Raw genomic sequence first — 144179 nt, 5'->3', positions numbered from 1 at the left:
CACTTCCTTGGACAATCAAGGAGTTTAGGCAAGAGAGACACAAATATGATCTAGCAGAGGCAGGGGAACACTGTCAAGGTTCTGAGACAGTTTTCTCAGACCCTCCCATCGCCCAGGCCCTGATGTGCGGGGTAGTCTCACAAGGAGGAATAATTTTACGAAGATGCTGAAGGAGTACCTTGCCGACCATACCAACGTCCTCCAATAATCCTCTGTGCATTATAATTATTGGTATCTTAGCTGGACACGTTGCATGAAATGGCTCTCTATGCCTTGGAGGTCCTGGCCTGCCCTGCCTCTAGCGTTTTGTCAGAGCGGATTTTTAGTGCCACTGGTGGAATTATAACTGATAGGTACATCCGCTTATCAACTGATAATGCCTACAGGCTGACTCTTATCAAAATGAACAAGGGCTGGATTGGGCCAGACTTCTCAACACCACGGAATGATAGCAGAGTAACATAAACTCAAATCCAGTGTCTTTTTTTGGGGAGGTCTATTAGTATGCACCTCTTCACAACCAGACATGGGTATACGCTTCCTGATTTTGTCTATTTGCTGTTGTCCTACTCCTTCTCCTCATCCTCATTCTCCACTACCATATCACCACCATATCTACCATATCACCATATCTACGTCTCTTACAAAGGGCATTGGAGTGCCTCCAAATTTTTGGCAGCCCTTGCATTCACTGCATAGGCAATAACAGTATGGAAGACCCACTTCCTAATAATGGAAATATTGTTTTCATAAGGCCCTCCTCTACATCTCTTGCAAGGGACATTGGAGTGCCTCCAAATTTTTGGCAGCTCTTGCATTCACTGCATAGGCAAGAACAGTATGGGAGACCCACTCCTTTATAATGGGAACATTTTATTACTGAGACCCACCTCTATGTGTCTTTAAATTGGTATTGGGGTATTTCCCAAATTTAGGTAGCCAATGTAGTCACTGCAAACACAATAACTGTATAGCAGAACCACTCCTTTTTAAAGGGAACATGTCATTGCTGAGGCCCACCACTATGTGTCTTCAAATTGGTGTTGGGGTATTTCACAAATTTAGACAGTCTCTGTATGGGCATTACCACTATAGGAGACTCACTCCATTATAAAGGGAACATTTTTATTACTGACGCCCTCCTCTATGTCTCTTCAAAGGGGTATTGGGGTGTCCACATTTTTGGCAGCCCTTACAGTCACTGCATACGCAATAATAGTATAGGAGACACACTCTTTAATAATGGGAACAACAAAGCATAGCTGGCTGATGGCTCTCTAACAATAGTGAGGGCCGACTGCAGGCCCTTTAAGAATAGTAAGGGCCGCCTGATGGCCCGATAAAAATAGGCTTTGTGACTTTCAGAGTCCCTCCTTCAAACAGGATGTGTCTGATCATGTCTCGCACACCACATGGGAAGATAAGGTAGTAAAATGTTAAAATGACATTTACCGGTAAATGTTTTTTTCACCGTTGAAAGCAATGCAAAAGTGCAAAAAAGCATCAAAAACAAGGGTGAACATAGCCCAAAGTGTGGAGGAGCATTTTTATTTTTGATTATTTATTTTGCGTTATATACAAGTCATTACCCTGGAAAGGATGTTCCTTAAAATTTTTCCCAGGAAAATACATTTTGTTTTGTTTTTGTATGTTTTATTGTAAGCCCGTAAAAGTGGTGTAATACTCTGACAACATTGTTCACAGCAGTGACCTGGGAGCCAGAGATGCTTCCAGGGGTCTTCCTTATTCTGTTCCCATGTCATTTGAGCACTATTCCCATTGATTTGGGCAGTTTTTAGGCCCCCTGCAGACCTCCAGGGGGGCCGCCGGAAAAATCCTCAAGTTTCCTATAGACTTACATTGTGCTCGTTGCTCGGGTCAAGCACTCAAGCATCCCAATTTGCTTGGCTCGAACAACGAGTACCCGAGCATATTAGTGCTCGCTCATCACTATTCCTTATGTCTTTTTTTCTGTTTTTGATCTTCTTTTTATTGACATTTAAACTATTTTTTCCTTTGTTTAATTAATTCAGTAAAGGTAATTTTGTTTTTATTTTTGTTTGGCATTCTCTTTTTTCTATTATATGCATTGATTTATAGGATCTTATAATAGGCAAGACACCTAAAAGGTTTAGTAGTAGTGTGAACATAGCCTTCAAGTGGTTGTCCACCACTTTCTAAATGTTTCTTAATGTGGCAGGTGACAATAGTAAATGTGTGTTACTGGGGTGTGTGGTTAAGGGGGTGGCTTAAAATCTTGCCTGTCCATCTTTCTGCTTTTCAAAAGTTGGGAAGTAGTTACTGGTTTTGTCATAAATGCCTAAATATAATGCCCCTAATGAACCTATACATCTTTTCCACCAATTGTCATGTTATTTTATGCTTTGATACTTCACTTCCCGTCCGCTGGCACCAACTCTGTTGTCACAGCCATTGCTTCGCTCTCAAGGTCCTCTGCTCCCTTCTAATTATTATTAATATTTATTATTAATATTTATTCCATGGCGCTTTACATGTGAAAATGAAGGTATACATAGCAAAAACAATTACAATAATCTTGAACAAAAAACTAGTCAACAACTGGTGCAGGAGAAGAGAGAACATTACAGTTCCCATCAGTCCTTGTGCTGGGCTACAAGCCTGCAGTGGAACAGACTTTTGATAAGTGATTCTGACAAGTGATTCTGACAAGTGATTCTGACAAGTGATTGGTTTTATCTTTTACTCCATTCCTCGTGCGGTATAAGTGATTAAACAACTTTATTCTTCGGGTTGGTGCGATTACAGCGATACCAGATTCATATAGGATTTTTATGTTTGGCAGCTGTGACACACTAAAAAAACGCATTTTTTTTGCAAAGACTAGTTTTTGCATCATCTTATTTTGAGAGGTATTATTTTTTCATATTTTGGCCGAGAGAGTCATGTAGGGGTTTGTTTTTTGCAGGACAAGTTGACGTTTTTATTGGTACCATTTTCAAGCATGTGACACTTTTTGATCGCTTTCTGTTCCGATTTTTGGGAGGCAGATTAAACAAAAAACAACAATTCAGGAATTGTTTTTTTTTTACTTATTTTTTATGCCATGCCGCGTGCGGTAAAATTGATAAGGTACAGTAGATTTATTCTTTGGGACAGTACGATTACAGTGTTATTATACCTCATTTATGTAATTTTTTAAAATTTTTTGCGCTTTTACATAATAACTTTTTTTAATAAAAACTTTAATAGAAAAAATAATTATCTTTGCATCGCTTCGGAGAGCTGTAACTTTTTTATTTTTCTGCTGACAGATCTGTATGGCGGCTTGTTTTTTGCAGGACAAGATGAAGATTTCAGCGGTACCATTTTTATTTATATTCATCTTTTTGATCGTGTTTTATTCCACTTTTTTCTAGCAGTATGATGAAAAGGCATAGTTTCCCATGTTTTTTTTTATTTTTTTTATGCTGTTCACTGAAGGGGTTAACTAGTGTGATACATTTATAGATCAGGTCGTTCTGGACGCGGCGATGCTAAATGTGTACTTTTTTTTTATTTTCTTATATAAAATGTGTATTTATAAGTGTAATATATTTTATTATTTTTTAACTTTTTTTTACATTTTTACAATTTTTTTTTACTTTTTTTAAACTTTTTTACTTAGTCCCTCAATGGGGCTTTCACTTTTTCCCCTCTTTTCACAGGTATAATGTATTGCAATGCAATTACATTATGCCTATAGTGATAGGTCCTGGACCATGCTTGTGAGCATGGTCTCGGAAGTTTTCCATTACTTGGTGACCTGCGATGACATTGCAGGGGCTCCGATCTAGAGGCAGAAGGAGCTCCCAGCCCTCTGCCTGCCTCCTGAACGCTGCGATTGCACTTGATCGCAGAATTCAGGGGGTTAACAGCCAGGGGCGTGACTGACATCGCTCCTGGCTGTTTAGTGCCAGAGCTCAGCCACTGGCAGTGCTGACCTCATGCTGTGGTCGGTCAGTCAAATTGACTGACCGATCACAGCGATCTGGGTGCTGGGACCACCGGCATGGGTCCCTGCACCGCTTTCCCTGCCTCTCAGCTGTCTGTGACAGCTGTCGGCACTGAATTGTCATTGCTTGTTTACACTAGAGATGAGCGTTGTTCTACTCGAACTGTTCGCCAATCTCAAATTCGAGCTGTTTTGGGCGGTGTTCGAGCCGTTCGGCGAACACGAACAATTTGAGAAAAATTCGGCTGTTCGAGGTTATGTTCGATAACTGTTCGTGCACCAAAATCATAACTGGATTTTTTCTCAGTAATGATGAAAATTAATGTTAATACGCAGTTTGAGTGTACAGCGGGGTGGGGGGAGGGGCAGGGGATGGATCTCTGCAGGAACAATGAAGATCTCCATTTTTTTTTCTCTTTCCCGCATTTACAGTGGGGAGGTGCAATCTGTCAGCCTATCAGCAGCGCACACACGGAGCGAAGTGCTTTTTTTCACACAAGCAAGGGCATGTGTCATTGGCAGTGTATGTCACATGTCCTTGCCCTATAAGACCAAGCCATTTTCCCCGTCGCCACCATTTTCTCACTGCTGCAGCTGCGTGTTAGACGGCACCGCTGTTGCTGTGTGCGCTATACCTTGTTAATTTCAAGCCAATTTTCGCACAAATCTACAGATAGCTTGGGAGTAGGGAATAGTTGTGATTGCAGTCCTTTTAAGGACTAGGTTACAGCATTTCCTACGACTTTTATCAGGCAGGTCTGTGCTCTTAAATAGATAGATTGTGGGAGTAAAGACTAATTGTAATTGGAGTCCTTTTCAGGACTAGGTTACATCAGTTCCTATCAGTTTTTGCCAGGCAGGTCTGTGCCAGTGCTGTGCAAGTTTTTTTCACAGCATTTGGCTGAATCTAGCAAAGCTAATCCTTTTTGGCCTATTGTAGAGTGTGTTAGTCAGTGGAGTAGCCTATCTGTGTTGCAAGATATACCACCTGTGTATAGAATACCAATTTTTTTACTGCACCTAGTGAAGTAAAATCTTTTGGGCATAGCATCATTCTATTAGTCCATCTATACTGACCTCCATCAGGTTGCAAATTGAATATAATTTTTTTCTGCATCTAGCTCTGAAAAAATATTGGGCTTCTAGCTGTGTGTGGGACTTGTTCTATTAATCCATCTATACAGACCTCCATCAGGTTGCAAACTGAATATATTTTTTTCTGCATTTACCTCTGAAAAAATATTGGGCTTCTAGCTGTGTGTGGGACTTGTTCTATTAATCCATCTATACAGACCTCCATCAGGTTGCAAACTGAATATATTTTTTTCTGCATCTACCTCTGAAAAAATATTGGGCTTCTAGCTGTGTGTGGGACTTGTTCTATTAATCCATCTATACAGACCTCCATCAGGTTGCAAACTGAATATATTTTTTTCTGCATCTACCTCTGAAAAAATATTGGGCTTCTAGCTGTGTGTGGGACTTGTTCTATTAATCCATCTATACAGACCTCCATCAGGTTGCAAACTGAATATATTTTTTTCTGCATCTACCTCTGAAAAAATATTGGGCTTCTAGCTGTGTGTGGGACTTGTTCTATTAATCCATCTATACAGACGTCCATCAGGTTGCAAACTGAATATATTTTTTTCTGCATCTACCTCTGAAAAAATATTGGGCTTCTAGCTGTGTGTGGGACTTGTTGTATTAGTCCATCTATACTGACCTCCATCAGGTTGCAAACTGAATATATTTTTTTCTGCATCTACCTCTGAAAAAATATTGGGCTTCTAGCTGTGTGTGGGACTTGTTGTATTAGTCCATCTATACTGACCTCCATCAGGTTGCAAACTGAATATATTTTTTTCTGCATCTACCTCTGAAAAAATATTGGGCTTCTAGCTGTGTGTGGGACTTGTTCTATTAATCCATCTATACAGACCTCCATCAGGTTGCAAACTGAATATATTTTTATCTGCATCTACCTCTGAAAAAATATTGGGCTTCTAGCTGTGTGTGGGACTTGTTCTATTAATCCATCTATACAGACCTCCATCAGGTTGCAAACTGAATATATTTTTTTCTGCATTTACCTCTGAAAAAATATTGGGCTTCTAGCTGTGTGTGGGACTTGTTCTATTAATCCATCTATACAGACCTCCATCAGGTTGCAAACTGAATATATTTTTTTCTGCATCTACCTCTGAAAAAATATTGGGCTTCTAGCTGTGTGTGGGACTTGTTCTATTAATACATCTATACAGACCTCCATCAGGTTGCAAACTGAATATATTTTTTTCTGCATCTACCTCTGAAAAAATATTGGGCTTCTAGCTGTGTGTGGGACTTGTTCTATTAATCCATCTATACAGACCTCCATCAGGTTGCAAACTGAATATATTTTTTTCTGCATCTACCTCTGAAAAAATATTGGGCTTCTAGCTGTGTGTGGGACTTGTTCTATTAATCCATCTATACAGACCTCCATCAGGTTGCAAACTGAATATATTTTTTTCTGCATCTACCTCTGAAAAAATATTGGGCTTCTAGCTGTGTGTGGGACTTGTTCTATTAATCCATCTATACAGACCTCCATCAGGTTGCAAACTGAATATATTTTTTTCTGCATCTACCTATGAAAAAATATTGGGCTTCTAGCTGTGTGTGGGACTTGTTCTATTAATCCATCTATACAGACCTCCATCAGGTTGCAAACTGAATATATTTTTTTCTGCATCTACCTCTGAAAAAATATTGGGCTTCTAGTTGTGTGTGGGACTTGTTCTATTAATCCATCTATACAGACCTCCATCAGGTTGCAAACTGAATATATTTTTTTCTGCATCTACCTCTGAAAAAATATTGGGCTTCTAGCTGTGTGTGGGACTTGTTGTATTAGTCCATCTTTACTGACCTCCATCAGGTTGCAAACTGAATATATTTTTTTCTGCATCTACCTCTGAAAAAATATTGGGCTTCTAGCTGTGTGTGGGACTTGTTCTATTAATCCATCTATACAGACCTCCATCAGGTTGCAAACTGAATATATTTTTTTCTGCATCTACCTCTGAAAAAATATTGGGCTTCTAGCTGTGTGTGGGACTTGTTCTATTAATCCATCTATACAGACCTCCATCAGGTTGCAAACTGAATATATTTTTTTCTGCATCTACCTCTGAAAAAATATTGGGCTTCTAGCTGTGTGTGGGACTTGTTCTATTAATCCATCTATACAGACCTCCATCAGGTTGCAAACTGAATATATTTTTTTCTGCATCTACCTCTGAAAAAATATTGGGCTTCTAGCTGTGTGTGGGACTTGTTCTATTAATCCATCTATACAGACCTCCATCAGGTTGCAAACTGAATATATTTTTTTCTGCATCTACCTCTGAAAAAATATTGGGCTTCTAGCTGTGTGTGGGACTTGTTCTATTAATCCATCTATACAGACCTCCATCAGGTTGCAAACTGAATATATTTTTTTCTGCATCTACCTCTGAAAAAATATTGGGCTTCTAGCTGTGTGTGGGACTTGTTGTATTAGTCCATCTTTACTGACCTCCATCAGGTTGCAAACTGAATATATTTTTTTCTGCATCTACCTCTGAAAAAATATTGGGCTTCTAGCTGTGTGTGGGACTTGTTCTATTAATCCATCTATACAGACCTCCATCAGGTTGCAAACTGAATATATTTTTTTCTGCATCTACCTATGAAAAAATATTGGGCTTCTAGCTGTGTGTGGGACTTGTTCTATTAATCCATCTATACAGACCTCCATCAGGTTGCAAACTGAATATATTTTTTTCTGCATCTACCTCTGAAAAAATATTGGGCTTCTAGCTGTGTGTGGGACTTGTTCTATTAATCCATCTATACAGACCTCCATCAGGTTGCAAACTGAATATATTTTTTTCTGCATCTACCTCTGAAAAAATATTGGGCTTCTAGCTGTGTGTGGGACTTGTTCTATTAATCCATCTATACAGACCTCCATCAGGTTGCAAACTGAATATATTTTTTTCTGCATCTACCTCTGAAAAAATATTGGGCTTCTAGCTGTGTGTGGGACTTGTTCTATTAATCCATCTATACAGACCTCCATCAGGTTGCAAATTGAATATAATTTTTTTCTGCATCTAACCCAGCCAATAGTTTTGGCCTAATACCACAGTTTGGCCACTCAGCTCTGCTCGGTTCCCATCCATTGTTTTTTTGTGCAAACAACTCCAGAGTTGTGAATTAGTTAACCACCATGGGGTAGGTGTTAAAGCAACAGTAACATCTGCAGAAGAAAGACCATCTTCCAGCCAAACTAAAATGTCTACTTCTTTTAGCGGACAATGTGATAAGATCCCTTTCTTACGGCCACGCCAATCGCTACAAATTCCAGATGAGGCACAAAAACAGCAGGTGCTTCACCGGATATCAAGTGCTCCTTTAAGTGGGCTCTCCTCCACATCAACTTCAACATCACAAATACTCCAGTCCTCAAAGGTGTCACCCCAGTCGCACTTGCTTCCTCACAGCTCCCAAATCTCCAGCTGCCCGTCTGAGTATGAGGTAGAACAGATGGTTGAGTCTGCAGAGCTGTTTACTCATACTATAGCCTGGGAATCAGAGGTCGACTCCAGCGCTTCTGTGAATCCAGACGAGGAAATGATCTGCACTGATGCCCAGAATCTTTATGAGTCGGATCCAGGACCAGACGCAGAAGGTTCTGACCATAATGTAGACCCTCATTCCCAAACTGTAACTCCTGTTGGTGGAGACAATGAGGAAGACGATGATAAGACTCAAATACCTGATTGGAGCGGCAACTTTAGTTTTTTGTCAGGGCAGGAACAGGTTGGCTCTGAGGACGACGGGTGTGATAACGCACAGGGTGATGATGATGAGGTTGGAGATCCCACTTACTGTCAACCCACAGTCAGCCAAGAGATGAGGTCAGCAGAGGAGGTGGAGGAAGATGCTAGTGACGACGAGGTCAGGTTGCGCCTTCCTGGACAGAGACGTAGTACTGGAAGCACGTCAACAACTGCATCCTCAAACACAACTCTGCCTCTCACCACAAGTCGTGGTGGCTCTTCAGGTCGCATGGGTGCTAAGCCTTGCATAGCCTGGGCATTTTTTCAGATCGATAAAGATGACCCAACTCGTGTTATCTGTAACATTTGTCAGCAAAAGCTAAGTAGAGGCCAAAAAATACATAGTTTGAGTACTTCATGCATGAACCGGCACATGGACATGAAGCATAAGTTGCAGTGGGAAGCTCAGTGTGCTACAATGCGGCCTAGCCGGCCGGGCCAACCACCGTCTGCCATATCTTGTGCATCCGCGGCCTCTTCATCCTCTGTGACTGGGGGGACAGCAGTCACACCTGTTTTGGGGCGCAGACCTGCCACCTCTTTACCCGCAACAGCCAGCGTGATTGGCAGGTCATCATTTTCTTTGGAGGTGGTAACAGCAGCTGGTGTTGAGCGCTGTCCGACATCGATAGCACCACCTTTGGATCAAGGCAACCTAACATGTCCGCCTGCATCTTCCTCACAGACCGGCAGTTTGCCGGGGACACCCTTATCAACCCCGTCTAAGCACAATAGCCAGCCCTCGGTCCCTCAGATGTGGACAAGTAAAAGACCATTTCCTCCTAGCCGTGAGAAAGCTAAGAGGTTGAATTTCACCATCTGCAAGCTCTTGGCTACAGAAATGCTGCCTTTCCGCCTGGTGGACACAGAGGATTTTCGAGACCTTATGTCCGTCGCAGTGCCCCAGTACCAGATGCCCAGTCGGCACTACTTCTCAAAGAAAGGTGTGCCTGCGCTCCACCAGCATGTCGCACACAACATCACCGCTTCTTTGAGAAACTCTGTGTGTGACAGGGTGCATTTCACCACAGACACTTGGACGAGTAGGCATGGACAGGGGCGTTACATGTCACTGACTGGGCACTGGGTAACTATGGTGACAGCAGGACAAGGGGCTGCTGTCCAAGTCTTGCCGTCCCCACGAGTTGTGCGTCAATCCTCTTTATGTCAAAGTTCCTCCACTGCTTCTGCCTCCTCAACCTCCTCTCGGTCTTCCACCTGCACCCAAAGCCTGTCTGGTCATGCCACAAGCTTTCTAACTGCGCAGAAAAGATCCTGCACACCTCCTTACTATGCTGGCAGTAGGGCTCAACATCATCAGGCGGTTTTTACATTGAAATGTCTGGGAAATGTGAGTCACACAGCTGAGGAGTTGTGGTCAGCTCTGGAGAACCAATTTCATGAATGGTTGTCTCCACTGGACCTGAAACCAGGGAAGGCCGTGTGCGACAATGCTGCAAACCTGGGTGCGGCCCTTCGCCGGGGCAATGTCACACACGTGCCTTGTATGGCTCACGTGTTGAACCTGGTTGTCCAGCAATTTTTAGCCCACTATCCCAGACTAGATGGCCTTCTGCAGAGGGCACGGTCGCTGTGTGCTCACTTCCGCCGTTCGCATCCCGCAGCTCAGCGACTTACATCTCTACAGAAGTCGTTGGGCCTGCCACTTCACCGGCTAAAATGCGATGTGCCTACCCGGTGGAATTCAACTCTGCACATGTTGCAGCGACTGTGGCAGCACCGACAAGCCCTGGTGCAATACATTCTGACGTATAGCCTGGGCCAACGAGATTCAGAGGTGGGGCAAATCACGCTGGAGGAGTGGTCTCAGATCAGGGACCTATGCACCCTTCTGCACAGTTTTGAAATGGCGACGAAGATGTTTAGTGCTGACGATGCCATTATCAGCATGACTATTCCGGTGATTTACATGCTGGAGCACATGTTAAACAGAATTCGGAGTCAGGTGGTGGCACAAGAGGAGGTGGAGGAAGTAGAGGAGGAGGAGTTGTATGCGGAAGGGCTAACATCTGCAAGGTCCAGACGGTCGGCAGCACCAAGGTGACAGGCATGTGAGGGTGGGGGAGATGGTTTTACCAGGGCACATGGTAGCAGCCAAACTAGTGAGGAAGGTGCAGGAGCCCAGGAAGAAGTGGAGGACGAACTGATGGAAGACTCATCAGATGAGGGAGACCTTGATCACATTTCTGTTGTGCGAGGTTGGGGGGAGAGGACAGAGGAAGGAAGCATGATTGTTACCTCGCCACCAACACAACAGGGACTTGGTGCTCCTGGATGCGCAACACACATGAGTGCCTTCTTGCTGCACTACCTGCAACATGACCCTCGAATTGTGAGAATTAGAAATAATCCTGACTACTGGGTTGCCACACTGTTAGATCCCCGGTACAAAAGTAAATTTGCAGAAATTATTCCTGCCATAGAAAGGGATGCACACATGCAGGAGTATCAGCAGAGACTGTTGCAGAATCTTACATGTGCTTTTCCACAAAACACCAGTGGTGCACGTAGTGAATCTCACAGTTCCAACTTGCCAACCGTGGGACCGTCAAGTGTTCAGCACTCAAACCGTAACAGAACCACAGTATCTGCTGGTAACATCAATTTTGCGGAATCATTTCACCACTTTTTTAGCCCATCCTTTGCAAGGCCACAGGAGACAAGAAGTCTGACACATAGTCAACGCCTAGAGACGATGGTACAGGAGTATCTCCAAGTAAACATTGAAGCCACGACTGTGTCACTGGACCCTTGCTCTTTTTGGGCTTCCAATCTGGATAAATGGCCGGAGCTAGCCACTTACGCCTTGGAGATCTTGTCATGCCCCGCAGCCAGCGTTCTGTCTGAACGTGTGTTCAGCGCTGCTGGTGGTGTGCTGACAGATAAGCGCACGCGGCTCTCCACTGATAATGTAGACAGACTCACGTTCATAAAGATGAACAAATCATGGATCCGAAACGACTTTTCTACCCCTGTGTCATCCTGGGGAGAGTAAAAGCTTGATGATTGGTTAAAATCACCCTACCAACCGTTTTAAGCTTTCAAATTACTAATCATGTTTATCTGTATCTTGGCTGGAAAATAATTTGGGCTTTGTAGCAGTGTGCAGCACTGATTCTATTAGGCCATCTATAATAAGCTCCACCAGATTTAAAATTACTAATCATGTTTATCTGTATCTTGACTGGAAAATAATTTGGGCTTTGTAGCAGTGTGCAGCACTGATCCTATTAGGCCATCTATACTAAAGCTTCACCAGATTTAAAATTAATAATAATTTTTAGCTGCATCTAGCCTGGAAAATAATTTTGGGGCTCCGAGATGCGCAAGACACATAAGTGCCTTCTTGCTGCACTACCTGCAGCATGACCCTCATATTGTCAGAATTCGAAGTAATCATGACTACTGGGTTGCCACACTCTTAGATCCCCCAAACTTTTCGATCAACCTTTTCATTTTAATAAAGACCAATAAAATGGTCATTTTTGAAATTATAAGCATTAGCAGGTTGTTACAAACTGAAATCAAACAGTTTTCAACTCAAAACTTTATTCTAGGTGATGTTACATTTTCACATAGGACCCCTTGTTCGAAAGGAGCTTCTGAACTCTCTCGTCCATTGAATTTGTCAGGTTTTGGATGGTTTCTGCTTCAATTGTTTTGCATGAGGACAGAATACCCTCCCAGAGCTGTTGCTTAGATGTGAACTGCCTCCCACCATCATAGACACTCCTTTTAATGATGCTCCAAAGGTTCTGAATGGGGTAGAGGTCAGGGGAGCATGGGGGTCACACCATAAGTTTGTCCCCTTTTATGCCCATATCAGCCAGAGATGCAGATGTTTTATGTGCAGCATGAGATGGTGCATTATCATGCAGAAAAATGATCTTGCTGTGAAATACACGGTTCTTCTTCTTGAACCATGGCAGGAAGTGCTGTTTGAGAAAATCCACATACATTATGGAGTTCATCTTTAGCGCCTTCAGGGATCCTAAAGGGGCCGACAATCTCTCTCCCCATGATTCCAGGCCAAAACATTACTCCACCTCCTCCTTGTTGGCGCTGTAGCCGTGTTTGCGTGGGGTGTCCATCAACCAGCCATCCTCCACTCCATCCATCTGGACCATCGAGCGCTGCACGGCACACATCCGTGAACAAAACAGTTTTGAAATCAGTCTTCATGTAATGTTTGGCCCACTGGAGCGGTTTCTGCTTGTGTGAAGAGGATAGAGGAGGTCGACAGGATGGCGTATGCACAGCTGCAAACCTCTGAAGGACCCTGCATCTTGTTGTTCGGGGGACGTTGGAGGCACAAGCAGCTTCAAAAACTTGTCTGCTGCTATGACAAGGCTTTTTTGCCGCTGCTCTTTCAACCTGACGTAATTGCCTGTAGGAAAGAGTCCTCAATTTGCCCTTATCAGCACGCACACGTGTGTACTGTGAATCAGCTACATACTTCTTGATTGCCAAGACACTTCATCCTGATCATCGCACAATGTTGATTGTAGTCATGCCTTGACCTAAACACTCCACAATTTGTTGCTTCTCAGCAGCCGACACATCCTTTTTCTTTCCCATTTTGGCAGAAAATGTAGGCTGCTTAATAATGTGAGACAGCCTTCTTAAGTAGTCTTGCCTTTCATTGGACACACCTGCCAAACTAATTAGCACAGGTGTCTGCAATTGCTTACAGTGATATAAAGAGCCCTGACACACATCACCATCAATGAGTTTAACTGACAAACAAACAAATTCTTCCCTTATCACTCCTAAACACTTTTTGCATAATAATTTGGAACGCAGTGTACATGTGCTTTTCCACAAAACACCAGTGGTTCACGTAGTGAATCTTACAGTTCTAACTTGCCAACCGTGGTCTGTATGGAGTTGTTCAATAAAGGGCCCAAAATTAAGATAACATAGATGGGAGAGGTCTCTATGAATAGGAATTCCTAAGTATTTGATACCCTGTGAGGGCCAGGCAAAGGGAAAGTTGGACTGGATGGAATCCTATATGGATTTGGGGAGGGAGACATCGAGGGCCTCAGACTTCGCTGCATTGATTTTAAAATTTGACCATGTAACAAAGTGATCTATTTCAGCCATAACAGCATGGATGGATATATGTGATTGAGTGATATATACTAGGACATCATCAGCAAATAGAGAGCACTTGTACTCGGTGCCTCCCACCTCAATCCACCTAATATTGGGGTTATGGCGAATTGATGAGAGCAGGTGCTCCGTCACTAGGATGTATAAGAGAGGGGACAGAGGACATCCCTGCCTTGTCCCATTGGTGATTGTGAAAGGTGATGAAAATGTTCTGATGCACCCCCTGGGCCTTGGGACACCCGGAGCCGGACCCTTTTTGGTGGATGCTGGTGGTTGTAGTCTTCGTGGCGGCGACCCGGTTCCGTGGCTCAGGGTGGTCAAACCAGTGGCGGAACTATTTATGTGGTTTTGATGTTTAAATGTCCGACTACGCCACCCGTGGATTGCGGTCAGAGTGAACGGCCGCTGCAGGGCAGACCGCTGAGGCTGGTGTTGTGGGTGCAGCAGAGCGTAGCATAACTCCCCACGGGAGGAGTATAGCCTCAGGGCAGTGTATGCGGAGGATGGGGGTGATGGTGCAGGGCAGCAGCAGTAACGACACGGAGTCAGTGATGCAGTCCAGGGCCTTTACTCACAGTTCTTATTATCCAGACCACGTCTGCAGGTAACGGCTGCCCACGTCGTACTGTGCTCACCAGGTGAGGGGCTCAGACAACTCCCAGATAACTTTGGAGCGCTTCACAGGACCCCCTTTGTGTGTCCTTTGTCTGGCCTTTCTTACCAACCCTTCTGTCCGGCTGCCTCGGGCCTCCTCTTGGTAAACTTGGCGCCAGTTTCCCTGACCCTATGTGGTGCCTTCCTAGCGGGTGTACCGAGGGGCTGCGCCACATAAAATGTCACAGCCTCCGGTTTCTAGCTGAGGGTCGTTTCCTGCCTCCACTAGTTTCGGGGACCGGTCTCCCCCTTTGGCCTGAGCCCTCCACGCAGGGGGATTCGGGCGTGCGGTGGCGACTCGCCCGTCCGCACCCCTGGGATCCCTTCATTCCTCGTTCCTGGAGCCTTCTCCGCTCCTCTTCCTTCCTTCTCCCTCTTCCAGGCCTGGGCCTCTGTTACTAGGCCCGCCTCCGGAGCAGAGCTCATGCAGAGCCCCTGCTCCCTGCCACTTCTGCTCAGACTTCTCTGCACTGAACTAAGATGGTGCCCACCTTTTATACTCCCTTCTCAATGCACCCAGGAACTGCTTCCTCCCTGCTCCTGCACTACAGGGTTCCCCTTCCTCAGTGTTCCCTCCCCCCACTCCAGCCAGAGACAGGGACTGTCGTGCCCATCTCAGAGGCATATTGGTCGCCCTGCCCCACGGCAATGTGGTGTAATGCATGCAGGTGTCGGGTCCTGATCCACACTCCATCCTTACCTGAGAGTGAGATATCACACCTCTGGGTGAGGTGCAATACCTCTGTAGCAACCGAGCCCTCAGGGTGCTACAGTTCCATTTATCTTCAGCCTAGGTGACGTATTGTGATACAGGGCCGTGATTTGGGCTATAAAAGGGTCCCCTAGACCCCTACCCCAAGATTTTTAAGAGAATCATATATGGCGTGCCAGGAGACTCTATGGAATGCTTTCTCAGCATCCAACGAGAGTATCTAATTACAAATTTTTAACTGCATCTAGCCCAGGAAATACTTTGTGCCTAGTAGCAGTGTCTGCTAGTCAGCGGATTATCCCGGCTGTTAAGCAAGCTACACCACCTGTAGTTTAGACACTTAATTTTTTCAAAGGAAATGCTTCGGGACCATGGGATACTCAGTGAAGAGCATCAGGAGGCACCCCAAGGCATAGGGGCTGGGACTGGCAGTAGGATGCCTTGCGGTGGACAGCCGAGCTCGATCCTTATAAAAGCTTTTTAACTGCAGCAGCTTTAGTGGACGCTACTGGAACTGGAATTACGCGGCTGCTGGCATGAGACTTGCCCTCCAATAGATCCTTGTAAATGGATTTAAAGTGTATTCATTCAAATTAGAGAGACAATTTAAATTAAAAAGCTTAGAGCTGCCTCCACCACAGGGGGGCTCGCTTGACCCACCAGTGGACAGGCACCAGTATTGGGAGAGGGGGGCTGGCCATCAGGGTTCACCGCGGCTCTGGCACAAACCCGGCGACACGGAGGTGGCACGGGCAGGAGCGGACTGGCCGTGTCGGCTTCTCACTTTTTGGATTTTAGAAGGGCATGACATGCCTATATCTGTGTCTCCCCCTCCTTTTACTCCTCCACCTCTTTTATTTTCGCATGACTATATGTACTTGTCACTTTTCCATGTGTTAGTTATGTCTTCTGAGCAGTTTGTCAGCTTTTGGACACCTTTGAAGGTGTTTTCTATGTGTTTCTATGTGTTTTTGTTTGCCTGCCATTGGTTTTAACGGTGTTCGAAGGTGTTCGACGAACAGTTCGACGAACAGTTCGGCGAACACACGGGTGTTCGACGAACCGAACCGAACTCGAACACTACGGGGGTGGCTCAACACTAGTTTACACGCAGTGACAGTTCAAAGTCATGAAGGGGATAACCTGTCATGGTGCGTGAACTGGCATCCTGCCATGACGGGTTATCTCCGTCATTGGGCGTTAAGGAGTTAATAGTCCAGTTTATCAACTTTACAGTCCGTGACCATACTGCACAGTATTGCCATATTTTCGTTTCCAGGTGTGAACATTAGTGTACCTATTTTGCAATGTATAATTTGGGGGTATGTTGCATTTCTGTTCAAGGGGGGGTAATTTATATTTATAATAAAAAATGGTTAAGGTTTTACAAGTGTTTTATTAGTCAAATTTAACAAATGCATGCACCTAAACAAGACTGCTGGCTGTTTCTGCTAATTGTTTACGTTGCCAACTTCCTACCTAGTAACATTGTATTTTGGGGCTATGTATGTTGCAATTTTTGAAAGAGGGTGATAACTTAAAAAAAATAAATAAATAACTTAAAAATTATAAATAAAAAAAATATGAGGTTAAGGTTTTACAACAGTTTTAGTAGTTGGATTTAACAACTATACACACCACAACAATACTGCAAGCTGTTGCTGCTAATTACATAGTAGCATTAGGTTTTTCGATCAGGGAATATAGTGTTTTAAAAATTAAAATAGAAACTTGAAAATATTACACACACAATTAACTTTTTACATATATGTTTGTCTATTCCAAGCACACCCCACAACTATACAGTGGATTGATGATGGGTTTCGAGGTTGTGTTACTACCTCCTGGCATCTGTTGAATACAAATTATTAAACTAAATTGAGACATTTAACTGTGCTGGTCTTTTTTGGAACACCTGTCTAAATTGTCAAATTGGAGACATATACATGGCCACCCATATTACTGGCAGGCTAGTGTTGCATTAGCCTTTTTGCCCATCACGGGAGCCCTGCCTTGCATTTGTAGTTGATTTCATAGTTTTCCAGGGTTGGTTAGGTGTAGTAACAAATTTTAATAAAGGACATTATACTTGTGACCAAAATACAGTTATATGAAAAAGTTTGGGCACCTCTATTAATCTTAAGCTTAATGTTTTATAAAAATTGGTGTTTTTGCAACAGCTATTTCAGTTTGATATATGTAATAACTGTTGGACACAGTAATGTTTCTGCATTGAAATGAGGTTTATTGTACTAACAGAAAATGTGCAATCTGCATTCAAACAAAATTTGTCAGGTGCATAAGTATTGGCACCCTTATCATTTTCTTGTTTTAAATACTCCTACCTACTTTTTACTGACTTACTAAAGCACTTTTTTTGGTTTTGTAACTTTATTGAGCTTTGAACTTCATAGCAAGGTGTATGCAATCATGAGAAAAGCTACTTAAAGTGGCCACTTGCAAGTTGTTCTCCTGTTTGAATCTCCTCTGAAGAGTGGCATCATGGGCTCCTCAAAACAACTGTCAAATGAACTGAAAACAAAGATTATTCAACATAGTTGTTCAGGGGAAGGATACAAAAAGCTGTCTCAGAGATTTAACCTGTCAGTTTCCACTGTGAGGAACATAGTAAGGAAATGGAAGAACACAGGGACAGTTCTAGTTAAGGCCAGAAATGGCAGGCCAAGAAAAACATCAGAAAGGCAGAGAAGAAGAATGGTGAGATCAGTCAAGGACAATCCTCAGATCACCTCCAGAGAGCTGCAGCATCAACTTGCTGCAGATGGTGTCACTGTGCATCGGTCAACTATACAACACACTTTGCACAAGGAGAAGCTGTATGGGAGAGTGATGCGAAAGAAGCCGTTTCTGCAAGCACGCCACAAACAGAGTCGGCTGAAGTATGCAAAAGCACATTTGGAGAAGCCAATTTCTTTTTGGAAGAAGGTCCTGTGGACTGATGAAACCAAGATTGAGTTGTTTGGTCATACAAAAAGGCGTTATGCATGGCGGCAAAAAAACTCAGCATTCCAAGAAAAACACTTGCTACCCACAGTAAAATTTGGTGGAGGTTCCATCATGCTTTGGGGCTGTGTGGCCAATGCCGGCACCGGGAACCTTGTTAAAGTTGAGGGACGCATGGATTCCACTCAATATCAGCAGATTCTTGACAATAATGTTCAAGAATCAGTGACAAAGTTGAAGTTACGTAAGGGATGGATCTTTCAGCAAGACAATGATCCAAAACACCGCTCCAAATCTACTCAGGCATTCATGCAGAGGAACAATTACAATGTTCTGGAATGGCCATCCCAGTCCCCAGACCTGAATATCATTGAACATCTGTGGGATCATTTGAAGAGGGCTGTCCATGCTCGGCGACCATCAAACTTAACTGAACTGGAATTGTTTTGTAAAGAGGAATGGTCAAAAATACCTTCATCCAGGATCCAGGAACTCATTAAAAGCTACAGGAAGCGACTAGAGGCTGTTATTTTAGCAAAAGGAGGATCTACTAAATATTAATGTCACTTTTCTGGTGAGGTGCCCATACTTATGCACCTGTCAAATTTTGTTTGAATGCAGATTGCACATTTTCTGTTAGTACAATAAACCTCATTTCAAGGCAGAAACATTACTGTGTCCAACAGTTATTACATATATCAAACTGAAATAGCAGTTGCAAAAACACCAATTTTTATAAAACATTAAGCTTAAGATTAATAGGGTTGCCCAAACTTTTTCATATAACTGTATATGTTAAACCAAAATGGAGCACTGACAATGGCCAAGGTAGCATGAGAAAAAAAACACCTAAGCCATGGAAAAAAAAATGTAGGAGCTGGTAGCTGCAGATCCTACGCCACATCTTGCAGCAACTGTCCCAGCAGTAGACGTTCAAAATGCAGTTCACAATTGGCCTCCTTTGTCTCTGGCAAGCAAATCAGTGAGTAAGAAGTGTCGGGCATAATGGAATATATGTCACATTGGCCATCTCAGTCATAGCAGGATGGTATAGCCTCTGAAATGTTCAACATTTTTTTTTGTCTCTGTGTTTGTGTCATGCTTTAAATAAAGCTGCTTTGTATTTCATACTTCCTGTTTTTTTTGCTTTGACAAAACTTTACTGACATACTTAGGTGCGGATTACATGCATTTTTGATGGGTTTCTGCCACGGAAACGTACTAAAAACGTGTGTGCTTTTTTTACCTGCAGAATTTCCGCACCTAATGTAAGTCTATAGTGAAATTCCGCACAGAAAGCTCACCGTGTACAAGCAAGAGAAATTGACATGCTGAGGATTTTAAAAAACGCAAAGCAGATCAGTTTACGCTGCATTAAATAGAAGCAGAGTGAGCATGACATTTCTATAAATCTCATCTACTTTGCTGGAACTGTAAGACATTGCGTTTTTGATGCAGCAAAAACATGCAGAATCAAAGATACACCAAAAGCTCATCTTGGGAACGTAGCCTAAAAGTCTCATATTTTGGGCTATTATTACATCATGAGGTTTGCCAAGAAATGACTGGACTTTTTTAAACATTTTTAGCAGATTTAATTTATTTAATTACATCTTAGCCATTGCCTTAGCATCTTTTCCAGGAAACCAAGAATGATTAACTCTCTGCGTACAATGGGGAAAATAAGTATTTGATACACTGCAGATTATGCAAGTATTACCATCAACAAAAAATGGAGAGGTCTGTAATTTTTATTGTAGGTACACGTCACCTGTGAGAGGCAGAATAAAAAAAATAAAAGCCAGAAAATCACATTGTATGATGATCCAGAGGAGGCATGGGAGAAGGTCATGTCGTTAGATAAGACCAAAATAGAACTTTTTGGTATCAACTCCACTCTCCATGTTTGGAGGAAGTAGAAGGATGAGTACAGCCCCAAGAACACCATACCAACCATGAAGCATGATGGGGGAAACATTATACTTTTGGGGTGATTTTCTGCAAAGGGGACAGGGTGACCGCATCGTATTGAAGGGAGGATGTATCGCGAGATTTTGGCCAATGACCTCTTTCCCTCAGTATCTCGTCGCTTGGAAAGGTTTCGGTCCCGAGGATAACTCCTGGGTAAAGGTGGATGATGTCTCTGCTCCTAGACTTATCAGAGCGTTTCACAGGAGGTTTCCTGATAGACCTGGGCCTGGAGGATCCGGAGGATCCTCTTAGAAGAGGGGGTACTGTTAGAACCCTCCTGTTAGTTCTTTTTCTATTTTGTTGGTCACATGACTTTTTGCCTATATAATCCAGCTCCGCCCTTCTGGCCTTGCTGGACTTCAGTGTTACATTTACTCTTAAGCTAGCCAGGTGCCTTGTACCTAACTCTGTAGTTTGCTTGGTCTTTTGACCACTAGTACTTTTTGTTTGTTTTGTCTTTGCTCTGCTACAATTTCTGCTAGGAGGTGTCCTTCTATATCCCAGTCCTTAGTTCTTGTAGGGACCCCTCACTTATATCTTTAGGTCTGCGTTCAGACTAGCCGAGGACTTAGGCGGGTCTGTTCACAAGGAACAGGTCCCCCGCTGCATCGTAGGGAATCAGCTTAGTCCTATTGTAGGGACAGTTTTCCTTTCTTTCCTTAGTGCTTGTAGCAGTTCATAACAGTAAGTCAAGCCCAAAATAAAACACTCTAAGGAAAGTAATCCAGATATCAGCATGGTGTCGGTTCAGGAGTTGGCTCAACGCCTGCAGGGACTGTCTTTGGAGGTGGCCGAACTCCAGCAACACGTGAGTAGCTGTCCTGGAGCGCATTTTGTCAAACCGAAGGTAGGACTGACAAATTTTTTTTATGGTAAACAGCAAGATTTTTTTTCCTTTAAAAAACACTTGTTTATTATATTTTCGTTTAAGACCCAGATCCTCGGGGAATGAATAACAGCGCATTGGGTTTATAATGTCACTTTTGCTTAAAGAACCACAGGGATGGGCCTTTTCTCTACAACCTAATGATCCGTGTTTTAGATCTGTGGAAGATTTTTTTTCTGCTATGGGGTTGTTGTATGATGATCCTGATCGAGTCTCATCTGCTGAAACGGAATTAAGACGTTTGAAGTAGGGATCAGGTGATGTGGAAAATTATTGTACATACTTCTGAAGATGGTCGGCCGAAGTGGAATGGAATGACTCAGCATTAAAATGTCTGTTTCTTGCTGGTCTAGGTGAAAGGGTTAAGGATCTCCTGATTGCCTTCCCAAAACCTGGAACCTTGCAGGAGGCAATGCAATTAGCTATACGTGTGCACAGGAGACTGCGTGCTAGGATTAATGAGGAGAAATCTACTGCTATGGCAGCTCCTAGTTTTCAGAGGGTCTGCTCAGAAGGTGGAGAACCGATGGAGATTGGGGCGATGTCACCCCACTCTCAGGAAAAAGACCGCAGGTTTGCTAAGGGATTGTGTTTTTATTGCGGTAAACCTGACCACTTTATTAAGAACTGTGTGCTTCGTTTGAACAAAGAAAAAAAAAAAAAGAGGTCAGATATTCCCGTATAGCTTGTTTAAACTCAAAAGGAGTATTTCCTTCTGGAAGCACCTCATTCCAGGAGGAGTTGATTGAATTTCGGGTATTTGTGGATTGTGGTTCTACACTCAATGTGATTGATAAGGGATTTTTGGAAAAATGTAAATTAGAATCCAAACTTTTGTCATCTCCTATTTCTGTGGTTGCTGTTGATGGCTCTCCCTTGAAATGTATAACTCATAAGGTTTTTGAATTTCCCCTCACCATTAATGGTATTCACCAAGAGAATTTGTATTTGGCGGTATTAAATAATTTGCCTGCTCCAGTGGTTTTGGGGTTACCTTGGTTAAAATTGTACAATCCTGTACTGGACTGGTCTACCCATGAAATTAAGTCTTGGAGTCCTAAGTGTCATGATAAATGTTGTAGCGGTCGCATTGCTGCTGTGGAAAGAGGGGAATTACCTGTACCTATTTGGATTTTTGGAAGTTTTTTTCTGAGGAGGAGTCGCAAATTTTGCCTCCTCATAGGGACTATGATTGCACCATTGAGTTTGTTCCTGGAGCTACTCTTCCCATGAGTCGCTTATTTAATCTGACTATCCCTGAGAGAAAGGCCTTGGAGGAATACATACAGACAAGCTTGGCCGCTGGTCACATTAGACCTTCTAAGTCTCCTATGGCTGTTGGATTTTTTTTGAAAAAAAAAAAGGACGGCGGTTTACGTCCATGTCTGGACTTTCGCGAAATTAATAAAATTACTGTACGCAATTCCTACCCACTGCCATTAATTCCTGACTTGTTCAACCAGTTAGTGGGGGCCAAGTGGTTCTCTAAAATTGATCTCCGGGGGGCATACAATTTGTTACGTATGAAGGAAGGTGATGAATGGAAAACTGCTTTTAACACTCCGGTGGGTCATTTTGAGAATCTGGTTATGCCTTTTGGTCTTACCAATGCACCAGCAATTTTTCAGAACCTTATTAATGACATCCTAAGACCGTTGATTGGTAAGAATGTGGTGGTGTATTTGGATGACATTTTGATTTATTCGCCGGATCTGGAGTCTCATTGGCACAGCATACGTGAGGTATTGCAGTTGTTAAGTGACAATTCGCTTTTTGCTAAGCTGGAGAAATGTGAGTTCGCTGTGCAGAGAATTAGTTTTTTGGGCTACATTATCTCCAGCGAGGGCTTTGAGATGGACCCGGTGAAGGTTCAGACGGTGCAGGAATGGCCTAGGCCTATTGGTTTGAAATCGATACAGAGATTTTTGGGTTTCGCCAATTATTACAGAAAATTCATTAAGAATTTTTCTATAATTGTTAAGCCGCTGACCGATCTCACCAGGAAAGGTGCGAATATGGTTCAGTGGACTACGGAGGCCATTGAAGCTTTTGTGTATCTCAAGGAGAGGTTCAGTTCTGCCCCCATCCTTATGCAGCCTGATGAGACCAAGCCTTTTTTGGTCGAGGTTGATGCTTCTTCGGTGGGGGTCAGGGGTGTTTTGTCTCAGGAAAACAAGGATCGAGTACATCCCTGTGCCTTTTTTTTCAAAAAATTTTTCTGAGACCGAACTTAATTACGGTGTTGGTAATCGGGAATTGCTGGCTATTAAACTCGCATTTGAACATTGGCGTCATCTCTTGGAAGGTGCTAAATTTCCCATTCAGGTTTTCACTGATCATAAGAATCTGATCTATCTTGATGCTGCCAAGCGCTTGAATGCCTGTCAGGCTAGGTGGGCACTTTTTTTTTCGCGGTTTATTTTTCTGTTACTTACATCCCGGGTACCAAGAATGTAAAAGCTGATGCTTTATCTCGCAGCTTTTCTCCCATGGTTGGTACCAAGGAGGAGGAGAGCACTTTACAGGAAGGTGTTGTGATAGCAGCATTGGACTCTGTTTTGGAAGATGGGATTCTGAAAGCCCAGGAGGATGCCCCGTCTAACAATCCCCATGGGAGGTTGTTTGTGCCTAGGAACTTTAGGAGAGATTTGTTTGTGGAGTGTCATGAGTCTCGGTTGGCAGGTCATCCAGGAATTTCTGAGACTAAGAGACTTGTAGGTCGCAGTTTTTGGTGGCCTGGGTGGCAGAAGGAATTCATTAAGTGGGTGCGTCAATGTACTGTGTGTGCTAGATCTAAGTCTTCACATGCTCCTGCTGTGGGGTTGCTTTGCCCTCTTGAGGTTCCTAGTGCACCTTAGACGCATCTTACTATGGATTTTATTACTGACCTTCCTGCCTCTGAGGGTTTTACTGTCATCTGGGTGGTCATGGACCGTTTTAGCAAGATGTGTCACTTGGTTCCTTTCATCAAACTGCCCTGCGCTAAGACACTCGCTAAAGCTTTTGTTAAGGAAATTGTCAGACTCCATGGCGTTCTTACCGACATTGTTTCCGATAGGGGACCTCAGTTTGTGGCTCGTTTTTGGCGTGCCTTTTGTGACAGGTTGGGAGTTCATTTATCATTTTCATCTGGATATCATCCTGAGTCCAATGGACAGACAGAAAGAAAGAACCAGGATGTTGAACAGTTTTTGCGTTGTTTTGTGGCTGACAATCAAGAGGGGTGGTTTGAGTTTCTGCCACTTGAGGAATTTCCTCTTAACAACCATACATCCTCTTCTGCTGGGTGTTCTCCTTTTTTTTGTTGTACTGGGAGACATCCGTCGCTTGGGTCATTCTCCAAATTGGTATCGGCTGTGCCGGAGGAGGAGAATTTTTTCGGTGATTTGGAGAGAGTTTGGACTGATGTACGTTGTAACCTTCAAGAGGCTAACGAAAAATCTAAGAGGTACTTTGACAGGAAACGTCAAGAGGTTTTGTTTACGTTTGGTGACATGGTTTGATTGTCCTCTAAGAATCTGCGGTTGAGGATTCCTTCGAAGAAATTGGGCCCGAAATTTGTAGGGCCGTTTAAGGTACTTCAGGTAGTTAACCAATCTGCTGTTAGGTTGGAGGTTCCCACCTCCTGGAAGATTAATCCGGTGTTTCATGTTTCCTTATTGAAAAAAGCTGAGGTTTCGGATAGGGACGCCACTGTCTCTGTTCCTCCGGTGGTGGAAGACGGTGAATATGAAATTTCTCGCATTCTTAATTCTAGATGGCATAGAGGGAGATTGCAGTATCTCGTCGCTTGGAAAGGTTTCGGTCCCGAGGATAACTCCTGGGTAAAGGCGGATGATGTCTCTGCTCCTAGACTTATCAGAGCGTTTCACAGGAGGTTTCCTGATAGACCTGGGCCTGGAGGATCCGGAGGATCCTCACAGAAGAGGGGGTACTGTTAGAACCCTCCTGGCCTTGCTGGACTTCAGTGTTACATTTACTCTTAAGCTAGCCAGGTGCCTTGTACCTAACTCTGCAGTTTGCTTGGTCTTTTGACCACTAGTACTTTTTGTTTGTTTGTCTTTGCTCTGCTACAATTTCTGCTAGGAGGTGTCCTTCTATATCCCATTCCTTAGTTCTTGTAGGGACCCCTCCCTTATATCCTTAGGTCTGCGTTAAGACTAGCCGAGGACTTAGGCAGGTCTGTTCACAAGGAACAGGTCCCCCGCTGCATCGTAGGGAATCAGCTTAGTCCTATTGTAGGGACAGTTTTCCTTTCTTTCCTTAGTGCTTGTAGCAGTTCATAACAGTAACAGCATTGAAGATGAGTTGTGGCTGGGTCTTCCAGCATGACAATGACCCGAAACACACAGCCAGGGCAACTAAGGAGTGGCTCCATTAAAAGCATTTCAAGGTCCTGGAGTGGCCTGGCCAGTCTCCAGACCTGAACCCAATAGAAAGTCTTTGGTTGGAGCTGAAACTCAATGTTGCACAGCAACAGCCCTGAAACCTGAAAGATCAGGAGAAGATCTGTATAGAGGACTGGGCCAAAATCCCTGCTGCAGTGCGTGCAAACTTGGTCAAGAACTACAGGAAACATCTGAGCTCTGTAACTGCAGACAAAGGTTTCTATACCAAATACTACGTTTTGTTTTTCTATTGTATCAAATACTTATTTCATACAATAAAATGCAAATTAATGATGTAAAAATCATACAATGTGATTTTTTTAGATTCTGTTTCTCAGAATTTGAAGTTTATCAACGATAAAAATTACAGACCTCTCCATTCTTTGTAGGTGGGAAAACTTGCAAATCAGCAGTGTATCAAATACTTATTTTCCTCACTGTATTTAGCATGCTTTTGACTTTTGAAGGTTTTGAACAACAAGGATAGTAAGCAACAGCAGTGCTAAATTTTATTTTATATGCACAATATCAATCAAATCAAATTTTCCATGATCTACCATATATAGCTCATCTTTTCCTAATATGGAGTTTCCTAAATTATTAGACAGTCTTAAATCCTAAACAGGACCCCTGAGCCCGTCTAGTTATTCTGTCTACTGCCTGTTGGGTTGATGTACTGACATACTAACATACAACTTCACGTTGTAAAATTATTCTTTATATAGGAAAGATTTCTAATATTCTAAGTATTTCTTATATAAGAAACTTTAAAAAAAAGAAAAAAAAACATATTTTTATATTAACATGAAAACGTTTGGAACACATAGTGTACATAAAGATTACATTTTCAACTTATTTACTATACTTTATGAATGAGGTTTAAAAACAAACAATTCTTGAAAATAGATATATATATATTTTAATTTTGTTTAGTGCTCTAAATTTTTACCCAAATGGTTTCAATTTACTGAAATAAACAAAGTAAGTCAAAGACAAATTACTTCACTGAAAATTTTTCAACAGTATGACATCTAGAAGAGCAGATGATAAAAATGACAAAATAGGTCTAATGCTAAAATTGAAAACTAGCCTGGTCTTGGAATGAAACATTAATTTTTTTTCAGCTTTTGATGTAGATCTTTGAGCCAAACCAGAAGTGGAACCAACACGAACTGGAAGACAAATTATAATAAGTCCTTCATTTATATGTCTCTTTCCTTATGTCTCCTCTACTGGCTTTAGCTAAAAAAAAAACTGACAAACCACAGCATTTGTGATTCCAACCTAAAGGAATTTGTCTATTCGGATCTTTTTTCTTTTATGTCCCAGGTAAAATGTATATCTAAATCTCTCATTTTTTCTTGAAAGATTCTGTCAAATGCTTCGCTTTGTGCCACAGTCATGATATTTTTCCAGTCTCCAATGGTACCTGCAGAGACCATCACACGTTGAAATATACGGTAAGTTAGTCGTACATACATAAATAAAGAAGTACATATCCATTATACAGTTATTAACAATATCCACCTAAACTGCATTTCATTGGTTAGGAAGGTGCACATACCCTGTTAAGGATTTGTGCCAGATTACAAAAGCATGGCTGATATCTTTCCAAAAACATTGTCCATGTTTTGTGTCTGATTTGCCACCCTATTTAATTTGCAATATACTGTACATAGGGCTGATATATCTTTAATTTTTTATAGAAAAAAAAAAACATAATATGGGATGTTATTCATATTTCTACAGTTAAATTGTATTAAAAGCAATTTAGCAGACTATATTATCCTAACCAGATAAATACAATAAATAAAATAGAGCAGGACAATTGTTAATACTAATTCTTATATTGCAGATCAATTCTTATAAAAAAAAGAGTTAAGCAAAAGTATACCCATGTATTATTTTTTTTTTATAAATGTTCTTTTTTATATAGTAAAAAAAAAACTTTACTTAGATGTTAACCTTCCAGACATATTCCATGTTGAAGACTATGGACAATGCATTACGCCGGGCTCACAGTTACCCTATTTAGTTTCAGACATACGTACAATACTGCATATTGCCATTGTATGGTGTGAACTGAGCATTACATAACATTTAGTCAGTGTCATCCTGTCTTTACATGCCGTCAAATTACATTATATTTTTGGACGTGACTTTCAAATACTTACCTTTTCGCATAAATTTTCCAATCTTAGAATCAAAAAAATCCTCTGGCATATCTTCTTTATTTGCAAGTGGATCCTTTTTCATTTCATTGAATGTTGCTCGTTTCAATACAATGTTCAAAGATTCATTATCTAATTCTTTCCCTAAAAACACGCACATCTGTTTCACAACAGTACGAAGATCCTGTAAGAATTAAAGTTCATACTTCAAAGAAAAATCAACAAAATACCCATTGTGGTCTGTGTTCATTTCTTTTTAGGGAACCTGTCACTGGGATTTTGCTACCCCATCTGAAAGCATCATGATGTAGGGGCAGAGACCCTGATTCTAGTAATGTATCAATTACCGGGCTCATTGCTGCAGTTTTAATAAAATCACTGTTTTATCTTCTGCAGATCTAGAAGTTCTCTGAATGCTGAACTCCATATAACTTTGCCTACACTATTTATTGGCAGCTTTCAGTGTACACTGTGCATAGACAGAAAGCTCATGAATATGTCAAATTACATTGCAGCAGGTTTACTAGTTCATTAGTAATAATGAACTTCTGATAAAACAGTTATTTTATCAAAACTGCAGCAAGCAGCCCAGTAACTGACACATTGCTGGCATCAGTGTCTCTGTCTCTACAATATGATACGTCTGATTTTATGAAAAAGCTTACTAATAATGATATTACTCTTACCCCTCAATTGACCTTACTATCCATAGGTCTAGAAAACATCCCACCCCCAGATAGATCTATTATAATCCATACATTCCTGGTGGTAAAAAAAGCCATAGCATTTTATTGGAAGAAACCTGATGTACCTTCTTTCCTTGACATCAAAGAAAAAATGGCCTTACACAAATCCTATGAATATAGATTTGCAATTTCCATCAACTGTCTCACTAAATTTTTTAAAAAATGGTCTTCATAGCAAGAAGTCTATCCTTAATTGTCTTACATTGTTACTTACTTATATGTTGAAACCGTTTATGTGGATATAGGTTGTATTTGACATAGTTATTCCATAATCATCCTTTGATTTTCCTTCATTTATTTGTTGTAATACTTTACTGTTTATTAACTGTTTTTGAATTTCAAGTTCTCCTTCCTTTTATCCCTTTCCTCTGTCCCCTTCCATTCTTTTCCCTCCCCCAAATTCTCCCTTTTTTCCCAAATCCCACTCAAACACTTTCATATGTTATAAAGTGTTAATAAAAACTTACTGAAATACAATATGCTACTCTCACATTAGGTTATAAAACTGGTGACATATTTCCTTTAAAGAGGACACTTCACCAAATGTTTCATGCTGAGCAGGACAAAGAACGTAATAGTGGCTGCAGAGTGATATAAAACTTATTTTTTTTATTTCACCTCTCCATTGCAGAGATAATAGCAATCAAAATATTTGGGACATAATGAATCAACATTATTAAGTCCAAGTGGGTGTTATTTTTCATTGGGGGCGTGTAATTCCTCTCCCTGTATGATGCTGACCAATCATAAGCAGGCAGCAGCACTCATAAGCAGAAAAGAAGAACATATTCCCACCATAGCTAAAAGCAGGTTTCCCAGTTGCAGAATTTTTTATATAGTTGTATATACATTGTTCAGTAGTAGATATAGTTTTAAACCTTTATGCAAATTGGTGAAGGCTGTCCAATTCTTTTGTGTGGATGACTTATCCTTACAGTCAGTATACAGTGCCTTGAAAAAGTATTCCTACTCCATGAACTTTTCCACATTTTTTTGCATGTTACACCCACAAACTTAAATATATTTTATTGGGATTTTATCGAATATCTCAAAGTAGCATGTATTTGTGAAGTGTAAAGGAAATGATACAGGTTTTTCTAAATATTTTAAGAACATAAAACTGAAAATTATGACCTGCATTTGCATTCAGCCCCCTGTATTCTGATACCCCTAAATGAAATCCTGAGTTACCAATTACCTCCAGAAGTCATATAATTAGTGAATTGAGTTCACCTGTATATAATTCATTCTCAGTATAACTACAGCGGTTCTTTGAAGGCCTCAGAGGTTTGTTTGAGAACGTCTTTTCAATCAGAGACTCCAAAGACATACTGATAGGGAATGTAGATTGTCATCCCCAAGGGGGACAGTGCCGATAATGTCTGTAAATTGTCTGAATTGTAGAGCGCTGGGGAATATGTTGGCGCTATATAAATAAAAAGATTATTATTATTATTATTTGGGAACTGCAAGTCATCAGGTTTGGTCTATAAAGCTATGTGTCCCCTTGATTATATTGGCAAAACTACAAGGGAGCAAAGAAGACGTGTGGGTGAGCACCTGGGGGATATCCGAAGCAAACGGGATATCCCAATACATAGGCATATAAACGGCATGTATGATGGACGTCTGAATGATATCTCGTTATGCATGATTGAATTGATAAGACCTAAAAATAGAGAACGGGACCTGGACAAGAGGAACCCACAAAAGGAATCAGAATGGATCTTTAGACTTCAATCACAGAGCCCTAAGGGGCTTAATGAACACATCCTATATACATGCTTTCTGTGAAAATACCTCAGATGTGTTCGTCACCCAGAGACTCTGTATACATATATATATATATATATACATATATATGCAGTACAGACCAAAAGTTTGGACACACCTTCTCATTTAAAGATTTTTCTGTATTTTCTTGACTATAAAAATTGTACATTCACACTGAAGGCATCAAAACTATGAATTAACACATGTGGAATTATATACTTAACAAAAAAGTGTGAAACAACTGAAAATATGTCTTATATTCTAGGTTCTTCAAAGTGGCCACCTTTTGCTTTGATGACTGCTTTGCACACTCTTGGCATTCTCTTGATGAGCTTGAAGAGGTAGTCACCGGAAATGGTCTTCCAACAATCTTGAAGGAGTTCCCAGAGATGCTTAGCACTTGTTGGCCCTTTTGCCTTCACTCTGCGGTCCAGCTCACCAAAAAAACATCTCGATTGGGTTCAGGTCTGGTGACTGTGGAGGCCAGGTCATCTGGAGTAGCACCCCATCACTCTCCTTCTTGGTCAAATAGCCCTTACACAGCCTGGAGGTGTGTTTGTGGTCATTGTCCTGTTGAAAAATAAATGATGATCCAACTAAACGCAAACCGGATGGAATAGCATGCCGCTGCAAGATGCTGTGGTAGCCATGCTGGTTCAGTATGCCTTCAATTTTGAATAAATCCCCAACAGTGTCACCAGCAAAGCACCCCCACACCATCACACCTCCTCCTCCATGCTTCACGGTGGGAACCAGGCATGTAGAGTCCATCCATTCACCTTTTCTGCATCGCACAAAGACACGGTGGTTGGAACCAAAGATCTCAAATTTGGACTCATCAGACAAAAGTAAAGATTTCCACTGGTCTAATGTCGATTCCTTGTGTTCTTTTGCCCAAACAAGTCTCTTCTGCTTGTTGCCTGTCCTTAGCAGTGGTTTCCTAGCAGCTATTTTACCATGAAGGCCTGCTGCACAAAGTCTCCTCTTAACAGTTGTTGTAGAGATGTGTCTGCTGCTAGAACTCTGTGTGGCATTGACCTGGTCTCTAATCTGAGCTGCTGTTAACCTACGATTTCTGAGGCTGGTGACTCGGATAAACTTATCGTCAGAAGCAGAGGTGACTCTTGGTCTTCCTTTTATGGGGCGATCCTCATGTGAGCCATTTTCTTTGTAGCGCTTGATGGTTTTTGCAATTGCACTTGGGGACACTTTCAAAGTTTGCCCAATTTTTCACACTGACTGACCTTCATTTCTTAAAGTAATGATGGCCACTTGTTTTTCTTTACTTAGCTGCTGTTTTCTTGCCATAATACAAATTCTAACAGTCTATTCAGTAGGATCAGCTGTGTATCCACCTGACTTCTGCACAACACAACTGATGGTCCCAACCCCATTTATAAGGCAAGACATCCCACTTATTAAACCTGACAGGGCACACCTGTGAAGTGAAAACCATTTCCGGTGACTACCTCTTGAAGCTCATCAAGAGAATGCCAAGAGTGTGCAAAGCAGTCATCAAAGCAAAAGGTGGCTACTTTGAAGAACCTAGAATATAAGACATATTTTCAGTGGTTTCACACTTTTTTGTTAAGTATATAATTCCACATGTGTTAATTCATAGTTTTGATGCCTTCAGTGTGAATGTACAATTTTCATAGTCAAGAAAATACAGAAAAATCTTTAAATGAGAAGGTGTTTCCAAACTTTTGGTCTGTACTGTATATATATATATATATATATATATATATATACATATATATATATATATATATATATGTATATATATATATATATATATATATATATATATATATATATATATATATATATAACCAAGTCATTAAGAAGCAAGCCTGTATCACTATTGTGATTTCTCTATTATGAGCTTTTTATCTGTATCTAAGTTTGTGTTATTTATCTAATATATATTCTTTGAAATTCCAAATACCTCTCTCCAACTGTTTGTAACTGTTTAGAGTACTCTAATGGGTTTTATTGCTGTTAGGTGGTACTCAGAGTGCTTTTTGGTTATTTATAACTATCTCTATACCCCATATTGGATTTTGAATATTACCATAAGATGAAGGTTTGATCCACAGGAGAAACACATTTAGCGCATAGCGGCATCCAGTGTGGGATGCAGTCACTGGGTTCTGGCACCACAAGGCGCGCATGCGCTAAGTATATCTGTGCGTTCCAACTTGGATCGACTGCAGGCGCTTCTTGCTTCTGACCCTATCAGCTGATCCTGACTTCTGGTCATGTCAAGTGCACATGCGCTGTGTGCAGGGCCGCCATCAGGGCATTACTGCCCTTACAGCTGTATGGGGCCCTGTGAGCAGCAGTACAGAGGAGGGGCCCTTTCGTGCTTCTGCTCATTAGGACCCATGGTGTAGCAAAGTGCCGAGCACCGCCTTAGGCGGTGCACACCTCGGCGCTGGGTGCGTTCCCAGAGCTCTGCAGTCGCGCAGCTCCAGCTTCCTCATACTAAGTTCTCCAGGACTTCTGGTCATGTGACAGCACGTACGCGATGACGTCATCACGTACACACCGTCACCTGACCAGAAGTCTGGAGAAGTATGAGGGAGCAGGAGCTGCATGGCTACAGAGCTCCGGGAAATCACCTGGCGCCATTGCCAGGACACCGGAAGCCGAGCTGCACCTGCAGGTGATGGTAATGTCACGGGTGTATCAGAGGTGACAGACAGTTGCCCTGCAGTTGGTTGCAGGAGACCTTGACGTTTGTCATTACAGACATCTTCTTAGATGAGAGGCTGTCTCTAGGACCTAGCGGCTACCTCCCTCTGGTAATTAGCTCCTTGAGATGGGTGTATATATACCTGGTGTGTCTGAGAGGGAGGTGCCAGCTACATTCATTTCTACTTGTGAAGGCTTAGCAAGAGCAGTACTTCATCCTCTCTGGAGCTTGAGGCCGAGTTCGCAATTGTCTGGAGTCGTCTAAAGCTAAGCATTCTCCCCCTGTTTGTCTACCCTTGTTGTCTATAGAGTTTAGTGGAGATTGACTAGTGCTCATCTCCTCCCATCCCTAGCCTTAGCCATATGCCAGGGAAAGACAGGGAGTGGCATGCATGTGGTGATTGCTGAAGAGGCAATATAGGGACGATAGTTGTGACAGAGTGACTGTAAACCAGACTAGGAGGTCTCCGCTTCCACCTTTCCCTAGTGTCTGGGCTCCCTTTCCCTCTTTCCTCTGTGTGTGTTGCACTAAGTCTTTCCCACACCTGGCGTGACAGGTAAGTATGATCAAACTTTTTTTTTCCTTTTTCTTTCCAAAATGAATTAAATAGATGAGGGGAGGGGGGCTGTAAGTCATGGAGTGAGGGGGGCTTTAAATTATGGAGTGAGGGGGGCTGCAGGTGATGGAGAGAGAGGAGACAGCAAGTAATGGAGCAAGGGGAGGCGGCTGCAAATAATAGAGTGAAGGGGCCGTCAAATGGAGTGAGGGGGACTGCAAATGGAGTGAGAGGGGGCTGCAAATGGAGTGAGGGGGGCTGTAAATGGAGTGAGGGGGCTGCAAATGGAGTGAAGGGGGCTGCAAGTGGAGTGAAGAGGGCTTCAAATGGAGTGAGGGAGGCTACAAATGGAGTGAGGGGGGCTGTGAATGATAGAGTGAGATTATTACCTGTACACTATACACTATATATAGAGCTCCTGTGTATAATGTCACTGGTGATCCCTGTATTACCTGTACACTGGCACTATATACAGAGCTCCTGTGTATAATATCACTGGTGTTCACTGTATTACCTGTACAGTATACACTATATACTATATACTGAGCTCCTGTGTATAATGTCAATGGTAATCCCTGTATTACCTGTACACTGACACTATATACAGAGCTCCCATGTATAATGGCACTTATGGTAAAATTAGTATTGTGTTTTTTTATTAATGATCAGCATTGTAATATTCGGTCACTATGTGGTGGTAATATGTGGTCCAATGATGGTGTGGCGGTATTTGTTGTATGTGGTATTATATGGTTACTGTGTGGTGGCAATATGTGATCTGGTCATGGTGTGGCGGTATTTGTTCCTTGTACATTGTATTATTTGGTGGTAATATGTGATATGGTCATGGAGTGGTGGTATTTGTCCCTTGTATGTAGTAGTATTTAGTCACTATGTGGTGGTAATATGTGGCCTGGCCATGGTGTGACGGTATTTCTCTCTTGTATGTGATATTATTGGTCATTTTAAAAAATGTACATGACACATTCCCTTAAAAAAAAATAAATAAAAATATGCCTAAAAAGAATATTGGGAATTTTAAGAAATGTTTAATAGGTTAGAGTAGAGTAGGCCCCTGTCAGAGGAGTCTCCTTGTCATGGTGGCGGCTTAAAAAATCTTTTGGACAAAACAAAAGCTGCTGGTTATGTATGTGATCTGGTGTTCGATGGGAATTGTTAATGTGTGATTGGTGAGGACAGGGTGCGGAAGTGGACTGTGGGACTGTGCAAGTTTCTAAGTGTGGAGGCGGAGCTGAGGTGGAGTTGGGGTGGAGCATGAGTGGAGTCTCAAGGGGGCCCAAAAATGTTGCCATTATGGCACCCTGAAATTCCTGGTGGCAGCCCAGGCCGTGTGTACCTGTGTGATCCAGCATGGAGCACAAGCACTACTGGTCCCCAAAGTGTGCTTCACTATTAATCATTTAATCGGCAGCACACCTATTGGGAGATAGGATGGTGAGGGGAGAGAAGAAAGAAAACATCCTATGACAGATTAAGATGGTATCCCATTAACCATGCCCACCCTCTCTAACCAGACGCAGCTTGAATGCGATTACTGGAGATTCCAACAGGGAACCTATCAGGCTCCACAGTGGGTGGCACCCTAATAGTGGAGCCATATTTAAAAAGCACAGCATGTTTAGCCCAGGTATACGACAATGAGCTAATAATCTTTCGGAGCATCTGTACCTCCTATGAACATGAATTCTGATCTACTGATGAACCAATGAAGGGGAAACGCGTCGAGACAGAGGCATAGAGGCTATCTTTAATAACATGCATTAAAATGATAAGTTATCAATGTTTTCTATGATCTATCTATTGTTATCCTATGTAGTGTTGAGCCACCCCCGTAGTGTTCGAGTTCGGTTCGGTTCGTCGAACACCCGTGTGTTCGCCGAACTGTTCGTCGAACTGTTCGTCGAACACCTTCGAACACCGTTAAAACCAATGGCAGGCAAACAAAAACACATAGAAACACATAGAAAACACCTTCAAAGGTGTCCAAAAGCTGACAAACTGCTCTGAAGACACAACTAACACATGGAAAAGTGACAAGTACATATAGTCATGCGAAAAGAAAAGAGGTGGAGGAGTAAAAGGAAGGGGAGACACAGATATAGGCATGTCATGCCCTTCTAAAATCCAAAAAGTGAGAAGCCGACACGTTCAGTCCGCTCCTGCCCGTGCCACCTTAGTGTCGCCGGGTTTGTGCCAGAGCCGCGGTGAACCCTGACGGCCAGCCCCCCTCTCCCAATACTGGTGCATGTCCACTGGTGGCTCGAGCGAGCCCCCCTGTGGTGGAGGCAGCTCTAAGCTTTTTAATTTAAATTGTCTCTCTAATTTGAATGAATACACTTTAAATCCATTTACAAGGATCTATTGGAGGGCAAGTCTCATGCCAGCAGCCGCGTAATTCCAGCTCCAGTAGCGTCCACTAAAGCTGCTGCAGTTAAAAAGCTTTTATAAGGATCGAGCTCGGCTGTCCACCGCAAGGCATCCTACTGCCAGTCCCAGCCCCTATGCCTTGGGGTGCCTCCTGATGCTCTTCACTGAGTATCCTGTGGTCCCGAAGCATTTCCTTTGAAAAAATTAAGTGTCAAAACTACAGGTGGTGTAGCTTGCTTAACAGCCGGGATAATCCGCTGACTAGCAGACCCTGCTACTAGGCACAAAGTATTTCCTGGGCTAGATGCAGTTAAAAATTTGTAATTAGATACTCTCGTTGGATGCTGAGGAAGCATTCCATAGAGTCTCCTGGCACGCCATATATGATTCTCTTAAAAAGCTTGGGGTAGGGGTCTAGGGGACCCTTTTATAGCCAAAATCACGGCCCTGTATCACAATACGTCACCTAGGCTGAAGATAAATGGAACTGTATTACCCTGAGGGCTCGGTTGCTACAGAGGTATTGCACCTCACCCAGAGGTGTGATATCTCACTCTCAGGTAAGGATGGAGTGTGGATCAGGACCCGACACCTGCATGCATTACACCACATTGCCGTGGGGCAGGGCGACCAATATGCCCCTGAGATGGGCACGACAGTCCCTGTCCCTGGCTGGAGTGGGGGGAGGGAACACTGAGGAAGGGGAACCCTGTAGTGCAGGAGCAGGGAGGAAGCAGTTCCTGGGTGCATTGAGAAGGGAGTATAAAAGGTGGGCACCATCTTAGTTCAGTGCAGAGAAGTCTGAGCAGAAGTGGCAGGGAGCAGGGGCTCTGCATGAGCTCTGCTCCGGAGGCGGGCCTAGTAACAGAGGCCCAGGCCTGGAAGAGGGAGAAGGAAGGAAGAGGAGCGGAGAAGGCTCCAGGAACGAGGAATGAAGGGATCCCAGGGGTGCGGACGGGCGAGTCGCCACCGCACGCCCGAATCCACCTGCGTGGAGGGGTCAGGCCAAAGGGGGAGACCGGTCCCCGAAACTAGTGGAGGCAGGAAACGACCCTCAGCTAGAAACCGGAGGCTGTGACATTTTATGTGGCGCAGCCCCTCGCTACACCCGCTAGGAAGGCACCACATAGGGTCAGGGAAACTGGCGCCAAGTTTACCAAGAGGAGGCCCGAGGCAGCCGGACAGAAGGGTTGGTAAGAAAGGCCAGACAAAGGACACACAAAGGGGGTCCTGTGAAGCGCTCCAAAGTTATCTGGGAGTTGTCTGAGCCCCTCACCTGGTGAGCACAGTACGACGTGGGCAGCTGTTACCTGCAGACGTGGTCTGGATAATAAGAACTGTGAGTAAAGGCCCTGGACTGCATCACTGACTCCGTGTCGTTACTGCTGCTGCCCTGCACCATCACCCCCATCCTCCGCATACACTGCCCTGAGGCTATACTCCTCCCGTGGGGAGTTATGCTACGCTCTGCTGCACCCACAACACCAGCCTCAGCGGTCTGCCCTGGAGCGGCGGTTCATTCTGACCGCAATCCACGGGTGGCGTAGTCGGACATTTAAACATCAAAACCACATAAATAGTTCCGCCACTGGTTTGACCGCCCTGAGCCACGGAACCGGGTCGCCGCCACAGAGACTACAACCACCAGCATCCACCAAAAAGGGTCCGGCTCCGGGTGTCCCAAGGCCCAGGGGGCGCGTCAGAACATTTTCATCACCTTTCACAATCACCAATGGGACAAGGCAGGGATGTTCTCTGTCCCCTCTCTTATACATCCTAGTGACGGAGCACCTGCTCTCATCAATTCGCCATAACCCCAATATTAGGTGGATTGAGGTGGGAGGCACCGAGTACAAGTGCTCTCTATTTGCTGATGATGTCCTAGTATATATCACTCAATCACATATATCCATCCATGCTGTTATGGCTGAAATAGATCACTTTGTTACATGGTCAAATTTTAAAATCAATGCAACGAAGTCTGAGGCCCTCGATGTCTCCCTCCCCAAATCCATATAGGATTCCATCCAGTCCAACTTTCCCTTTGCCTGGCCCTCACAGGGTATCAAATACTTAGGAATTCCTATTCATAGAGACCTCTCCCATCTATGTTATCTTAATTTTGGGCCCTTTATTGAACAACTCCATACAGACCACGGTTGGCAAGTTAGAACTGTAAGATTCACTACGTGAACCACTGGTGTTTTGTGGAAAAGCACATGTACACTGTGTTCCAAATTATTATGCAAAAAGTGTTTAGGAGTGATAAGGGAAGAATTTGTTTGTTTGTCAGTTAAACTCATTGATGGTGATGTGTGTCAGGGCTCTTTATATCACTGTAAGCAATTGCAGACACCTGTGCTAATTAGTTTGGCAGGTGTGTCCAATGAAAGGCAAGACTACTTAAGAAGGCTGTCTCACATTATTAAGCAGCCTACATTTTCTGCCAAAATGGGAAAGAGAAAGGATGTGTCGGCTGCTGAGAAGCAACAAATTGTGGAGTGTTTAGGTCAAGGCATGACTACAATCAACATTGTGCGATGATCAGGATGAAGTGTCTTGGCAATCAAGAAGTATGTAGCTGATTCACAGTACACACGTGTGCGTGCTGATAAGGGCAAATTGAGGACTCTTTCCTACAAGCAATTACGTCAGGTTAAAAGAGCAGCGGCAAAAAAGCCTTGTCATAGCAGCAGACAAGTTTTTGAAGCTGCTGGTGCCTCCAACGTCCCCCGAACAACAAGATGCAGGGTCCTTCAGAGGTTTGCAGCTGTGCATACGCCATCCTGTCGACCTCCTCTATCCACTTCACACAAGCAGAAACGGCTCCAGTGGGCCAAACATTACATGAAGACTGATTTCAAAACTGTTTTGTTCAGGGATGAGTGCCGTGCAGCGCTCGATGGTCCAGATGGATGGAGCGGAGGATGGCTGGTTGATGGACACCCCACGCAAACACGGCTACAGCGCCAACAAGGAGGAGGTGGAGTAATGTTTTGGGCTGGAATCATGGGGAGAGAGATTGTCGGCCCCTTTAGGATCCCTGAAGGCGCTAAAGATGAACTCCATAATGTATGTGGATTTTCTCAAACAGCACTTCCTGCCATGGTTCAAGAAGAAGAACCGTGTATTTCACAGCAAGATCATTTTTTTGCATGATAATGCACCATCTCATGCTGCACATAAAACATCTGCATCTCTGGCTGATATGGGCATAAAAGGGGACAAACTTATGGTGTGACCCCCATGCTCCCCTGACCTCTACCCCATTCAGAACCTCTGGAACATCATCAAAAGGAGTGTCTATGATGGCGGGAGGCAGTTCACATCTAAGCAACAGCTCTGGCAGGGTATTCTGTCCTCATGCAAAACAATTGAAGCAGAAACCATCCAAAACCTGACAAATTCAATGGACGAGAGAGTTCAGAAGCTCCTTTCGAACAAGGGGTCCTATGTGAAAATGTAACATCACCTAGAATAAAGTTTTGAGTTGAAAACTGTTTGCTTTCAGTTTCTAATAACCTGCTAATGCTTATAATTTCAAAAATGACCATTTTTTTGGTCTTTATTAAAATGAAAAGGTTGATCGAAAAGTTTGGCGGATCTAAGAGTGTGGCAACCCAGTAGTCATGATTACTTCGAATTCTGACAATATGAGGGTCATGTTGCAGGTAGTGCAGCAAGAAGGCACTTATGTGTCTTGCGCATCTCAGAGCCCCAAAATTATTTTCCGGGCTAGATGCAGCTAAAAATTATTATTAATTTTAAATCTGGTGGAGCTTAGTATAGATGGCCTATTAGGATCAGTGCTGCACACTGATACAAAGCCCAAATTATTTTCCAGCCAAGATACAGATAAACATGATTAGTAATTTTAAATCTGGTGGAGCTTATTATAGATGGCCTAATAGAATCAGTGCTGCACACTGCTACAAAGCCCAAATTATTTTCCAGCCAAGATACAGATAAACATGATTAGTAATTTGAAAGCTTAAAATGGTTGGTAGGGTGATTTTAACCAATCATCCATCTTTTACTCTCCCCAGGATGACACAGGGGTAGAAAAGTCGTTTCGGATCCATGATTTGTTCATCTTTATGAACGTGAGTCTGTCTACATTATCAGTGGAGAGCCGCGTGAGCTCATCTGTCAGCACACCACCAGCAGCGCTGAACACACGTTCAGACAGAACGCTGGCTGCGGGGCATGACAAGATCTCCAAGGCGTAAGTGGCTAGCTCCGGCCATTTATCCAGATTGGAAGCCCAAAAAGAGCAAGGGTCCAGTGACACAGTCATGGCTTCAATGTTTACTTGGAGATACTCCTGTACCATCGTCTCTAGGCGTTGACTATGTGTCAGACTTCTTGTCTCCTGTGGCCTTGCAAAGGATGGGCTAAAAAAGTGGTGAAATGATTGCGCAAAATTGATGTTACCAGCAGATACTGTGGTTCTGTTATGATTTGAGTGCTGAACACTTGACGGTCCCACGGTTGGCAAGTTGGAACTGTGAGATTCACTACTTGCACCACTGGTGTTTTGTGGAAAAGCACATGTAAGATTCTGCAACAGTCTCTGCTGATACTCCTGCATGCGTGCATCCCTTTCTATGGCAGGAATAATTTCTGGAAATTTACTTTTGTACCAGGGATCTAACAGTGTGGCAACCCAGTAGTCAGGATTATTTCTAATTCTCCCAATTCGAGGGTCATGTTGCAGGTAGTGCAGCAAGAAGGCACTCATGTGTGTTGCGCATCCAGGAGCACCAAGTCCCTGTTGTGTTGGTGGCGAGGTAACAATCATGCTTCCTTCCTCTGTCCTCTCCCCCCAACCTCGCACAACAGAAATGTGATCAAAGTCTCCCTCATCTGATGAGTCTTCCATCAGTTCGTCCTCCACTTCTTCCTGGGCTACTGCACCTTCCTCACTAGTTTAGCTGCTACCATGCGCCCTGGTAAAACCATCTCCCCCACCCTCACATGCCTGCCGCCTTGGTGCTGCCGACCGTCTGGACCTTGCAGATGTTAGCCCTTCCGCATACAACTCCTCCTCCTCTACTTCCTCCACCTCCTCTTGTGCCACCACCTGACTCCGAATTCTGTTTAACATGTGCTCCAGCATGTAAATCACCGGAATAGTCATGCTGATAATGGCATCGTCAGCACTAAACATCTTCGTCGCCATTTCAAAACTGTGCAGAAGGGTGCATAGGTCCCTGATCTGAGACCACTCCTCCAGCGTGATTTGCCCCACGTCTGGATCTCGTTGGCCCAGGCTATACGTCAGAACGTATTGCACCAGGGCTTGTCGGTGCTGCCACAGTCGCTGCAACATGTGCAGAGTTGAATTCCACCGGGTAGGCACATCGCATTTTAGCCGGTGAAGTGGCAGGCCCAACGACTTCTGTAGAGATGTAAGTCGCTGAGCTGCGGGATGCGAACGGCGGAAGTGAGCACACAGCGACCGTGCACTCTGCAGAAGGCCATCTAGTCTGGGATAGTGAGCTAAAAATTGCTGGACAACCAGGTTCAACACTTGAGCCATACAAGGCACGTGTGTGACATTGCCCCGGCGAAGGGCCGCACCCAGGTTTGCAGCATTGTCGCACACGGCCTTCCCTGGTTTCAGGTCCAGTGGAGACAACCATTCATGAAATTGGTTCTCCAGAGCTGACCACAACTCCTCAGCTGTGTGACTCACATTTCCCAGACATTTCAAAGTAAAAACCGCCTGATGACGTTGAGCCCTACTGCCAGCATAGTAAGGAGGTGTGCAGGATCCCTTCTGCGCAGTTAGAAAGCTTGTGGCATGACCAGACAGGCTTTGGGTGCAGGTGGAAGACCGAGAGGAGGTTGAGGAGGCAGAAGCAGTGGAGGAACTTTGACATAAAGAGGATTGACGCACAACTCGTGGGGACGGCAAGACTTGGACAGCAGCCCCTTGTCCTGCTGTCACCATAGTTACCCAGTGCCCAGTCAGCGACATGTAACGCCCCTGTCCATGCCTACTCGTCCAAGTGTCTGTGGTGAAATGCACCCTGTCACACACAGAGTTTCTCAAAGAAGCGGTGATGTTGTGTGCGACATGCTGGTGGAGCGCAGGCACACCTTTCTTTGAGAAGTAGTGCCGACTGGGCATCTGGTACTGGGGCACTGCGACGGACATAAGGTCTCGAAAATCCTCTGTGTCCACCAGGCGGAAAGGCAGCATTTCTGTAGCCAAGAGCTTGCAGATGGTGAAATTCAACCTCTTAGCTTTCTCATGGCTAGGAGGAAATGGTCTTTTACTTGTCCACATCTGAGGGACCGAGGGCTGGCTATTGTGCTTAGACGGGGTTGATAAGGGTGTCCCCGGCAAACTGCCGGTCTGTGAGGAAGATGCAGGCGGACATGTTAGGTTGCCTTGATCCAAAGGTGGTGCTATCGATGTCGGACAGCGCTCAACACCAGCTGGTGTTACCACCTCCAAAGAAAATGATGACCTGCCAATCACGCTGGCTGTTGCGGGTAAAGAGGTGGCAGGTCTGCGCCCCAAAACAGGTGTGACTGCTGTCCCCCCAGTCACAGAGGATGAAGAGGCCACGGATGCACAAGATATGGCAGACGGTGGTTGGCCCGGCCGGCTAGGCCGCATTGTAGCACACTGAGCTTCCCACTGCAACTTATGCTTCATGTCCATGTGCCGGTTCATGCATGAAGTACTCAAACTATGTATTTTTTGGCCTCTACTTAGCTTTTGCTGACAAATGTTACAGATAACACGAGTTGGGTCATCTTTATCGATCTGAAAAAATGCCCAGGCTATGCAAGGCTTAGCACCCATGCGACCTGAAGAGCCACCACGACTTGTGGTGAGAGGCAGAGTTGTGTTTGAGGATGCAGTTGTTGACGTGCTTCCAGTACTACGTCTCTGTCCAGGAAGGCGCAACCTGACCTCGTCGTCACTAGCATCTTCCTCCACCTCCTCTGCTGACCTCATCTCTTGGCTGACTGTGGGTTGACAGTAAGTGGGATCTCCAACCTCATCATCATCACCCTGTGCATTATCACACCCGTCGTCCTCAGAGCCAACCTGTTCCTGCCCTGACAAAAAACTAAAGTTGTCGCTTCAATCAGGTATTTGAGTCTCATCATCGTGTTCCTCATTGTCTCCACCAACAGGAGTTACAGTTTGGGAATGAGGGTCTACATTATGGTCAGAACCTTCGGCGTCTGGTCCTGGATCTGACTCATAAAGATTCTGGGCATCAGTGCAGATCATTTCCTCGTCTGGATTCACAGAAGCGCTGGAGTCGACCTCTGATTCCCAGGCTATAGTATGAGTAAACAGCTCTGCAGACTCAACCATCTGTTCTACCTCATACTCAGACGGGCAGCTGGAGATTTGGGAGCTGTGAGGAAGCAAGTGCGATTGGGGTGACACCTTTGAGGACTGGAGTATTTGTGATGTTGAAGTTGATGTGGAGGAGAGCCCACTTAAAGGAGCACTTGATATCCGTTGAAGCACCTGCTGTTTTTGTGCCTCATCTGGAATTTGTAGCGATTGGCGTGGCCTTAAGAAAGGGATCTTATCACATTGTCCGCTAAAAGAAGTAGACATTTTAGTTTGGCTGGAAGATGGTCTTTCTTCTGCAGATGTTACTGTTGCTTCATCACCTACCCCACGGACACAACCTTTTTTCCCCTTCCCAACACGCCTATTCCCCTTTCCACCAGCAGCAGGCATTTTTCCACTCATTTTGGTGGTTAACTAATTCACAACTCTGGAGTTGTTTGCACAAAAAAACAATGGATGGGAACCGAGCAGAGCTGAGTGGCCAAACTGTGGTATTAGGCCAAAACTATTGGCTGGGTTAGATGCAGAAAAAAATTATATTCAATTTGCAACCTGATGGAGGTCAGTATAGATGGACTAATAGAACAAGTCCCACACACAGCTAGAAGCCCAAATATTTTTTCAGAGGTAGATGCAGAAAAAAAAATATTCAGTTTGCAACCTGATGGAGGTCAGTATAGATGGACTAATAGAGAAAGTCCCACACACTGCTAGAAGGCCAAATATTTTTTCAGAGCTAGATGCAGACAAAAAATTATTTTGAATTTGCAACCTGATGGAGGTCAGTATAGGTGGACTAATAGAACAAGTCCCACACACTGCTAGAAGGCCAAATATTTTGTCAGAGCTAGATGCAGAAAAAAAATTATATTCAGTTTGCAACCTGATGGAGGTCAGTATAGATGGACTAATAGAGAAAGTCCCACACACTGCTAGAAGGCCAAATATTTTTTCAGAGCTAGATGCAGAAAAAAATTATATTCAGTTTGCAACCTGATGGAGGTCAGTATAGGTGGACTAATAGAGAAAGTCCCACACACTGCTAGAAGGCCAAATATTTTTTCAGAGCTAGATGCAGAAACAAATTATATTCAGTTTGCAACCTGATGGAGGTCTGTATAGATGGATTAATAGAACAAGTCCCACACACAGCTAGAAGCCCAATATTTTTTCAGAGGTAGATGCAGAAAAAAATATATTCAGTTTGCAACCTGATGGAGGTCAGTATAGATGGACTAATACAACAAGTCCCACACACAGCTAGAAGCCCAATATTTTTTCAGAGCTAGATGCAGAAAAAAATTATATTCAATTTGCAACCTGATGGAGGTCAGTATAGATGGAGTAATAGAACAAGTCCCACACACAGCTAGAAGCCCAAATATTTTTTCAGAGCTAGATGCAGATAAAAAATATTTTTAATTTGCAACCTGATGGAGGTCAGTATAGATGGACTAATAGAGAAAGTCCCACACACTGCTAGAAGGCCAAATATTTTTTCAGAGCTAGATGCAGAAAAAAATTATATTCAGTTTGCAACCTGATGGAGGTCAGTATAGGTGGACTAATAGAGAAAGTCCCACACACTGCTAGAAGGCCAAATATTTTTTCAGAGCTAGATGCAGAAACAAATTATATTCAGTTTGCAACCTGATGGAGGTCTGTATAGATGGATTAATAGAACAAGTCCCACACACAGCTAGAAGCCCAATATTTTTTCAGAGGTAGATGCAGAAAAAAATATATTCAGTTTGCAACCTGATGGAGGTCAGTATAGATGGACTAATACAACAAGTCCCACAGACAGCTAGAAGCCCAATATTTTTTCAGAGCTAGATGCAGAAAAAAATTATATTCAATTTGCAACCTGATGGAGGTCAGTATAGATGGAGTAATAGAACAAGTCCCACACACAGCTAGAAGCCCAAATATTTTTTCAGAGCTAGATGCAGATAAAAAATATTTTTAATTTGCAACCTGATGGAGGTCAGTATAGATGGACTAATAGAGAAAGTCCCACACACTGCTAGAAGGCCAAATATTTTTTCAGAGCTAGATGCAGAAAAAAATTATATTCAGTTTGCAACCTGATGGAGGTCAGTATAGATGGACTAATAGGGAAAGTCCCACACACTGCTAGAAGGCCAAATATTTTTTCAGAGCTAGATGCAGAAAAAAATTATATTCAGTTTGCAACCTGATGGAGGTCAGTATAGATGGACTAATAGAGAAAGTCCCACACACTGCTAGAAGGCCAAATATTTTTTCAGAGCTAGATGCAGAAAAAAATTATATTCAGTTTGCAACCTGATGGAGGTCTGTATAGATGGATTAATAGAACAAGTCCCACACACAGCTAGAAGCCCAATATTTTTTCAGAGGTAGATGCAGAAAAAAATATATTCAGTTTGCAACCTGATGGAGGTCAGTATAGATGGACTAATACAACAAGTCCCACACACAGCTAGAAGCCCAAATATTTTTTCAGAGATAGATGCAGATAAAAATTATTTTTAATTTGCAACCTGATGGAGGTCAGTATAGATGGACTAATAGAGAAAGTCCCACACACTGCTAGAAGGCCAAATATTTTTTCAGAGCTAGATGCAGAAAAAAATTATATTCAGTTTGCAACCTGATGGAGGTCTGTATAGATGGATTAATAGAACAAGTCCCACACACAGCTAGAAGCCCAATATTTTTTCAGAGCTAAATGCAGAAAAAAATTATATTCAATTTGCAACCTGATGGAGGTCAGTATAGATGGACTAATAGAATGATGCTATGCCCAAAAGATTTTACTTCACTAGGTGCAGTAAAAAAATTGGTATTCTATACACAGGTGGTATATCTTGCAACACAGATAGGCTACTCCACTGACTAACACACTCTGCAATAGGCCAAAAAGGATTAGTTTTGCTAGATTCAGCCAAATGCTGTGAAAAAAACTTGCACAGCACTGGCACAGACCTGCCTGGCAAAAACTGATAGGAACTGATGTAACCTAGTCCTGAAAAGGACTCCAATTACAATTAGTCTTTACTCTTACAACCTATCTATTTAAGTGCACAGACCTGCCTGATAAAAGTCGTAGGAAATGCTGTAACCTAGTCCTTAAAAGGACTGCAATGACAACTATTCCCTACTCCCAAGCTATCTGTAGATTTGTGCGAAAATTGGCTTGAAATTAACAAGGTATAGCGCACACAGCAACAGCGGTGCCGTCTAACACGCAGCTGCAGCAGTGAGAAAATGGTGGCGACGGGGAAAATGGCTTGGTCTTATAGTGCAAGGACATGTGACATACACTGCCAATGACACATGCCCTTGCTTGTGTGAAAAAAAGCACTTCGCTCCGTGTGTGCGCTGCTGATAGGCTGACAGATTGCACCTCCCCACTGTAAATGCGGGAAAGAGAAAAAAAAATGGAGATCTTCATTATTCCTGCAGAGATCCATCCCCTGCCCCTCCCCCCACCCCGCTGTACACTCAAACTGCGTATTAACATTAATTTTCATCATTACTGAGAAAAAATCCAGTTATGATTTTGGTGCACGAACAGTTATCGAACATAACCTCGAACAGCCGAATTTTTCTCAAATCGTTCGTGTTCGCCGAACGGCTCGAACACCGCCCAAAACAGCTCGAATTTGAGATTGGCGAACAGTTCGAGTAGAACAACGCTCATCTCTAATCCTATGTTCTAAATTCCCCTTCCCCAGAGGATAGAATCTGAATGCCTAGTGTTAGGTTCCCTAACAACAATCTCTTTGTCTTTACTAGGGACATATAGGGAAAGGGAGGGAGAGCCGCCGAGGAGCATAGGCGCCAAAACTTTGCTATCTAGGGTGCCAAACTCCGCTGCAAGGCAGGACAAATTTAGTGAATATTATAGGGTATCATACAGTGCAGCTCACCATTATTGGCACCCCTCCATTTTTTCACAGACTGTACAATATCTTCAGAAATAAATGGAAATGTACCAAAGTTATATCCTCGGGATCTTTTAATTAGTGGTCCAAAGTAATGTAACAATAAAACATTCTTTTTCAACTTCCATATTGCAATTTCAAATAAAAAACAGAATAAACAGCATGTGCAGCAATAAAGGCACCCCTAATAAATACTTGGTTGCACACCCTTTGGCATTACTGATAGCCTCCTAACGTTTCTTCCAGCAATTTATAAGCTTCTTGTACTTTTTAGCTGTAATTTTCTCCCACTCTTCCCTTGCAGTTTGTTCAAGATCTTGAATATTTGTAGGGTTCTTTTCCCAGTGTCAGATTTCAGCTCACTACAAAGATTTTCACTGGTATTGAGGTCAGGACTCATTGCTGGCCATTTTAAAACAGTCCATTTTTTCTTTTTCAACCACTACTGTGTACTTTTGCATGTGTGCTTTGGGTCATTGTCTTGCTGGAGGACCCATGATCTTCGACTCAAACCAAGTTTTCTTACACTTGGTAGGACATTTCAATCTAAAATCTCTTGATAATTCTCTGATTTGATGATTCCTGTGATACGGTCAAGGCCTCTAGTATCAGATGCAGCAAAGCAACCCCACAGCATTATAGATCCTCCACCATGCTAAACTGTTGATAAGGTGTTCATTTCCTTATAAGCTTCATTGCGCTGTCTGTAAACAAACTGTTGCATTGCATTGCCAAAAAGCTCTATTTCTGTTTCATCTGTCCACAGAATATTTTCCCTTAAAGATTGTGGTTAGCCAAGGTACTCTTTAGCAAAGATCAGTCATTCCTTTTTATGTCTTTTTTTCATCAATGGTTTCTTCCTTATCCTTCGTCCCTAAAGCTCTGCTTGGTTTAGTGTGAAGCGTATGGTACTTGTTTAAATCATGACCCCAGACTGCTCCAGGTTGGCCTTCAGGTCTTTGGATGTTTGATGCAGTGTTTTTTCCACCATTCATACCAACCTTCGAAGACATCTCTTGTCAACTTTCCTCTTTCCCTCACATCCATGGAGGTTCTTGATGGTTCCATGCTTGGCAAACTTATTAATAACATTGCACACTGTTGAAACTGGGATACCAAGGTCTTTGGAGATGGCCTTATACCCTTTGGAAGTCTTGTGTTTGCTAATAATAGCAGTTATGATGTCCCCAGACAGCTCCTTTGTCTTCACCATTATGACAAACGAACAGGGCCTACTATGTGGCTTTTTAAAACACTGAAGTCATCATTCATTGGCCAATTCATGTCACATGGGCACCAACAGTTAATCACAGGTGAATCTTTTTTGTAAAGGCTGCTAATACCAGTGACACAGCAAGCTTTAGGTTTTTCTATTTTTACCTAAACTTTGTAGCATCTGTGTCTCTGCCCCCTGACAGGCAGAGATGCCGTCCCCCTTACCGCTGGTCTCCTGGCCCGGCGTCTTCCGGCCCTCCTGCTGCTGCTGCTGCCGGCGTGCACAGCTTCCTGAGCACTGTGCTTAGGGCGCGCACACGCGCTCCCTCCCTCTTATAGGGGCCGCTTGCGCCATCCTAAGAAGTCCCCGGCCAATGGCCGGAGGACCTCTCATATAAAAGGTACCTCCTCCAAAATGGAGGTGGCCGTGCAAGGTTGTAGCTCTGTGTTCCTAACTCTGCTTCAGCCCTCAGGTCCCGCTGCTAGTCTGACTACCAGTCTAGTCCACCAGCCTGACTACCAGTCCAGTCTGCCAGCCTGACTACCAGTCCAGTCCGCCAGCCTGACTACCAGCCCAGTCCGCCAGCTTGACTACCTGTCTCCGCCAGCCAAGTACACTCTCCAGCCCGACGGTCTGCCTACGGTCCAAACCCTCCAGTCTGTCTATGGGCCAGGCTTGCCTGCCTACCCGGAGAACGTACCAGTTACCTGCCATGCCTACCAACCTACCTGGAGGCTCCTGCCACTTACCCATGGTGTCTGCCAGTCCGTCTTCCTGGATCACCCGTCAGCCTGCCTGCCATGCTCATCTGCTGTACCGGTCAGTCCCTGCTTTCTGACCGGTGGGAGTCACCTGCTCTCATACAAGGACTGGTCCAGAGTAGCACCTGGTCCCTCTGCTCGGTCCTTCCCTGGTTCACGGAGTCCTTCTGTGGCACCCCAGGGGTCTGGTTACCACAGTAATAGAAATATTACGTCTGAGAGCAAGTAAGAGGTTTCTCTGGTCAGGAGCCCTAAGCATGCAACACCGCCCGCCCAGACCTGGGAGGGGAGGAATCTGCCCTTATAAACTGGGTCTGGGGAGGGATTAGGTCAGTCAGAGCCTGGAGAGGGAAAGCAAGAAATAGGAGCTCTGTAGGAGCAGGAGCGAGTGCCAGGGGCTGGAAGACAGATCGCTCGCCCTGGCTGAAGACACTAAGACCGGACACGGAGTCCGAGGCTGTGGGGACATCCAGGTCCAGCAGCAGAATCCAACCGGCAGGGGATTCCAGGTCCTCTGGCCATAGAAGTCCGGAGGCACGGTCACAAGCAAGGGACCAGCACCGCCATCATGGAGCGGAGGCTAACAGAAGGCCCCAAGTCACTGGCCATATGGGTGAGCACCACACGGTACACTCAGGGACGTGGGCTACTTCTACCCGCATACAGCAAGGTAGCCAGGAAGAGTGCAGATAGACGGGGAGGCCTACAACTCCACCTGGCCAGGGGAGATCCTGCTTGCTCACAGACTGACCAGGCCTCTACTGCTAACTAGTGTTGAGCCACCCCCGTAGTGTTCGGGTTCGGTTCGTCGAACACCGGGATGTTCGAGGAACTGTTCGTTGAACTGTTCGTCGAACACCTTAGAACACCGTCGAACACCGTTAAAACCAATGGCAGGCAAACAAAAACACATAGGAACACATAGAAAACACCTTCAAAGGTGTTCAAAAGCTGACAAACTGCTCAGAAGACGCTTTCTTTAAAAAAGCCGGCCGGCAATTCAGCAGCGGCATACACCGGTACCCGACAATTTAGACATGAAGGAATAGAGCATCACACATAGATTAGATAGATAGAAACATGTCAGTCACATATATATGAAGTACAGTGACAGTGTTGCTTACTGTACTTGTCATTTAGTGTAAAGGATTTATTAAAAAATATAATAGTGTTTTCGTGCACCGTCTCTTTAAAAAAGCCGGCCGGCAATTCAGCAGCGGTACCCGACAATTTATAACAGACAGAATAGAGCTTCACACATAGATTAGATAGATAGAAACATGTCAGTCACATATATATGAAGTACAGTGACAGTGTTGCTTACTGTACTTGTCATTTACTGCAAAGGATTTATTAAAAAAAATAATAGTGTTTTCATGCACCGTCTCTTTAAAAAAGCCGGCCGGCAATTCAGCATCTGTACCCGACAATTTAGAATAGAAGGAATAGAGAATCACACATAGATTAGATAGATAGAAACATGTCAGTCACATATATATGAAGTACAGTGACAGTGTTGCTTACTGTAATTGTCATTTAGTGTAAAGGATTTATCAAAAAAAATAATAGTGTTTTCATGCACCGTCTCTTTAAGAAAGCCGGCCGGCAATTCAGCATCTGTACTCGACAATTTATAACAGACAGAATAGAGCTTCACACATAGATTAGATAGATAGAAACATGTCAGTCACATATATAATAAGTACAGTGATAGTGTTGGTTACTGTACTTGTCATTTAGTATTAAAATAAAGGATTTATTATAAAAAAAAATTGGCGTGGGATTCCCCGTAATTTTAGTCTCTAGCGGAGGTTAAGCAGACGGCTGGGGCAGATGTTTGAAGCCTGGGAAGGGGGTAATACCCATGGAGCTTCCCAGGCTATTAATATCAGCCCCCAGCTGAATACCTAGCCTTTACTAGCTATTAAAATGGAGGACCCCCCCCAAAAAAATGACGTGGGGTCCCCCCTAATTTAATAGCTAGCAAAGGCTAGGCAGACAGCTGGGGGCTGATATTAATAGCCCAGGAAGGGAGCCATGAATATTGGCCCCCTCCCAGGCTAGAAACACCAGCCGTCAGCCGCCCCAGAAATGGCGCATCCATAGGATGCGCCAATTCTGGCACTTAGCCTTGCTCTTCCACGCTGCCCTGGTGCGGTGGCAGGGGGTAATAGGGTTGGGGTTGATGTCAGCTTATAATGCCAGCTGACATCAAGCCCAGGTTAGTAATGGAGAGGCGTCTATAAGACACCCCCATTACTAACCCCATAGTCAAAGTTAAAAAAAAAACACAAACACCCAGAATAAAGTCCTTTAATTGAAATAAAGACACAATTCTTTATTGTTCTAAATTAAACCATACTTACCATCACGCCCATTCCAGCTGAAGCCAACGATCTCCTGCAATAAAAGAAAAATAATAAAGCAACCTCATCCTTACCTTTCCATGGTTCCCAGGACAGCTCCAGCTCTGCTACATCGAGATGACAGGCTGGACCGCAGCAGAACGCTGCCATCCAGCCTGTCATCCCGCGGACACTGAGAAGCGCAGGCATGCTTGCGCTCCTCAGTGTCTGACTCATGCACGTCACTGACAGCGTGGGAAAATTCTTCTGCACTCAGCGCTACAGCGTGAGAATTCTCCCACGCTGTCAGTGACGTGCATGAGGTGAGCTCATTCATGTCCAATGAACTCAGCTGACCTCATGTACGTCACTGACAGCGTGGGAGAATTCTCACGCTGAAGTGCTGAGTGCAGGAGAATTCTCCCACGCTGTCAGTGACGTGCATGAGGTGCGCCGAGTTCATTGGACATGACCTCGGCTCATCTGGATGCCGTCACAGCCAGACACTGCAGAGCGCAAGAATGCCTGCGCTTCTCAGTGTCTGCGGGATGACAGGCTGGATGGCGGCGTTCTGCTGCGGTCCAGCCTGTTATCTCGATGTAGCAGAGCTGAAGCTGTCGTGGGAACCATGGAAAGGTAAGGATGAGGTTGCTTTATTATTTTTCTTTTATTGCAGGAGATCGTTGGCTTCAGCTGGAATGGGCGTGACGGTAAGTATGGTTTAATTTAGAACAATAAAGGAATGTGTCTTTATTTCAATTAAAGGACTTTATTCTGGGTGTTTGTGTTTTCTTTTAACTTTGACTATAGGGTTAGTAATGGGGGTGTCTTATAGACGCCTCTCCATTACTAACCTGGGCTTGATGTCAGCTGGCATTATAAGCTGACATCAACCCCAACCCTATTACCCCACTGCCACCGCTACAGGGCAGTGGGAAGAGCGAGGCTAAGTGCCAGAATTGGCGCATTCTAAGGATGCGCCATTTCTGGGGCGGCTGACGGCTGGTGTTTCTAGCCTGGGAGGGGGCCAATATTCATGGCACCCTTCCTGGGCTATTAATATCAGCCCCCAGCTGTCTGCCTAGCCTTTGCTAGCTATTAAAATAGGGGGGACCCCACGTCATTTTTTTGGGGGGTCCCCCATTTTAATAGCTAGTAAAGGCTAGGTATTCCGCTGGGGGCTGATATTAGTAGCCTGGGAAGCTCCGTGGGTATTACCCCGTTCCCAGGCTTCAAACATCTGCCCCAGCAGTCTGCTTAACCTCCGCTAGAGACTAAAATTAAGGGGAACCCCACGCCAATTTTTTTTTAAATAAATCCTTTATTTTAACACTAAATGACAAGTACAGTAATCAACACTGTCACTGTACTTCATATATATGTGACTGACATGTTTCTATCTATCTAATCTATGTGTGATGCTCTATTCTGTCTGTTATAAATTGTCGGGTACCGCTGCTGAATTGCCGGCCGGCTTTTTTAAAGAGACGGTGCATGAAAACACTATTATTTTTTTTGATAAATCCTTTACACTAAATGACAAGTACAGTAAGCAACACTGTCACTGTACTTCATATATATGTGACTGACATGTTTCTATCTATCTAATCTATGTGTGAAGCTCTATTCTTTCTGTTCTAAATTGTCGGGTACCGGTGTATGCCGCTGATGAATTGCCGGCTTTTCATGTTTCACTGTGAGCACTGTTCCCATCGATTTGGGCAATCACTGTAATGCCACAACCACCATGGCTGTGGCATTACAGTGAGTGGCAGACAATCCCTGCATGATTGGTGCTCTAAATAGCGCCAGACATGCAGGACACGCTTTTGGTGATCGAACAGTTATCGAACATAACCTCGAACAGCCGAATTTTTTGCAAATCGTTCGGGTTCGTCGAACAACTCGAACACCGCCCAAAACAGCTCGAATTTGAGATTGGCGAACAGTTCTAGTCGAACACCGCTCATCTCTACTGCTAACCAGTACTCCCGGGAGGGTCTGCTTTATAACACCAGTAAAGACCCTGAACTGCACTGCACAGACTCTGAGTTGTTCCTGCTGCACTCGTGCACCATCACTCCCATCATCCATACCAACTGCCCTGAGGCCATACTTCTCCCGTGGGGAGTCATCCCATTCTTAGCTGCACACACAACACCGGCCTCAGCGGTCTGCCTTGCAGCGGCGGTCCCCCCTGACCGCAATCCACGGGTGGCGTAGTCGGACCATCATCATACTAATAACCCTGCCACTGATTTGACCACCCTGGGCACGGATCGGGTCATCGCCACGGAGACTACAACCCCCAGCGATCCGGCTCCGGATATTCCCCGCACACACGTGCACGCACAACACAGGCCCAGGGGGCGAGTCAACTTTGGCGTAGTCGGCAGGATTCAAACCAACCCGCCACCAACGGGTATTGCATGCCTGAAAAAGACTTTTGCACTTACCTGAGAGAAGCTTCCCGCCATCTGCAGCCGTCTTCCCGCCATCCGGAGCCATTTCCCGCCATCTTCAGTTGGTTCCCGCCATCCGGAGTCGGTTCCCGCCATCGGACGCCATCATCAGGACGCCGCGCGGGAAGAAGAGGGGCGTGGACGCCGAAAGCGCGCGAGATCCGAAGCTCCGCCCCACGCACTGACGCTGCGCAAGGTCCTGGAAGGGAGAGAGAGCGATGCTGACGTCACAGGAGCGCGACGCAAGATCCTCAACCCTGACGATCGACTGCGGAGCCGCGGCCTACGGAAGAGGATCATCGCAAGGTAGGCCACGGTCCACTAGGGGGGAAGGAGGATGTCAGATACAGAGGGATGCTCCACCGCCACAGCTGCCGCCAGCGCAACTGCTGCTGCGGTCATGCCATTCACCATGCCCTATATCCCGGGGGCAACCTGGCTACCCCAGTACTCAGGGGAGTCACATACCCTAAGTGACTTTAGGGAAAGACTGGATAGCCTCTTCCAGGTATACCCCCTCACGGAAGAGCAAAAAGTGAGCATCCTGGTGGCCCAGTTAATCGGGGCAGCCCAAAGGGAGGTAAAGTCCTGGCCATCTGGGAAGAAGAAGACTGTCAGAGAGATACTAGCCCGTCTGAAAGACACATTTGACACCCGCACCTCAGCTGAAATAAAACTCAGATTTTACGGGTGCAAACAACGGGCACACGAAAGTATAAGAGACTATGCTCTAAACCTACAAGAGGCCCTGAGAGCCATTAAGCAGGCAGACCCTGACAGCGTGGGGAATGAAGACAAGCTGTTGACCGAACAATTTACTGAGGGTCTACTGTGCAATGCCCACCGAACCCAGTTGCGGACAATGTCCTTACAGGACCCTGACCTGGACTTTGCACAGTTCAAGGACAGAGCCATCCGGGTGCTCCGAGAACCGGCACCAGGTGGTGCTGTGACCCACAGGCGTCCTGCTATCACTTATCACCAGGACGCGGCGCCCTTGTCTGCAGGGCCTGTGGGAGCTGATGCGCAGGCTTTGAACAATAACCCGGCTACAGACCTGCACCACCAGGTCCAAGAGCTGACTAAGAGCGTTGCCGCACTAACCAGAACTGTGCAGTCTTTAGAGGTCTCTTCTCCAGGAAAGATCCAGCTGGCATCTGGACCGGAGGACGTCCTGTGGCGCCGACTGAGGAAGACCCCACCGGCCAGAGGAAGACCCAGCGACCGATACAACGAGGACGGACAACCCATCTGCCGCCGCTCCAATCAACCCGGACATATGGCAAGGTACTGTCATTTAAACGGGCACATCCTGGGGTAGAGGGCCAACCCCAGGCATAAGATCATCAGGCCCATCGAACTGGCGTGACAAATACGTAGGGGGACGTCCGGTCTTGCCTGTGGTACTGGATGGCATTCCTATGAGTGCCCTTCTAGACACTGGGTCACAGGTGACTACCATCCCGTACGTGCTCTTCAAGCGGTACTGGAATGACTCGGACATAACCCGCTACCCAGATGACGACCTGAGCATTATCGCCAGCAATGGTCAGCCCGTGCCACAGATAGGATTTAAAGAGGTGACCATCAAGGTCGGTAAAGTTGAACTGCCGGCACAAGGACTGATCATTGTGGACATTGACAGTCGCGAGAGTCACCCAAAAATAACCCTAGGTACTAACGTAATTGAAAACTGTCTTGCAGAGGTGATTCTTATTTTGCAACAGGTTGCCAAGAACGCCAGTTCCAGCTAGCAGCGTGTGCTCCTAAAGGAGATCCGGGCACTGATGAAGCGGTAACAAGTGGAACTATCTGGTGGTGAGATAGGTAGCGTGAGAATGTGTGACCCGTTCCCTATTGCCATGCCCCCGAAGAGTGAGCTGATGATTTGGTGCCGGGCAGCTATTGGTCTGAGAGGTAGAGACTACCAAGCAATGGTGGAACCCATCTACTCAGACAGTAGGCCCACCATTTTGACAGCGCGGGGGGTGGTCGATGTACGCCATGGGAGGGTACCAGTCCGCATCATAAACATCGGGGAGAGAGAAGTACACCTGTCCCGGTATGCCAAATTGTTCACCATAAACCATAACTCCGTACAGGCCATGGAACCCTTGCCTCCATCTCAACCAGAGGAAGGTAACGGCTCTAAGAAACAAATAGGGGACTGGTGCCAGCAACTGCATTTGGGTACTGACTCCACTCCCTCACACCAAAAACAGGGAGTCTACCGGGTGGTTCAGGAGTACGAGAGAGTGTTTAGTAAACACCCGCTAGACTTCGGGCGAGTAAAGGAGGTAGAACATCACATCCCCACGGGAGACCATCCTCCCATAAAGGAGAGATACCGACCCGTACCCCCTGCACACTATCAGCACGCCAAGGGGATGTTAAAAGACATGAAGGAGGCTGGGGTAATCAGGGACAGCTGTAGCCCCTGGGCAGCTCCACTAATCTTAGTGAAAAAGAAAGACAACACCATGAGAATGTGTGTAGACTACAGGAAGGTCAACCGTATCACACACAAAGATGCGTACCCGTTACCAAGGATAGAAGAATCCTTAGCTGCATTAAAATCTGCTAACTTCTTCTCTACTTTGGATCTCACTATCGGGTACTGGCAGGTTCCTGCAGCAGAGGCGGACCGGGAGAAGACCGCATTCACCACCCCGATGGGACTCAGCAAATTTAACTGTATGCCGTTCGGGCTCTGCAACGCACCAGGAGCCTTCCAACGGTTGATGGAATGCTGTCTGGGACACCGGAACTTCGAGACGGTCCTATTATACCTGGACGATGTCATCGTCTATTCCAAGACCTATGAGGACCATCTGGAACACCTGGCAGAAGTGTTTGAAGCCCTGGCAAACTATGGCCTAAAGGTAAAACCCTCAAAGTGTCATCTACTGAAGCCAAAGGTACAGTATCTGGGACACGTGGTGAGTGCTGACGGAGTGGCTCCCGACCCTGACAAGATCACCGTGATTAAGGACTGGCCAAGACCATCCAGCATAAAGGAAGTGCGGCAGTTCCTCGGGTTGGTAGACTACTACCGAAGATTCATTCCCGGTTTTACCAAGAAGGCAGCTCCTATGCAGGACCTCCTGATAGGCCAGTCCAGGAAGGCCAAAAACCAGAAGCCACCCTTCAGATGGGAAAAGCTGGAAGAGGAGTCATTCCGCCAGCTAAAGATGGCCCTCACGGGCGATGAAATCCTGGCGTACCTTGATTACAGCCAGCCCTTTATCCTCCACACGGACGCAAGCAACAACGGGCTAGGAGCCATACTGTCCCAGATCCAGCAGGGGAGAGAACGGGTAATTGCTTACGCCAGCCGAAAACTGCGACCCACGGAAAGAAACCCTGAGAATTACAGCTCGTTCAAGCTAGAGTTCCTGGCAGTGGTGTGGGCGGTAACCGAACATTTTAAGCATTACCTTGCCTCTTCCAGGTTCACCGTGTACACGGACAACAACCCGTTGACACACCTGGACTCTGCAAGACTGGGTGCCCTGGAGCAGAGATGGATGGCCCGCCTGTCCAATTATGAGTTCACGATCAAATACCGGGCAGGACGCTCCAATACCAACGCGGACGCCCTGTCCAGGATGCCAAACCTACCGGACGGAGGGGAAGATCCAGAAGAACTGGAAGAGGTCGAACTCCCTGCGTTCCACCGTCATGGGATTACCCAGTATTCCCACCGTGTGAGGGGCCAGCAATCCGCTACGTTCAACCCCTTACCCCACTACAACTGGGCGGAGACGCAAGACAGTGACCCCGCAGTCCGTCTGGTGAAGGAGATGCTGACCCAGGCTGACGCCCGCCTGGACCCAGACGCTCCGGAAGAGACCAAGCAACTGTGGACGGAAAAAAGCAGACTGTTTCTCTACAAGGAGAAGTTGTGCCGCAGAATGGTCAATTCCCAGACACATGAACTGATCTGGCAGGTTGTGGAACCGAGACGGGACGCAGCTATGGTGCTGGAGGCCTACCACAATGGGGCAGGGCACTTCGGATGGAAGAAGCTGGAGTTCCTGCTGCGTGAACGGTTCTACTGGATAGGCATGAGAGGAGCCATTGAGAGATGGTGTAGAGACTGTGGCCCATGCAATCTAAGAAGAAGGGACCGTGCCAGCCAGAGGACTCCCCTGCAGCCCATCATCACCAGGCAGCCGCTGGAACTGGTCGCTCTGGACCATGTTAAACTGGCTGCAAGCAGAAGCGGGTATGTCTACGCCCTAACCATCGTGGATCACTACTCCCGGTTCCTAGTGGTGGTCCCCGTCAAAGGCTTAACAGCTCAAACAGCAGCTAGGGCCTTCCAGCAGCATTTCTGCCGCCCACACGGGTATTCGGAACAGGTGTTGACAGACCAAGGACCAGCCTTCGAAGTGGAGGTCTTCCAGGAGTTCTGCAACCTGTACGGCTGCCGGAAGATAAGAACAACGCCCTATCACCCCCAAACCAATGGACTCTGCGAGAAGCTGAACCAGGTGGTGATAGATCTGCTAAAAACATTGCCCCTGGAAGAACGCAGCCTGTCGCCTGAGAAACTGTCTGATCTGGTGGACCTGTATAACCACATCCCGGTAGGTTCCACCAACTGTACCCCGGCTTACCTAATCAGAGCAAGACCTGTTAAGCTGCCTGTTGACCTGGATATGGGAGTCCTGACTCCCGAGGACACCTCGCCAGAGGCAGACTGGGATACAGAATGGCAGCAGCAGTACCGGAAAGTACAGGAGAGCGTCGAGCGAAGTCTCTGTCAATCAAGAGAAAGTCAGGAGAGGACTTATAACCAACATGCTCCCGCTGTTCCCCTGGTACCTGGAGAGCAGGTCTTGAAAAGAAAAAGGCAGCTCCATAAGTTGGACGACCAGTGGGAAAAGGACCCGTACACTGTACTGCCCTCAAGCCACAATAATCCAAAGGTGTACGTCGTCAGCAGGGATGGAGGAGAGACCACAGCCACTGTCTCCAGAGACCACCTGAAAAAGTGCCCCGAGAAGTTGCAAAGCACGGATGAAGATCAGGAAAACCCTCAACCCGTAGAGGAAAAGGAGGAAATGATCAGCACCGTACTCGGAGACTTTCCCCAGTCCTGGACACAAGTAAACAACGCTATCGTGGTGCCCGTCCTCACCTTTCTCCAGCCAGCCCTTCAAGTGCCTACAGAAGACCAGGTAGAGCTGGAAGAGCAGCCGGCCCAGGAGGCAGAAGAGTCCACACCAGCAGCGCAGGAGGATCAACCCTCTGCTAGTAGTGAGCCTGCCGTGCCCCTAGTGAGCCAAAGGGTACGCAGACAGCTGCCCAGCTTACCCATAACACCTCCTACACCCTGTAGTTCAGGACCAGTTAGTGAGCTCCGTAGGTCCACTAGAGTCACTAGAGGTCAGATGCCCGCTCGCTGGAGAATATAAAGTAATACACTGTAAATTTACCTGTTTCTTGAAAATGTTTATGTTTTTTGTTGTTGCCTGTTATTAATTATGTTTCTCAGTTACCCTGCAGATTTCTATGGACTAACAGGTTATGGATGCTGGATAACCGGAACAATTCTTGTAGATAGTTGCACATAGTGCCTCTTGCGAAGATGGCCGCAGAAGAGAAAACCTGTCTGGCGTGGCCTCCTTGTGGCCCAAAGTAGTTAGCTCGCCTTGTAGCCACGCCCAAGGCCAACGCAAGGGGTTTTCTTTGGACAGGTCCCCTACCTATTCTCAAAATCTTCACCTTGGGTGATATGGACACCCTGTTACGGAAACGCCGTGACCACAAAATGTACTTTTTCATGTTGTCTTGTTATTGTTATACCCTGCATTTATGTTTCTTTAAAAATATGTTTAGTCCCGGAGTACTAAATTTTACTAGGGGGGAATGTGGCACCCCAGGGGTCTGGTTACCACAGTAATAGAAATATTACGTCTGAGAGCAAGTGGGAGGTTTCTCTGGTCAGGAGCCCTAAGCATGCAACACCGCCCGCCCAGACCTGGGAGGGGAGGAATCTGCCCTTATAAACTGGGTCTGGGGCGGGATTAGGTCAGTCAGAGCCTGGAGAGGGAAAGCAAGAACTAGGAGCTCTGTAGGAGCAGGAGCGAGTGCCAGGGGCTGGAAGACAGATAGCTCGCCCTGGCTGAAGACACTAAGACCGGACACGGAGTCCGAGGCTGTGGGGACATCCAGGTCCAGCAGCAGAATCCAACCGGCAGGGGATTCCAGGTCCTCTGGCCATAGAAGCCCGGAGGCACGGTCACAAGCAAGGGACCAGCACCGCCATCATGGAGCGGAGGCTAACAGAAGGCCCCAAGTCACTGGCTATACCAGTGAGCACCACACGGTACACTCAGGGACGTGGGCTACTTCTACCCGCATACAGCAAGGTAGCCAGGAGGAGTGCAGATAGACGGGGAGGCCTACAACTCCACCTGGCCAGGGGAGATCCTGCTTGCTCACAGACTGACCAGGCCTCTACTGCTAACAAGTACTCCCGGGAGGGTCTGCTTTATAACACTAGTAAAGACCCTGAACTGCACTGCACAGACTCTGAGTTGTTCCTGCTGCGCTCGTGCACCATCACTCCCATCATCCATACCAACTACCCTGAGGCTATACTTCTCCCGTGGGGAGTCATCCCATTCTTAGCTGCACACACAACACCGGCCTCAGCGGTCTGCCTTGCAGCGGCGGTCCCCACTGACCGCAATCCACGGGTGGCGTAGTCGGACCATCATCATACTAATAACCCTGCCACTGATTTGACCACCCTGGGCACGGACCGGGTCATCGCCACGGAGACTACAACCCCCAGCGATCCGGCTCCGGGTATTCCCCGCACACACGTGCACACACAACACAGGCCCAGGGGGCGAGTCACTTCCCTGGTTCACGGAGTCGATTGAGCCGCCGTGCGACCTTGGTCAGTCCGAGTTGATACCTAGTTACGCCCCTCTGGTCCCTCCTTGCACCGCAGCACAGAGGTTCCACCACCCGGATCCATAACAAACTTCATGGGTGGCAATAACGATGAGCAGAACTGTAGGTCTATAGATTATATGAATGAACATGGAGGTAATGTCAGCTGCTTACGTGTAAGTACATTGGAAACTGTCCCTATATTTCATCAAATGTGGGGACAGGGTTAAATTATTACGGAAAAAAGAAGCACAGTGGATTTTGAAATTAAATATTAGATATCCAACAGGTTTAAATATGAGAAATGAATTAATGTTTTTGTATTAATGTTCTGTTCATTTCTACTTGCTATATTTTCTACTAGCTGTTTTCCTGCTATATTCATTGTAATTGTCTGTTTCTAGGTTGATATTATGTGAGTTATATTTGGCGAGCTATATTAATGGAGTTTGTAATTATTTTTTCAACCTTTCATTTTTTAAAAATAGAAACAGTCAATTCATTCAGGGTTAAAACTGAGTTTTCTGAGACTCTGGACTCATGTGTAATTGAGCTTCAGAACAGGTCATGTCGGTGGGCGGCTACTTTCTCCATATGCCTTAAAAGTTTTTCCATTTCTACATTGCATTATGCCATGAGTAAGGATCTACCTATTCAAAACAAGTAAGCCTCTGTACACTTTTATTTGCACTATGGTCTCATGTTTTTAATTTTTTCAAAATACAGGCTATTTTTTAAGTCAATTTCACGAGTTGCCGGATAGCTACCCTTTCATCACTGCCTAATGTCTCCCAGATGGGGATCTTTACAATCCGAGCACCGTGTTTCATGAGAAAGTGGACCGAGCATGCTGACCCAGGTGAGCTGAAATAATTTTTTCCCATTACCATAGATTATATGTTATTACCTGGGATTTTATTTTTCATCCCATGACCTGATTAATACACTTATCTCTCTTAAAATTGACTTTGAATTGGTGGTCACAAATGATACATATCTGCAATCATATCTGAAAAAGAGGGGACATGCTAAGTGTTGGTCCTTGGGACTAGGGAACTAGTATCTTTGAACATCATTTAATCTGGTCTTATTAGGTAGACTGTGATTGTGAGCCCTCGCGGGCAGGGTCCTCTCTCCTGTACCAGTCGCTGACTCGTTATGCTAAGATTATTGTAAGTGTTTTGCTATGCATACACCCTTTTTCACATGTAAAGAGCCATGGAATAAATGGCGCTATAATAATAAATAATAATAATAATTAGGTCTGAATCTCAGGCCTTCTGTTTATTTTTCTGTGTTATTTAGTTGCACTAAGGGTTTTTTTCTGGATACTTTAATCAATATCAATAAAATTGTATTTTTAAGGGTTATATGCATGCTATTGAATAATCCCTTATAGTTTCATTTGACCTATTTACAACAGTATTTGAGAACGTTAGGGATCAAACAGCATAATGAAAACCAATGAGCACACCAGACAGGTCAGGAATAAAGCTGTGGAGAATTATGCAGGGTTAGGTTAAAAAAAATAGCTTAAGCTCTGAACATCTCATAAAGCACTGTTTAATCCATCATCCAAAAATAGAAGGAGTACAGTATAACTTCAAACCTACCAAGACATGCCCGTCCACCTAAACTTGCATCCCAAGCAAAGAGAGCACTTATTACAGAAGCAACCTAGAGGCCCATAGTCACTTTAAAGGAGCTGCAGTGATCTATCCAAAGGACAACTATTAGTTGTATACTGCACAAATCTGGGCTTTATATAAGAGTGGCAAGAATAAAGCCATTTTTGAAAGCAAGCCAAAAGAAATTTAATTTGCAGTTTGTAAAACACCATGTAGGGGGCACAAGTATCATGTAGAAGGTGCTCTGGTCAGATGAGGCCAAAGTAGAACTTTGTGCGTTAAATCCAATACGCTATGTGTGGTGGAAAACTAACACTGCACATCACTCTGAATACAACATCTCCACTGTCAAACATGGTGGTGGCAGAATCATGCTGTGGGGATGCTTTTCTCTAGCAGAGATGGGGAAACTGATCCGAGTTGATGGGAAGGTGAATGGACCTAAATATAGGGCAATCCTGGAGTAAAACCTGTCAGAGGCTGCAATACACTTGAGACTGGGGGCGTAGATTCACTTTCCTGCAGAACAACAACCCTAAACATACTGCCAGAGCTGTAATGAAATGGTTTAGATCAAAGCATTTTCATGTGTTTGAATGGTCCAGACCTAAATGCCGTAGAGAATCTGTGCCAAGACTTGAATATGGCTATTTAGACGCTCTCCGTCTTCATGCAAAGCTGGTAGAGACATACCACAAAAGGCTTGCAGCAAAAATTGCAGTGAAAGGTGGTCCTACCAAATATTGAATCAGGTGGGCTGCAAGCAAATGTATGTCTTCATTTTCAGTTTTATATTTTTTTATATATTTAGAAAATTTATCATTTCAATTATATCTCACAAATACTTGCTACTTTGTGTTGGTATATCACATAAAATCTGAATAAAATACATTTAAGTTTGTCGGTGTAACATGAATGTGGAAAAGTTCAGGGGGCATAAATATTTTTTCAAAGCACTGAAACATCACTTTACATAAGTTCAGTGGCTGTCTTACACCCAGCACCCCCCATCGATCAGTTGTTATTAGCTTAATTGGTGGCTAGTAGTGTTGAGCGATACCTTCCGATATCGGGAAATATCGGATCGGTTTGGATCAGACCGATACCCAAAAAATATCGGATATCGCCGATTCTGATACCGGAAACCAATGCAAGTCAATGGGACACAAATATCGGAATGAAAATAAACCCTTTCTTTCCTTGTAGGTTAATTCTACATGAAGGAAAACAACTAAGAATAATGTAGAATGTATTACATGAAAAGCCAGCAATTCAGCAATGGCATACACCGGTACCCGAAAATTTAGAACAGAAAGAATAGAGCATCACACATAGATTAGATAGATAGAAACATGTCAGTCACATATATAAGAAGTACAGTGATAGTGTTGCTTACTGTACTTGTCATTTAGTGTTAAAGGATTTATTAAAAAAAAATAATAGTGTTTTCATGCACCGTCTCTTTAAAAAAGCCGGCCGGCAATTCAGCATCGGTACCCGACAATTTAGAATAGAAGGAATAGAGCATCACGCATAGATTAGATAGATAGAAACATGTCAGTCACATATATGATAAGTACAGTGACAGTGTTGATTACTGTACTTGTCATTTAGTGTTAAAATAAAGGATTTATTAAAAAAGAACTTGGCGTGGGGTTCCACGTAATTTTAGTCTCTAGCGGAGGTTAAGCAGACGGCTGGGGCAGATGTTTGAAGCCTGGGAAGGGGGTAATACCCACGGAGCTTCCCAGGCTACTAATATCAGCCCCCTGCTGAATATCTAGGCTTTACTAGCTATTAAAATGGGGGACCCCCAAAAAAATGACGTGGGGTCCCCCCTATTTTAATAGCTAGCAAAGGCTAGGCAGACAGCTGGGGGCTGATATTAATAGCCCAGGAAGGGTGCCATGAATATTGGCCCCCTCCCAGGCTAGAAACACCAGCCCTCAGCCGCCCCAGAAATGGTGCATCCATAGGATGTGCCAATTCTGACACTTAGCCTTGCTCTTCCCACTGCCCTGTAGTGGTGGCAGTGGGGTAATAGTGCTGGGGTTGATGTCAGCTTATAATGCCAGCTGACATCAAGCCCAGGTTAGTAATGGAGAGGCGTCTATAAGACATCCCCATTACTAACCCCATAGTCAAAGTTAAAAAAAACACAAACACCCAGAATAAAGTCATTTAATTGAAATAAACACACAATTCTTTTATGTTCTAAATTAATCCATACTTACCATCACGCCCATTCCAGCTGAAGCCAATGTCTCCTGCAATAAAAGTAAAATAATAAAGCAACCTCATCCTTACCTTTCGATGGTTCCCAGGACTGCCCCAGCTCTGCTACATTCACATGACAGGCTGGATCGCAGCCGAAAGCTGCCATCCAGCTTGCCATGCCGCAGACACTGAGAAGCGCAGGCATGCTTGCGCTCCTCAGTGTCTGGCTGTGATGGCATCCAGATGAGCCTAATTCATGTCCAATGAACTTAGCTCACCTCATGCACGTCACTGACAGCGTGGGAGAATTCTACTGCGCATGCGGTGAGCGTGAGAGAATTCTACCACGCTGTCAGTGACGTGCATGAGGTGAGCTCATGTCCAATGAACTCAGCTCACCTCATGCACATCGAGTTCATTGGACATGAACTCGGCTCATCTGGATGCCGTCACAGCCAGACACTGAGGAGCGCAAGCATGCCTGCGCTTCTCAGTGTCTGCAGCATGGCAAGCTGGATGGCAGCTTTCGGCTGCGATCCAGCATGTCATGTGAATGTAGCATTGCTGAAGCCGTCCTGGGAACCATCGAAAGGTAAGGATGAAGTTGCTTTATTATTTTACTTTTATTGCAGGAGATAGTTGGCTTCAGCTGGAATGGGCGTGATGGTAAGTATGGTTTAATTTAGAACAATAAAGAATTGTGTGTTTATTTCAATTAAAGGACTTTATTCTGGGTGTTTGTGTTTTTTTATCTTTGACTATGGGGTTAGTAATGGGGGTGTCTTATAGACACCTCTCCATTACTAACCTGGGCTTGATGTCAGCTGGCATTATAAGCTGACATCAACGTCAGCCCTATTACCCCACTGCCACCGCTACAGGGCAAGTGGGAAGAGCGAGGCAAAGTGCCAGAATTGGCGCATCCTGTAGATGCGCCATTTCTGGGGCGGCTGACGGCTGGTGTTTCTAGCCTGGGAGGAGGCCAATATTCATGGCACCCTTCCTGGGCTTTTAATATCAGCCCCCAGCTGTCTGCCTAGCCTTTGCTAGCTATTAAAATAGGGGGGACCCCACGTCATTTTTTGGGGGGTCCCCCATTTTAATAGCTAGTAAAGGCTAGGTATTCAGCTGGGGCTGATATTAGTAGCCTGGGAAGCTCCGTGGGTATTACCCCCTTCCCAGGCTTCAAACATGTGCCCCAGCCGTCTGCTTAACCTCTGCTAGAGACTAAAATTACGGGGAACCCCACGCCAATTTTTTTTTTAATAAATCCTTTATTTTAACACTAAATGACAAGTACAGTAATCAACACTGTCACTGTACTTATTATATATGTGACTGACATGTTTCTATCTATCTAATCTATGTGTGATGCTCTATTCTTTCTATTCTAAATTGTCGGGTACCGGTGTATGCCGCTGATGAATTGCCGGCCCGCTTTTTTAAAGAGACGGTGCATGAAAACACTATTTTTTTTTTTAATAAATCCTTTAACACTAAATGACAAGTACAGTAAGCTGAGCGCTGCCATCCAGCTTGTCATCCTTCAGAGACACTGCAGAGCGCAGGCATTATGGGAACTTCCGATTCCGGTATTCGATATCCTAAAAGTATCGGAACTCAGTATCGGAACTCCTATACCGCGAATATCGGTCGATACCTGATATTTCAGTAACGGAATGCTCAACACTAGTGGCTAGATGTAAATATTGCATGGAGTGGAGCAGGATAGCTCCAAGTACTGCAAATCAGCTAGTATTGAAGTGAACAGCAACTTCAAAACTTGATATAAAATAAACATGGTAAGATATAAAAAGATACATTTGTCTTTACCATGATCATATCTTCAAACTTTATGAAAAGGATATTGGAACAATCCTGATGGGTATGCCATCTTCGGACATGATCAAACCAGCTGCCAGCAAAAACTGTGGATCAAGTATGAAACATATGAATGTTTTGGAGTATGAGTATTAGCTTCATTACGACATTATTATTTGAAAATAATGAGCTGTAATTAATATGATAAAAGAGAATTTTATCATACAATGTTTAGCAACAGAACCACACATCAGGTCCAAGTCTAAATGATTACCAGTTCCATATTTAAAGCATAGTTTACATTGTAACAATGAACTTTAACAGTTTTCCGATTATTTAAAATCGATGCCCTATGCGTAAGATAAACCATCAATAACATATAGGAGGAGATGGTTCTACTATTTGTATCCCTAATGATTAAGGCTGTGTGCCCATGATGCAGATTTAATGTGTTTCCGCGGCGGCATTTCCGCCGCGGAAACGCATTAAAATCGCTTGTTAAGATGTCTGCCATGTTTCCAAATGATAATCCGTATGCGCTGTGCACATGCTGCGGAAATTTCCACTGCAGATTATCATTGCGGAAAAATCCACAGCACAACCAATTTGGGCGTGATTTTGCAGCGAAATGACGCCCATTGACTTTCATTGAACCGCATAACATCCGCATGTATACATGTATACATGCGGATGTTATGTGGTTCAATGCATGGATGGTACCCAGGTCTGGAGAAGAGGAGACTCTCATCCGACTCGGGTACCATGGTACCTGCAAGTTAAAAAAGAATTATAACGTAAAAAATAAAAAGAAATATTCATATATAAAAACCTTATACTCACCTCTTCGGCGGCCCCCATCTTCTCCCGGCGGCGTCCTCACTCCTCCGCAGCCCGCGGTGTACTGGCAGGACCTGCGGTGATGTCATCTAGTCAGTTGATGGTCACGCGACCATCAGCTGACCGCTGACGTCAGCGGTCGCGTGACCATCAGCTGACTAAATAACATCACCGCAGGTCCTGCCAGTACACCGCGGGCCGCCGAGAGGAAAGGATCGCCGCCTGGAGGAGACCGGGGGCCGCCGGAGAGGTGAGTATAAGGTTTTTTTTTTCTTTTTACTTTCTAATTCTTTTTATTTACACTAGATGCATGATTTGAAGCAGAAATCTCCTCATAAGGTGGTCACACAATATAAATCCATGCCAGTTGCATGGATTTATATTGTGTGACCAACTTGTCAAGCCCTTTTCCAAGTGATGCTCAAAATCGTTTGGAAAACCACTTGAAAAAAAACGCTTGTAAAATCTGCGTGCTTTCTTTTTGCCAAGGAGATGCAGAAATGCTCAGGAAATATTTGCTTCAAATCGGCATCGTGGGCACATACCCTAACTGTTAGAAGGGACATGATCACCTTCATTGATTATACTCTTCAATGTGGCACAATTCATTAGTAGAAGCATTGTTTGAAATAGCATCTCAGTCCCATGGAACAGCATTAAGCGGTAATACCTGTAACGCTGGTGGGTGTGAACCCACTGCGCCATGGACCAGGCTCACCTAGGAAGGGCATAACTAAGTGACTACCGGGGATAGGCTTGGCCGCCGGTAGTCACCAGGTACTACTCTAAGGAAGTCCCCAGGTCTTCAGCAGCTGACCAGAAGGTACAGAGGGGTGAAACAGAGGTATAGTCATGTGGTCTGAGGTTGGGGCAGGCAGCACAGGATCAGGAAAAGTAACCGAGGTCAGGAGCGGAAAGGTCAGGCTGGATGGGAAAACTAATCGGGTCAGTTTCAGGAAACGGAATATTGAGACAAACAAAGTAGGCTAACAGGGTAGGAACCAACATTCGGTCAAGGAGTGGAGGAAGGAGCTGCCTAATAAAAGCCCTGCTGGCATGGAATAAGTCAGCAAGCCTGATATCTGCAGGCAGGACACAGCAGGGTTAAAATCCTGCAGAGACCAGCCACGTCCCCCTAAGGCTAGATGGGATCGACATGCAGGTACAGAGGTGCTGAGGAGTGCAGAAGGAAATAAACTCAGTGGAGAGGTCTGCCACGAAGAGAAACCGCACCTTGAGGGGTGCAGCGCTGTGGAGTCATGCGAGTTGCCCCTGTGACAATACCAGGTTATAACATGGTACTATTATGGAATGACAATGTCAGTGCCTTTGGAATCAGCAATCTTAATAGTATGGCAAGTCCTCTGAGGACTCCATAGATGTACTATTTTCATGTGGTTCCTCAAGAAATAAAGGTGCTTCTGTCATGTAAGAAAATAGGAGCCTGCTTAAAACAGGTACGCATTTCCTTTAGTTAATGTACTTAGTAGAGTTGTATAACTCTGTTATTCACTTTGGAGGAATGTATGAAGGTTTTTGCACTAATTTTTTCTGATGGTGAGGATAGGCTTTACCGCTGTGAGGCACCAGTTACCACTGCAGGGCAATCACCAGATCTGACCGGAGGGTCAGAGGTGCTGATGCAGGCTACAGAGGGGCGAGACAGAGGCATATCCAGATGGTCCGAAGTCAGGAGTGGAGAGATCAGACAGAACGAGTAGACAAACTGGGTCAAAAATGAAAGAGTTAAAATAGACAAATGCTTGACCCCTTAACGACCGCCGATACGCTTTAAAACAGTGGCCGCTAAGGGGCCTTATTCCCTTGGGATTGGAAATCATAGAATCATAGAATGTTAGAGTTGGAAGGGACCTCCAGGTTCATCGCGTCCAAACCCCTGCTCAATGCAGCATCCACTAAACCATCTCAGACATATGTCTGTCCAGTCTCTGTTTGAAGACTTCCATTGAAGGAGAACTCACCACCTCTTGTGGCAGACTGTTCCACTCGTCGATCACTCTTACTGTCAAAAAGTTTTTTCTAGCATATAAACTGTATCTTCTCCCTTACAGTTTCATTCCATAGCTTCTAGTGTTTCCATGTGCAAAGGAGAATAAGGCTGATCCCTCTACAGTATGACGTCCCTTGAGATATTTGTATAAATAAGTCTATAGAGCCCCCCAGAGTCTGAAAATCTACCAGAGGTAGCTGAGACCTTGGAGAACACAATCAGGGCGGGTTTTTCAGGTCAGTAATCACAGGATTGCCATAAGTCAATGAATAACAGCGATCACAAAAAAAGAGAGTGTGTCCGCTATAAAAATAATTTCTGTCTCTTCTGGCATGATATAACATGTCAAAGGAGAGAGAAATTATGTCTCAAAGCCCCATCAGTCCCTCCACCATCCTCTGGGCCCTCCTCCTCCATCCCTGTGCCTCCGCCTCCTCTTCATGAAAAAAAACGGCAGGCCCGCTGAGATCAATCGGCAGGCACCGGGCACAACAAGAAATTATCCTATTGGTTTGAGAATTTTGAACACTATGATTTTCACAACTAAACGCATTTCATATAAAACAAATGTTGCCACTATCATGAAGTACAATATGTCACAAAAAAACAATCTCTGAAACACTGGGATCCGTAAAAGCGTTCCAGAGCTATTACCTCACAAAGTGACACTGGTCAGATTTCAAAAGTTTGGCCAGGTTATTAAGGTCAAAATTAGCTCTGTCACTAAGGGGTTAAACGAGAAGCTAGCAGATGGACTCAGGTGAAAAGTGGTAGGAGAAGCTGCCTAATATAGGCCCTGTTAGCACAGGATAGCAGGTTAGGCAAGGGAACCTAACCTCTGCAGGACACAGCGGGGTTAAATTCCAGCAGAGACCTGCCATGTCCCCTAAGGCAGAATGAATGCCACATGTAGATGCAGTAGTGCTGCGATAAACAGACTCAGCACGGCGGCCTGACATGAGAAGAAACTGCACAGTGAGTAGAGAGGCACTGTGGAGGCCTGTGAGTTACCCCTGTGACAGCATTTATATGTTTAGATACAGTAAACAGCACTTTATGTGTTCTGTGTATCTGTAAATCTATAAATATTAACACTTACCATCACCATCTAAAAACTTTTGAAAGAAGTGCTCAAAATCTGGTGAGGTTTCTGCATAGGCGGCCATGGCTTCAAAATGATATAGAGATTTTATGACATCCTTTGGATTTCTCATCACATATATAATCTTTAATAAAAAATAACAGAAGAAAAACAAACAAATTTTGCAGTTTATGAAAGGAATGAAAAGAACATTAATTCTATTCTATCACACATGAAAGCTCATTCAATTTACTGTTTTAGTGATTTCAGTATTGAATTCCAATTGGGTTGGAAATTTAGGCATGGCTTGGACTAAGCCCGGGGATAGCTTTACCTATAAATGTAGTAGCTTGTGTCTATAGATTGTCTTAATAGATAGGATTAATATTTACTATGGCCACAGCAGGAGTGAAAACATTAAAACTTAATTTAATGATTAAAAATTGTTATAATGTCTCTTCTCATTGAACACTCTAAGTAGAATTGCGTAGTGCCAAATGAGAAAACCAACGATAACAGATTACATATTATTATTATATTATTATATATTACCCATACACTTGCCTGATGGAACGTAAACTAAAGCCCAGTGAGCTAAAACCAAATTCCACATCAGCATTTGTTGTCAGTGCTAAGAGCTGTAAACTTCATTTGTTGTCTAACAGCACCTCAACTTTTGCCCTCTGCTTTATCCACCAGTTTTTCATTCTGTATCCCATTAACATCTTGTTGGCCCTTTGTTTCAGGGGGGTTGAGCGATTAGCGATGAGGGAGACGTACTGGTCACTTCTATGGGGGCAGTTATTCCATAATTAGTTTCATTGGGACTCATAGACTGATTTGCGTGATTCCATAAGGACAGGTACCATCACCTTTCTCTTGCACAGCGGATTTGTGCCATCTTTTTAATGCCATCCTACCACCCTCCAAAACATGTAAGAATTTTCTATTTTTTTCTTTAACCCGACGATTTGTGACTGGTTGGTATTAAGGAATATAATTGGTCCTTCATAGTGCAAAGATTTTAGAACTGACATTAGGAGGCGCTATTTATTGTTTGTACAAGATGATATATCTGAATTGCTGTTCTATCTGATGTCACTTTCAGTTTTAGGGCTCTTTCAAATGTCCTGATATTTCTGCTACTGGAAAAAACAGTGTCGGTGATATAAGTGTACTTGTGTGGCATACGTGTAGCAACCGTGTGCCGCCCGTGTGCAGCATCAGAATCACATGTACCGGCGCCTGGGAAACAGCGATACTGGGCACTGGAGTCAAGTCTCATCATTGTCGCCTGCTCGCACTGAGATCAGCGCAAGCATGGGACAATAATGAGAATTGCCTCCAGCACCCGGCACCTGGGAACAGCGCGAACTGTACAGCTGTTTCCCAGGCACCGGTACGTGTCACACTGATGACACACAGATGTCATCCGTGTGTCATCAGTGTGCATGTGTGTCAAACGGTCTGTGGAAACACACTGACATGTGCGCAGACCCCTTCATTTGAATGCGTTTATGTGTATAAGTGTCTTTATTATGTGTGAAAACTGTCACCACACGCACTGGAGACAAGGACATGTGAATGAGGCCTTACTTTAAGGGATGTCTACTATTTTTTTGCTATAGTTATCAGCCCTTTTTAAGCTTATTTTGGGACCCCACATATCTTTATGGAATTAAAAGGTGGTTTATATACCTTGGCTTTATGTCATTACTCCATTTGCTACAATATTTCTCCTTGACAGTACGCGTTTATGTTATTTTTAAACCTGTGGTTATACATTGCCATATTGCGGTAGCCATAAACATTGCAGGATGTTCTTTTTTATCCAGCTGTTTCCCAATCCTGTTTGTCTGTATTCCAGTAATTTTGTGTTTCTTTGTACTAATATTGTCTATGTAATTTAGTTCAGATGTATTAATAAAGATGTAGTACATCTCGTACATTTGCTTTCCCCTACTTTATCTTGATATGTGTTGCATTACATGGCGTTATGGGCTGGTAGTACATATGTGTACATGGAATATGTGTCTTTTAATTGATTTAAGACTTTGTTATTGAGGCTTAAAGGGGTTTTCCCTTATTACAGAGTGATGGCATACCACTAGGCTATGCCATTACCTTATGGTTGACGAGGCTTTGACCTCTGGGACCCACAACAATCCTGCAAATAAATGGGTGCTAGTTTAGCGTTGTGCCTTTTTTTCCACACAGCAGTGCTCTTAACCACCCAGCTATTCGGAGAACTATAGATGGCCCCTCTTGCTAGAATGTAGACATGCTGCAGTTACCTGCCATTGTAAATGATCTGCTAATGGGATTACTGCTTATAATATGCAAAAAAAAACGAGGAAATTATAAGAAAGTTTCATGGATGGTCCTAAAATCAGCAATGAAAAGAGCGAACAGATAAGTTATCCACAGATATTAGAATAAAGTTGTCCGAACCGTCTGATTTAGTTGGAACCAACTGTCCTTGTAATGTTTATGGGGCCTCTTAACTCTTCTACCAATGGCTGGAGAAAGATTGGGCAGTTAAAATTAAATTTTCCCCATTCTTTTGTTTACAGTAAAGTGTGATGATTCATGGCTTATTGTACTCGTCCTATTCATAACACATCAGGTCAGCTGTATGAGTGGTTAGGTGTATGGGGAATTGTGGGAGATAGCTATCAGCCAAATGAGTATTTGGCCTACAGTTATCTAATGTGTTTGCCAGCCTTAGAAGAGTTACCTTTTGGCTATGTGACCACGATGCAGAAATGCTCCGGATTTTTTCCTGAGCGTTTCTGCATCTCCCTGGCAGAAAAAACGCATGCAGATTGTACATGTGGATTGCACATGCGGATTGTACATGCGGATTGCACATGCGGATTGTACATGAGTTTTCCTGCGAGGGACATGCGGAAATGAAGCGTTCTTCACTGGCATTTCCGCATGTGGATTTACAAGCGCTTTCCAAGCAATTTTAGCATCACTTGGAAAGTGCTTGTGACAACTAGGTCACACTATATAAATCCATGCAAACGGCATGGATTTATATAGTGTGTCCCGAGAGAGTGGTTAAAAATAAAAAAATAAACTAATACTTACCTTCCGATGGCCGCTGAGACTTGCAACGCTCCTGTGCTGGCTGCCGTCAGATCGCGGTACTGAAAAGACCTGCCGTCACATGACTGTGACGTCAGCGCAGGTCCTTCAGTCCTGCGCGATCTGTCAGCAAGTGAAGAGAAGGAGTCCGGGGGCCGTCGGAAGGTGAATATAATCTTTATTTTTTATTTAATTCTTCTTTTTATGGTACCTGGGTGTGGAGGAGAGTCTCCTGTCCTCTACACCTGGGTACCATCCGCACATTAGAACGCGCCAATTACGCAAGTACAGATGAAGTCTTGCGGAATTGGTGTGTTCTAATGCAAGTCAATGGCGGCGAAAACGCAGCGCTTCCGCAAAATAATTGGTAGTGCTGCGTTTTTTTCCGCAATGATAATCCGCAGCGGAAATTTCCGCAGCATGAGCAAAGCACATGCGGATTATCATTGGGGAACATTGCTGCCCTTCTACCATGCATTTTTAATGCGTTTCTGCAGCTGCAAAAACGCTGCGGAAGCGCATTAAAAACGCATCGTGGGCACACAGCCTGAAGGTGAGGGGATTAGTTGGATTAAACAATTTATTACTTAACTATATTGATTTGCAAGCACAGAACAGAACCCCTATAATTGTACTTTTGTTTAGGATTAAGGGAAAAAGAGATGTTAAAAACAAAAGTAATTTGCATTAGCTTCTCTTACCTTTGCCTTCTTGTTTTTCAGTTCACGTGGTACAAACTCATATGATAAATGTGATGCAAACAAGCGAGGAGAGGGACGACTGTTATGGTCACAATTTCCATCCTTACTGAGAGCTTGAAATTCTATCCATGGTACTCGTTCAGAAGTTTTTTTTTTTTCTGTTCCATTTCTGTACCCTTCACTGTATATTAAACTTAGAATCTGTTGTGTCCAAATAGTTCCTGGTAGTAAATATAGAGTAAAATATAATACATTTATTATGTTGCACTTAGTCACCCCCCTGTTCCTTCCAAACTCGAAACATTTTTCAAAAACTTGAGTGAACTCTCCGAATTTTGCATAAAAACACCATGTTGAAACATTTTAAGCAGTTTTACATAATTCTGCCAAAAACTGCTTGATGTATCAGGGCCCTAGTGCTGTACAGAGTGCCAATTTGATGTTTAATTTTTTTGTTGGACAGCTAAGACAAAAAAAATCACAGACAGTCAACATTTTTTATGGACACATAGGAAAACCATAAAAACTCATTAGGAATTTAAGTGATATACTGAATGTTTGCAGCCTCATATTTTGATAAAAAGACATTCATTAGTTGCGTTCATTATGAACTGTAAAATGACGGTGAATACAGTTATAATAATTTGTACTAGTTTCCTCAACATAATAAAATCATAGAAATATCAAATTTTCTTTTTTTTTTCTTTTATGGACAGTGGAAAACAGTACCCTATTTTCATGGACTATCCATGAATATCTGGACGGTTGGCAACCCTGATGCTGTATAGAATATGTATACACAAATAGAAATAGAATCAGATATCCCCAAAAGAAAGCTGACACCCCCAAATGAAAGCAGAATCGTACTCACAAGACCCCAAACAATTACAATTGACAAGTGCCGATGGTGGATGGGCTCTCACACAGAGATCTGCGTCTCTGTCAGGTTCCTCGCAATTCCAGCTCCATTGCGCTGCACCTCTCATACACAGATCGGGTATCAGTATCATTCCTCTCCCGAGCGCGACTGGTACTGCTTCTGGTCACCAGGAGGAGCCAACATCCGTCAGGGGACCGGACAGTGACTCAGGTTTCTGTGTGAGAGCTCATTCTCTTGCCAACTCTAACTGTTTGGGATCTGGTGAGTGCGATTCTTTTGGAGGGTGTCTGCTTTCTTATGGAATTAAACCATTGTCAACAATCAGTCCAATTTCCCAATTTCATAGAGAATAATAATTGTAAATTTAAGTAGGTAATTTAAACCATAGTTAATATGGTATGTACCCACCACTATAGGACTGATAGGGTATATATGGTTTTACTCCATGAGAATAGCAGATCAGATAATAAAATGTACAACTGAATCAGTAATAGGATTAGAGATGGGTGGACCCCTGGATGTTCAGGTCCAGCGGGTTCGGACGAACAGCTTTTAAAAGTTCGGGTTCGGGTACCAGAAAAGTACCCTAACCCAGACCCTATTCATACGAATGGGGGACCCAAACATCCCTGGTTTCCCATGTTGTCATCTGAGTGACAGTGTGGGAAACAGAGGCTCTGATCAGCGGTGACATAGCTACCGCAGGTCAGAGCGCTGCGGGATCACGCTGTCATATGTCACCGTGATCCCCCAGCTGTGACTCTGACTCGCGGTAAAAAGCTTACTATGGGTCACAAGCACTGGATGATGAGACTACTACCCCCATCAGCCAGTGCTTGTGATTTTTTTTTATAGAGGCAATGAGATTTTAATGGAACCTGAGAGCCCATATAGAGGGGCGATATATAAAAACGAAAAATAACACTTGCCTTGATTTATTCCAGTGGTACATCTGAGGGACTGGTACTTTAAGGACTGAAGCCCCCTAATAGCGCCTGTGACCGTTGCAATTGTCACCTTGAAAAAGGTGATGTTTTGCATGGTCCTGGTTATATATGGCATATAAAATAAAATATACCCCAGTGAAACATGGATGCACTTGTCAAATAGATGGAGATGCCTCCATATGACATTGGCTCCTGTGTTTAGTCTCTATTTGCCTCTTAATGTTGGTCACACCATGTGAAGGCAAAGGGAGATGATCTCCCTAAACAAAGATGGCGACCGTGTATCGGGAGACCGTATTGCACAGGCGTGGTCCCCGTCTGAGATTCTGGATGCAGTGATTGACTATTAGGAGATGACGTGAACGGACATGCGCAGAAGCATGTTTCCGGACTCTGATACTGGCGGTACACACGCTGAGGCATAATAATAAAAAAGAATGGGTGAGTCATACTCCGCAATTAATTATACCACACATGAGATTATTTATTGATACTTAATATACAAGGCACTTTATGTTGATGTATATAAAAATGAAATGCGCTTTGGACAGATTATATTATATGATTTGCATTGATATATTGCACTATATAGGTAATGATGATGGCTGTACCATGTACAATGATTTCTTTGCACTAATTTATTAATAATATTGTAAATTGAAATCATGATATATACTATGCACTTGCACTCTGTACACTGCTTGATGAAAGTTGTCCGCAACCGAAACATTGCCACACCGGGCTAAAAAAGTCCATATTTTTCTCAAAGTAATTTTGGAGTGCTGCCTGCAGTTTTTTACTATACTATATACAGTTGAAACCAGAAGTTTCCATACACTACATAAAAAAACACATATGCATGTTTTTCTCAATATCTGACATGAAATCAGAATAAACCTTTCCCGTTTTAGGTCAGTTAGGATTACCATAATTTTTAATATTTGCCAAATGCCAGAATAATGAGAGAGAGAGAAAGAGAGAGAATGTTTTAAGGCATTTTTATTACTTACTTCATATTCTAAAGTTTACATACATTTCATTAGTATTTGGTACCATTGCCATTAAACTGAATGACTTGGGTTAAACGTTTGGGATATCCTTCCACAAGCTTCTCACAATGGTTGGTCGGAATTTGGGCCCATTCTTCCTGACAAAACTGGTGTTACTGATCCAGGTTTGCCGGTTGCCTTGCTCCCACCTGCCTTTTCAACTTTCCCATAAATTTTCAATAGGATTGAGATCAGGGCTCTGTGATGGCCACTCCAAAACATTGACTTTGTTATCCTTAAGCTACTTTGTTACCACTTTGGCAGTATGCTTCAGGTCATTGTCTATTTGGAAGACCCATTTCCGACCAATCTTTAACTTCCTGGCTGATGTTTTGAGATGTTGCTTCAGTACTGCCACATAATCTTCCTTTCTCATGATGCCATCTACAGGTGCTTCTCACTAAATTAGAAAATCATCAAAAAGTTAATTTCTTTCAGTTCTTCAATACAAAAAGTGAAACTCATATATCATATAAAGTCATTACAAGCAGAGTGATCTATTTCAAGTGTTTATTTCTGTTAATGTTGATGATTATGGCTTACAGCCAATGAAAACACAACAGTCATTATCTCAGTAAATTAAAATATTTAATAAAAAACACCTGCAAAGGCTTCCTACGTGTTTAAAAAGGTCCCTTAGTCTGTTTCAGTAGACTCCACAATCATGGGGAAGACTGCAGACTTGACAGATGTCCAGAAGGCTGTCATTGACGCACTCCACAAAGTCCCAGAGTTCCAATTTTCATTTAAAGATCAAGGTCCCAGAGTCTGGAGGAAGAGTGGAGAGACACACAATCCAAGCTGCTTGAGGTCTATTGTGAAGTTTCCACAATCAGTGATGGTTTGGGGAGCCATGTCATCTGCTAGAGTAGGTCCGCTGTGTTTTATTAAGACCAAAGTCAGTGCAGCCGTCTACCAGGAAATTTTAGAGCACTTCATTCTTCCTTCTGCTGACAAGCTTTTTGGAGGATTTGTCACCTCTCCACAATGCCAAAAGTGCCAATACCTTGTTTAAAAACAACAGTATCACTGTGCTTGATTGGCCAGTAAACTCACCTGACCTTAACCCCATAGAGAATGTATGGGGTATTGTCAAGAGGAAGATAAGAGACACCAGACCCAGCAATGCAGGGAAGCTGAAGGCTGCTATCAAAGCAACCTGGGCTTCCATAACACCTCATCAGTGCCACAGGCTGAGCGCCTCCATGCCACGCTGCATTGATTCAGTAACTGATGCAAAAGGAGCCCCGACCAAGTACTGACTGCATTTACTGAACATACATTTCAATAGGCCAACATTTCAGATTTTAAAAACATTTTTTAAGCTGTTGTTAAAAAGTATTCTAATTTACTGAGATAATGACTTTTGTGTTTTCATTGGCTGTAAGCCATATTCATCAACATTAACAGAAATAAACACTTGAAATAGATTACTCTGTTTGTAATGACTCAGTATAATATTTCAGTTTCACTTTTTGTATTGAAGAACTGAAATAAATTAACTTTTTGATGATATTCTAATTTTGTGAGATGTACCTGTATTTTGTGAAGTGCACCAGTCCCTCCTGTAGCAAAACAGCCCCACAACATGATGCTGCCACCTCCATGTTTCACAGTTGGGATGGTGTTCTTAAGATTCCAAGCTTCTCCCTTTTTCCTCCAAACGTAAAGATGGTCATTATGCCCAAAAAGTTCAATTTTAGTTTCATCAGACCACAGGACTTGTCTCCAAAAATTAAGGTCTTTGTTTCTGTATGCATTTGCAAACATTAATCTGTTTTATTTAGGTTTCTTTTGCAGTGAAGGCTTCTTCCGGGCAGAGTGGACTTTCAGCCCATGTTCATATAGTACTCGCTTCACTGTGGATATTGACACAATCTTACCAGCTTCTGCCATCATCTTCACAAGGTCTTTTGCTTTTGTCATTGAGTTGATATGCACATGTCGGACCAAAGCACATTATGGACATTCCCATCTTGTTTGTACTTGCATATAATTGTTTGTAGAGATGAACAAGGCACCTTCAGGTATCTTGAAATTGTACCCAAGGATGAGCCAGACTTGTGCAAGTCCACAATTCTCTTTCTGATATCTTGGCTGATTTCTTTAGACTTTCCCATGATGCTACCCCAAAGAAGCAGTGAGTTTCAGGCATGCATTAAAATACATCCACACATGTGTCTCTAATTAACTCAGATGTTGCCAAAAAAACTATCATAAGCTTCCAAACACATGACATCGTCATATGTGCAGTCCAGAATTGTTTAAAGTCATAGTAAACTTTTCACTTTGCGGTAAGTAATAAAAATGATTTAAAATATTCTCTCTCTCTCTCATTATTCTGGCATTTGGCAAATATTAAAAATTATGGTAATCCTAATTGGCCTAAAACTGGAAAGGTTTATTCTGATTTCATGTCAGATATTGAGAAAACCATGCATATGTGTCTTTTTACATAGTGTATGTAAACTTCTGGTTCCAACTGTATATGGAAACATAGAAATATGGATGGATAAATAGATATATGGGTAGATAGATAGAGATAGATATAGATAGATAGATATATAGATAGATACATAGACAGACAGACAGATAGACAGATAGATAGATAGATAGATAGATAGAGAGATGTGGATACATAGATAGATAGAGTGACAGAGTCACTGGTATGATATATGAGGGGAGGTATGTGTCACGCAGGTTGCTGGCATGCGAACTGAAACCAAGAGACTTTCTGCCAGCATGTTATATGCTGGGGGTTAACTTTTTTTAAAGGGTGTGGTTTTATGGGAATGACATAGAGATGGGAGGGAAGTCATTCTCATACCTCCGCCTCAGGGTGTGGCTGAGCAAGGTTTAAATGCTCAGTCACCATTTTTTTCTGTTGTTGAGTTTCGAGTGGCAAAGACTCCAGACTGGAAGGCCACAGCACAGAGAGGAGCTGAAGGCTGGGACGGCAACCTTTGTGGCAAATCCCACACTGCTACGGACTGTGCTATTGTTTATCTTTAGCTTTGTTGTTTTGCCAGTAAGGCAGTGTCCCACGCAGATCTCACTTGTAGAGAAGTCACATGAGCAGATGTGAGTGCGCTACAGGACAGCTGGCTACACACTGACACAGGAGTGTAATCGCTCCTCTGTCAGTGTATAGCACTGAGCTGCCATGAGAGAGGTCACAGAAGTTCATCAGCTGATGATCTCCGGTGATCTCACTTACTGCACCGCCGCTGGGTGAGAAAATTCTCAAGCAGCGGCGGTGCCCTAAGTGAGATCACCGGAACTCATCAGCTGATGAACTACAGTGACCTCTCTCACAGCAGCTCAGCGCTATACACTGGCACAGGAGCGATTACACTCCTGTGTCATTGTGTACCTTGGGTGTGTATTATACTGTATTTGTTAATAACGAAAAAAATAAATGAAAAAAATGCTGTGAGCTCCCGTGTAATTTTCAAAACCAGAAGAGGGAAAGCCGACCACTGGAGGCTGATATTTCTAGCCAGGGAAAGGGGCCATTAGCCAAAGATGTTCCGTGGCTATTATTAACAGCCCACAGCTGTTTGCTTAGCGTTTACGGGCTAGATTACAGGGGGACCCCAGAATATAAAATCTAGTCAGCAAAGGCTAACCATACAGCTGTGGGCTGACATTAATAGCCAGGGAAGGGGCCATGGATACTGGCCCCCTCCAAGGCTAATAACATCAACTCTCAGCCACCCCAGAAATGGCACATCAATAATATGCACCACATCTGGCACTTAGTCTCGCTCTTCCCATTTGCCCTGGTGGCAAGAGGGGTAATGGGGTTGGGATTCATGTCAGCTTTGTATTGGCAGCTGACATGAAGCCCAGGTTAGTAATGGAGAGAAGTCTGTAAAATGCCCCCATTACTAACCTCATAGTAAAAGTTTGCAAATAAACACACGGCCTGAAAAAAATCCATTATTTGAAATAAAAATCCAAAGAGTTTTAATAATTTATTTAAAAATAAAAAACACAGTATACTCACCTAACACCTAATACCCTGACGACATTGTCCCCTGTAAAAAACAAAGAAAAAACTTTATACTCGCCTAACACCTAATCCATTTGAAGCCATTGTCCCCTGTAAAAAAAAACAAAAATAACACAAAAACTAAATACCCCACATGTCCGACATGATGACATAATACAAAGTGTCCCATGGCAACTGGATCAATTATAGAGCAGTCACATCAGCAGTCACTGATGTAATTGCTCTACATGAAAGCAGGCTACACATTTACACATGAATGTAATGGCTCCTGTGTCAGTGCATAGCGCTGAGCTGCTGTGAGAGAGGTCCCTTGAGTTCATCAGCTGATGAGCTTTGGTGATCTTACTTACTGCACCGCTGCTGCATGAGAACTTTCTCAAGCAGTGGTGGTACTGTAAGTGAGGTCACCAGAACTCATGAGCTGATGAACTCATGTGACCTTTCTCACGGCAGAAGAATACATTGCAGGAGTGATCATGCTTCTGTCAGTGTATCGCCGGCTGCCGGATAGAACAGTCACATCTACCGATGTGTGGTGAGCACCTTGAACCCACAAGTGCTTCACAGAATTTTACAACGTTGATCTGTGAAAATGAAAAAAATATATTTTTCCCAGAAAATAGTTATTTTAGCCCCAAATGTTTTCATTTTCATAAAGATTGCAGGAGAAAATGGACCCCAAAATTTGTTATGCAATTTTCCCTGAGTACGCCGATACACCATATGTGGTCAAAAACTACTTTTGAGGCACAGTGCAATGCTCAGAAGGGATATTGGAGTTTAGATTTTGCTGGACTGGTTTGAAGGTGCCATGTCTCATTGGCAGAGCCCCTGAGATGCCAGAACAGCAGAACCCCCCATAAGTGACCCCATTTTACAAACTACACCTCTCAATAAATTCATATAGGGGTGCAGTGATCATATTGACACCACAGGTGGGTCACAGCATTTTATACATTAGGCAGTGAAGAAAAAATAATTACATTTTTAGCACCAAAATTTTGTTTTCGCCCCACATTTTACATTTTCACACTGGGAAATGGGTAAAAATGGCATCAAAATTTGTCCTACCATTTCTGACAAATGTACAAATACCCCATCTGTGGCTGTACAGTACTGCTTAGCCATATGGCGAGACTCGGGATAGATGGAGTGCCACCGGGAGCGCAGAATTTCTTAGAATAGTTTGCCATCTCCATATACAGAGCACTTAAGTGCTAGGAGAGCAGATTCCCCCCTCAAGTGATCCCATTTTGGAAATTATACCCCTTAGGGAATTTTATCTACAAGTGTAGTGACGATTTTGACTACATGGGTGTCTTCCCGAAACAAGCAGCAGTGGATGTTGCTGAGTGAAAATTGCAAACTGCTGTTGTAGAGACTAGTATGTTGTAGTCACCAGTACGTTGTAGTGACCAGTACTTTGTGTCCAGGTCATGCTTCTGGAGACACACACCCATAAATTAGGCGGCCTCTCATCGCTATAGAACTGCTAAACATTTGGACGCTAACTGTGGTTTAGGCACTCTGAGGCTCAGAAGGGAGGGGGGCATTTGGATTTGGAAGCACAGAATTTACTGAATTTGCTTTTGGGGGACGAGGAGCCATTTTGCTTTTCCACAGCCTTTGTGCTACCAGTAACATGGAAACCTCTATATTTCCATTAACAGATGATGGACCTGAGTGGGGACTAGCATTTTGTGGATTGAGTTGAAGCTTTTATTGGGAACATTTTACACAACATTTTAGATCACATTTATCCTGTGCTCTACGCTGAGAAGTTATATGGGGATTCCAACTAAATCTCCAAATGACGAGATTCAGATGAAACCCCCGAGGGATCCATTCTCTATAATGAGGCAGCACATTTACTCTGAACTACATCAGGCCTCTGTTCAGGGGTGTCCATCTTTTCAGAAGTGCACAAATCTGTGGCAGACCGTGCTTTTGTACTTTTATGCACGCCTAAAAAGACGGACACCACCGGATCACAGGTCAGACGGCGTCCACAGTGACTCCATCTGCCTCATTACAGGGAATCTTCTGCCGGGGGTTTTGTCTGGATCACGTATTTTGGAAGTTTACACAGAAACCCTGGTGTAAGCGCTCAGCGTAGAGAACCTGATAAATGTGAGCCGAGCCTTACTGCGATCTTTGGGTAGGCAGAATGAACAAATCAACAGCAGTTGAACAATTGGTTTTATTTATGTTTTGCGCTATTCTTCATGCAGTATAAGTGATTAGACGACTTTATTCTTCGGGTCGGGGAGATTACAGATACCAGATTTATATCGCTTTTTTATGTTTGGCTGCTGTCACACACTAAAAGACGCTTTTTTTGCAAAAACTTTTGCATTGCCATATTTTGAGAGCTATAATTTTTTTCATATTTCAGCCTACAGCGCAATGTGAGGGTTGATTTTTTTTTGGTACCATTTTTGGGCACATGACATTTTTTGATCTCTTTCTATTCTGATTTTTGGGAGGCAGAATGAACAAAAGCCAGCAATTCAGGAATTGTTTTTTTTTTATGTCGTTCCACGTGTGGTAAAATTGATAAGGCAGCTCTATTCTGTGGGTCAGTACAATTACAGTGATATCACATTTATATAAATTTAATATAAGACCACCGGACGCGGCGATACCTAACGTGTACTTTTTTTTTTTCATAAAAAATATTTACTTTATGGCTACAATATATTAGTGTTTTTTTATTATTTTGTCATTTTTTAAGAAATATTTTTACAATTTTTTTTTTTTACTTTTTTACTTAGTCCCACTATGGGTCCTTCACTTTCAGCACTGTGATCGCAGTAATAAGGCATAGCAATGCATGGGCATTGCTATGCCTTATAACTGTAAGTGCTGCACTGACTCAAGTTAGTTACATCATACAGTGCAACTTCAGGTTGCCATGGCAACGATCAGGCTCCCGCGACTTCACACAGGGGCACCAATCCAAGAGCAGAGGGGGCTTCCTCCCTTTGCCTAAATGCAGTGATCACTAGTAATCACAGTATTTATGGGGTGTGGTAAGACGACTCAGCTGCTTCCAGAAGTAGGCTCAGGACACAGTTTCCTCTGCAGGTTTATTGTAGCAACATAAGCACTGTGTTACACACACACCCGGACTGACCAGCGTGAGCATGATTAGTGATCTCACTGGACCATGAACCGAGGAGTGCCTGGAGGGGCGTGACTAAGTATCAACTCGGTCCGACCAAGGTCACACGGCGGCTCAGTCGACTCCGTGAACCAGGGAGGAACCGAGCAGAGGGACCAGGTGCTACTCCAGGTCAGACCCCGGTCACAGCTGTTGACCCACACCGGGGAACGCAGGAACAGGCAGGTTAGGCTGGCATACATACAGGTGGGTACTGGCAGGCACGGCTGGTATGCAGACAGGTGGGTATTGGCAGGCACGGCTGGTATGTAGACTGGTGGGTACTGGCAGGCACGGCTTGCATGCAGACAGGTGGGCACTGGCAGGTAGGAATGCAGGCAGGATAGGGACCAGTACAGACTGGGACACAGGAACAGAGCCGCAGGTGCGGTAGACAAGCAGAGCAGAGCGAAACCCGCAGGTGCGGTAGACAAGCAGAGCAGATCAAAACCCGCAGGTGCGGTAGACAAGCAGAGCAGAGCAAAACCCGCAGGTGTGGTAGACAAGCAGAGCAGAGCAAAACCCACAGGTGCGGTAGACAAGCAGAGCAGAGCAAAACCCGCAGGTGCGGTAGACAAGCAGAGCAGAGCAAAACCCGCAGGTGCGGTAGACAAGCAGAGCAGAGCAAAACCTGCAGGTGCGGTAGATAAGCAGAGCAGAGCAAAACCCGCAGGTGCGGTAGACAAGCAGAGCAGAGCAAAACCCGCAGGGGCGGTAGACAAGCAGAACAGAGCAAAACCTGCAGGTGCGGTAGACAAGCAGAGCAGAGCAAAACCCGCAGGTGTGGTAGACAAGCAGAGCAGAGCAAAACCCGCAGATGTGGTAGACAAGCAGAGCAGAGCAAAACCTGCAGGTGCGGTAGACAAGCAGAGTAGAGCAAAACCCGCAGATGCGGTAGACAAGCAGAGCAGAGCAAAACCCGCAGATGCGGTAGACAAGCAGAGCAGAGCAAAACCTGCAGGTGCGGTAGACAAGCAGAGCAAAACCCACAGATGCGGTAGACAAGCAGAGCAGAGCAAAACCTGCAGGTGCAGTAGACAAGCAAAGCAGAGCAAAACCCGCAGGTGCGGTAAACAAGCAGAGCAGAGCAAAACCCACAGGTGCGGTAAACAAGCAGAGCAGAGCAAAACCCGCAGGTGCGGTTGACAAGCAGAGCAGAGCAAAACCCACAGATGCGGTAAACAAGCAGAGCAGAGCAAATACACACAAGTTATTTAAAATGAAGTAGCGAGTGGACACTAAACTCACAAACAGAAGTACAGAGACAACGAGTTGGAGTTAGGTGCAGGTTCAGACACTGCAGGAAAAGGGAAGATACGGTCATAGAGACAAACAAGTAACAGGCTAGGACACTGTTCAGACAGGAACTGAACCAGGAACAAGATACAGGAACGAGCCTGGGAACTCAGCCCCCAGGGTGGCGGAACAGACTAGAAGTCACAGATGCAGGTAACAGGCCTGGGTATACAGCCCCCAGGGTGGCGGAAAAAGACAAGATACAGGACAGGACCTGACAACTCAGTTGCACAGAACACACTGAATGAAAGTGTTGCTCAGGCACCTCCTACTGGGTGGAGGGGGTTTAAGTATCCAGTGACTTACAGCAATAGGTAGGGGATGCATTAGGACTGTGCACACAGTAACTATAAGAAACAGGCTGTAACCGCGCCGCCGCCCTAAGCAATCAGACAAGAGACATGCACACAGCAGGTACTGGAGCAAAGTTTGCAGCCAGGACTGATAGGTAAGATAGTGGTCTTGCATGGTGGGAGGTTAGTAAGCCATGCCAGCACGCCGCCAGGGATGTTACAGTACCCCCCCCTTTACGCCCCCTCTTCTTCAAGCCTGAAAGGATTTTCTGCAGAGTTTGGAGGCCGATCCTTCTCTTCAAGAAAATTACCTCTTCTGTCCACTAGAGGGAACGAAACTGGTCTCACCATCTTGGTGACTAAAATGCTTCCTCCCATCGAGCCATCCTCATCAACAGATGAAGTGAGTGAAGTACCAGGAACAAGACACAGGAAAGTCTCTCTCCATTTGTTAATATCGGGTAGCACCCCAAAGGATTCACGGGACAACTGGAGATCCTCCACGGGGTTGGAGGGGTGCAGAGACTCGGGGGTAACCATCGCCTTGATGTACACTTTGCCAAGCTTACTGGATAAAGTGGGTGAAGTACCAGGTACAGGGTGCAGAAAAGTCTCTCTCCATTTATTATCAGGTAGCACCCCGGAGGATTCAGGAAGCAACTGGAGGTCCTCCGCCTGGTTGGAGGGGTGCAGAGACTTGGAGGTAGCCACCGCCTTGATGGACTTATTGCCAGATTTGTTAGAGATGGAGGATCCTTGCTTAGGGACCAACTTCAGTCTGGTTTCTGAGATGACACATCTGCAAGGCGGGGCGGTGCCTAAAGCCAGATCTTCAGGCTGGAGAGCTGGTGGACTACCTACACACATCACCCATCGGGACTGCTCCAGGATATTGGGAAGGGAAGCTTTAGCAGAAGCCTCAGGGTTAGGGTCATCGAAGACCATTAGAAATGCCACCAGGAAGGCCTGCAGGTCTGAGACGATAGGATCCCATGCTTCACATAGGGAGGTGATCCAATTCAAGGCATCACCTGCTAAGTAGGACATCATGAATGCTACTTTAACCCGATCAGTGGGAAAATAGTGAGCATAGAAGTGGAAATGCAACATACATGTCTCCACAAACACACTGCTTTGTTTTGGATCCCCGCAGTACCGTGGTTGATCCGCATGAAAGAGTGCTGATAGCTCCATTTGGGCTGGTGTGTAAATCACCTGGACCTCAGCTTGAGAATTTTTTTTTTTTTCTTGGTGCACGTATTCGCCAGACAAGGACTCAAATGTCACCGAGAGCGAAGGGCCGTGGGGCTCAACGGGGACCATGGCCTGAGCAAACTGTTACACACACGCCCGTACTGACTGGCGTGAGCATGATTAGTGATCCCACTGGACCATGAACCGAGGAGTGCCTTGAGGGGCGTGACTAAGTATCATCTCGGTCCGACCAAGGTCACACGGCGGCTCAGTCGACTCCGTGAACCAGGGAGGAACCGAGCAGAGGGACCAGGTGCTATTCCAGGTCAGACCCCGGTCACAGCTGTTGACCCACACCGGGGAGTGCAGGAGCAGGCAGGTTAGGCTGGCATACAGACAGGTGGGTACTGGCAGGCATGGCTGGTATGCAGACAGGTGGGTATTGGCAGGCACGGCTGGTATGTAGACAGGTGGGTACTGGCAGGCACGGCTGGCATGTAGACAGGTGGGTACTGGCAGGTAGGACCACAGGCAGGATGCAGGATAGGGACCAGTACAGACTGGGATACAGGAACAGAGCCGCAGGTGCGGTAGACAAGCAGAGCAGAGCGAAACCCGCAGGTTTGGTAGACAAGCAGAGCAGAGCAAAACCTGGCAGGTGCGGTAGACAAGCAGAGCAGAGTAAAATCCGCAGGTGCGTTAGACAAGCAGAGCAGGGCAAAACCCGCAGGTGCGGTAGACAAGCAGAGCAGAACAAAACCCGCAGGTGCGGTAGACAAGCAGAGCAGAGCAAAGCCCGCAGGTGCGATAGACAAGCGGAGCAGAGCAAAACCCGCAGATGCGGTAGACAAGAAGAGCAGAGCAAAACCTGCAGGTGCGGTTGACAAGCATAGCAGAGCAAAACCCACAGGTGCGGTAGACAAGCAGAGCAGAGAAAACCGGCAGGTGCAATTGACAAGCAGAGCAGAGCAAAACCCGCAGGTGCGGTAGACAAGCAGAGCAGAGCAAAACCCGCAGGTGCGGTAAACGAGCAGAGCAGAGCAAAACCCGCAGATGCGGTAAACAAGCAGAGCATATCAAATACACACAAGGTACTTACAATGAAGTAGCGAGTGGACATTAAACTCACAAACAGAAGTACAGAGACAACGAGTTGGAGTTAGGTGCAGGTTCAGACATTGCAGGAAAAGGGAAGATACGGACATAGAGACAAACAAGTAACGGGCTAGGACACTGTTCAGACAGGAACTGAACCAGGAACAAGATACAGGAACAAGCCAGGTAACTCAGCCGCCAGGGTGGCGGAACAGACTAGAAGTCACAGATACAGGTAACAGGCCTAGGTATACAGCCCCCAGGGTGGCGGAAACAGACAAGATACAGGACAGGACCTGGCAACTCAGTTGCACAGAACACACTGAATGAAAGTGTTGCTCAGGCACCTCCTACTGGGTGGAGAGGGTTTAAGTATCCAGTGACTCACAACAATAGGATTGGGACGCATTAGGACTGTGCACACAGTAACTATAAGAAATAGGCAGCAACCGCGCCGCCGTCCTAAGCAATCAGACAAGAGACATGCACACAGCAGGTACTGGAGCAAAGTGTGCAGCCTGGACTGATAGGTAAGATAGCGGTCTTGCATGGTGGGAGGTGGTAAGCCATGCCAGCACGCCGCCAGGGATGTTACACACTGCAGATTCAGCAAAATAAACCCGGCCTTTCCGGCGTAACGGCAAAACAAAAAACATAAAGTATAGCACAGTCCATAAGTGAGCGGGTTCTGCCTGCTCTCGGTATCACAAGCCATTCAGGCAAAGTCCTTTTGTGGAGCTCTCTAGCTTCCACACACAGCCTGGAGACTTCACTCTCCAGCTCCCACCAAAGAAAAAAAAAATAGTGACTGAACATTTAACCTTGCTCAGCCACACCCTGAGGGGAGGTAGGGTGAATGACTTCCCACCCGATCTCTATGCCATTCACACAACACCACTCCCTTCACAATGGTGATTGCACCCCCAACATATAACATGCTGGGGAAAAGTTGTAGGTTCAGTTCTCACAGGCTCGCAGCTGTAGTGACACATACCTCCCCTCAAATATAACACCAGTGACCCTGTCACATATTACCCCCTCTGCCCAAAGCCGGGAATTTGGGCACCTTCAGACACCAGACTGAAGTCTAGAGAGGGCATCAGCATTCACATGTAACTTCCCAGGCCTATGCTCCACGTGAAAATTAAAGTCCTGGAGACTCAAGAACCATCTAGTTACCCAGGCATTTTTACCTCTCTTTTCTCTCAACCGTCTCAACGGGGCATGGTCTGATATCAGTTTAAACTCCAAGCCTAGTAGGTAGTATCTCAGTGTATCTACGGCCAAACACTCCTTTTCTACTATTGGGTAGTTTTTCTTGCAGGAAGAGAGCTTCTGGCTCACATACAGAATGGGAGGTTCTTCCCCATTTATCTCTTGAGAGAGTATGGCTCCTAGGCCAAGTTCTGAAGCATCTGTCTGGACCACAAATTCTTTCTCAATGTCTTGTGCGACCAGGACTGGCTGCTCACACAGTGCTAGCTTTAATCATTGGAACACCATCTCTGTTTCCTCCGTCCATTTCACCATCGTTGATCTGGTGCCATCATGGCAAAATTTTGTATAAACCGCCGGTAATAACCCACAATTCCCAAGAATGCTCTCTCTTGCTTCTTGGAGAGCGGTTGCGGCCAGTTCTGGATCTCCTCCACTTTATTAACTTGAGGCTTTATCTCACCTCTCCAGACGACATAGCCCAATTACTTGGATTCCTCCTTTCCAAAGGCACACTTTTTTGGCTTTATAGTAAATCCCACCTTCCTCAGAGTATACAGAATCGCCTGTACTTTAGGTAGATGACTAGCTCAGTCTGGGCTAAAGACAAAATGTTGTTAAGGTAGGCTGAGGCATACTTCTCATGTAGGGCTAGGATCCAATCCATAGCCCTCTGAAAGGTGTCTGGTGCCCCCTGCAGTCTGAACGTTATCTGAGTGTATTGGAAACACCCATTAGGTGTCGAGAAAGCCGTTTTCTACTTGACCGTCTGGGACATGGGGATCTGCCAGTAGCCCTTTGTCAGGTCGAGGGTGGTGTTATACCTCGTCGGTCCAAGTCTCTCGATGAGTTCGTCAAAGTGGGGCATTGGGTATACATCACACTTGGACACCTCATTCAGCTGGTGGTAGTCATTACTAGTGTTGAGCGATACCTTCCGATATCAGGAAATATCGTATCGGATTGGATCGGACCGATACCCAAAAAGTATCGGATATCGCCGATTCCGATACCGGAAACCAATGCAAGTCAATGGGACACAAATATCGGAATGAAAATAAACCCTTTCTTTCCTTGTAGGTTAATTCTACATGAAGTAAAACAACTAAGAATAATGTAGAATGTATTACGCGAAAAGCCGGCAATTCATCAGCGGCATACACCGGTACCCGACAATTTATAACAGACAGAATAGAGCTTCACACATAGATTAGATAGATAGAAACATGTCAGTCACATATATATGAAGTACAGTGAGTGTTGCTTACTGTACTTGTCATTTAGTGTAAAGGATTTATTTAAAAATATAATAGTGTTTTCATGCACTGTCTCTTTAAAAAAGCCGGCCGGCAATTCAGCATCTGTACCCGACAATTTAGAATAGAAGGAATAGAGAATCATACATAGATTAGATAGATAGAAACATGTCAGTCACATATATATGAAGTACAGTGACAGTGTTGATTACTGTACTTGTCATTTAGTGTTAAAATAAAGGATTTATTTTAAAAAAAATTGGCGTGGGGTTCCCCTTAATTTTAGTCTCTAGCGGAGGTTAAGCAGACGGCTGGGGCAGATGTTTGAAGCCTGGGAAGGGGGTAATACCCACGGAGCTTCCCAGGCTACTGATATCAGCCCCCAGCTGAATACCTAGCCTTTACTAGCTATTAAAATCGGGGACCCCCTAAAAAAAATGACGTAGAGTACCCCCTAATTTAATAGCTAGCAAAGGCTAGGCAGACAGCTGGGGGCTGATATTAATAGCCCAGGAAGGGTGCCATGAATATTGGCCCCCTCCCAGGCTAGAAACACCAGCCGTCAGCCGCCCCAGAAATGGCGCATCCATAGGATGCGCCAATTCTGGCACTTAGCCTCGCTCTTCCCACTGCCCTGTAGCGGTGGCAGTGGGGTAATAGGGCTGGGGTTGATGTCAGCTTATAATGCCAGCTGACATCAAGCCCAGGTTAGTAATGGAGAGGCGTCTATAATACACCCCCATTACTAACCCCATAATCAAAGTTAAAAAAAAAAACACAAACACCCAGAATAAAGTCCTTTAATTGAAATAAACACACAATTCTTTATTGTTCTAAATTAAACTCTACTTACCATCACGCCCATTCCAGCTGAAGCCAACGATCTCCTGCAATAAAAGAAAAATAATAAAGCAACCTCATCCTTACCTTTCCATGGTTCCCAGGACAGCTTCAGCTCTGCTACATCGAGATGACAGGCTGGACCGCAGCAGAACGCTGCCATGCAGCCTGTCATCCCGCAGACACTGAGAAGCGCAGGCATGCTTGCGCTCCTCAGTGTCTCTCTGTGACGGCATCCAAATGAGCCGAGTTCATGTCCAATGAACACAGCTCACCTCATGCACGTCACTGACAGCATGGGAGAATTCTCCTGCACTCAGCGCTTCAGCATGAGAATTTTCCCACGCTGTCAGTGACGTGCATGAGGTTAGCTGAGTTCATTGGACATGAACTCGGCTCATCTGGATGCCGTCACAGAGAGACACTGAGGAGCGCAAGCATGCCTGCGCTTATCAGTGTCTGCGGGATGACAGGCTGGATGGCAGCGTTCTGCTGCGGTCCAGCCTGTCATCTCGATGTAGCAGAGCTGAAGCTGTTGTGAGAACCATGGAAAGGTAAGGATGAGGTTGCTTTATTATTTTTCTTTTATTGCAGGAGATCGTTGGCTTCAGCTGGAATGGGCGAGATGGTAAGTATAGTTTAATTTAGAACAATAAAGAATTGTGTTTATTTCAATTAAAGGACTTTTTTCTGGGTGTTGTGCTTTTTTTAAATACTTTACTAGAAATTCATGGTGGTCATGTCTAATATTGGCGTGACACCATGAATTTCGGGCTTAGGGCCAGCTGATAATGCCAAGCTGGCCTTAACCCCTTTATTACCCAGTGAGCCACCGCACCAGGGCCCTGGATGAGTTGGGTACAGCGCCAGAAGATGGCGCTTCTATGAACGCGCCATTTTCCGGGGTGGCTGCGGACTGCAATTTGCAGCGGGTGGGGCCCAGAAAGCTTGGGCCTCCCTGCGCTGCGGATTCCAGCCCCCAGCTGCCTAGTTGGACCTGGCTGGACACAAAAATAGGGCGAAGCCCCACGTATTTTTTTTTTTAATTATTTCATGAAATTCATGAAATAATTAAGAAAAAAAGGGCTTCCCTATATTGTTGTGTCCAACCAGGTACAAATAGGACGCTGGTGGTTGGGGGCAGCCCGTTCCTGCCTGCTGTACCTGGCTGGACACAAATATAGTGCGAAGCACCACGTCAATTTTTTTTTAATTATTTCATGAAATAATTTTTTAAAAAAAGGGCTTCCCTATATTGTTGTGTCCGGCCAGGTACAAATAGGCAGCTGGTGGTTGGGCGCAGCCCGTTCCTGCCTGCTGTACCTGGCTGGACACAAATATAGGGCGAAGCTCCACATCAATTTTTTTTTAATTATTTCATGAATTTCCTGAAATAATTAAAAAAAAATTGACGTGGGGCTTCGCACTATATTTGTGTCCAGCCAGGTACAGCAGGCAGGAACGGGCTGCGCCCAACCACCAGCTGCCTATTTGTACCTGGCCGAACACAACAATATAGGGAAGCCCTTTTTTTCTTTATTATTTCATGAATTTCATGAAATAATTAAAAAAAAATACGTGGGGCTTCTCCCTATTTGTGTGTCCAGCCAGGTACAACTAGGCAGCTGGGGGATGGAATCTGCAGCGCAGGGAGGCCCAAGCTTTCTGCCCCCCCCCCCCCCCCGGTGCAAATTGCAGTCCGCAGCCACCCCGGAAAATGGCGCGTTCATAGAAGCTGGATGCTGTACCTGGCTGGCATACAAAAATATGGCAAAGCCCACGTCAAAATTTTTGGGAAAAATTAATTAAAAAATAAATAATAATTTAGGGACTGCATCTTTATTAACTCCTCAAATGTCATTTAGTGTTAAAATAAAGGATTTATTTTAAAAAAAATTGGCGTGGGATCCCCCATAATTTTAGGCTCTAGCGGAGATTAAGCAGACGGCTGGGGCAGATGTTTGAAGCCTGGGAAGTGGGTAATACCCACGGAGCTTCCCAGACTACTAATATCAGCCCCCAGCTGAATACTTAGCCTTTACTAGCTATTAAAATGGGGGACCCCCCCCAAAAAATGACGTGGGGTACCCCCTATTTATTAGCTAGCAAAGGCTAGGCAGACAGCTGGGGGCTGATATTAATAGCCCAGGAAGGGTGCCATGAATATTGGCCCCCTCCCAGGCTAGAAACACCAGCCGTCAGCCGCCCCAGAAATGGCGCATCCATAGGATGCGCCAACTCTGGCACTTAGCCTCGCTCTTTCACGCTGCCCTGGTGCGGTGGCAGGGGGTAATAGGGTTGGGGTTCATGTCAGCGCCAGCTGCCATGAAGCCCAGGTTAGTAATGATGGGCGTCTATAAGACACCCCCATTAATAACCTACAAAGTGTTAAAAAGAAAAAACACACTACACCCAGAAAAAAATAATTTATTTCAAATAAAACACACAATTTTATTTAATTCTTAGTTTACTAAAAAAAAATAGTTACCTGTGCACGTTCCTGCGCTGATCTCCCATGCACAGCTGTCACATCTGGAGATGGTAACAGCTGTGCATGGCTGCTGTAAGCTCACGCTGCCGGGAACACGTCCGCTCCCGGCAGCGGGAGCCCCTGACTGAGGTCACCGGAGTGCATTCAGGCAGCGCAGCTCCGGAGACCTCCTTTACGGCACTGCTGTACCGTGGGAATTTCTCACGATACAGCAGGGCCGTAAAGGAGCTAACCGGAGCAGCGCTGCCTGAACTCCGGCGAACCCACTTATGCAATGACGGGGCTGCTTTACGGCCCATCATTCTAGCGGCGGCAGCGGTTCAGAGCGGTCACATTCTATATGGCTGCTCTAAACTGGAGATCATCGTGGGACACTCGTGGACTACTACGGAGGGGTAAGGATAAGGTTGTGGTTTATTATTTTATATTTTATTACAGGAGATCGATGGCTTCGGGGAATTAGGTGTCTAGGTGAGTATAGGTGTAGTTTTTTATTTTTTACTTTATTTTAGGTGGCAATCAGCGGGGACAGGTAATGTATGAATTAATTTATTGTAGGCAACCACTGGGCACCAATAACATGTATTTAAAATTTATTGGGGACACAGTAGGGCAATTTAAATAGCAGGATCAGGCTGATGGGAACTACTGCTCCCATCAAGCTGATCCTGCTGGCACGAGTGGACGGGGGACAGACATAGGCCGATGGGAGTAGTAGTGTCACATCGGCCTATGTCTGCCTGCACGCACACACACGCAGACATCGCACAGACACCGCACACACTCGCAGACATCGCACAGACACCGCACGCACCCGCAGACATCGCACAGACACTGCACACACTCGCAGACATCGCACAGACACCGCACACACTCGCAGACATCGCACAGACACCGCGCACACCCGCACACATCGCACAGACACCGCACACACCCGCAGACATCGCACACACTCGCAGACACACGCACAGACACCCCACACACACTCGCAGACACACGCACAGACACCCCGCACACACTCGCAGACACACGCACAGACACCCACACACACCAATCATGACGGGCTGATCGTCTGGGAGGTGGGGCTGACCTGTGCGGCCGTGGGAAAGTTCACGTGAGTTCATGCAATGCAGTCAAGCATGAACTCACGTGAACCCTCTGAGGGCACCCCGGCTACTTCAAATGAACAGCTGATCAGCATCACCTGATACCTCAGCTGTTCATTTGAAATAACCGGCGGGAAAGCGCAGCACAGAACGGGAAAGCCGGCGGTGAAGTCTTTTCACTGCCGGCTTCCCCGCCCGGGTCCTTCGCTCCCCGCTCCTTGGTGCTGCGCTCCCCGCCCGGTCCTAACTTACGATCGGGATGGGAGGTGGCGAGGGGAGCGGAGGATCGGGGTGGGAGGCTGCGGGGAAGCAGTATGGGGCTGTGTGATTGTTTAAAAGCCGGCGGCTTTTTACCGCCCGCCGGCTTTTAAACGATCAGGAGAATTCTCCCACGCTGGGATGGCATTCTGATGACAGGCTGGATCTCAGCTGAGCGCTGCCATCCAGCTTGTCATACTTCAGAGACACTGCAGAGCGCAGGCATTATGGGAACTTCCGATTCCGGTATTGGATATTGTAAAAGTATCGGAATTAAGTATCGGAATTCCAATACCGCGAATATCGGCCGATACCCGATATTTCAGTATCGGAATGCTCAACACTAGTCATTACAAAACCTCCACTCCCTGTTGAGTATTGGCACGAGGACGATGGGACTCGACCATCCACTCTTTGACTCCTCTATCACACCGAGGTCTAACATCCTTTTCACCTTGGTTGAGAGCACCTCTCTGCGTGCTTCAGGAATCCTGTAGGGTTTCAGGTTCACCCTTATATGTGGCTTTGTTAGCATGTCATGCTTAGTGTTGAGCCACCCCCGTAGTGTTCGGGTTCGGTTCGGTTCGTCGAACACCGGGATGTTCGAGGAACTGTTCGTTGAACAGCATCTGTACCCGACAATTTATAACAGACAGAATAGAGCTTCACACATAGATTAGATAGATAGAAACATGTCAGTCACATATATAATAAGTACAGTGACAGTGTTGGTTACTGTACTTGTCATTTAGTATTAAAATAAAGGATTTATTATTAAAAAAAATTGGCGTGGGGTTCCCCGTAATTTTAGTCTCTAGCGGAGGTTAAGCAGACAGCTGGGGCAGATGTTTGAAGCCTGGGAAGGGGGTAATACCCACGGAGCTTCCCAGGCTACTAATATCAGCCCCCAGCTGAATACCTAGCCTTTACAAGCTATTAAAATGGAGGACCCCCCCCAAAAAAATGACGTGGGGTCCCCCCTAATTTAATAGCTAGCAAAGGCTAGGCAGACAGCTGGAGGCTGATATTAATAGCCCAGGAAGGGAGCCATGAATATTGGCCCCCTCCCAGGCTAGAAACACCAGCCGTCAGCCGCCCCAGAAATGGCGCATCCATAGGATGCGCCAATTCTGGCACTTAGCCTCGCTCTTCCACGCTGCCCTGGTGCGGTGGCAGGGGGTAATAGGGTTGGGGTTGATGTCAGCTTATAATGCCAGCTGACATCAAGCCCAGGTTAGTAATGGAGAGGCGTCTATAAGACACCCCCATTACTAACCCCATAGTCAAAGTTAAAAAAAAAACACAAACACCCAGAATAAAGTCCTTTAATTGAAATAAAGACACAATTCTTTATTGTTCTAAATTAAACCATACTTACCATCACGCCCATTCCAGCTGAAGCCAACGATCTCCTGCAATAAAAGAAAAATAATAAAGCAACCTCATCCTTACCTTTCCATGGTTCCCAGGACAGCTTCAGCTCTGCTACATCGAGATGACAGGCTGGACCGCAGCAGAACGCTGCCATCCAGCCTGTCATCCCGCAGACACTGAGAAGCGCAGGCATGCTTGCGCTCCTCAGTGTCTGACTGTGACGACATCCAGATGAGCCGACAATGAACTCGGCTCACCTCATGTACGTCACTGACAGCGTGGGAAAATTCTCCTGCACTCAGCGCTTCAGCGTGAGAATTTTCCCACGCTGTCAGTGACGTGCATGATTTGAGCCGAGTTCATTGGACATGACCTCGGCTCATCTGGATGCCGTCACAGCCAGACACTGAGTAGCGCAAGCAAGCCTGCGCTTCTCAGTGTCTGCGGGATGACAGGCTGGATGGCAGCGTTCTGATGCGGTCCAGCCTGTCATCTCGATGTAGCAGAGCTGAAGCTGTCGTGGGAGCCATGGAAAGGTAAGGATGATGTTGCTTTATTATTTTACTTTTATTGCAGGAGATCATTGGCTTCAGCTGGAATGGGCGTGGCGGTAAGTATGGTTTAATTTAGAACAATAAAGAATTGTGTGTTTATTTCAATTAAAGGACTTTTTTCTGGGTGTTTGTGTTTTTTTTAAATACTTTACTAGAAATTCATGGTGGTCATGTCTAATATTGGCGTGACCCCATGAATTTCGGGCTTAGGGCCAGCTGATAAGGGCGAAGCTCCACGTATTTTTTTTTTAAATTCATGAAATTCATGGAATAATTAAGAAAAAAAGGGCTTCCCTATATTGTTGTGTCCAACCAGGTACAAATAGGCAGCTGGTGGTTGGGAGCAGCCCGTTCCTGCCTGCTGTACCTGACTGGACACAAATATAGGGCAAAGCCCCACATCAATTTTTTTTTCATTATTTCATGAATTTCCTGAAATAATTTAAAAAAAATTGACGTGGGGCTTCGCCCTATATTTGTGTCCAGTCAGGTACAGCAGGCAGGAACGGGCTGCCCCCAACCACCAGCTGCCTATTTGTACCTGGCCAGACACAACAATATAGGGAAGCCCTTTTTTAAAAAAATTATTTCATGAAATAATTAAAAAAAAATTGACGTGGGGCTTCGCACTATATTTGTGTCCAGCCAGGTACAGCAGGCAGGGACGGGCTGCCCCCAACCACCAGCTGTCTATTTGTACCTGGTTGGACACAACAATATAGGGAAGCCCTTTTTTTCTTAATTATTCCATGAATTTCATGAAATAATTAAAAAAAAAATGCGTGGGGCTTCGCCCTATTTTTGTGCCCAGCCAGGTACAACTAGGCAGCTGGGAGCTGGAATCCGCAGCGCAGGGAGGCCCAAGCTTTCTGGGCCCCACCCGCTGCAAATTGCGGTCCGCAGCCGCCCCGGAAAATGGCGCGTTCATAGAATGGCGCGTTCATAGAACGCCATGAACTCGTCTCATCTTTATGCCGTCACAGCCAGACACTGCAGAGCGCAAGCATGCCTGCGCTTCTCAGTGTCTGCGGGATGACAGGCTGGATGGCAGCGTTCTGCAGCGGTCCAGCCTGTTATCTCGATGTAGCAGAGCTGAAGCTGTCGTGGGAACCATGGAAAGGTAAGGATGAGGTTGCTTTATTATTTTTCTTTTATTGCAGGAGATCGTTGGCTTCAGCTGGAATGGGCGTGACGGTAAGTATGGTTTAATTTAGAACAATAAAGGAATGTGTCTTTATTTCAATTAAAGGACTTTATTCTGGGTGTTTGTGTTTTCTTTTAACTTTGACTATGGGGTTAGTAATGGGGGTGTCTTATAGACGCCTCTCCATTACTAACCTGGGCTTGATGTCAGCTGGCATTATAAGCTGACATCAACCCCAACCCTATTACCCCCTGCCACCGCACCAGGGCAGCGTGGAAGAGCGAGGCTAAGTGCCAGAATTGGCGCATCCTATGGATGCGCCATTTCTGGGGCGGCTGACGGCTGGTGTTTCTAGCCTGGGAGGGGGCCAATATTCATCGCTCCCTTCCTGGGCTATTAATATCAGCCCCCAGCTGTCTGCCTAGCCTTTGCTAGCTATTAAATTAGGGGGGACCCCACGTCATTTTTTTTGGGGGGGTCCTCCATTTTAATAGCTAGTAAAGGCTAGGTATTCAGCTGGGGGCTGATATTAGTAGCCCGGGAAGCTCCGTGGGTATTACCCCCTTCCCAGGCTTCAAACATCTGCCCCAGCTGTCTGCTTAACCTCCGCTAGAGACTAAAATTACGGGGAACCCCACGCCAATTTTTTTTAATAATAAATCCTTTATTTTAATACTAAATGACAAGTACAGTAACCAACACTGTCACTGTACTTATTATATATGTGACTGACATGTTTCTATCTATCTAATCTATGTGTGAAGCTCTATTCTGTCTGTTATAAATTGTCGGGTACAGATGCTGAATTGCCGGCCGGCTTTTTTAAAGAGACGGTGCATGAAAACACTATTATTTTTTTAAATAAATCCTTTGCAGTAAATGACAAGTACAGTAAGCAACACTGTCACAGTACTTCATATATATGTGACTGACATGTTTCTATCTACCTAATCTATGTGTGATTCTCTATTCTTTCTGTTATAAATTGTCGGGTACAGATGCTTTTTTAAAGAGACGGTGCACGAAAACACTATTATTTTTTTGGATAAATCCTTTACACTAAATGACAAGTACAGTAAGCAACACTGTCACTGTGCTTCTTATATGTGTGACTGACATGTTTCTATCTATCTAATCTATGTGTGAAGCTCTATTCTTTCGGTTCTAAATTGTCGGGTACCGGTGTATGCCGCTGCTGAATTGCCGGCTTTTCATGTTTCACTGTGAGCACTGTTCCCATCGATTTGGGCAATCACTGTAATGCCACAACCACCATGGCTGTGGCATTACAGTGAGTGGCAGACAATCCCTGCATGATTGGTGCTCTAAATAGCGCCAGACATGCAGGACACGCTTTTGGTGCACGAACAGTTATCGAACATAACCTCGAACAGCCGAATTTTTTGCAAATCGTTCGGGTTCGTCGAACAACTCGAACACCACCCAAAACAGCTCGAATTTGAGATTGGCGAACAGTTCTAGTCGAACACCGCTCATCTCTAGTCATGCTCTACCACCTATGTATGCCCCGGCAACTCTGAGAACAGGTCACCATTCCGCTGTAACAGTTCTCGACACTGTTGCTTCTAGGCTGGCAATAGAGTCTCCGCTATTGTGACATCTTCCATCTGGCCTTCGGGAGTGGCTCCCAGGCAAGGATCTCCCATGGGTTCCCGATCTCGAAACTGCTTAAGCAGGTTCACATGTTACACCTGATGCGGCCTTCTTCAGCCAGGCTGGTGGACTCTGTAGTTCACTTCACCGGGTTTCTTCACCACCTCATATGGGCCTTGCCACTTGGCCATGAACTTACTTTCGACAGTGGGAATGAGAACATGAATGCGATCCCCAGGCTGGAACTGTCTCAGCCTTGCCGACCGGTTATACACCCTCGCCTGGGCTTACTGTGCCTGGAGGAGATGTTCCTTTATGATGGGCATCACTTTTGCCATTCTCTCCTGCAACTGGGCGACATGTTCGATGATGCTCCGGTGGGGCGTGATGTCAGCCTCCCAGGTTTCCTTGGCGATGTCTAGGAGACCTCTTGGATGCCGGCCATACAGGAGCTCGAACAGAGAAGCCAGTGGAGGCTTGACAGACTTCTCTGACGGAGAAAAGTAAAAATGGAAGCAGGTAGTCTCAGTCTCGCCCATCCTTTTCAACTACCTTCCTGAGCATCGTTTTAAGGTTTTGTTAAAGCATTCCACCAGGCCGTCTGTTTGTGGATGGTAACATGAGGTCCATATCTCGGCAATCTGAAGGACTCTACATAGTTCCTTCATCACTTAGCTCATGAAGGGAGTTCCCTGGTTTGTCAAAATCTCTATTGGCAGACTTGTCTGAGCAAAAATATGGACCAGCTATCGGGCTATACTATATACTATACTATATTCTATACTCTTAATGGATGAGTTCCTTATGGGTACCGCTTCGGGGTACCGGGTTGCATAATCCATGACCACCAGGATGTATTGGTGGCCCTGGGCCGATTTAACTAAGGGACCCACGAGGTCCATGGCAATCCTTTCAAAGGGAACCTCTATCAAAGCAGGGGAACTAAGGGACTACGGAAGTGGGAGGAGGGCGTGGTTATCTGGCAGGTGGGGCAGGACCTACAATAGTTTATGATCTTCCAGTAGCATCCTGGCCAATTGAACCTCCTCATTATCTTTTCCTGGGTTTTCTAAATCCCCAGGTGTCCCCCCAAAACATTTGAGTGGGCCATATGTAAAACCCTCTGTCGGAATGGCCCTGGAACTAACAGCTGTTCCACTATCTCTTCACCTCTTAGTTTGGTCACCCGGTATAATAGCTCCCCCTAAACTGCAAAGTGTGGGTACCTGGTGTCTGCCCCTGGCTCTTGAGCAACCTCATTACAGACAGTAACATTGTCCCATGCCCATTTCAAGGTCAAGTCCCAAACTTGAGCAGACCCAAAGTTCTCTCTGGGCACTTCTAACCCAGTCAGGTTGGCCTCCTCAGTCACAAGTTTCATTCTCGTCGGCAGCAAGGACACACAGTGGGAACTCATCCACTTCAGATGTTGACCGGGGTATTTCCTTAGGGACTTGGCTTTTGTCCCAGTGACTCAGTCCGGTTTCCTTCCCACACAAGTCCCAGAACAAGGAAAAATCACACCCCAATATGATGGGATGTATCTGGCCCTTAACCATCCTGACCTTGTGGGATTGGGCACCACAGTCTGTTCCCACTGTCACTTTGGCCACCGGGTAGTTCTTGGCATCCCCATGTATGCTGGGGATGCCCACAGTTTTGGCAGGGATCAGCTGGTGGGGAAGGGTGGCACTGATTAAGGATACCAGACTCCCTGGGTCCAAGAGTCCAAACACCATCACTCCATTAATGGACACGGCACATGTCTGCGGCCCCTGAAAAGGTTGACCATCCACGCTACAGGCCGTATAGGCATAATAGGAGCAACGCCGGCCTAGACTGCAGTCCATTGGTTCAGGACTGGCCTATGTGTCTAGGATTATGACACTGCCAACATACCACATCCCTCACTGCAGTCTTTGCCGGACCCTCAGTGGGATTGGGACGACTCCCGTTTGTGACTCTAGACCACTTACGTGGTGAGCCCTTCCCCTTTGGGTACCCCAGTACGGTAAATTGACTATGTTCGGTTTCCCCAGGGATTTTTTGACCACTTGGTACCTCTCTACCAGGTCCACGAGGTCATCTGTGTTCCGAGGGTCACCCTGGGCAACCCAGGTCTCCATTGGCCTGGGTAAGGAACAGATGAACCTGTCCATCACCACATGATCAACCATTTGGGCTGGAGAGGAAGACTCTGGTTGTAGCCACTTCTGGAATAGATGAAGCAAGTCAAACAACAGTGAGCATGGAGGTTTATCCCCAGCACACGCCCAGTAGTGGAACCTTTGCGCTCTGCCAGACATAGTCACTCCTGAGCATGCCAATATCTCCGTTTTTAATTTCGCATATTCGTTTGCATCTTGCAAAGCCAGATCATAATAGGCCTTCTGTGGCTCCCCGGTTAAATATGGCGCCAGAACCTCCGCCCACTGCTCCGGAGGCAATCTCTCCCGTTCCGCCACCATTTCAAAAACAGTCAGGAACGCCTCAACGTCATCCCCGGTGTCATCTTTTGTAACACTCTTCTTACCGTCTTCCTGATGTAGGAGTCATCACCTGGGTTTGGAGGTGGGGTGGCTGTCCTGCCATGGATCTCCCCTGCTAGCAGCTTCATCTGTCATTGCTGCTGCTGGATTTGCTGCATCAGGAGTTTGTTTCCTTGTGTTGCTCTCGCTGCGGTAGCTGCACTCGGTGCTGCTGCATGCTCTGTTGGCTCTATAGGTGCTGCTGCTGCTGCATGCTCAGCTGGCTCTGCATCAGGTGCTTGATTAGCTCTTCCATGCTGCCGGACATCTCCAACTGGTTGACAGCCTTTACCCAGGACATCCACTTTTCCCTGTGGCAAATAAACGTGTTCCTGGAATCTTGCCCGCATTCTCAATCAACTGTGGTAAGATGACTTACTCGGCTGCTTCCAGAAGTAGGCTAAGGACACGGTTTCCTCTGCAGATTTATTGTAGAGGCATATGCACTGCAGATTCAGCAAAATAAACACGGCCTTTCCGGCGTAACGGCAAAGCAAAAAAACATAAATATAGCACAGTCCATAAGTGAGAGGGTTCCGCCCACTCTCGGTATCACAAGCCGTTCAGGTAAAGTCTTTTTGTGGAGCTCTCTAGCTTCCACACACAGCCTGGAGCCTTCACTCTCCAGCTCACACCAAAGAAAAAAAAAATAGTGACTGAACATTTAACCTTGCTCAGCCACACTCTGAGGGGAGATAGGGTCAATGACTTCCCACCCGATCTCTATGCCATTCACACAAAACCACTCCCTTCACAATGGTGATTACTAAAGATGAGCGGTGTTCGACTAGAACTGTTCGCCAGTCTCAAATTCGAGCTGTTTTGAGCGGTGTTCGAGTCGTTCGACGAATACGAACGATTTGCAAAAAATTCGGCTGTTCGAGGATATGTTCGATAACTGTTCGTGCACCAAAAGCGTGTCCTGCATGTCTGGCGCTATTTAGAGCACCAATAATGCAGGGATTGTCTGACACTCACTGTAATGCCACAGCCATGGTGGTTGTGGCATTACAGTGGTTGCCCAAATCGATGGGAACAGTGCTCACAGTGAAACATGAAAAGCCAGCAATTCAGCAGCTGCATACACCGGTACCCGACAATTTAGAACCGAAAGAATAGAGTATCACACATAGATTAGATAGAAACTAGTGTTGAGCGAACATGCTCGACACTGCTCGGTACTCGCCCAAGCATCACGCTATTCGGGATGTTTGGCGAGCACCGAGCATTTCCGGGTTACTCGGGCGGGAGCTCGGGTCTCCGCCCTGCATGTTTGGCGCTCTTTACAGAGCCAATGAACATGCAGGGATTGCCAGCCAGTCACTGTAATGCTGCAGCCATGTTGATTGTGGGCATTACAGTGATTGGCTGGCCGCACAGCGTCACCTCGAGTATTTAAAACCGGGCTCCGCCATCTTGGACACAGTCGCTCTGGATTAGACAGTGTAGGGACAGCGCTGCTGATTTAGGGAGAGATATAAACTGCGAAATAGTGAGTGTAGGGTCTGTAAAGGCTGCCAGAACAAACAAACAGTCCTTTTCAGGACTAATATCCATCCCAGATACCAGGCAGGCAGGCTGTATAGGAGACACAGTGGTTATACCAGCAAACGCTGCATTACAGTCCTGTGTGCTCCTGTTGCGGAAATTGCTGGACTTAGCACCAGGTGTCGGGGGCCAGGAAAAATCCTTTTTTTTTTCATCTAAATCCTCCTTTTTTTTCCTCCTTCACACTGTACAAACACCCGTCTTATTAACCTTTTGATGTGTCCCCCCCCCCCCCCAAAAAAAAACGTGTCTCTGATATTTCAGACACAAATATAGCTGTTGAAAATAGTCTGGTGTAGGCTAGAGAAACAGAAGTGTTGTTTTGCACTTCCACGGTTCAAACCTCTGTATTATCCATTTTGGGCCATTTGCATCTAAAAAAAAAACAGTTTGAGTGTGTCGCTCACTGTTCAGCCGCAAATATCTCTATTTAAAAATGTGTGGTATACCCCAGTAAACAATAACTGTGGTTTTGCCATCCCACGGTAAAAAATCTCTATTATTCAGCTTTTGGTAGTTTTTTCCGTAAAGAAAAACAGTAGTGTCTCCTGACTGTTGTGACACAAAAATATATCTGTTGAAAATAGTCTTGTGTAGGCCCGACATCCCAGTGTGGTTTCGCAGTTCCACGGGTCAAATCGCTGTACTATCCAGTTTTGGGCCTTTGGTATCTAAAAAAAAAGCAGTTTGAGTGTGTCGCTCATTGTTCAGCCGCAAATATCTCTATTTAAAAAAGTGTGGTATACCCCAGTAAACAATAACTATGGTTTTGCCATCCCACGGTGAAAAATCTCTATTATTCAGCTTTTGGTAGTTTTCTCCGTAAAGAAAAACAGTAGCGTCTCCTGACTGTTGTGACACAAAAATAAATCTGTTGAAAATAGTCTTGTGTAGGCCCGACATGCCAGTGTGGTTTCGCAGTTCCAAGGGTCAAATCGCTGTACTATCCAGTTTTGGGCCTTTGGTATCTAACAAAAAAAGCAGTTTGAGTGTGTCGCTCACTGTTCAGCTGCAAATATCTCTATTTAAAAAAGTGTGGTATACCCCAGTAAACAATAACTGTGGTTTTGCCATCCCACGGTAAAAAAATCTCTATTATTCAGCTTTTGGTAGTTTTTTCCGTAAAGAAAAACAGTAGTGTCTCCTGACTGTTGTGACACAAATATATATCTGTTGAAAATAGTCTTTTGTAGGCCCGACATCCCAGTGTGGTTTCGCAGTTCCACGGGTCAAATCGCTGTACTATCCAGTTTTGGGCCTTTGGTATCTAAAATAAAAGCAGTTTGAGTGTGTCGCTCACTGTTCAGCCGCAAATATCTCTATTTAAAAAAGTGTGGTATACCCCAGTAAACAATAACTGTGGGTTTCCTCTTCCACGGTTCTAATCTACTCTTTATTACCCTTTTTCCATTGAAAGTGCAAGTGAAAGCTATTTTACTTCATTTACAATGGGCAAGGCGCGTGGCAAGGGACGTGGAAGTGGACGTTCTGGTGATGGTTCGTGCAGAGGACGAGGCCGTGGCCAAGGTGAAAATGTGCCACAACCAACAGCCACATCTTCTCGCTCCCACTTCTTGACCGAATTACTAGGGAAGCACAGAACAACACCAGTATTGAGAACTGATCAGTGTGAACAGGTTATTAATTGGATAGCAGATAATACTTCCAGTTACCTGGGCACCACCACCTCCGGTCTGTCTTCCACACGGTCAACTCTTAGTAGCCGTGAGTCTCGACCGCATACTCCTCCTCACCCTGATGCTCCTTCCTCCCACCATGCCGAGTGTCGTCAGACAGCAAGTGATCCCACACTTGGACACTCTGAAGAGCTGTTCACTGGTCCATTTCCATATTTGAGCCCCTCGCCTGATACGCTTGAAGTGGTGGAAGAGGAGATCCCATGTTGCGATGCCCAAATATTTGAAGAGCCACGGCCACAGGAAGTTGACGTTGGCAATCTGTCACAAGAGGTGGACGATGACGAGACACAATTGCCAGGAAGTGAGGAGGAGGATCGTGGTGTGCAAGAGGAAGAGGAGGAGGTGGTGGATGATCTAGTAACTGACCCAACGTTGAAGGAGGACATGCAGAGTGAGGCCAGCAGCACACAGGGGGAGGGAGGCAGAGTACCCCAACAGGCAGGAAGAAGCAGTGTGGTGGCCGCAGACAGAAGGCAGGCGACCGTTCCCCGTAACACCAACAAGAGGGACGTTGCCAGTTCAACCGGTAGGTCTTCCAGAGTCTGGAATTTTTTTAAAGACTCTGCTGATAACCCCAAAAAGGCCATATGTTCCACCTGCCATGCCAGCATCAGCAGGGGTGACAAAACTACCAGCCTGACCACCACCAGCATGATCAGGCACATGGCAGCAAAGCACCCGACTTTGTGGGGCGAAACCCAGGGTTCACGACCAGTGTCAGCGGGTGTCACCACTGCTTCTTCCACTGTTGTGCGTGCAATAGATCCCCCTGTTGTGTGTGCAAGGCAAGCCCCTGTCCATACTGCATGTAAAGAAGCCCCCTCCTCTCAGTCTTCACTTGTTATGGCAGTTTCTCAAGAAACAGCATCAACGCCCACGTCCACGTGCCACCGCAGCGTTCATTTGTCCATATCCCAGACCTTTGAACGAAAGCGGAAATTCGCAGCTAACGCCCCACAGGCCACAGTCCTAAATTTGCACATTTCACGACTGCTTGCATTGGAAATGCTGCCTTTTAGGCTGGTGGAGACTGAATCCTTCCGCAATCTTATGGCGGTGGCCATCCCTCGGTACTCGGTCCCCAGCCGACACTATTTTGCCCGGTGTGCCATCCCCGCACTACACAAGCACGTGTCCCAAAGCATCTGCCGTGCCCTCAACAACGCAGTTACTGGGAGAGTCCACCTGACAACGGACACGTGGACAAGTGCTTGTGGCCAGGGACGGTACATCTCTCTGACGGCACACTGGGTAAACATATTGGAAGCCGGGACCCAGTCGGACCTTGGGACGGAACACATCCTCCCCACACTGAGGATTGCGGGCTCTCTGTCAGTCAGAGTTGCCCCCACAGTGTACAGCTCCTGCGCATCCTCCTTCTCCTCCTCCTCCTCATGTTCAGCCTCCATCTCAGATATCACCACATCAGTTACAAGCTGGAAGCATTGCAGTACTGCCTCCGCCAAGCGGCAACAGGCTGTGCTGAAACTCATAAGCTTAGGTGATAAACCTCACACTGCTTGTGAGATGTGGACAGCTGTGAAAGAGCAGGCAGATCTGTGGCTGAGACTGCTGAACCTACATCCCGGCATGGTCGTGTGTGACAATGGCCGTAACCTGGTGGCGGCTCTGAGGCGAGGTGAGATCACACACGTACCATGCCTGGCTCATGTGCTTAACCTCGTGGTTCAGCGGTTTCTTAAATCGTACCCCGAGTTGCCAGATCTGCTCGTGAAAGTACGCCACCTGTCAGCTCATTTTCGCAAGTCGGCTACAGCTTCCGCCACCCTTGCTGTGTTGCAGCAGCGTTTGCAGCTTCCGGCACACCGACTGGTGTGTGATGTCCCCACACGTTGGAACTCTACCCTCCACATGTTGCAAAGGATTTGTGAGCAGAAGAGAGCAGTTGTGGAGTACCAGCTGCAACAAGGCCGTCGATATTCAGGTCAGACTCCACACATAAGACCTCAGGAGTGGACCTGGATGTCTGACATATGTACCATCCTGACAAACTTTGAGGAGGACACCAAGATGGTGAGTGGCGATGACGCCATCATTAGTGTCAGCATCCCACTTGTCTGTCTTTTGCAACGCTCTCTGCTGAGAATTAAAGAGGAGGCATTGCAGCCAGAGTATGATGAGATGGATCAAGAAGCCGTAGCGGGCGATTACACACAGCCCAGCCTCATCTCATCCCAACGTGCATTGGGGGACAATGAGGGAGAGGAGGAGGAGGAGGAGGAGGAGGAAGAACAGGAGCTGCTATCATGTGTTGTAGACGGTAGTACCTGTTCTAGTGTCATACCGTCGGTTCAGCGTGGGTGGCCTGAGGACAGGGGGGAGGAGGAAGAGGAGGAGGAGGAGGAGAGCATGGTCAGTCGTCATCTTGGTGAGGACACGGAAATCTTGCCCGTTACCAGTCTGGCACGCATGGCTGACTTTATGTTACGCTGCCTTAACCGTGACCCTCGCGTTGTCAAAATGTTGGGTGATAGTCATTACTGGTTGGTGACACTTGTAGACCCCCGCTACAAGGAGAACTTTCACTCTCTTATTCCTGAGGTGGAGAGGTCTACAAAAATGGGGCAGTACCAGAAGGCCCTTGCTGCAGAACTCTTAAAAAAATTCCCATCTGAACACGCTAGCGGCAGAGGTCACAGTTCGTTGCCCAACCAAGGCGTACAGGCGAGAGAGATACAACTCCAATCGAGCAGAGGCAGGGGAACACTGTCAATGTTTTGGGACAGTTTTCTGATACCCGCCCAGATTACAGGCCCTAAGGCGCGGGGTACTGTCACAAGGAGTGGAAAGTTTCAAAAGATGGTAAGGGAGTACCTTGCCGACCGTACCAGCGTCATCTGTGATTCCTCTGTGCCTTTTAATTATTGGGTATCCAAGCTGGACACTTGGAATGAACTCGCTCTGTACGCCTTGGAGGTCCTGGCCTGCCCTGCCGCTAGCGTGTTATCGGAGCGTGTTTTTAGTGCCGCTGGGGGAATTATAACTAATAAGCGCACTCGCCTGTCAACTGACAATGCTGACAAGCTGACCCTTATCAAAATGAACAAGGGCTGGATTGGGCCAGACTTCTCATCACCACCAAATGACAGCAGAGTAACATAAAGTGAAATCCACTGTGTTATTTCGGGAGGTGTATTCACATGCACCGCTTCACACCCACACATGGGTATACGCTTCCTCGTTTTATCTTCTTCTCCTTATCCTCAGCCTCCACCACCACTATACCACCAGGGTGCCAGCATTGCAAGTTACTCCGTCCTTATTTTTGGCAGCTTTTCCTTGCAAGGCATAAGCAAATACTATGGGACACCAACTCCCCAATAATGGGACTTATGTTTGTAATATGCTGTACTGCATGGCTCTTGTAAGGGGCATTGCAAGTTGCTCCGTCCTAATTTTTGGCAGCTTTTGCTTGCAAGGCATAAGCAAATACTATGGGACACCCACTCTCCAATAATGGGACTTAAGTTTGTAATATGCTGTACTGCATGGCTCTTGTAAGGGGCATTGCAAGTTGCTCCGTCCTAATTTTTGGCAGCTTTTGCTTGGAAAGCATAAGCAAATACTATGGGACACCCACTCCCCAATAATGGGACTTATGTTTGTAATATGCTGTACTGCATGACTCTTGTAAGGGGCATTGCAAGTTGCTCCGTCCTAATTTTTGGCAGCTTTTGCTTGCAAGGCATAAGCAAATACTATGGGACACCCACTCCCCAATAATGGGACTTATGTTTATAATATGCTGTACTGCATGGCTCTTGTAAGGGGCATTGCAAGTTGCTCCGTCCTAATTTTTGGCAGCTTTTGCTTGCAAGGCATAAGCAAATACTATGGGACACCCACTCCCCAATAATGGAACTTATGTTTGTAATATGCTGTACTGCATGGCTCTTGTAAGGGGCATTGCAAGTTGCTCCGTCCTAATTTTTGGCAGCTTTTGCTTGCAAGGCATAAGCAAATACTATGGGACACCCACTCCCCAATAATGGGACTTATGTTTGTAATATGCTGCACTGCATGGCTCTTGTAAGGGGCATTGCAAGTTGCTCCATCCTAATTTTTGGCAGCTTTTGCTGGGAAAGCATAAGCAAATACTATGGGACACCCACTCCCCAATAATGGGACTTATGTTTGTAATATGCTGTACTGCATGGCTCTTGTAAGGGGCATTGCAAGTTGCTCCGTCCAAATTTTTGGCAGCTTTTGCTTGGAAAGCATAAGCAAATACCATGGGACACCCACTCCCCAAAAATGGGACTTATGTTTGTAATATGCTGCACTGCATGTGACGCGCCCCCTGGACCGTGTGTACACGTGTGTGGGATACCCGGTGCCGGGTCTCTGGGGTCTGTAGTCTCCGTGGCGGTGACCCGGTCCCGTGGCTCAGGCTGGTCAAACCAGTGGCAGTCTTTCTTAGGGTTTGAGGTTAATTGTCCGACTGCGCCACCCGTGGATTGCGGTCAGGGAGTACCACCACTGCGAGGCAGACCGCTGAGGCTGGTGTTGTGTGCGCAGCAGAGAATGGGATCACTCCCCACGGGAGGAGTATAGCCTCAGGGCAGTGAGTGTGGATGATGGGGGTGCTGGTGCACGAGCGCAGCAGGAACGACTCAGAGTCTTTGCAGTGCAGTTCAGGGTCTTTACTTATGATAATAAGGTAGACCCTCCCGGGAGTACTGGCTTGCATAAGAGGCCTGGTCAGTCTGTGAGCAAGCAGGAGTTCCCCTGGCCAGGTGGAGTTGTAGGCCTCCCCGTCTGTCTGCACTCTTCCTGGCTACCTTGCTGTAAGCGGGTTGAAGTAGCCCACGTCCCTGAGTGTACCGTGTAGTGCTCACCCGTATGGCTGGTGACTTGGGGCCTTCTGTTAGCCTCCGCTCCACGACGGCGGTGCTGGTCCCTTGCTTGTGAATGAGCCTCCGGGCTTCTATGGCCAGAGGACCTGAAATCCCCTGCCGGCTGGTTTCTGCTGCTGGATATATAAGTCCTTACAGCCTCGGACTCCTGTGTCCGGTTCCTATTGTCTTCTGCCAGGGCGAGCTCTGCTCAGCTTCCAGCCCCTGGTCTTTAGCTCCTAGCTCCTACAGAGCTCCTTGCTGTTACTTTCCCTTGCTCTCACTCTGACTCTGACTGTTCTCTGACTCACTCAACCCTGCCCCAGATCCAGTTTATAAGGGCAGAATTCTCCCTTCCCAGGACTGGGACAGGAGGATGTTGCATGTTTAAGGGATCCTGACCAGGAAACCTCCCACTTGCTCTCCGACGTAATATCTCTATTACTGTGGTGACCAGACCCCTGGGTTGCCACACATGGCTCTTGCAAGGGGCATTGCAGTTCCTCATAATTTTTGGAAAGCCTTCCATTCACTGCTTAGGCCAACAGTGCACAGGAGACCCAGTTGCTATAAATGGAAAAAAAGGTTTAGTTAACGCCCTCTGACCTCCATGTCATTTCCAAGGGGCATTGGAGTGCCTCGAAATTTTTGGTAGGCATTGCACTCACTGTATGCCCTATAACTGTGTAGCCGAACCGCTCTTTTTGTTACAGAAACATATCCTACAAGACATATCTGGTTGACTGGCCTGATATTGATGTGAATGGTCCCTGTTCCTCCTGCTCTTTCTCCTTTGCCACTACCTCATCCATCATTTATCACCTGAAGCTTTGTTTTAACGGGAGTCATAGAACTTGGATAGTAGCAGGAAAACATCCAGCAATCCTCGGAGGAGGTAGGATATGCGCCAAAACGCTGACCACCTCAGGCCTAGCCGCTACTACATACATGCGCTTGCATTACAACAAAACAAAGCAGATGCTAACTTCTATCATCCTCATCATGCTCCTCACCTTGGCACTCTCAACTCCCCTGATGGAGAAGCCAGGGCCCACCGGAGGAGTCTGATAGTCCAGTGGGCTCGGCCAATGCTGCCCTAAAGCAGGCCAGGCTAAGAAAAGTGTGAGAAAGGTTACCGGGACAAATAGGGGTGGCTGGGGACCGAGTATGGACACCCGGCCACCCCCTGGAGGCTGGGGAGCAAGCGGGGACACCCGGCCACCAGGCGGCTGGGGACTGAGTATGGATACCAGGCCGCCGACACAGCCATGGCGTGGTGGCCAGATTCCGCCTCCACATGCCTAAAAGGCCCAATTTAAAGTGCAAGCAAGCAAGCAGTATGGTATTGCAGCCTTGGGGGTGGGTGGGTGGCAGGCTGCATACTTGCGCTTGCATTGCAAGGAATGGGAGAGGTACAATTGCACACTGCCCTGGGACAAGGACTTGAATGGGGATAGTTGCAAGTCTGCAACGACAGGTGCAAGGTGGGAGGCATCTTCGCATGTACCATGAACAGGGGTTTGGCATGCACACACTACAGCGGAATAGGCTCTCCTTCCCACTAAATGCACTGGGGAGGGCACAGGTAATGTTTTGGTATACACGCTTAATCTTATGTATAAGGCACACCAGGACAAATAGGGGCGGCTGGGGACTGAGTATGGATACCTCGCTGCCGAAGCAGCCATGAGGTAGTAGCCAGCTTCGGCCTCCTCCAAACTAAAAGGCCCCATTTCAAGTGCAAGCTAGCAGTATGGAATTGCAGTCTGGGGGTGGGTGGGTGGCAGGCTGCGCACTTACACTTGCATTAAAAGAAAACATAGCAGATGCTAACTTCTGTCATCATCATCATGCTCCTCACCTTGGCACTCTCAACTCCACCGATGGAGAAGTCAGGGCCCACCGGAGGAGTCTGGTTCTCTGGTGGGCTCGTCCAATGCTGCCTAAAGCAGGCCGGGCTAAGAAAAGTGTGTGGGGGGATGTTCCAAGGAGAAATAGGGGCGGCTGGGGACCGTTTATGGACACCCGGCTGCCCCCAGGCGGCTGGGGACCGTGTGTGGACACCCGGCCGCGGGGCGGCTGGGGACCGAGTATGGACACTCGGCTGCTGGGCAGCTGGGGACTGAGTATAGATTCCAGGCCGCCAACACAGCCATGACGTGTCTGCCAGATTCCGCCTCCACATGCCTAAAAGGCCCAATTTCAAGTTCAAGCAAGCAAGCAGTATGTTGTTGCAGCCTGGGGGTGGGTGGGTGGCAGGCTGCATACTTGCGCTTGCATTGCAAGGAATGGGGGAGGTACAATTGAACACTGCCCTGGGACTAGAACTTGCATGGGGATAGTTGCAAGTCTGCATCTTCTGATGCGGCAAGGATTACTTATGATGGGCACACTTTTAGACAGTGACCTGGGAGTCAGAGATGCTTCCAGGGGTCTTCCCCATGCTGTTCCCATGTCTTTTCAGCACTTTATGCATGTGTCACACAGCACATGGCGAGATAAGGTTGTAAAATGTTAAAATGACATTTCCCGGTGAATGCATTTGTCATAGTTGAAAGCAATACAAAAGTGCAAAAACACATAAAAAATGCTACTTGTGAACATATCCGAAGGTGTGGAGGAGTATTTTTGTTTTTGGTCATTTATTTTAACTTATACACAAGTCTTTTCCCTGGAAAGGATGTTCCTTAACATATTTCACAGGAAAAAAGTTTCACTTTCATTTTTGAACGTTTTATTGTGAGCCCGTATAAGTTGCTTAATACCTCTGACCACGTTGTTGACAGCAGTGACCTGGGGGTCAGAAATGCTTCCTGGGCCATCCCCATGCTGTCCACATGTCATTTGAGCACTGTCACTATCGTTTTGGGCACTTGTTAGGCTTTTAAAAGACTGCCGGGGGTGCCACCGCAAAAATGCTCGAGTCTCCCATAGACTAACATTGGGCTCGTTGCTCGGGTCGAGCACTCGAGTATCACGGCGAGCTCGGCCCGAGCTTCGAGCACCCGAGCATTTTAGTGCTCGCTCAACACTAATAGAAACATGTCAGTCACATATATAAGAAGTACAGTGACAGTGTTGGTTACTGTACTTGTCATTTAGTGTTAAAGGATTTATTAAAAAAAATATTAGTGTTTTCATGCACCGTCTCTTTAAAAAAGCCGGCCGGCATTTCAGCATCAGTACCCGACAATTTACAACAGAAAGAATAGAGCATCACACATAGATTAGATAGATATAAACATGTCAGTCACATATATAAGAAGTACAGTGATAGTGTTGATTACTGTACTCGTCATTTAGTGTTAAAATAAAGAATTTATTAAAAAAAAAATTGGCGTGGGGTTCCCCGTAATTTTAGTCTCTAGCGGAGGTTAAGCAGAAGGCTGGGGCAGATGTTTGAAGCCTGGAAGGGGGTAATACCCACGGAGCTTCCCAGGCTACTAATATCAGTCCCCAGCTGAATACCTAGCCTTTACTAGCTATTTAAATGGGGGGCCCCAAAAAAAATGACGTGGGGTCCCCCCTATTTTAATAGCTAGCAAAGGCTAGGCAGACAGCTGGGGGCTGATATTAATGGCCCAGGAAGGGTGCCATGAATATTGGCCCCCTCCCAGGCTAGAAACACCAGCCGTCAGCCGCCCCAGAAATGGCGCATCCATAGGATGCGCCAATTCTGGCACTTAGCCTCGCTCTTCCCACTGCCCTGTAGCGGTGGCAGTGGGGTAATAGGGCTGGGGTTGATGTCAGCTTATAATGCCAGCTGTCATCAAGCCCAGGTTAGTAATGGAGAGGAGTCTATAAGACACCCCCATTACTAACCCCATAGTCAAATTTAAAAAAAAAACACAAACACCCAAAATAAAGTCCTTTAATTGAAATAAAGACACAATTCTTTATTGTTCTAAATTAAACCATACTTACCATCACGCCCATTCCAGCTGAAGCCAACGATCTCCTGCAATAAAAGTAAAATAATAAAGCAACATCATCCTTACTTTTCCATGGTTCCCACGACAGCTTCAGCTCTGCTACATTCACATGACAGGCCGGACCGCAGCAGAACGCTGCCATCCAGCGTGGGAGAATTCTCCTGCTCAAGCGGTGATGTCATTAGCCGCCACCGCTTGAGCAAGAGAATTTTCCCACGCTGTCAGTGACGTGCATGAGGTGAGCTGAGTTCATTGGACATGACCTCGGCTCATCTTTATGCCGTCACAGCCAGACACTGAGAAGCGCAAGCATGCCTGCGCTTCTCAGTGTCTGCGACATGGCAAGCTGGATGGCAGCGTTCTGCTGCGGTCCAGCCTGTCATGTGAATGTAGCAGAGCTGAAGCTGTCGTGGGAACCATGGAAAGGTAAGGATGATGTTGCTTTATTATTTTACTTTTATTCAGGAGATCGTTGGCTTCAGCTGGAATGGGCGTGATTGTAAGTATGGTTTAATTTAGAACAATAAAGAATTGTGTCTTTATTTCAATTAAAGGCCTTTATTCTGGGTCTTGGTGTTTTTTTTTAACTTTGACTATGGGGTTAGTAATGGGGGTGTCTTATAGACGCCCCTCCATTACTAACCTGGGCTTGATGACAGCTGGCATTATAAGCTGACATCAACCCCAGCCCTATTACCCCACTGCCACCGCTACAGGGCAAGTGGGAAGAGCGAGGCTAAGTGCCAGAATTGGCGCATCCTATGGATTCGCCATTTCTGGGGCGGCTGATGGCTGGTGTTTCTAGCCTGGGAGGGGGCCAATATTCATGGCACCCTTCCTGGGCTATTAATATCAGCCCCCAGCTGTCTGCCTAGCCTTTGCTACCTATTAAAATAGGGGGGACCCCCCGTCATTTTTTTTGGGGTCCCTCATTTTAATAGCTAGTAAAGGCTAGGTATTCAGCTGGGGGCTGATATTAGTAGCCTGGGAAGCTCCGTGGGTATTACCCCCTTCCCAGGTTTCAAACATCTGCCCCAGCCTTCTGCTTAACCTCCGCTAGAGACTAAAATTACGGGGAACCCCACGCCAATTTTTTTTTTAATAAATCCTTTATTTTAACACTAAATGACAAGTACAGTAACCAACACTGTCACTGTACTTCTTATATATGTGACTGACATGTTTCTATATATCTAATCTATCTGTGATGCTCTATTCCTTCTTGTCTAAATTGTCAGGTACCTGTGTATGCCGCTGCTGAATTGCCGGCCGGCTTTTTTAAAGAAAGTGTCTTCTGAGCAGTTTGTCAGCTTTTGGACACTTTTGAAGGTGTTTTCTATGTGTTTCTATGTGTTTTTGTTTGCCTGCCATTGGTTTTAACGGTGTTCGACGGTGTTCGACAGTGTTCTAAGGTGTTCGACGAACAGTTCCACGAACATCCTGGTGTTCGACGAACCGAACCGAACCCGAACACTGCGGGGGTGGCTCAACACTAGTGATTACGCCCTCAACATATAACATGCTGGGGGAAAGTTGTAGGTTCAGTTCTCACAGGCTCGCAGCCATAGTGTCACATATCTCCCCTTACATATAACACCCGTGACCCTGTCACATATTACCCCCCTCTGCCCAAAGCCAGGGGTTTGGGCACCTTCAGACATCAGACTGAAGTCTAGAAAGGGCATCAGCGTTCCCGTGTAACTTCTCAGGCCTATGCTCCACGAAGTGACACATACCTCCCATCACATATAACACCAGTGACCCTGTCACAGGAGTAAAAGTGCCGGAAGCAGTGCGGGCACCGCTTCTGGCACTTAGTGCCGGGTGTCAGATGTCAGAATCAGATGACACCTGGAAGCAATCACCCGCGCACAGGCCCTATGCATGGGCGTCGCCATGACTTATAAATACTTCATCGGTCAGGAAGTACTTCCCGACCATGACGTATATAAACTGCAAATGTTGGGAATGGGTTAATTATCCAGTAGATGGAACCACATAAGAACAAATAGAGTAATGTATGTACCTATATATTATGTGAGTAACCCTGAGTGTAGTATTCATGAAATGATAAGACCTGCAATTTCCAAATGGAATTGATACCACATCTATTTGTCATATACATGTTAGGTAAAATTCCTTTCGGAAATTGTAGGTCTTTGATGAATACTCCACGTTACTAACAGAAAATATAGGTTCATACCTTTCCATATCTATTTGTTCTTATGTGGCGCCATCTACTGGCTAATTTATATATTTATATTTTAATTTGCATTTTTCAATAAATTTTATGTTATCTAAATTTTGTTAATACATATTCTTTTGGGGGTGGGTGTCTGTTTTCCTTGATAAAGGGTCCTGCTGTATTCTGCATTGAAAAAGGCCTATTCACAAATGATGTATAGCCATTAATAAATTATTACATTGCTTACATCAAAATATCACAAAAGGTTAAAAACAAGAGGAGTACTTTAAAATGTATTCATGGTTATACCTCACTTGTGAATTCCGCAGATCTATTTAACTATTTTACTTGTACCATACACCTGTATGATAACTGTCTGGATATTTTTTTATTGATTCTGCTTTTCTTGGTTGAAGAGACATCCATCATTTACTGTGGTACAGTACCATATGTACTGGAAAACAGAGGAACAAGAAATACATTTTTGGTCATGAATACAAGTTAATGTAAATTTTTATACTAGGGAAAAGGAAATAGGTTCTCAAGAAACTCATGATGGAATTCAGGGTTTGGAGAGTTCCGGAATGTGGTGACGATTATATTTGAAGAAATGTTGATTTCTTGTTCAAGAATAAATGTGGATTGTTGTTCATGGAAAAAAAGTAAGACATCCCCAGAAAAAAAAGCCCTAACGCATCTTTCAGAGCAAAAAATAATATAAGACACTGTCTTATTTTCTGAGAAACACTGTATTTACTGAAGCCTGATCATTACCCCTGAATTCAGAGTGAATGATCAGTCCAAGCAGAGAAATAAGCATATGTCTGTGATAACATGCTGTAAGGTGGCTAACGGACACATAGTTGATGGGAGGTATGTATCACAGAGATGGCTGTCCTCTGTGATGTAACCCGGAATGTTGTTCTAGTTCACGTAAGCACTAAGAGGACTGTTTGGTGCCTGGGGCCGGATTAGGGGTAGTTGGAGAGATGGGTGGGCCTAGCTACCCACATACTTCACCTCTGGGTGTGCTTAAGATATAAAATGGAGGCAGTTGTTTGGCACATGGTCTGTGTGTCTGGAGGGAGAAGGCCCCCTGTGTGTTGTGGTCTCCCGACTGAGCCAGTGAACGGGACGCTATCCAGCCTGTGTGCCCACAGGACTGGCTAACCAGAGACTTTGCCTTAAGGACTCTTTACTTTGTTTTTGCCTGAACTAAAGGCTTTTTGTATTCCTTTTGCTTTTGCCAGGTTTATGGAGGAATAAACCGACATGGATATTTAAAGGAACAAGCTTCCTGTTTTCCTCCCGTCACACCCAAGTGAGTAGAAACCCCACAATACGTTACAATTTTTTTTGTACAATTGATTTATGAAAAACATAAATATGAAACATTGGTTACTCTTTAGCTATAAATCATTTTGGATTATAGATTTTATACTTTTTAACACAATAAATGTTTTATGTAGCTCTATGACCACGAATCATGTGCGATTTTGGTCTAACAGGCAATATTAACAGTTTACTATTCCTGACAATGTACTGTGCTATGCCTTACATTATACAGCACAATGTCTGTATTTAGCAAAACTGTACACTTGCAACAAGGGTCGGCATCAACACACGACGCACCCAGTCAAGTGACAGGGCCCTGGAGCCTCAGGAGGGGGCCACTCGCCATCGGGGCCTGGACCACTTCCCCGGCATCTGTACAGGACTACTGGTGCTGTTTCATTGCTGTCACTTTACCAGACATGGCCGTGCACAGTGCGCTGTGCGGCTGTGTCTGGTAGTAATGACATGGCAGGGTCAGCACTGCACCTTTAATTTGGCTTGTGTGTCGCCCCTACCGCGTCATTACTAGCAGACAACTGCACAGTGCACTAGGCGCAGCTGTGTCTGTTAAAGTGAAGCCCATCAAACAGTGCCAGAGATCCAGCACAGATGCTGGGAGAGCAGCCCGGGTCCCGACGGCAAGTGGGCCCCCCTGATGGTCCAGGGCCATGTCTGTGACGGCCATCAAACACACGCTGGCGGCTCTGCACAGCCACATGCCTGAAGAGCTGGACGAGACACAGGCCGGGGGCAGGTGAGCGAGGCTTGTTGCCAGTTTCCCCAATCCCCATATTAAAAATATTTCTAATGTGTCTGTGTGTGTGTGCATGTATGATGTGAATATCTCTGTATGTCAGTGTATATGACTGTGTATATATATTTATGTCTGTTTTATGTGTGTTTTTAAGAATTTGTTTTCAAATATGCATGTATGTCTGTATGTGTACGTATCTGTGTATATGTTTGTGTATGTGCGTGTCTGCGTATTGTATGTGACGCGCCCCCTGGGACATATTCCTTTTTGAGGGGAATACCCGGCACCGGATCAGATGGGGGGGTTGTAGTCTCCGAGCGGCTGTGACCCGGTCCCGTGCCCAGGGCGTCAAGCTCAGGGTTATGTGGCAGTCTTTACTGATGTTATTAAAGTTCGTTGTGTCGACTACGCCACCCGTTGTGATGCGGTCACTGTGGCCGCCGCTGCAGCAGGGTCCGCTGAGGCTGATGGTGAATGCGCAGCTTGGTGGGATAACCCCCAACGGGAGGGGTATAGCCTCAGAGGGGACAGGCGCAGAGGATGGGGGTTGTGGTGGTGCGGTGCAGCCGGTAATGATGACAGACTCGGGTAGTGCAGTTAAGGGTCTTTACTTACTGCAGATGTTCCTGGTCACTCTAGCTCCAAGTGACCTCCCGAGCCGTGCTGCGTCCACCAGGTCCTGGATCCGGCCAACCCCCAAACAAGTCCGGAGCGTGGCCCTGAGCTCTCCCTCTGTCCTTCCTTCAGCCGTCCCCACCAGTGATTCACCTAAATCCAGCTCCCTCGGGCCTTCTGTTGGGCAACCTTTGGCCTCAGGTTCCCTGACCCTCCATGTGGTGTGCCTTCAGGGTGAATGTAGTGGGTGACCGTGACAGACTCTGCCCACGGTCTCCGGTCTCTGGCTGGGGAATGTCTTTACCCCCACCAGCTTGGGTTCCGGTACCCTTCTGCTGACTCCTCACCCGGTGTTCTTATTTGGGTTCTTGGGTCCCTTCTTTGTCCCCCTCTGGGTCTCCTTCTTTACTCCACTCTCTCTCCAGGGCTGTTGTTTCTTTCTGCAGGCTTGTCCTCTGCATCTGACTTACTCTCTGCGTCTGACCCTGATCCTAGTTGGTGCCCTCCTTATATATCCCTCTATGTGTGAGCTCAGGTGACCAGCACCCAATGAGCTCCTACCACTACCCAGACTGCTCCCCCTATCTGCCCCTACACTACATGGGATGTTCCTCCCCCCTCCCACTCCAGCCAGGAACAGGCTCGGTCGCACCTGCACATTTCTAAGTGGGAGTGCCGTCGGCCTGCTCCTCTGGAATGGGATGTATGTAGTGCATGCAGTCTATCTGAGCTCAGTTCCACACTCCATCCTTACCCGGGAGTGGAATATCACACCTCTGGGTTGAGGTGCAATACCCCTGTAGCAGCCGAATCCTCAGGGTGCTACATTCCCCCCTGGTAAACCACAGCACGTCCTCGGGCTGCAAAGACAAAAACACCAAACATACAAATTTTTATAAACATATAAAACATATAAAATATTATATATATATAAACTTTTTCATATAAACATCATCATAACATTCTCGTCGTCTCTTTCTTTCTTCCTCCTCTGGTCACCGTGCAACTCGTGACCAGGTAAAGTGCGACAGTCTTTTGAAAAACAGTTTCTCATAAAACCAGTAGGGGGCGCCTTAGGAAGCGCAACTATGTACAGGGAAGTTTTGGCCGTTCTCAGTCCCCGGCCAGGTAAGGGAAAGGGATGGCTGCTCACAGTCCTCAGCCTGGTTTGGGTAAGGGACACACGGGTTAAACTGTTCACTGGTCCCAACGGGGACTAAACGTTAAAGCAGCCACGGTTTCTTGTGTACCCCGACGGGTAACTATATACAGTTTTTCTTTACTACTGTTCTTAATCGTAGTACCTCCTAGCCTTGAACCCGTCCGGGTCTTCTGGCTCTTCCTCCCTACACCGCAACTCCTCCTCTGTCAGGCGATGCACGTGGAGGGCGTAAGGTCCCTTGGCACACTTGTGCCGGGTGAACGTTACCTCGTCACCGACGTAGAGGTCACGGCCTTTGTGACCCTCTGGCAGGTGAGACTCGACATCCCGTCGGGTAACGAAGACGTCACCCATGGTGTTCTGGTCCTTTATGAAGCCCCACCCATGCTGCGCATTAAACTTTATTACCGTCCCGATGGTACGGGGACGATCTGCTGCACGGGGGTCCCTTCTGGTCCGGCTCTTTTGCTCCGCGCTGCGGGTCCGGGCCCATTGCTCTCTGGCCCGCCTCTCCTCCCGCTCTCTCTTGAACTCTGCCAGCTGTTGACGGCAACACTCGGTACGCTCTGCTGCAGCTGCCCGAGTCTCTCCGGTGAACCCCATCAAATCTTCTCCCGTGGGGTCCCACACGAACTGGGCTTCCTCGAGTGGAGGCGAGACCCGAGTCACGGGCTTCGGAGCCGGGATCAGGGGCTCACACAAGGGCCCTAGTCTTTGCTGCCGCTCTAGCTCAGGGTACCCTTCGGGCCAGATGAAGGGCCGCCCGTCCGGCCATGTGAGCTGGCCGAAGAGGTCCTCCCCCAGGTGCGGCACCCTTGGTATTACGGGCGCGGGCGCGGTGGTGATGGCGCCCGGGTTGCCCAGGCCTTGCGGCCAGGCCTGGGGCACCTGGAAGGTGAAGGGCACCGTTAGGACGGCGGCGCCCTGGGTTACCTGGCCTTGCGACCAGGCCGGAGGCTCCGCGGAGGTAGATGGCTCTGCTTTGGATGCGGCGCCCGGAAACGCTAGGCCCTGTGACCAGGCCGGAGGCTCTTCTTCCTGCGCCACGCTCCGGGTCACGACGCGTGACGTCACTGGGGTCGCGACGGCGGCTTCCGGTCGGGGCCTAGTCGGTGGCGGTGTCATGGCGGTCTCGGGTACGGCAGGGGGACTTTCGGGCTCTGCGACGGGGAGCTGGGGCAGGTGGGTGGTCTTCCGGTATGGGGTATAGGCATCCCCCTTACCTGCTGCCATACGTCTCGCTCCCTCTTCTGCGCCGTCTCCGGCCTTGGGTCCTCCCGCGTCATCCGCAGAGGTAGTCGGTGTCTTCTTCCAAGGGAGCGGGTTCCGTGGGCGGATTCCAGCTTGCTGGGCCATCTCCCGGCCCCACTCCGCCAGGATCTCCCTCTGCACTCGGGCCATCCTTCCCGCGAGGCCCTCCAGGGCACTCCGCGCGCACTCCCGATCTCGGGGAAGCTGCGCCAGGATCTCCGCTAAGCCTAGCGGGGTTGTTGACTCTAGCAGGCTCCTGACCATCGGGTCGGTGCTGCTCTGCTCTTCTTCCGGCAGGCTCCTGGCCAGCGGGCCGGTGCTGCTCTGCTCTCCTCCTTCTTCCTTCTGCAGGCTCCTGGCCAGCGGGCCGGTGCTGCTCTGCTGCCGCTCCATTCCCGGGTCTACTCTTTCTCTCCTCGACTCCGGGTGCTCTTGCTCTGGACACCTTGCCTCCGGGTGCGCTCGTTCTAGACTGCTCCAAGCGACACCCATCTTTGCTCTTTTCTTTCGTCTCCTCCCACTTCGAGGGCGGTCCCGGGGCAACTCGGTGACTGTCAGCTCCAGGGGGAGTTCTTTCACGCTGACAGACACCTCCAGCATCACAGTCTCTGTTGGTGGGGGCGGTTTCCACTTTTGGCGCCATTTTCTGTCCCGGCCCACGATGGGAGGTGGCCTCTTGCTCTCCTTTGGCACGCCCATAATGGCGTCCGCTGCTCTTCCAAGGCGGGAAATCTGCGGTTTTGGCGGGAATCGCTTCCCAGTGGCGGGAAACTCTGCAGATGGCGGGAACAAGCTGGAAATGGCGGACAATCGGCGGGAAACGACTGGTGATGGAGTCCGATGGCGTGGACCCTCCGGAACCGGCAGGAGTCTTCTTTCTGAGGTAAACTTGCACTTTTCTTCAGGCACGCAGTACCCGGGTGTTGCGGGCACGTAATCCTGCCGACTACGCCAAAATTGACGCGCCCCCTGGGACATATTCCTTTTTGAGGGGAATACCCGGCACCGGATCAGATGGGGGGGTTGTAGTCTCCGAGCGGCTGTGACCCGGTCCCGTGCCCAGGGCGTCAAGCTCAGGGTTATGTGGCAGTCTTTACTGATGTTATTAAAGTTCGTTGTGTCGACTACGCCACCCGTTGTGATGCGGTCACTGTGGCCGCCGCTGCAGCAGGGTCCGCTGAGGCTGATGGTGAATGCGCAGCTTGGTGGGATAACCCCCAACGGGAGGGGTATAGCCTCAGAGGGGACAGGCGCAGAGGATGGGGGTTGTGGTGGTGCGGTGCAGCCGGTAATGATGACAGACTCGGGTAGTGCAGTTAAGGGTCTTTACTTACTGCAGATGTTCCTGGTCACTCTAGCTCCAAGTGACCTCCCGAGCCGTGCTGCGTCCACCAGGTCCTGGATCCGGCCAACCCCCAAACAAGTCCGGAGCGTGGCCCTGAGCTCTCCCTCTGTCCTTCCTTCAGCCGTCCCCACCAGTGATTCACCTAAATCCAGCTCCCTCGGGCCTTCTGTTGGGCAACCTTTGGCCTCAGGTTCCCTGACCCTCCATGTGGTGTGCCTTCAGGGTGAATGTAGTGGGTGACCGTGACAGACTCTGCCCACGGTCTCCGGTCTCTGGCTGGGGAATGTCTTTACCCCCACCAGCTTGGGTTCCGGTACCCTTCTGCTGACTCCTCACCCGGTGTTCTTATTTGGGTTCTTGGGTCCCTTCTTTGTCCCCCTCTGGGTCTCCTTCTTTACTCCACTCTCTCTCCAGGGCTGTTGTTTCTTTCTGCAGGCTTGTCCTCTGCATCTGACTTACTCTCTGCGTCTGACCCTGATCCTAGTTGGTGCCCTCCTTATATATCCCTCTATGTGTGAGCTCAGGTGACCAGCACCCAATGAGCTCCTACCACTACCCAGACTGCTCCCCCTATCTGCCCCTACACTACATGGGATGTTCCTCCCCCCTCCCACTCCAGCCAGGAACAGGCTCGGTCGCACCTGCACATTTCTAAGTGGGAGTGCCGTCGGCCTGCTCCTCTGGAATGGGATGTATGTAGTGCATGCAGTCTATCTGAGCTCAGTTCCACACTCCATCCTTACCCGGGAGTGGAATATCACACCTCTGGGTTGAGGTGCAATACCCCTGTAGCAGCCGAATCCTCAGGGTGCTACATATGTGTGCATATCTGGGAACCATGTGCATGTGTGTGTATGTGTGTGTATGTGTGTGCATGCCTGCATGTGTGCGCAAGTCTGCATGTGTGCGCATGTCTGTGTACTGTGTGTGTGTGCATGTCTGCATACTGTGTGTGCGCATGTCTGTGTACTGTGTGTGTACATGTCTGTGTACTGTGTGTGTGCATGTCTGTGTACTGTGTGTGTGCATGTCTGCATACCGTGTGCATGCGCATGTCTGTGTACTGTGTGCGTGCATGTCTGCATACCGTGTGCATGCGAATGTCTGTGTACTGTGTGTGCATGTCTGCGTACCGTGTGCGCATGTCTGCGTACTGAGTGCACGTGCATGTCTGCGTACTGAGTGCGTGTGCATGTCTGCGTACTGTGTGTGTGTGTGCGAGTGTGCATGTCTGCATACTGTGTGTGTGCGCATGTCTGCATACTGTGTGTCAGCATGTCTGCGTACTGTGTGCATGTGTGCATGTCTGCATACTACACTGTGTTCCATATTATTATGCAAATAATATTTTCTCAGATTTTCCCAAATTACCTATATGAATTGCAGTCATTGTATTTTTCCAGTCAAATTACTATTAGAGTACAATTGAAAGGTTTTTGTACAAACTGCCTATGATAACAGTATATTTTTTTAAAAATAAAAAACTCAAACTGCACTCAAAATGCATGTTCCAAATTATTATGCACAGCAGAGTTTTCAACCTTTTCATTTTAATAAAGAACAAAAAAATGGTCATTTTTGAAATTATAAGCATTAGCAGGTTATTACAAACTGAAATCAAACAGTTTTCAACTCAAAACTTTATTCTAGGTGATGTTACATTTGCACATAGGACCCCTTGTTGGAAAGGAGCTTCTGACCTCTCTCGTCCATTGAATTTGTCAGGTTTTGGATGGTTTCTGCTTCCAATTGTTTTGCATGAGGACAGAATACCCTCCCAGAGCTGTTGCTTAGATGTGAACTGCCTCCGGCCATCATAGACACTCCTTTTGATGATGCTCCAGAGGTTCTCAATGGCGTTGAGGTCAGGGGAGCATGGGGGCCACACCATAAGTTTGTCCCCTTTCATGCCCATAGCAGCCAGAGATGCAGATGTGTTATGTGCAGCATGAGACGGGGCATTATCATGCATGAAAATGATCTTGCTGCGGAATACACGGTTCTTCTTCTTGAACCATGGAAGGAAGTGCTGTTTGAGAAACTCAACATACATTATGGAGTTCATCTTTACCCCTTCAGAGATCCTAAAAGGGCCGACAATCTCTCTCCCCATGATTCCAGCCCAAAACATTACTCCACCTCCTCCTTGTTAGCGCCGTAGCCGTGTTTGCATGGGGTGTCCATCAACCAGCCATCCTCCACTCCATCCATCTGGACCATCGAGATCATTTCATGCATGATAATGCCCCGTCTCATGCTGCACATAACACATCTGCATCTCTGGCTGCTATGGGCATAAAAGGGGACAAACTTATGGTGTGGCACCCATTCTCCCCTGACCTCAACGCCATTGAGAAACTCTGGAGCATCATCAAAAGGAGTGTCTAAGATGGCGGGAGGCAGTTCACATCTAAGCAACAGCTCTGGGAGGGTATTCTGTCCTCATGCAAAACAATTGAAGCAGAAACCATCCAAAACCTGACAAATTCAATGGACGAGAGAGTTCAGAAGCTCCTTTCGAACAAGGGGTCCTATGTGCAAATGTAACATCACCTAGAATAAAGTTTTGAGTTGAAAACTGTTTGATTTCAGTTTGTAATAACCTGCTAATGCTTATAATTTCAAAAATGACCATTTTTTTGGTCTTTATTAAAATGAAAAGGTTGAAAACTCGGCTGTGCATAATAATTTGGAACATGTATTTTGAGTGCAGTTTGAGTTTTTAATTTTTTAAAAAATATCCTGTTATCATAGGCAGTTTGTACAAAAACCTTTCAATTGTACTCTAATAGTTATTTGACTGGAAAATTACAATGACTGCAATTCATATAGGTAATTTGGGAAAATCTGAGAAAATATTATTTGCATAATAATTTGGAACACAGTGTATGTGCGTGTGTGGATGTCTGCATATGTGAAGGGTGAGGGGACAGCCTGGGCCCTGTGTTGTATACCTATATTTTTCCACCGTATCTGTGCATCGTGGTATATGTTAAAGGGGCCCACTGAGACTCTTTCACCCGGTGCCCACAAAAACCTGGAGTCGGCACTGCTTGCAACTTTGAACTCTGCACTTTGTACAACTATAGCCCCAGTGTATCTTTATGTAATCAGCAGCACAGTCATGTTTAGTATCTATTTTCCATTTACTATCCTCTTATCTCATGAATTCAGTAAGTGAACAATATGTAGATTAGCCATATCTGTAACTAACCAGCAGACAGTAAATATATGTTTCTAAACTGTATAGTTGCCCTTCTTCCAAAAGCTATAACTTTTTCATTATGTCCATCAATATAGCCATATGGGAGTTTCTATTTTGTGGGACAAGTTGTACTTTTGATTGACACCATCATTTTTGAAACAGAAAAAAAAGTGCAATTTCACAATTGTTTTTTTTTATTTACCATGTTCACTATACAGTAAAACCTGGCAATATGATTTTCCAGGTCAGCATGATTATGCAGAAACCAGTCGTACTTTAAGTTATTTAAGTGGTGAAATTTTTTTTTTTTACTTTTTATTGTATTTAATATTCCCCTTAGGGGACTTGAAGCTGCGATAACTTGATTGTTTGTGCTATACATAGCATTGCTTCAGATACCAAACAAATGGGTGAAAAACGCAGCAAAAACTGTAAAAGAATTGACATGCTGCAGATCTGAAACGCCCTCAAATTTGCAAGGACAAAATAAGCAGCATGTGCTTGAGATTACAGAAATCTTTCATTTGGATGGTATTGTAATCTGCAGGGTTTGGTGCAACAATTTTGGTGCAGAAATTTCTGCTGCAAATACTTAATGTGTGCAGGTCCTCCAGAGTAAGAGGCAATATTTGCATCCAGTCTCTGCTATTGCTAAACACTTAACAATCCCTTTATTATCTTTGAATTGAATGATTGGGTTTTGACAGCTAAATCACCTATTTAAAATGCTACCAGTGTCATCAGTGTTTTGGTTAGTGCATCATCAGTATATGGTCTATGTGTCTGTTTTTACTAACAGTGTGGCATCTGTGTGTCTGTTTTTACTATCAGTGTCATCAGTATTTTTTCGTGGATGGCTAAATAAATAAATTATAGAGCTTTTCCTATACTTTGCAATGTTAAAATACAGACAGCACAAGGTTGGCACTCGGAAGCCATCTGTGCACTGTATGTGTATTTCAAGGACCCGTAGACATATACAGGCCCTTTTCATCCATGATACCAGAAAAAAACAGACATGAAAGTTTTGCATGGACAGTTGATCCATGAAAATACATGGACATGTAAAGAGCACCATAGGTTGTAATAGATAAGCGTTGTATCTGTGAAAAAAATGGATATTGCACGTACTGGAAACAAGGACATGTGAATGAGGTCTAAAGGGAACGTGGCAACCAAAAAAATAACAAAAATAGTATTTACTTGAAGCCACAGCAGTAATTTGCTACTAAATACCAGTTTAAACTTGAATTTTAATTGTAAGTACAGCTGCTGGGAGAAAATGTAGTTGTATTCTCCCTGCTGCTGCTCACTTTCAGCCATTGGGTTTTCAAAAGGGCTGCAAACAGTCACTGCTCACAGCAATCACATTCCCTGCTACATGATTAACATCCTGCAATGGAAACTTGCTGCATATTCAGTCAAGGAGTGGTTGGAGTGAATACAGCACACTCTGTGTAGTAAGCGCTGACTGTAACCAGACCCCGTTCTGCCCCAATGCCTAGAAGCGAGTGGCTGCAGGGAGAATATAATTTCATCATCTTCCTGCTTTTCTTACCTGATTTTGGATATGTAATCATAAACACATCATCCTCTCTTATTTCAAAATCTTGTAGTGAGTTTATAAACTCTGGTTTCATAAGCTCCTTAAAAAAGCAAAACCCTTTGTATCGGTAAAGATTTGAGTCACGTGAAACTGAAGTAAATGCGTCCATGGTTGGTGCTACCTACAATGAAAAGGCAAATAAAAGTAAATTACCATATTTTATTATTATTAACTAATAGTATTACTAAGGTGACATATTTTATTATTTTATGCCCCATGATGAAACCATTTGACATGAAAATACTATAATGCTCCTGCCTTCTATGCTATTAGGTAAACCAGAAGTACAAATATTAATGGAATGGAAAAATTAAATATATAATAATATACCCTGCCATTCCCCCCACATGGTACATTATACAGCAGCAAATCAAGTGAAAGTATCAACTTTCCTAGAGTTGATGAACCAGTTAAACCATCATAATACAGAGGCAAGCCAAAAAAAGTTATACAAGACTTCTAGGGCACACACACAATGTGCTTCAGAGACCTGAAGTCACCCCATGTGCAACTATATTTGCCTGGTTCATAACTGTAAAGCTTTCGCCACACTTGTATTTATTAGTCCAATAATTCTACTCTTTAATATCTAAATGAATGGCAGTCCCTGATCTGTTTCACTTTTGTTGTGTTCCTGACATTGTCAACGCCATTTTCTACTTTGCAGAGAGCTGCTGCTCGTAGCCTAGAGCCCTGGTGAACCTTCTTAGAAATATCTGACCCGCTAAAATGACTATAAGAAGTAAGCAACAAGAATGGATGGTCCCTTTACGATCACCTAAGAATAGATGATAAATGCATGATCACAGCTGGGAGGTGTGAACAACTGGGACCTCCACTGTTTAATAGAATAGGGGTCCAAAATGCCCCTATTCCTTCTTTGATTTGATTGCCAATCAGTCATATGATCTTCTACTCTGTACATAGTTTATGAGACTGATGGACACAGCTGTACAGCATATTCAAAGACCTCTTAAACACAGGTTTGGGGTGAGTTGGAATGGGGTAAATGTGAAAAAAATTCTTAGTAAGAATACCCCTTTAAAGGTTTTTGGCATGTGCAAATTGCTTCCCTACCTTCCGGCTTACTCTTTGCCGGGGGGGATGTGTATGCTTGCTTGATTGACAGTTCAGATCAGCAAGTAGAAACAACTTTGCCTCAGCTGTATCAGCGGAGTGCAGTGACACTGAAGCTGGGTAGATGGCTAAAAGTTTGTTCCAGCAATCCTGGCCAGCCTTAGAGCAGTTCTTATAAGCCCTATCAGAAAGATCTTGCAATCTCTGCACATGCTCAGTCACTGCTGCAAGACTATAACTAGCAGTATACAATATAAGTGGAGATCATAACTGGAAGCAAAGCTTGTTATCTATATTAGGTGATATACCAGAATAGAGTATTTTATTTTATATGCAGGGCCGGCATTGGGGCAGAAGATTGGGCAATGCCCAGGGCCCCCACCCCTCTGGGAGCCAACACAGCGTCTACAGCAGGAGCTACACTAATAGCTTTATCATTGTAGTTTCTGATGTGGAAACTGCTTGAGGACCTTTGATGACATCACAATCATATGACTGTCACCACAGGTCCTGCACTTTGCGGAAGTCGTAAAAACTGGAGAGGAGATAGACTGGTGGTAAGCCCTCTATTGTCCAAACCGTGATCAATACATAGTAGGCGAAATAATAGATGTTGGGTTAGTATTCAAACCCTTAGTCGTCTTCTCCTGCTGTAATGCGACCAGATTCCAGTATATATTAGTGAAAACATCAGTATGTATACGCTCTTGGTGATATATATTAAAGACATTAGAATGTCTGGGCTCCTGGTAGGTATATATGTGTCTTTTGTATGCATGTGTCTGTAAGAAGGTTCTCTGTGTATACACATATGTCTATGTGTATGTATGTGCTTCGGGCATGCATGTGTGTATGCGATCTGTGTGCATATGTGGCGCCCCTGAGGGTTCAGTCGCCACAGAGGTACTGCACCTCACCCAGAGGTGTGGCATCTCCTTCTCTCAGGTAACGATGGAGTACTGCCCGGGACCCCAATACCTGCACTCAACACTACACTACTCCAGGCTGGCTGGAAGGGCAATATGCACTTCTCTTGCTGCCCCATCCCTGGCTGGAGTGCGGGGAACCAAAAGTGAGGAGGAACCAGTAGTGGGTGTGGGTGGAGGACGCAGACCAGGGGAGCACTTAAAGAAGATATATAAAAAGGGGAGCCATCTTAGAGAGTGAGTTCAGTCAGAGGAGGAGAAGTGAAAGGAGCAGGGGCTCTGCAAGAGCTCTGCTCAGGAGGCAGGCTTGGCTTGTCATGCCCAAGGCTGAGAGAGGAGTGAGAGCAAGGGAGGAAGGCTCCAGGAACTGAAGGGATCCCAGGGGGTACGGTGAGTGCAGGACGGCACCCGTACGCCCAAATCTGCCAAGTGTCAGAGGGATCAGGCCGCAAGAAGGGAACCGGTCCCTGGACTAGCCTCGTTACTTCAAGTCTCGGCTGGAAAACCGGAGGCTTCTGCACTTTTATGGTACAGTTGCCACAAAACGCACCTAAGTCGCTGAAAAGGGCATGAAGTCAGGTCCGGGAACTTCAAGTTGCCCAGAGGGATCTCAAGGTACCCGATCGGGACTTTGTGTGGCGTGGCGCAGGGCAGGAGGGAGAAGACCCAGCGTGGGAAGTCGGCTAAGAAAGGAACATACAGAGAGGAGTCCCGTTAAGTGCTTCTGATATACTTGAAGGAGTGCTGAACCCCTGCCTGTAATCGCAGCTCGACATGGGAGGCTGACACCTGTACAGTGCACCTGAGGAATCTAAAGAACTGTGAGTAAACTTGGATGACTGCACCCCACTGTTTCTGTCAGTTATTTCTACCACGTTATTGCTCCTGCACTACAACGCCGAGCATCACCATCTGCGCCTACACTGCCCTGGGGCTGTGCTCTGCCTGTGGAGAGCCGCACCAACTCAGCTGCCCTAACATCTGCCCCAGAGGTCTGCAGCAGCGCCAGTACCCATTACCGGGAACCACAGGTGGCGTTACGAGACAAAACTGTTATGCATCCCTTAAGGAACAAACCCCTTTTAAAGAGTGATCCCAGGGTACAGGCCCGGGAGCCGACCGCCGTGACATCCCAAGAAGGTAAAGGCCCAGGTACCGAGTTTCCCCTATATCCCCCTGGGCGAGTCATATATATATGTCTATGTACATGCTCTTTATACATGTATAAATATATGTGCTGTGTATACATGGGTGCACCCACCGTGGGGCAGGGGGGGGCGTCAGCACCCGGCGCACCCGGACAAATGCTGGGTCCCTGAGCAGGCGGGGGGGCCCCTCACCGTCAGTGCCCGATCCCCCCCGCTTGCTCAGGGCCCCGGCACCCGGCAGAATACTTACCCCTCCCCGTGCCTCCGCAGCAGGTCCTGTTTCTTCCGCGGCTGCTGCACTGTGACGTCTCAGGTCAGAGGGCGTGGTGACGTCTTTACACCGCGCTCTCTCCTGAGCAGTCACAGCGCAGAGCGGGAAGACGCTGGCGACGCTGAGGAGTCCGGAGCAGCAGCAGCAGGTGAGAAGTGAGGTGAGTATTTGATTTTTTTTTTTATTATTGTATGGAGGCCTGTGGCAGTATTAGGGAGGGGGGTGAGGTGGTGGTGTGTGACATCCTGCATGGGGCATTATAAGGGGGGGTGACATCCTGCATGGGGCATTATAAGGGGGGGGGTGACATCCTGCATGGGGCATTATAAGGGGGGGTGACATCCTGCATGGGGCATTATAAGGGAGGGTGGGTGTGTGACATCCTGCATAGGGCATTATAAGGGAGGGGGCGTGTGTGTCACCCTGCATGGGGCATTATAAGGGGGGGTGACATCCTACATGGGGCATTATATGGGGGGAACAGCCTGCATGGGGCATTATGTGAAGGGAACAGCCTGCGTGGGGCATTATGTGGGGGGGGGGCAGCCTGCATGAGGCATTATGTGTGGGGAACAGCCTGCATGGAGTGTTATATGGGGCCAGTATTCTGTATGGAGCATTATATGGGGGCCAGTATTATGTATGGAGCGTTATATGTGGGCCAGTATCATGCATGGAGCGCTATATGGGGGCCAGTATCCTGCATGGAGCGTTATATGGGGGCCAGTATTCTGTATGGAGCGTTATATGGGGGCCAGTATCCTGTATGGAGCATTATATGAGAGCCAGTATTCCGTATGGAGCGTTATATGGGGGCCAGTATCCTGTATGGGGTGTTATATGGGGGCCAGTATTCCGTATGGAGCGTTATATGGGGGCCAGTATCCTGTATGGAGCGTTATATGGGGGCCAGTATTCTGTATGGAGCATTATATGGGGGCCAGTATTCTGTATGGCGCATTATATGGGGGCCAGTATCCTGTATGGAGTGTTATATGGGAGCCAGTATTCTGTATGGAGCGTTATACGGGGGCCAGTATCCTGCATGGAGCGTTATATGGGAGCCAGTATTCTGTATGGAGCGTTATATGGGGGCCAGTATTCTGTATGGAGTGTTATATGGGGGCCAGTATTCTGTATGGAGCGTTATATGGGAGCCAGTATTCTGTATGGAACGTTATATGGGAGCCAGTATTCTGTATGGAGCGTTATATGGGGGCCAGTATCCTGTATGGAGTGTTATATGGGGGCCAGTATCCTGTATGGAGCGTTATATGGGGGCCAGTCTCCTGTATGGAGCATTTTATGGGGGCCAGTATACTGTGTGGAGCGATTCGCTGGTTTCTGAGCTATTGTGGAATTTACAATAGATATCACTCATGTAATGTAAGAAGTGAAATCTTTGCATTGTACTATATATACATTTCTCTTCTGTATCTGTGACCATGGCTCCCCCCCCCCCTAGTTTTGATCCTGGGTACGCCCATGTGTGTATATGTAGCGCCCCGAGGGTTCGGCCGCTACAGGGGTATTGCACCTCTGCCAGAGGTGTGGTATTCCACTCCCAGGTAAGGATGGAGTATGGACCAGGGCTCAGTTAGCTGCATACAGCACACACACACCCCATTTCCGAGGGAAAGCTCAACGGTGCTCCCACTAGACAGAAGTGCAGACACGACCGACTATGTCCCTGCCTGGAGTGGGGAGGGGGGTGGAACACCCAGTGCTGTAGGGGCAGATAGGGGTTGGTTCCTGAGCGTAGGTAGGAGCCCATTGGTTGCTGGTCACCTGGGCTCATGGCTAGAGGGAAGTATAAAAGGGAGGAGCCATCTTAGATCTGGGTTCAGTCTGTGAGGAGAGCTGACAGGGAGCAGCAGCTCAGGCTGAGTGCTGCTCCAGAGGCAGGCCTAGAGAAGAGGCCGGAGCCTGAGAGGAGAAGGAGAAGTGGGCCTGGAGAAGAGGCCAAGGGAAGGAGGAGAAGAAAGAACAGGAGAGAAGGAGAGAGAGAGAAACAGAAGGGCTCAGGAACAAGAAGGTGGAAGGGACCCTAAGAACCCACGAGAATCCAGGGTGAAGGGTCAAGCAGATTAAGGGTACCGGATCCCAAGTTGGTGGAGGAGAAACTACCCTCAGCCAAAGACCGGTCGTCGTGATCATTTATTGGTGCAACACCTCATCAAACCTGCTAGGAAGGCACCATATAGGACAGCGGAGGACGGGGCCCACGTTTAACCGCACAAGTCCGCGGCAGCTGGACAAAAGTGGGTCACTGGTGAGGCAGGCCAGAGAAAGGATTAAAGGGGGCCCTGTGCCATGCTCCTGAACTGCCTGGGAGTTGACCGAGCCCCACAACTGGTGGACGCAGCGCGGCTCGGGCGGTCACTACCTGTACAAAAGTGACCTGGACTACCTGAACTGTGAGTAAAAGACATTGGACTGCAGTACGTTGTATGTGTGCTCTTTCGCTCCTCCAGCACTACCGGTACTGGGACTCTCACCACCATAACTCCCACCATCCATTATACTGCCCTGGGGCCGCACTCTTCCCATGGGGAGTCACACTACCCTAGCTGCACACCTCATCAGCCCCAGCGGTCTGCATGCAGTGGCGGTTCCTAATAACCGCAATCCACGGGTGGCGTAGTCGGACATTATCTGAAGCACGTAGCAGACTACCATTGGTCTGACCACCCTGAGCCGCGGGACCGGGCCGCCACTACTACCCCCAGCGTCTCCCTATTGCCCGGTTCCGCGTGCCCCACGGCCCAGGGGGCGAGTCAGCTTTGGCGTAGTCGGCAGGATTTCGTGCCCGCTAACCACGGGTACTGCGCGCCTGAAAAGAGACTGTTTCGTTGTACTAAAGATGGCGCCCGCCCCAGAAGAACGAGCGCCATAATGTGCGCGCCAAAAGACCACAGGAGGCCGCCTCCCATCGTGGGCCGGGTCCCAGAATGGTGCCAAAGAGGAAGCCCGCCCCCAACAACCATGTGCACGGCGGTAGAAATGTCCGTCAACGTGGGGGGGCTGCCCCTGAGAGTGATTGTCAGCAGAATGCCCCAGGACCACCCCCCATGTGGGCGGAAAGAGAAGAAAACTGCGGGGCAGGGGGTGGTCTGGATCAGTCTGGCCAGGCCGCACCCGGAGATGGAGAAAGTAACAAGCTCCAGCACTTTGGCAAGGGGCCTGCTGCAAGCCACACCACCATGCAGCCTCACAGAGCTGCTAGCCCATCTCCCCAAGGAGGACCCCGAGTATGCACGGGCGGTGCTGGAGGAGCTGGACCGGAGGATGGTCCGGGCGCAGCAGGACGTGATAGCCGGGTGGAAAGAAGAAGTGGCTTGGCGGGCTGTGATCCTGCAGCAGGAGGTGCCGTCGACGTCCAGGAGCACACCAGCCACCGAGGGCAGGGAAAACAGAGCGGAGGCCGAGGACGACGCCGCGGAGGAGGCCGCGACAGCAGAGGCAGGTAACGGAGACGCCCCTACCCCGAACCCTGGGGCCGCCGACCTGCCCTTGCACCCTGTTGCGGAGCCCAACGTACCTGGACCCGCAGTCGACACCGTGCCTCCACCGCCACCAACCAGTCCCCAGGCCGTCGACGCTGCCAGTGAGCCCCGCCCCACGCCGTGCCCTCTGACCCCGGGTGTGCTCAGTAAACCACCACCGCAGGCCCGGCCGCAAGGCCTAGCGCCCCCGGGCGCCGCTGTCCCGACGGAACCCCCTGCACCCGCTGTACCACCCCTGGGAGCAACAAGGAAACGACCAGAACGGGCCTGGTCGCAAGGCCACGTGCCCCCGGGCGCCGCCAACCCGCTTGCGCCCCCTGCTGCTGCAGTACCACCACTGGGCGCAGATCTCTTCGCCCAACACACCAGTCCGGATGGGCTGCCTTTCGTCTGGCCCCCCGAGTTTGTCAACCCCCGCTTTTGGAGGAGCCCGCCCGCGGAGGTTGAAGTGCCATCTGAGCCCCTCATACCTGCTCCGACGCCTCAGGAAATTCCCCAGCTGCCATTGGAGGACGCCCAGTTTGAATGGGACCCCACCGGGGAGGACCTAATGGGGTTCACAAGGGAAACACGAGCGGGCGCAGCCGAACGGCGGGAGGCCTGCCGCCAACAGCTGGAAATGTTTGAGAGGGAGCAGCGAGAGCGGCGGGTGAAACAAGAGAAGCTGCAGGTCCAGAGCGCGGAGCAGAAAATGAAGGCCCGGCGAGATCCCCGAACTGCCCGCAGTCCCCGAGTCACCGGAACTGTTGTGAAGTTTCAGATGGAGCGCGGCTGGGGTTTCATCCGAGACCCTGAGACCATCAGCGACGTGTTCGTGACTAGGAGGGATGTAGAGAGCCACCTGCCAGAAGGTCATCGAGGGCGGGATCTATATCCAGGAGACGTGGTGTCCTACACCCGACACCAAAGCGTGAAGGGATGGTACGCCCTGCACGTTCACAGAGTGGTAGAAGAGGAGGAGCAGTACCACTTGGACTCTGAGTACCAAGAGGGCCCGGACGAGCCTGAAGATCATCACCAGGAGGAGCAAGGCGCATATGGAGGACGACAATAGAAAGTAAGAAGAAGCGCCAATGTAAATAGTTACCCATAAGGGTACAAAGGAACTGTGTGGGACTCTTTCAAATTGAGTGTGATCCCCATTGGGACTGATATAGGACTGTGTGAAAGTTATCCCCTACATCCCCTAACAGGCTGAGGACTGTGAGCAGCCATTTCCCTTCCCAAAACTGGCCGAGGACTGAGAGTGGCCAATCCCTTGTATATAGTTGCGCTTCCTAAAGCGCCCCCTACTGGTTTTATAAAAAGACTACTACGTCTACCTCGGGACAGCAAGTCCCTCGTGTTTACAAGTTTGCCAAAATTACTGCACTTACAAGAAGAGTGCACACCTGGTCGCAAGTTGCACCGCCGCCAGGATCCAAGAATGTGTTGTAAAAATGTTTTCCTGCAAATGTTTTATATGAAAAGTTTTTATATGCTGCTAGATAGTAATGTGAATGTTTTCTATAGTGTTTATATGTCAAAAGAGTTCCGGAAGTATTAGTAAGCGTTTTATAATAGTGTGACAAGAAAAGAAAAGCGTTTCCCATAAAGGGAATTGAACCATGTTGCCTGTTTTCTGATGTGAAAAGTTTTAAAAAGTTTTGCATGTCCTGTAATTAACTGTTTTTGCTCTTTTCCAGCCCGAGGACGTGCTGTGCTTTACCAGGGGGGAATGTAGCGCCCCGAGGGTTCGGCCGCTATAGGGGTATTGCACCTCTGCCAGAGGTGTGGTATTCCACTCCCAGGTAAGGATGGAGTATGGACCAGGGCTCAGTTAGCTGCATACAGCACACACACCCCATTTCCGAGGGACAGCTCAACGGTGCTCCCACTAGACAGAAGTGCAGGCACGACCGACTATGTCCCTGCCTGGAGTGGGGAGGGGGGTGGAACACCCAGTGCTGTAGGGGCAGATAGGGGTTGGTTCCTGAGCGTAGGTAGGAGCCCATTGGTTGCTGGTCACCTGGGCTCATGGCTAGAGGGAAGTATAAAAGGGAGGAGCCATCTTAGATCTGGGTTCAGTCTGTGAGGAGAGCTGACAGGGAGCAGCAGCTCAGGCTGAGTGCTGCTCCAGAGGCAGGCCTAGAGAAGAGGCCGGAGCCTGAGAGGAGAAGGAGAAGTGGGTCTGGAGAAGAGGCCAAGGGAAGGAGGAGAAGACAGAACAGGAGAGAAGGAGAGAGAGAGAAACAGAAGGGCTCAGGAACAAGAAGGTGGAATGGACCCTAAGAACCCACGAGAATCCAGGGTGAAGGGTCAAGCAGATTAAGGGTACCGGATCCCAAGTTGGTGGAGGAGAAACTACCCTCAGCCAAAGACCGGTCGTCGTGATCATTTATTGGTGCAACACCTCATCAAACCTGCTAGGAAGGCACCATATAGGACAGCGGAGGACGGGGCCCACGTTTAACCGCACAAGTCCGCGGCAGCTGGACAAAAGTGGGTCACTGGTGAGGCAGGCCAGAGAAAGGATTAAAGGGGGCCCTGTGCCATGCTCCTGAACTGCCTGGGAGTTGACCGAGCCCCACACCTGGTGGACACAGCACGGCTCGGGCGGTCACTACCTGTACAGAAGTGACCTGGACTACCTGAACTGTGAGTAAAAGACATTGGACTGCAGTACGTTGTATGTGTGCTCTTTCGCTCCTCCAGCACTACCGGTACTGGGACTCTCACCACCATAACTCCCACCATCCATTATACTGCCCTGGGGCCGCACTCTTCCCGTGGGGAGTCACACTACCCTAGCTGTACACCTCATCAGCCCCAGAGGTCTGCATGCAGCGGCGGTTCCTAATAACCGCAATCCACGGGTGGCGTAGTCGAACATTATCTGAAGCACGTAGCAGACTACCATTGGTCTGACCATCCTGAGCCACGGGACCGGGCCGCCACTACTACCCCCAGCGTCTCCCTATTGCCCGGTTCCGCGTGCCCCACGGCCCAGGGGGCGAGTCATATACATGAGTGCATGTGCTCTGTATATACATCCATGTGCGCTATGTGTGTGTGTATACATACTTGTGCCTGTAACATACAGTGCTTGTTTCACATACTGTGTGTATGTAGCTTCCACATTTATAAATTCTGGCTGCACAGATAAGAGTTCATAAGTTTAAACATGTTGGCAATCACCCAGCGAATGAGCAAAATGCTGCTTATTCATCGGGTGATTGGATTGTTTATGGCTGAACAAAAATCATTGTTCTTAGCAGCACATTGCCTGGTGTAAACTGTAGATGAGCTGATACAGTATCATTTTATTAAGGGGACAGACTAATCTACTAGTGATCATTCTGTGTCCTTCGTTCTTCGTCAACTTGTGTAAAGAGTCCAGTAAACAAGCGCCGAACGGCTTCTAATATTGTCGATTGTGCTGATTTAACGCTCTGAACTCAGCGCATGTAAATGCAACCTAAATGTTTGAGTTTGATTGTTTAAAACAGGGGTATACCCAATTGCTAGGAGTCTGACTACTGGCCCCCCCGAGAAACTGTTTCTATCAGTTCCGTAAGAATGAGTGGAGCAGCAGTGTGCCTTATCAATCTCTGGTCTATTCACACAGGGCTCTGAGGCCTAGTTCTCGGGATCGATGAAGGTCAGAGTCAGGGCTGGCGTCAGCACCCAGCGCACCTGGGGTCCATTATTGAGTATGGAGCATTATATAGGGTTCATTATTCTGAATGGAGCATTATATGAAGCCCATTATTCTGTATGGAGCAATATATGGGGTCCATTATTCTATATGGAAAAATATATGGGTCCCATTATTCTGTATGGAGCAATATGTGGAGCTCATTATACTGAATAGAGCAATATATGGGGCTCATTATATTGTATGGAGCACTATGTAGTGCCCATAATACTGTATGGAGGACTATGTCGTGCCCATAATTCTGTATGGAGAACTATACTGTTCGATCTAAAATGAAAACTTTTGAATCCCCCTAGGACACGCACTGTACTCTGTGAGGATTCGCTGGTTTCTGAGCTATTGTGGAATTTACAATAGATATCGGTCATGTAATATAAGAAGTGAAATCTTTGCATTGTACTATATATATATATTTCTCTGCAGTATCTGTGCATCATCAATCGTGGTATGTATTAAAGGGGCCCACTGAGACTCCTTCGCCCAGGGCCCACGAAGACCTGGAGCCGGCCCTGGTCAGAATGGTCGGACTTCCAGCAATCGGGAAGCTATGCCTTTATCTCATGAATCGGGATAACGTCCAAATACCCCTTTATTTAACAAAATTCCGGAATCAGCTTTCAGTAAGAATAATATGAAACCCAAAGAAATTTTGTGCAGTCAAATTAGTGCCTGATTAAGCAAAAGGCAGTAAAATATTCAAAACAGAACATAACTAAGCACAGTGTCACCCTTTAGGCTTTAAATTAAGCTATAACTTACCGTACTTCTGTATGTTCTTCCTGCTTCCTGCTTGTAGACTGAGCTGCACAAATACTATTCCATTCCTATGTGACAAAAGATTACCAGGAACTCTGCCAAGATGTGACAACACAGCAAAGTCCAACCCATTCTATTCAGCTTTTTCTTTTTATTCTTGTACCAAAGCAACTTAACTATTAAGTGCCTCTATTAGTGCGAATGCAGACTGCATTAGAGGATACGGTTTTGCAGTTTTCCCATATTTTGCAATATCAATTTCTTACTATTTGGAAAATATTGCTTCCCTCATAGGGAGCTTGAAATATCTGCACCTGCACAGCTTAGTTACATTTCACATTTTTGAAAATTGCCCCCTACATTAGGAAGAACATACTGACTGCTGAGTGTTACAGGTCCCATTGACTATGCTCACATTTTTTCACATCCGCTTCTTTTATTTTTTTGCTGATCAAAAGTTGTTTGGGAGCAAATGTCAACTAGATCCTAATGAATTTAATGACATGAAATCTTATAATGATGATTATAATTATTGTAATACTACAATGGTATCAGTGTTCAAAACCAACGTGAGTACCTTCGCCTTATACTGACCAAATATTGACCAAATACGGATAGTGGAGCCGTAACCTAATGCAGGTATACATTCAATTAGGCCTAAATGCAAAGAGCCAGGAGAACTCTCCTAAAAATCATGAAGGTTTGAGGGTCAGCAAAGAATCCTCCCACTTGCGATGAATTTGGACTAGTGCAATCTGATAAAAAAAATTGGATTGCAATCGCCCCAATGTTACCCTATGGTGCAGCTACATCTGTGATTATTTTCTCATGCCGATTCGACATACAAAAATAACCGCAACATGCTGCGATTGCACCCGAGAATCGGATCGCACACACCCATATATGGGTGCGTGTGAAACATTGCACTGCACTTGGATATCACCCGAATGAAGTGCGATTCCCTCCGTTGCCGGCAACAGAGGAGATGGAGAAATTCATTCCTCCGTCTTCTCCGCAGCTGTGCTGTGATTCTCTCATGCGAGAGGATTGGAACACAGAGCACTGACACTTGGCTCCCTCTCACAGCAGAGCACACAATTTTTTCAAAATGTTTTTGATTGAAAGAACACATAAAAAAGCTTCCATTTTACATATACATTTTCTGGCCTTATTATTGCATTTTTTACATTATTTTGTTGATTTAATTATGTTTTTGTACCTGTGTATTTTTATACACTTACGCCTAATGGGTCCCACCTAGTCCTCCATACAGTATAATGGGCCCCACATAGTCCTCCATACAGAATAATGGGCCTCACACAATCCTCCTCCATACAGAATAATGGCCACACATAGTCCTCCATACAGTATAATGGGCCCCACATAGTCCTCCATACAGAATAATGGGCCTCACATAGTTCTCCAAACTCTATAATGGGCCTCACATAGCTTTCCATACTGTATAATGGGCCCCACATAGTCCTCCATGCAGAATAATGGACCCACATATTCCTCCATGCAGAATAATGGACCCACATAAGGGTGGTGGTTCTGGTGTCACGGGCCAAATATAACCACCTTGCAGGCCAGATTTGGCTCACGGGCCGGAGTTTGACACGTATGTGATAATGACTTTCAGCCAACATCTGGCTGTAACATTTTTAAGAAAATACACTGAAAAAAAAACATGACAAAAAAGCAGTGTAGAAACTTTCATATACTTGTGCACTATTAGTGAGGTAATAAAGTAGGGTTTCCTTTTCATTATCCCGAGTGTTGACTAGAGTGACGATCATAAATAACAAGTCTCGCTCTTAAGAGCCTGGCCTGCCCTGCTTTAGAATACAGTCAGAAATCCGTGTGAAATGTCCTTGTGCTGCCCGATTTTTATTATTGGATGGGTCACTGACTCTGAGTGTGAGAGCTATAAGGCCACTTTCCCACATTCAGTATTTGGTCAGTATTTTACCTCAGTATTTGTAAGTCAAAATCAGGAGAGGAACAATCAGAGGAAAAGTGTAATAGAAACACGTCACCACTTCTGTATTTATCACCTGCCCCTGGTTTTCTCTTACAGATACTGTAAGATGTAAAATATGTAATATGTAATATGTAAAATACTGAGCAAATACGAACGTGTGAACATGACCTAAGATGCACAGCAGGTCCTATTCTTATCAGATTTTAAGGAACCGAATAAAACATACTCAATAGGTCTGGAAACGCTGGAACGTTTCCGAGAATAATATGCCTGGTTGCCATCGTACCGCCAGGCTACAGTTTGGGCAGCATGAATCGCCTGACAGGTTCCTTTTAACTTAATTTTTAATCCTTTTCTAAAATTTCTGCTGTTCTCATGTTTCACTGTGTTACTGATAATAGTTTTTGCTAATAATTAAGATTAATGCTGACCAAACCTAGGCCAATAAGAATCAGACACTGGCTGCGCGATTGCACCCACATATGTTTTACTCTGAAACGCGGCAGTGTCAGTTTAAACATACTTTGAAATGTTGGCCTAAGTCTATGGGGCTGATTCACACATTGTACTTGCCAGTCTTAATTAAAAATAAATTGGTATAAGATGTGACTAATTCATAAAGTCACACACCACTTAATGAGTAAGGTGCATTTAGCAAATGACGTGCGCCTCTTCTAGAGATGTACTGCAGTCAGGACTGAAATACATTTCTGGTAAAATTTACACCACTAATAGGTGTAAATTTTCATGAGTTAGACTAGTGGGCTTAGCCATGCCCAGTCTTGCCTATGTTTTGCTGGTCAAAAATTTGCCCAAGTTCCAAGCTGAGTAAAAATTTAGAGATTTTTTAAGGTACTTCATGACAGAATTTGGACGTAAACAAATTAATGAACAAGCCCCCCAGGGTCAAAAGTTTTTAAAGTATATTTACTCTGAAACAATGCAGCACTTGTGTATCAAATATCTGGCTTCAATTGCAATGTTGAGGCAGCATGATTCTGATGACAGCTTTCCTTTAAATCATTACTATAATGATCTGGTGCAATGTTTGTTATCATTTTTCTTTAATATTTCATAATAACAGACTACAGCTACAATGTTCTTCCATGTAGTCATATAAATATAATACAAAATTTCTAAGTCTTTTTTCAAATTGTGTCTTTTTCTGTTAAAAGCATATGCTAATAAAATCCAATTACCAGACTTCTGTGATGCATGCCATATTGTGGCATTCTTTGCCCATAGGGCTCCTGTGTAAGGAACCTTACCTTCCACAGTATTCAGTTTTTTTACTGGATGCCAATGTTTGGTTGTTTAGCACAGTCAGCTTTGCTACTTCATAAAGAAAAAATGTATACCTAGACTGTAGTATACTGTAGGAGGCCTTATTGGCCCTATCTGTTGAATGGGTCCCTTTGGAAGCATTTATTGTATGCCAATACCTTTTCTGTATACTATAAACAGACACAAAAGACACAGTCTGAAAAGACCCTAACAAACCATGGACGGAGCTATGCTCTTGAAATTACATCTAAATGTGAAAACTATTCCTTATGTTCAATCATTGCTAGGGATGAGAGAACGTGCTTGGTGGTACTCGGATATCACTCGAGTTTCTGGGTGCTCAGATGTGCTCGTTATGCTAGGGATGAGAGAACGTGCTTAGTGATACTCGGATATCACTCGAGTTTCTGGGTGCTCGGATATGCTCATTACTCGGCGAGCATTGGGCGGTGATCGATTTTAAACTTGAATCCCTGCCCTGCATGTTTAGCGCCTGTTACACAGCCAATAAGCATGCGGGGATTGCCTTTGAGTCATTGCCATCTTGGTAGTGGCATTACTGTGATTGGCTGGCCGTCTGATATCATCAAGGATTATAAAAGAACAGGCGCCGCAAACTGGCAAACTGACGCCATTGCAAAACTCTGTGACAGTTCATATTTGAGGGAGAGAATGCTTGTACAGGCGTGTGTGCCCAGTATAACGAATCAGAGTTCATTACTGAAGATACTAGTGCTGAAGCAGAACCATCACACTAAGAACCCTTGTCAGGGCTAGTTCTTTGCTTTGCTGTTTGTATCACATACATTCTGCATTTAGTGTAGGGAGAGAGCGTTGCAGGAGCAGGGAGAGTGGCAGAATAAAGTCTGAAGGCAGGGATTAGGGCTGTGCAGTCCGTTGCCAAATATATAGCTGCAGCTTTTTTTTTGTGGGGGGTGGATGAGAAAATGTAATATATTTTGATCCCTCGATTATTACATGCTTTGCGGTACTTTTTTCTGCTACATAAAACTCCAAAAAATCATTTCCTGGGTTAAATTTCATACCCATACACTATTCTGTGTTCTAGGGTATGTTTTTTTGATATTTAACACTCCATAAAAGCAATTAAAAATATGGCAGGGTTACATTTTTTCACCTACACACTATTGTGTGGTGTGGGGTACATTTTTTTGATCTATAAAACTGAAAAAAGCGTTAAAAGTTTTTGCAGGGTTACATTTCTCAGCCGTACAATACTATGTGATTTCGGGTACATTTCTGTGATATGTAACACTACAAAAAAGTGTTAAACAATTTTGGTGAGTTAAATTTCTCACCTATATACTATTCTCTGGTCTGGGGTACATTTCTGTGATCTATAAAATTGAAAATGCGTTTAAAAAATTCTCAGGGTTACATTTCTCAGCCGAACAGTATTTCGTGGTCTGGGATACATTTCTGTGATATCTAACACTGCAAAAAATCTTTAAAAAATTAGCTGGATTACA

General features: G+C 45.9%; 1 protein-coding gene across 1 annotated transcript; it reads right to left on the bottom strand.

Moving 5' to 3' along the window:
- Positions 1-26448: 26448 nt before the first annotated feature.
- On the bottom strand, positions 26449-139563 carry LOC141259643 (amine sulfotransferase-like). Its single transcript, XM_073675910.1, has 7 exons — positions 139428-139563; positions 127996-128164; positions 74238-74458; positions 70462-70588; positions 66527-66621; positions 27730-27910; positions 26449-26984 (listed from the first exon to the last, which is right to left on the bottom strand). The coding sequence occupies exons 2-7, from the start codon at positions 128150-128152 to the stop codon at positions 26854-26856; spliced, it is 912 nt and encodes a 303-aa protein (XP_073532011.1). The 5' UTR covers positions 128153-128164; positions 139428-139563; the 3' UTR covers positions 26449-26853.
- Between the last annotated feature and the right edge of the window lie 4616 nt (positions 139564-144179).

Source organism: Phyllobates terribilis, unplaced genomic scaffold (assembly GCF_046119375.1).
Source record: "Phyllobates terribilis strain yellow unplaced genomic scaffold, ASM4611937v1 Scaffold_3__8_contigs__length_932513732, whole genome shotgun sequence".
NCBI classification, from domain to species: Eukaryota; Metazoa; Chordata; class Amphibia; order Anura; family Dendrobatidae; genus Phyllobates; species Phyllobates terribilis.
This window is presented reverse-complemented; position numbering and strand designations above follow the sequence as displayed.

Excerpts from the sequence above, each read along its gene's own strand:
- LOC141259643 (XM_073675910.1), bottom strand. The coding sequence starts at position 128,152 with ATGGACGCATTTACTTCAGTTTCACGTGACTCAAATCTTTACCGATAC. Across the intron at positions 74,459-127,995 it reads GATTACATATCCAAAATCAG|GAACTATTTGGACACAACAG; the intron begins GTAAGAAAAGCA and ends ATTTACTACCAG. Across the intron at positions 70,589-74,237 it reads TGAAAAACAAGAAGGCAAAG|ATTATATATGTGATGAGAAA; the intron begins GTAAGAGAAGCT and ends TTTTTATTAAAG.